We start from the raw sequence: 144,179 nt of genomic DNA, 5'->3' as shown, positions 1-144,179 counted from the left end.
TTGTACTTGTTTTAGTGGCTCAGCCTAACCAGAGGTTAAAAATAAGTCTCAGAATGACCCCACGGCTAACATAAAGACATTACAGGACCCCAAAGGCCTCTGTACACATTTTTAAAAATGGCCTGCGGAGCCCGAGAACACGCTGTGCAGCTAACGAAGGCGTGTCGAATCCTTCCAGACAGAGAAATATGTCTGCCCTGTCAGGCAGAGTTAACACTCTGCCCCTCCCTGCTAAGGAATCATGAATAAATATGTTTGTCGAGCTTGTGAGACGTTGAACATAAAGTTGTGCTTCACTGAACAGTAAAGTGGAATGAGGGATTGCCTTTGTGCACGTGCATGCGCGCGCGCGCCGTTCATTTGCATGCATGAGTTGCAGCGCGTCTGTGTGTGTCTGTGTGAGAGAGAAGGAGAAAACAGTGAGTGTGAGTGAATGAAGGGAGTGGTCACGTCCTCTAACAAATGTGAGTCACAGTTTGTTTGCAGGGTGTGAAGCTCGAATTGTGAGAATAGCTGTCGACGTTACTGTCAGCTTTAAATTACTGGTGACAAGGGATGACATATTTTTCTGGCAAGCGGGGCGAATCACAGGGCGGCACGCGGAAGTTAGACGTGATAATGGTGAAAATAAAATGTCACCTCAAAAATAATAATTAAAAGGCGCTCAAGAACAACAGATTTTACGATGGTGGAATCATTTCCAGCAGCTGCTTTCCACCGTCGTTGTTGTGTAAGACTAATGTGATGTCTCCACGTTGTGTGAGCATCCACAAACATAATTCACAGCCTCAAGGAGCTTCTCGTTGTGCGTGAGGCTGGAGGTGTGAACCTGTCACCGCATTTAGAAAGCGCAAGGTGTGCACTCTCAACCGAACAAACTGACCTTATTCACGCAGTTTAGACGATCTGCTTGTTGGGCAAAAGGCTGAAGGAGGCAAAGCTGAGCTCGAGAGCCAGGTGAGCAATGTGAAATCAAGCAGATAGAGCCTCTGTAGCACACACACACACACACACACACACACACACACACACACACACACACACACACACACACACACACACACACACACACACACATTTTATCTATAACATGCAGACATGAAAAAATCCACAGCATCTGCTAAAAAATCACTTTGTTGTGTTATTCTACTTTGTTCGGTTGGTATTGTTTTTGCACGGGAGATGTTGTGATGTTTGTGGTGACCAAAGGTGTAAGTTTCACATGTGAACGCTGAGCTGACGTCACCCAGCATCTCACACATTGGTGCCGCTGTCATCTGTCAGCCTTCTCTTATAAAACGCAGCCAAAGTGCTGAGAGCGAAACATGGACACAAGAAAGAAAAAAATAACCGTGTGAGAAAGTGCAGCGCCGCATATCGCTGTTTCTTTCAGCATAAGTGGTGACATTATTTATAATTAGACTTACATTTGGCCCTTTATTAGGCACACCACGAGAGCCTAATAACTCAACAAGGTGCTGGAAACGTTCTTCAGGTCCATATCGACATGGTTTGAAAGAGATTTCTTGATTCCATGTTTTGAATCTCTAATTAAACGACTTCTCTATTGAGGTCTGGTGACTGTGGAGGGCGTTAGAGTGCACTGAAGTCAATGTCATGTTCATGAATCCAGTTTAAAATGATCTGAGTCTTGTGAAAAGACATGTTGTCCAGTAGAAGAAGGGATAAAGATGGTCAGCAACAATACTCAGGAAGGCTCTGGCACTTAAACAATGCTCACTTTTCACCATGGGGCTCGAAATGCCTGAAAAAAGTTTTTAAAAGTGCCTGAAAATATCCCCACACCCTCAGGTCCAGTGTGGTCTTCTGCTGCTGTAGCCCATCTGCTTCATGGTAGGACGTGTTTTGCGATCAGTAATACTCTTCTTCGTGTCACTTGTGGTTATTTGAGTTACTGTCGCCTTTCTTTGGCCTTGAACCAATCTGGCCATTCTTCTCTCTCTGACTCCCAAAAGGTCTTTTTACCCAGAGAGCTACGACCGTCCTCCATGAACCCTCGAGACGTTTGTGTGGGGAAATCGCAGCAGATCATCAAACACTCAAACCAGCCTGTCTGACACCAACGACTGTGCCACAGTCCAAGTCACTTTTTTTCTTCATTCTGACGCTCAGTCTACAAATTCCTGAGCTGCTGCCATGTGATTGGTTGATTAGATATTTCTTAACAAGCAGCTGAACAGCTTTGTATTTTGACTCTCTGTCATTTCATTTTGCAAACAGCTTCAAACTGTCAGTTTCCTTATTGTGTAACCACACGGTCACAAGTAGCATCTGCAACAATCAAGCACCTTACTGTGGTTGGACAGATCATCATGCTAAAGACTGCCTACATAATCACCTTTACCGAGTACTCGGTGACTTCATTCTTCCTCTTAGAGCTTTTTTAATTCAGCCACACAACATGAACTGAATGGGGTCGTTTTAGACCAGTCATGCAGTCGGGCACTTCCAGTTTCTCCTGGGACTCTTCAATCTGTACTCTCTACAGATTAACTAACCTTTGCATAATTGTTGAAGACATATTTTAGCAGCCCATCTGCAGACAGGCTTTCCAAGCATTGCTCAGGCTCTAAACGCTGCGGTGTGTTGGGATGGTTCATGTTACAAATAAACAAATAAAACAGATTGCATTAGAAAAGTTTTAGTTTATGGATGATATATATTCATGCTCAAGCTCCACTCATGCTCTTTTTGATACAGCAGAGTATAATAAGTCTGTTGTCTCCACTAAGCTATGATTAAAGTGCGTGCTGGGTGCTGGGTGCCCCCCCCCCCAATTTTAAATGAGTGAATCCATCTAAAACTTGTGCAACTTTACAGAACTAACAACCACACCGAGCTCACTCAGTCACTGGTTAGTTAATTTGAGATTTCAACTTCTTTTTTCGTTTCCTCACACAACTTCACGTGTGAGCAACCAAGAGAAACGCCGCCATTGTCTTCAAGGAGCGACTTGACCTAAATATGTGTCACTGTCAGCATATTGAAATGATGCCGCTGCTCCCGCCTTTCAACAACATCGAGACGAAGCTTTTCACCCTCTCCTTTCAAGTGTCGCTGTTTGGAACAAATACTTGTAATCTGACATGTTACACTTCCTTTCAAGTATGCCTCTGCTTTAAAGGTGTCAGTAACTTTCCTCGTCTTACTCAGGAACTGGTCAACAGCGCTCAGCAAAGCAGCTTCAGGCTGTGAAATCTTTCCAAAGGTTTTTTCCAGTTTTAAAAAAAAACTGTGTCATTTTTTGTGTACAAACAAGAGCAACATCCTGTGAACGCCTCTGAGGAAAGATCACCGTCATTCTTGCGTTTCAACACCTATCACGACTTGTCCTTCTGAGTAACAGCTGGCTTTTAGTCTCCACCACCATTATCTCCAACCCATTTTTACATATAGGACACAGCTGACAGGTAACCCCCCTCCGAGCTCCACCAATCTATCGTCTGTAGGTAACTAAAGACCCCACGGGCATTAAAAAGTCATTACCAGTGTTCGTTGGGTCTGGGCTTCATTATTTAGCTCATTAGATCACTCATTCTCAATAAACCAGCCCTCACATGTGACTGATGAAAGGAGCAGACATCAAGCAGGAGCTTTTTCACATGTCCCATTAACAATAATCCACTTTGCATAGCGTTAATGCAATTTGGCAGAGATGTAATTTCATGCAAAATCAATCATTACCAACATTTTCTTGGAAAAGCAACAAAAAAGGACAGAGACTAAACAGATTTGGGAGTTATATGTTAAAAAGTACCTGGTGCTAAAGCACCAAAGAGGAGCTCACTCACCTCATAAGAACACAGCAGAAATAAAAAAAAGAAAAGATCTGCCCTCTGCTCTGAAAGCAACATGATCGATTATAATGCATGAGCGGAAATGGCACGGCTGCATTAAAGCCTCTCTGGAACTGATAGTAGTAGCTATTTCAGCTATTAGCTAATAGCTGTGGCTGCACTGATAACATTTTGACTGGAAGGGAAAGACTCTCAGCAAGAACCTGAGAGGAGCTGAAGCCTGAGGGAGGCATCGGTGCAAACTGAGACAAAAAATGACGCACAAATGATGGCACGGTGTGGTACGCGAGGAAGAAGAGATGATGCAGGGCGCGCACGTGTGCCCAGGTGACGCAGCACTCGGGGAGATAAACGCAGACGTGGCGACATTAGATTGCCGGGTTCGTCTGAGGACGGCGGGATTTATCATCGCTGCAATTAATAAAGCTAACTCTAATAAAGCCTCTTACTGCTCCGAGCTAAACCACTCACTATTTTAATTTGTGCCACACCCTAGAAGTCATCTCGCTGTAGTTTTAGACACCTCGAAGAATAAAATCCTGACCTAGCTGCTTGTGCGACTGCGAAGGAGGCTTGGGAGCAAGCCCTGACTGACTACTGAGATGCATCCGTCAGCATGGCGTGTGAGAAGGCCAGGAGGAGTTGGCGTGTTCGGATTGTGACCTCTGTAACCGACAAGCTCCCTCCCACTCCAAGCATGCGATCCCTCCACAAACCAAGGCCTGTTTTTCCACCACACATGGCTTCAATTGGAGGCTACTGCTGCCGCTGCTGCTGCGTCTGCAGCTCTGAAAAAAACAGCAGCAGCAGCAGCAGCAGCAGCAGCCAGGCATAGCACAACAAAACTGATTATGAAATCAGTGACCAGCAAACAAATGGAGCTGGCGGTGTCGCCGAGTCGTTTGGCAAAAGAGGAAATGGCTGAATTGATATTTTGAAAAGTCTTTGTCAGTTTGTGCACAAGCTTTTAAGCACGTGTGTGTGCGCTGATGTGTGTGCGCTGATGTGTGCGCTTGTGTGCAAACAGGCCTGCATTTAAAGTCTCGCTCCAGCGCCAACAAGGCAAGCTGTTTACTACTTGGTTGGTCATAAAATGTAAATATGCATCAGTCGGAGGGCTATCAAAGGCTCCTTCATTTGGTTCCTGGCTAAGATGGCTTTGGATGTGTGCTGTAATTGCCTCGGTTCAGACAGAAATTCTCTGTGGTGGGCGAACGGCCGCGCTGAAAGAGCTGAGGGAAACCATGCTGTCCTGTACGTTCTAAAATTCTGCAGTTGATCTGAGGGGAAGCAGCGGACACACAAAGTGCAGGAAAACCATCAGAGAAGGGAGAAGGACCATGCGGCTGCACACACGGACACACACACACACACGTGTGCACAACAAACTACTGTGGAATGAGACCAGAGTGCATTTGCAGGGGAAAACACACGCACACCACAGGCACGCACGCACACACGTGTGTTCCCACTCCCACACAGACTCTATCAAATGACAACAAAATTAGCAGCTGAGCCCAAATAACAAACATCTGCTCATTGTTCAGGAGACAACGCCCAACATCTGCCTCGAGCAGGAATCTGAGCTGTTTGGCCTATTTCGAGTTACAGCGTCGCCGTCTAAGACCTCAAAGGCAAGTCTGGCTACTAAGTGGCCACCTTTGTAATACCCCTGGGGAGTTACTAGCTAACCAGGCCAGGCCGATGTTCAAGTAAAGAGCAGGAACAACAGTCAGGGCCACAGAAAGCTGCATGCATAACACACACATATAACATAGACGCTTGTTTAAATGTAGCAAAAAATGGTTAAAAAGTCGGTGACTTGGCCTAATATAAGGTTATACAACTTTTAGCCTGCTATTTTTGATGATTCACAGCAATAACTTCATTTTATGGCTCAATCCCAACAATCATCTCTGACGTGTCTCCGCTTACTTACTCGTTTACTTGATGTTTCTAGTGAAATATTTGGAACAATACAGCATAGAAATATGGTCCAAATGTTGCCAGGAGCCGTGGATCATTCAGACTTCTCTGTCCTTATTCTGGCAATGAGCCACAAACCGAGCTAAGAGGCAGAGACGAGAGGATAATGCACCGATTGCGTTTTTAATAATGTAAAAATCTCAGTCCCGATTGTTTTGTGTGTAATTTCAGTTCAAGTGGTTTCTCCTAATTTCCTGCTGCTCAAACGTTAAGGGAGCACTTACACATCTGCTCACACATCTGACTCCGATGAATGGAAATATTTACTGACATGTTTGTCTGTTGAGATGAAAGTCAGGTAATGAGTTTGAAGGCTGGATTTAAAATCACACACAAATTATACGTATAGTATACGTATAGTGGTTAATGGTGGATGCTCATAGTAAACATGGCCAAAGATTTAAATAACAACTCATTCCTACTTCTACATAGTTATAACATCACAAAGAGTCAATAACCTCAATATGGTAATCTCAGCCACACGGCTATGGCAGTGACGACAGAAGCCCCACCCCTTTATTGTTCACAATCTTTTGTTTCTGAGGTGCAACCAATCAGAAGAAAGTTGGCGTAAAAGGAAGGCGGGTCTTAGAAAAAGAGGAGCTGAAACATCCTGTTTGAGTCGACAGACTTTACAAAAAGGGACTCAAGAAGGAGAGGACTGAAAAGTGAAGCCAAGGTGGGAACTGAGCGACAGCGTCCATCACAAAAAGCGTATAAAAGTCTGCGGACTTAAACTTTCCTGCTGGGTTTATGAGCTCAGTCGCTCATTTTGGGTCAGAATGAATAAAATGTTGAGGTCATTCGGTCAGTTTTAGTCGTGCTTAGACAGGTTTATCCAGGGGTACGTGCACTGCCTTACAACTTCTGACTGACAAGTCATTAGCAAATGAGCGTGCGGTTTCACAGTCAGTCCCGCCCCTCGCTCATCACATCTGGTTTCAAAACAACAAGATGACGATGGTGAAAACGATCTCAAGGCTCCAAAAACCCGCCGAGTGACATCACAGTAACTACGTCCATCTTATAGCTGCTATGTCTGAGAAGGAGGAGGAACTGAGGCCCAGAATAATCAGGATGACTCTAATGGTTTCCAAGAAATGATGAGCTGTGAATAATAACAGGTTCCCCTTTAAGTCCTTTAATTTAACCGTGTGGCACCGTCGCATGTAAAAATAAAACATCTGTATCTTGATTGTGTCTGACCGGGTTTAGGTCACGCAAGCATTAACAGTTAACTCTTTTGCAACAACACAGCTGGCCTGATACATTTCCAACGTTTGGCTTTCATAAAGCAGATCGTGTTTCCGGGCGGAGGGGGTGAGAAATCTGTAATATTTGGTGTGAGATCATTTTCCCAGACATTTCTATTTTTTAAGTGGTTATTTTCCTCCCAGATGTTCATTTATCCGGGTTGTTATATTCTATTTCATGCTGGGCAGGTGGCACTGTGTTGCTTACTTGGTTTGGATAAATAGTCGCTGGTTTTATACTGGAGGGCTGATGAGAGCTGCGAGACTCAATTATACGCCTCAGCTGGGCAGGAAAACAAAACTAATGGCACAAAGTCACAAAAAGATGCTTACAGCTGCAGAGTCGGGTATTAATTCATGGTCTGATTAACGTTGCGAGTGCTCCATTAACTTTAAACTCTATTCTCTTCCTTTTTTTTATTAGCTCGATCAACCATAAAGAACTCTGGTTAAGACAATATCGCACACATATATACTGCAGAACTGAATTTAAATACATTCAAACAGCTTCTCTGAGCACATTAGCCTTGCCCTTGTGTAACATGTCTCTTGCACATGGGAACAACTGACTGATTTAGCAGACCCAGATAAAGCCTTGGAGCAGGTTCAAATATTTGAACTATTTGTCCAAAAATGTTCCGTGCACTTGGCTTTAGGGATAGTTTATCAAATCAAACTCCTTCTCCAAATAGTGCTGAGATTATGGCATTATACAAAACCCCCCTCAGTCATGAGTTTTCTGAGAAAAAGTGCTGTTACAGCAGCCTGAAGTCATGCAGGTGTGTGTGTGTGTGTCTGCACGCAGGTATGTGTGAAATATCTGCTCTTCTCTTTGCAGGGATCAAAAATAAAACCCAGGTTTATTCAACTTTTATAAAAGCCTTTATTGATTTAGCATCACAAAATCCACAGTGTTGCGCTTTAAAGTAGCCTCGACTAAAAGGAGATGATAGTTTCCATTTAAGCCGAAAACAAGCAGCCAGATTAAACCGCCCACGTGAGATCTCTCCAGCTGAAAAACCAACTACTTGTTTGTCACACAGACAGATGCACCGTCTTCCCTAAAAGCCGTTGTGAAAAGATCAAACCGTGGCAGGATAAACGTCGTAACATCACACCGATGGCTTTGATCAAATGTGTTATCTCGTGTTTGTGAAAAGTCAGCTGCCAAAGGAAGAGGCATGGAAGGAAAAACACACAAAGAGAGCGCAACTAATATCATTTGGAAAAGGAGCACCGAAGTCACAGAAGGAAGACACTCAAAGGGAAAAAAGTGTGTGAGAGACAGAGAGGGGTGTTTGCCACTCACCATGCCCACAGGTCCGCTCTGGCTACATGGCAAGTCTGAGTCACCTCAGAGTTCAGATGAGGGTATGCACTAAGAGTTGACTCTTTGGGAAAGACCCCACTGACCGATTTCCCGGCTGACTAACTAACCATCTGACTGGCTAATGACTGACTAGACAACTGCATCGCTGCCTGACTGACAGCCAGGCGGTGCCAGCGAGGTCCAGTTACTGCTCGGCAGTGAAATCCTCAGACCCCGGCTCTCCCTCCTGAGATCTCGCTCCCAAAGCTGTCCCGTCCTGTCATGTCCTCCTCTGTCCAGGGGCCGGTTCCCCGAGCTCGACGGCCCAGCCAGGAGCAGTGAGAGTGGGGGAAATGAAGATCTCTCCTCGTTCCCACAGTCAGCCAGGAGAGGAGAGGAGATCGCTCTGTTCCCATAGAGGTCAGATGTGGAGTTAACACACCCGGCCAGCTGGTTGGTAACTGCTGCCTGCCTGCTACTGGAGTTGTCTCCCTCCCCCTCTCTCCCTCTGTCTCTCCTCCCTGCAAACCTGATAAATCACTCTGGAGACACAGCAAGAGCAGCGAGCCACTCACACACACACAGTCAGGAGTTACAGTAGAGAGAGACTTTCAACCATTGTCCCAGGAGATCCATATGAGAGTCTGGAGGCAGAGCTGCCAGATCTCCTCCTTCCTCCCCTCCCTCCATTCTCCCCTCCCTCCCTGCCTCTCCTCTTACATTCCCCTCTCTAGTTTTTTTCTCTTTACAGCCTCCGCTGAGACGCTCTTATTGTGTGGCAATTGCATTAGCCTTTAGTGAGCGATGTATGGCTTTTAGTGTCTAATGCAATGTTGTGTCTCCCCTTCTTTATCTCTCTGCTTATCTTTCTTCCCTCTCTCTCTCCTTCTCCGTCTCTCACCCAAGTGTCTATCACTTTGACATGTACACGTATGCATAGACACCTCCTCTCCTTCCTTCTTTGCAGTTTTTCCTTCTTCCTCTGTGAGTTATCCCTTAAAGGGACACAGTCTTTCTTTCCCTCCTTTTTCCTCACACAGGTGCTTGGGTACTCTGAGGGAGTCCAGGTGCAGGATTATATTTCTGGAAGCTGAGAGGCATCGATTGTGTTTCTCTGTTTGCCTTGCGATTGTCTCGAATGTTTACCCGCTATTACGGGACTAATGGTCTAATGTGCCTTTGCAGGAGATAAGTCTGTTGAATCAATGAAACAGCAATGGGCAGAAAAGCCATTTAACCACTTACGGTCGCAAACGTTAAGAAGCAAATTTTCACAAATTCTAAAGGAAAGATCAGATGAGTTGTTCGATAATGGGACTATGCTAAGCCATTTTATTTAAAAATGAAGTCAATTACTGTGCTTTGATAGCATGCGTACAGTCTACAGTGTTAAATGTGCCGTAAAGTGAAAATGTGAGTTCTTTAGACCACATTTTTAAAAAAATCAGTTATAGACTTCTGCTTTGAAGCCAGATATGAATGCGCTTGAGCGACAGGGTTTTGAGGCTTTGCAACTGAAATCAACTTGTTACACACACCTACACACCGGCCCAGCAACCACTGGTAGTGAGCAAGCAATGGGTTTGATGTCAGACCTGTCCTCTTGTATATGGGACTATTTCTTCTGTTGGGAATGGACCAGTTCATGTGTAGGGCCTTGAGCACTCAAAGATCTTTATGTAGCACGTCTTATACATGCATTTAAATAAGCACTTTCTATGTCTAAGTGCACGCTCTGAACGAACTCAACTAAAATGAACCTTTGCTGCACATCCAGGGATCAAACCAGTTTCAGATTAGTGGCCACATCCACAGGAGATGCCAACTTGCCTGCAAACACTTGCTAACTGCTCTCTGAGCGAAGCTGTGCAAAGTGTGACTCAGACAGTCCTTCCCTTAGCTTTTAAAGTAATGCTTGTTTACCACTGCAGGCAATGCCTGCATAGTGTAGTGGTTAGCAAATGTGCTTGGCTAAGCACATTTGGTTTGAGTCCAGCTGCAGACAGAAAGTCCCTTTGGGGCTGTGTTAAAAAACGTACATGTAAACAATTGTAACTTATATTGCACATACTGTTAAATCTATTTCCTAAATTTGTGCTGTTCTGTTTTTTGCCGTTGGGAACCTCCAAAAAAAAGAAAAAGAAAAGGTAGCGCTTTCTATTACAGCTGGATAATAAAGGGTTAATAGTCGGGAAACAATTGGGAAACAAGAGCATAATAATGTGGTAATTTGTTCCATTTCCATTATGCAGCTCTGTCTCGTGCTTATTACAAAGAAACTACCACAGGTAATTGAGTGGTAATAACTTAGATATTACCAGATTATTACATTCTTGTTTCTGCCTTGTTACCCTGCTATTACCACTTTATTACCGAGCTGTATTTCCACATTGTTACCCCCAGTTTTGGGGCCCTTATTATCCAATTACAGTGTAATACTACTCAAGTAATATTGACTGTTACTAACATGATATTACTTGGATATTAACTGGTTATTACTTTCGTTATTGCATAATAATAACTTAGATATTACCACTTTATTACACTCTTGTTTCTGCCTTGTTACCCTGCTATTACCACTTTATTACCAAACTATATTTCCACATTTTTACCCCCAGTTTTGTGGCACTTATTATCCAATTACAGTGTAATATTACTCAATTGCAACGACTGTTCCTAGCATGATATTACTGGGATATTACTTTTGTTATTCCATAGTAATAACTTAGATATTACCACATCTTTACGCTCTTGTTTTCCCCTTGTTACCCGACTATTACCCCTTTATTATCGAGCTGTAATAGAAAGTGCTACCAAAGGAAAGAAAGCTTTCCATTGGTAGAGAGGGAGAGATTTAACAACTAGCCAACTCTAAACCAAAGTTTACTTTATCCACCTAAATCAATGTGTTAAAAGTGATTAATCTCCGATTTTGTAACTTAGAATCATGGAAAAAATGAACTACCTCCACTTACAGTCCAGGCATCTCTGTGTCCACCCCAGTAAATCATTCTGTCAGCTCAGCCGGCGGAGGGTCGGCAGTGTTTCATCAGCAGGCACGATGCAGCAGTTTGGGACGTGGCCTTTCAGTCTGACACCGCAGAGTGACAGGAGGCCCTGCAGATCTTGTAAGTAGAAAGTCACGACTTTTATCCCCAAAACAGTGAGTCCAAAACAACTTTCCTGTCCTTCTTGAAGTGTTTTTACAGCACAGAGTCACCGCCATAAAAAAGTAAGTTTTGATAAAATAGTTCCCCTTTGTTAAAACGTAGAATTTAATGCCACTGAGAAGAAGATATAAGGAACACGTTTTGTATAAAATGCAGCAAGGACATGCTAATGATGCCCCTGCAAGCTGGAAGCAGCTTCCAGTGGCTCCAACTGCTCCCTGTGTAAATCTAAAATGATTAGAGGGCAGCAGCAAAGATTAGACAGTATTTCAGAGGGTATTACGTGTCCAGACATAACATTTATTAATTAAACTCTTGTGTTCCCTTTGAAGTTAGATAATATCTTACAGCAGCAGTTTGGAGGACGAGAACAGCCCCTGCAATGTTCTCCTGTTTCCTACAATAACTCACAATTTCATACTTTATCAGTGCAATCTGTCATTTCACTGCACAAAATTAGACTCCAGAGTTTTGGGTTTTTCAGTCCTCACTTTTCTAAGTGCTGACCTAATAGCAGAGGACGATACCGATGCATCGTGTTTCTCCAAATAGCGTTTTCTGTGACAATCACTCAAAATTACATAAAGACATATTTTCTTATTTACCCCCAACTCAACCTCGCTGTCCAGATACTGTAGATTTTATTTGCACAGGCCTCCACCCAACAATTTGGTTTGTGGTTCGTAAAGCTGCTCGAGTGCACGCCACCAATGTTCTGACTCAAGCTGTCACAGACTGATGTTTTTAGCCTTTATTGGGATAGGACAGGAAAACTAGGAAGACACTCATGGAATTGCCTCAGGACACATTCAAACCTGTGCTTCTGGATCAGCGAGCTATACCAGCACCTGGAGACTGATGTTTTAACAGGAGTCACATTATAAACCAGCGGGTACCCCCTTTTATCATGCTTTATCGTGCTTGGTGCAGGGTAATCCAGTAGGAGTCCCTCACCATCAGAAATAGACACGAGCAAAGGTTTGGCTGGTGTCATTACCGTTGCAGAGCACGTAAGGACAGTCAACAGTAGTAATCAAGGAAATGTTGCAGCTGGTAGAGGATTACTTTTTGTTGTATATTTAACTTTATGAAAGGTTGTATTATTAACCAAACAATGCCATCCATCCATCTTCTGCCACTTATCCAGGTTGTGGGGGAAAGATTTCCTTCTTCCCAGCCACCTGCTTCAGCTCTTCCAGGGAAACACCAAGGTATTCCCAAGCCAGTCGAGAGACCTCATCTCTCCACTGAATCCTGGGTCATCTTTGGGTGTCCTCCCAGCAAATCTTGCCCAAAACACCTCAACTAGAAGGAATCCAGGACATGTCAGATGTCAAAATGATCTAAGGGAGAGCCCAGCCACCCACTGCTTCTATCTCCCATCTCATTCTTTGTGTCACTACATGGGGCCATAGGTGACAACAGGAACGTAGATTAACAGGTAAATCAACAGCTCTCTCTTTACCTTAACAGACCGGTACAACAACTGCTGACATCGCTTTAATCTGTCTGTCAATCTCCCCCTGCACTCTTCCCTCACTCATAAATAAGTACACCCGATACTTGAACTCCTTCACTTTGGGTTTTCTTCTTGAAACAATGAAAATGAGACAATTTCATAACTGAAGTATTGTCTGTATTTTATCTGTGAGCACCAGTGATTCGGTTTGTCATTCTGTGGCCTGCGACAATCGATGCTGTAAATGGCTACTGCTCGCTGGCCATGGGCACCCCGAGACAAGGCTGCTGAACGATGATGGGAGGAACATGCTGAGCTGTTTTGATGTTTTTCTGGCTTTCAGTGCATCAATGTTAACTTTAGATTACACCAGATTCAGGCAGATACATTACTCTGTAGTGATTGGTGGCTTTAAATGAGGTTTTAATTGACCTGCAGCACCAGGAGGCGTCATGAGGTGAGTCCTGCATTGATACAGCACATTTTCATATTAATATTTGACCAACTAGTAAGTAACCACAGGGGACCGCAGTGTTTAGCAGCTAGAACAAAGAGAGATTTTTCTCATGAGTTTGTGCTCTTGTTGTCATCTCTGTGTTTCCCTGTTAAACTACTTCCTGTTTTAATTTGGAGGTCCTTTGTCTCACTGGCTGTGTCCGAATTCAGGGGAAGGATGCTTAAAATGCCATATTTGGAGGCAATGACGTCACAGCGACGCGACGAGGACTGTCCGAATTCAAAGAGCACTCAAAATGTGGTGACAAATGTGTCCTACTTTTCCGCGAATTTGAGGGTTAGTTGTGTCCGAATTCAGGGGAAGGATGCGCCAATGCCATATTTGGAGGCAATGACGTCACGGCGACCCGACGAAGGCTGTCCGAATTCAAAGAGTACTCAAAATGTGGCGACAAATCCGTCCTACTTTGCCCTGAATTCTAAGGATGGTCTGATGTATCCTTCATGTCCTACTATATCCCAGGATTCATTGCGGGTCATAGAGGAGATTTGTTTCTGATAACGATGGTGGTCGAAGCAGGAGAGGAAAACACTTTCAAATGTAAGTATATGAAAATCTGGTTGTACAAAAGTTAAATTGTTATATCGGTCGTTTTGTTAAGCTTTGGGCATCTGCATAGACATGTTTCTTTTATTTAAAATAACCGTAAACCAGCTTGTATCGGGGGTCCCTCGATTTTTCATGTATTGCCGCTTACATACAGCTAATTTTGATTTTTTCGAATTGGTGATATGTTGTGGGGAACAAACACCAAACGGCTTAATTTATTAAAACGAGGAGAAAACGATCACCTCTTCACTGGGGTGAAGAATTGGGCCGCTACGGCGTGGATGTACAAGAATAAATCAATGTACACATCATATTCATATGAGTACGGTCCTATTAACCCTCATGCTGTACAGCAGCGGTCCCCGACCTTTTTGCGCCACAGACCGGTTTATGTCAGACACGGAGCCTTTAAGGTATCGCGGATAAATACAACCACATAAAATGATCCGACCAAGACAAAAACTGTGGTATTTTGTAAATATAATAATAAACGTGAATGTACTGTGTAACTGTGTAACTTTATTAGCAGCGTCCTCCTGAAAATGCGCCAATATTGACAGTAACATCCTCCTCTCTGCCGCTTAATGCTCTCTGGTCGCTATGGTAACGTGTAAATATTTTTTCCAAAATAAGACACAACTACAACAAGGGAAAGACTCAGGGAAACCGAGTTAACGATAAAACCCCTGAAAACCATAAATTTCACACCGGAGCCTTAACTCTGTGGCCCGGTACCAAACGACTCACGGACCGCTGCTGTACAGAACCTGTGATGTCCAGACGGTGTTCCTCTGGTGTTCTGCTGTGAAAACCTTTGGGCTTAGGGATTAACATAGTTGCCATGGTGTCCTTTCTTCTCTTATTTGTTGTGTGTGATCAGGACAATTCTGGAGAGGATGGGCCTGCAGGGGAAAGTCACCCCCTTGCAGGCCAGAAGACATGAGATAACTTTAAAGAATACAAAGTACGTATGTGTGTTATCAAGAAGATAATTCTCAAGAACACAAGTTAATAAATGTGCAATTACTAAGAGTTGTTGTGGTGTTTTTATTTGCCTGCTGTCATTTTTGATTTCCTCTGCCTTTAGGATTGCAAGTATCCAGGCTCAGGAGAGGGGGTCAGTGGGAAGCCCACTGCTGCTACTTGGCCCTGGTTTGCCCTCATGGATGAGGTGATAGGACAGATGCCTTCCATTACGCCTCCTGTCCTAATTTCCTCTCTCCCTGAGGACACTCCAGGGCCAAGCGCAGCAGTGGGTGACCAAAACGACAGCGATGACGAAGCGGCTCAGCCACCTACGACAGGGAGAAAGAGGAAAAGAGACGGGGATGATGAGCTGCTAGACCTCATCAGAGAGGACATGAGGCAGCAAAGACAGGCTGAGGAGAGGAGAGCAGGGAGAGGACGGACAGACTGTTTTCACTTCTTGAAAGATTAGTTCCCAAATGAGTTATGTATTGAGAAATTTATTTATTTGAATAAATTTGTTACATTGTTATATGTGTTGCATTAGTTTAAAGGTTTTATGTTATTAATAAATTGATTAAAACAAACAGTAATTGTCACTGAACTCAATTTGATTTACAGACATTTGTAACACGTATGAACATAACGCTAACTTTGAACAATATTACATGGATATTTATTTGATAGCAGTAAAGTAAATAACAATAACAATTAAACAAGAATATTTCAAATACACAGTATGTAAAGATGGAAAAACAATATTTACAGTTGTTCACACAGGATTAACCTGAGTGACCTGTTCCTGGACCGTTTCTTTAACAACTGTAATAGATTACAGGAAGTCTCTGGCAGTGTTGCTGAATCTGCCGGAGCAAGATCAGACGTGGATGAGCTGCTGCAACTGAGACCTGCGGTTTGTCTTTTCTGGTCGGCGAGTGGAGAATCACACAGGGTGGTCTGCAAAGAGAGCTTTAGGATGCTTCCTCCCACTGTCCACTGCATCCTCCATCCACAGGGTTTGCAGGGCTCACTCGTGGCTGCCACACCACTAAGATGTTTTCAGAGATATGCAAGCAGGAGATGGTGGATGCTATATTATTAGTATAATACTTGTAACTCTGTAGCAGACAACAGTTTGATAAAGTGCTATGTAAAAAAACAAACAAACAAAAGATTAGATTCTATACGTTTCAAAGATATTTAGTTTATATATTTTATATGATACAGTACATGTGTGAGAATGACCGATGTTGTGCCAAAAAATGATCGTCTGCCAAAAACTGATTTCCGGTTTTTGCCCTAAACTGATTGCTCGTATTTAACCTGCTATGAATAACTTGTTGGTCTATAATACGTGAAACATGTCAAATGTGTCCCTCATTAGTGATATCACGTCACCTGCCACCAGCAACATTCCAGTAACAGGTAGAAGCTGCAATCAGTTTTTGGCAGTGACTTTTATATATCCTTTATTCATCCAGTTAAAAAAAAAATCTTATTGGCATTAGAAATTTATTTTTTAAGAGTAATCTGGCCAAGAGGACAGCAGACAGCGCAACAAATATATCAATTGTACCTACATTATAACCAGAGTTATAAAGATACTTGAACAACAGGTAATTATTGTATATATAAAACCCCTTAGTAAACCATGTTCACCGAAGTCTATTTACCAACATACATAAAGATATTACACATATTACACTCGGAAACATTGGAAATCAGTTTTGGCAGGCGAACACTTTTTTGGCATCCGTGTAATTAGCTAAGTAATTCCTAAATGCGTGTAGATTAAAGGAAATTATTTTACCTGGATATGATTGTCTCTGATGAGCCTAAGGTACAAAACGTGCGGGCGGCGACGATAAGGTTTTTCTAGCTCCTCGAGAAATAAAATTGTCCAAACAACGGAGCGACATTTCTGGGTCCATTTTAAAGTTTTCGCTGTGGCGCTAGCGACCGGAAACCCGCGCAAGTAAGGGCGGAGTTGAAGGCTAGGAGGCTGTCCACAGCCCATCTGTTATGTTGGATACTGATTGTTTGTTCAATAAAGTTTCTATGGAGAAAAAAAGGGGGCTGTCCACAGCCGCTCACTTCCTGACTACCCGTCCGTCTAAGGACACTACCTTGTGACGTAGGTAGGTAGTGTCCTTATGAGCATCCTTCCCCTGAATTCGGACACAGCCACTGTCAGGGATTGGTTTCACCCTGTTTCCTGTGTCTCATCACACACACACACACACACTGATTAGCCCTCAGTATGTGTGTGTTTCTTACATGACATCACTTGATGTGCACATTGTCCACCACGTGTCATACAAGCACTGGTTGCTACAGAAGTGGTTCTTCCATGTAGTTGTTCATGTTTGTCTGCAAATACTTGCTAACTACTAAGTGAGCTACAGGAAAACATGAAGCAAATGGAGAAGGTTTGCATTCAGATGAAAGTTGCAGCATCTGCTGACCTTCCCTTTGTGTTCCCAGCCTGTTCTGTTTACCTTCTGTTGGACTTTTGCATTGTGGACGTTTCTCAGCCAAAATAAAGGCTTTCTCTGGGTTAAACTTAGCCTGCCTATGATTCTCTGCATTTGCTAACGAGGTCAGTATGTCAAGTCTATAACTTAACAAATACATCACTTTGTTTGCTGCCCTCATGTGACCAAAAATACCAAAAAACATCTATAGCACTGGAAACTTTTAGCAGTTTCTGCTAAAATATCTGCATGCCAAGCTGCTTGACTTCATTCACCTCCATGGAAGTGACTGAAACACCTGAAATCAATGATTTGGATGGGTGAGTGACCTCTGGCAATAAAGTGCATGACAGATGTTTGGGAATTTTTGCTCACATGCTATTTTGACCCTCATCACATTGGTTCATTTTTTTGTTTTGTTTTAGGTTGTCATCTAAGTCTAGTCCAGCAAAACGGCCTTTCAGCCTTATGGTATTTTTCGTAAACAGGAAAACTTGATCATGGTTGGATAAATATTTCAATTTAAGCCTCATTATTACTATAACTTTGCCCTTTGACAGCTGGGAGAGCATCCAGCCCCCTGTGACCCTAAGATGGATAAGCAGTAAAGATGATGGATGGATGTTTTTCTGTTTCCATCTTTCTGCTAAAAGTATAGGAAGATTATTGTATTCTTATGCCTGCCTACAAATGTCTTGGCTCAGCTGATTTTCTTACTTTGGAAACAGTCTTCAGTAAAAATCAGAGGGCACGTGGGCAGAGATTCAAAGAGCCGCCAACTATGCTCAATGGACTGGCTGCGGTGACAAACTGTGGACAGCGTTTTCTTCAGATACTCAGAGGGAAGAAAACACTGGCTCAAAGAAAGTAAAAGTAAAACAAAATCTCTGTGTTGAGGTGAAGGCAAAAATGTACAAATATTTATAAGACAAAGTCAAATAAAGCCTGACTGCAGTTTATTATCATCTAGCCTGAAAACTAGAAGCATTAATCGTGATTTCTGAGGAAAAAAACTTCACAGGATGAAAGCAGACGTGGCACAAACGCATGAAGCGATAACGTCTCTGCATAAAACGACATGTTTCAGGGCACAAACGGATGCTCGTTACTCAACCCAAGGTGCCGATGTCGTCTCTGTTTTTCATATTTTTCCACTGGACTTATTTGTTTGTTGAAACTGTCGTGAAGCATTCAGAGTTTCCAGCAGACTAAGCCAGGATAAAACAAAGATGCAGGGTGAACGACCGGGATCAGAATCTCTTTTTCAGAGTCTGAAACCAAACATTTACTAAAATACCAAGCAGAGTGGATTTGCAGCACTTAGCTGCACATGGCCATGTTACAGTATATACACAATGTTTCACATTGTTTGTATGATGAGGTCTCGTTTTCTTTTAGAAAGAAAGTCATTGGACGGTAATGTTTTCCTTTTACGCCATGAACCAACATTTGTGCATATCAGGGCGCTAGAGACACGGTGCCAAGCAGTCGAGTTTTCTTGTTTTACAATGTGACTTAAATCAAGATATGTTCTTTCCAAAGGTAATTTTTCACTGAAAATCTCGGGGCTTTGTTTATTTTGTTGTTGGTGGCAATCTCCCAACTCAATCTTAGGTCACAGCTCTTCTTTGTGGAGATTTAAGGCCTTTAAAGAAACTTTTGCTAATGCAAAGATGACATTATTGGCTGGAAATTGGAGTGGTTTAACCCCCTGAGGATACCGACCTTCACTAACACGCCTCTCAGACTGATCCTCCACGTTCGGCGGTTTGACAGACCCGTGCGAAACGGCAGAGTAGGAACTTATGTGTTAGGATGCCTGGGTCGTTGACCCAGGGTTTTTGAGTTTATTATATTATTTATAATTTCTAGTCTTTGGTTTCTTTGAGTTCTGTCTTATGGTTTATGTCTCTGTCTTCTCTAGTTCCTCTGTCTCCCCTGTCAGCTGTATCCCCTTGTCTAGTTCGCGTTTCTGTGTATCCTTAGTTGCTATATCCCCGTGTCCAGTCAGTGTCTGTGTCTGCCCTGGTCCCATGTCTCTGTTCCCTCTGTTACAGTGCGTGCCTGTGAGTCTGTGTCTGTAAGTTCAATCTGTGTTATGTTTCCTGTTTTATTTTGAAGGTCCCTGTCTTATGTTAATATATCTGGTTTTGCTTCCCCTTGTCCCGTTAGGCCTGATTTGCCCCAGCTGTGTTTCCCTCCTGTTGCCCATTCCCTGATTGCTCCCTCTGTGTATTTAAACCCTGTGTTTCTTTGAGTCAGTGTCGCGATCTACCGTTTACTATGCTGTGTGTTTCTGTCTGCTTGCCTGAGTTTATTTTGCACTTTGGAAGTTTGTTACTTTGAGTTCAGCATTAAAGCTGTTTTTGAGTTCACCTTTTTGCCTCCGTGAGTCTGCACTTTGGGTCCTCCTTACCACCACTCCTGCCTGCACACAGCCTTAACCTAACATTATGGCAGTCCAGGTCAATAGAAGGATCGGCGGATCGCACAGACGTGGACGACCCAGTCAAATGTCACTCAACGATCACTTGACTGGAATCCACGAGGAAAGCGAAGAAGAGGACGCCACAGACAGACATAGGTGGGAAGTCTCATGGATGAGCTGAAGGCCAGTGCTCCTCAAGGTGTAAAAGAAGTGAGCAAGGAAGCAGCCCCCTGAGAGTGGTACTGCACTGCGACGCCACAAGTCCATTCATGAATTTTCTGCCTTCCTGAATATAGTTTTTGCAAAGAGGAAGCATTCAGCAAGCACAACATCACAGTCATTAAGTGTCAGACCACTTAAAGTGGGGCTACTGAGTACTGAGGCTCACAGTGAGTAAAAATCACCAACACTGCTGACTCAATAACTGCAATAACACAGACAGGCAGACATGCTCACACTTACGGTCAGTTTTGAATCACCAAGTAACCTTCATAGCTCCTTTACTGACTCGTGCTTTCCACACAGCTTGTATGCCAGACAGTAAACAAAACATGTAAATACAGAAAAACTAAATAATAATCAAGCTTGCTTGCATTACCATTACCAGGGCAATTATAAAGGACCACCTCCATCCTAACCACCACCTCTTCAACATCCTGCCCTCTGGAAAAAGGCTCAGATCCATCAGGTGCAAAACCAACAGACTAAAGAACAGCTTCTTCCCGTGGGCTGTCAGAACTCTTAATGCAAACTAAGAGTGTGTAAAGACTTCCCCAACACATCCACTCTGACACTGCTGTTGATCATCTACGTATGTGCAATATCTCAGTCTTTCCATGTTCTGTGCAATATTTTTGGCTCATGTGCAATTATTTTGGTCCCAGTCTGTTTCAATGTTTCCTACACATACACCATGTATATAGTTACACTCACATATGTATACATATACACTGCTTTTTATTCTATTCTATTTATTTATTTATTTTTATTTTTTCAGCCTTTTTGTATATTGGTTTCTCTTCTTCTTATTTTAGCACCTTTGTGGTCCAGCTACCCAATTTCGCTGTGCAAGAAACTGCACGATGACAATAAAAAGCTCTAAGCTCTCTAATTGAACGTAGCGCTCCACCTTTTGTGGGTTTCCGTTGGATTCAAGAGTCCACGAAGGAGACGGCCGTAATGCCAGACTAAAGGTATTAGACACAGTAATGTTTTATTAACTAAAATGTGACACAGATACAATTTTAATGCACAGGTGCAATGCACAATCTGTACTTTTTCTAAATGTTCTTAATCATTTAAACATCTTCCAGTACCCTGCTCTGTCTGCACACTACAACCTGGGTTTGTTTATTTGTACTTTAATCTTAATAACTGTACAGTGCTCTGTTTTTGTAACTATTGTCCATGATGTAAATATTTGTTTCTGTAAAAACTGTGTGTGTTTCTGTTCTGTTTGTATATGTGCTTTTTTCTTTGCTGCTGTTACAACCAAATTTCCCCTTGTGGGACAATTAAAGGATTATTCTAATTTCAATTCAATTCAATTCAATTTTATTTATATAGCGCCAAATCAGTCGCCTCAAGGCTCTTTACATTGTAAGGTAGACCCTAGAATAAACCCAACAATCATATGACCCCCTATGAGCAAGCACTTTGGCGACAGTGGGAAGGACAAACCCCCTTTTAACAGGAAAAAACCTCCGGCAGAACCAGGCTCAGGGAGGGGCGGGGCCATCTGCTGTGTGCTGTGGTTGGGGAGAGAGAAGGAAGACAGGATAAAGACATGCTGTGGAAGAGAGACAGAGATTAAGAATAACAATTATTTTAAGTAATGTAGTGAAGTAGATTTTGGGTTGGGATGTTACATGATGTCCCTAAACGCACCACTGACATCCACACCTTTCAGCCGACAATTACCTGGCTATAAGAAACAGCTGCGCTTCACTACTGGGAGAAGGCATTTGGCAGTCTTGGCAATCTAAGGTGGCTGCAGCACTAGGCAGTTGAGCTCCACATATCTCTTAGGGAAAGCTACTCAGTTGCCCTTAGAGAGTGGTAAGTGCGACTTTGTTTATTATACTGTGGCATAGTAGGGTGGACTTTTGACTACTGTTTTCCTCTTTTGTTGCAGGTGTATATTATACTGCTGCTGTCTTGTCAGATGCCGTTTGTTTGTTATGCACTACTTTTATAAAGTATAGTGATTTGGGATGTGGTTTTATGTAGATCTTTTATTGATTGTTTAATGTTTTATCCTTTCCTTTATTGCTTTAGTGGAGGTGTGGCCGCTTGTTTAGAGGCTAGGCACGTGAGGTGGAATCCTCCCGATGCATGCGAGTGTACACACCGGGCATAGGCAGATTGCACCATTTAGAGTTTAGTGTGAGTGAGGTTTGCTGTGAAATCACACGGGTGAGTAATTGGTGGCACCCTTGGGCACTCCTCCTGTAGGTTGCCTCCTCAAGTGGCCGGTCTCCACCATTTTGTTTAGTTGCTTCTTTTTAATATATTGTGCTTGTTTTAGGGTAGCATTGTGGCAGGGAGTATGTTGTTTTAATTATCGTTTGGTAATAAAGGGTTTTAATTTATTTTACTCTCTTACCCCTGCTACCCTAGGTTCCTTTTAATCTTTTAGTTATGTTTTAGTAGTTTCTCTTAATAAACTTTGCATTATAAACTCCCTTTGTCTCACCTCTGCCTTTAAATAACGAGTCTGTGGGCTTTGGTAGCCAATACAATCTTCTCATTGGCTAGAGAAATCTTTCCTGGGGTTGTAGCGCCCCCCAGGTGGCGTTGTCACTACTTTAGTAACCGTCCCGGTTATCTCATTTCCGCGACACCACAATCTGGCGTTGTCGACAGAACATTTTCAGGCAGAGATCTGTTGCATGTTGTTTTGTTTTTTGGGGTTAAATCTGTTTGGTTATTGTAGTGCAGCGGCAAGACAGCAGCAGTGGCAGCGTCGGGACGGACTTCTGGTTTTATAAAGTGATATTTAAATACTCTGGTTTATTATGGAGGAAGAGCTCACACAGTTACGAGACTTGGTAGCTCAGCTGCAAGCAGAAAATCGGCGGATGCAGCAAGAGCGAGGATCGAGCAACCTGGCACCAGTGCTGCTGCTACAGGTTCATCCACCAATGGGCATTCTGCTGTTTCAGCTCCCGCGACTGAGAGACTGATTTATATTCCTCGGGAGAGGAAGTGCCCATGGTTCAACGGTAAGACTGGTATAGGTATTGCCGAATGGGTGGAAGAGGTGCAGGCCTGTTTGAGGGTACGACATCTTTCACCAGCCGACCAAGCCCTTTTCATCTATGATCATCTAGAAGGCGAGCCCAGAGAAGAGATTAAATATCGGCTTCCAGAGGAGAAAGACGATCCCGAAAAGATTTTGACTATTTTACAGGAACTGTATGGCTGTACTAAGTCATATGTTTCTCTGCAGGAAGAGTTCTTTTCAAGACGACAGCAGGAGGGAGAAACATTGCAAGAGTTTTCGCATGCTCTTATGTGCCTCATGGACAGAGTTGCGAAACAGTCCCCTCATGTTCTGCTGAACAAAGATGTGTTGCTTAGAGACCAATTTGTTGAAAATGTGCTTGATTGTTTCTTACGTAGAAATTAAAACAGTATGTCCGCAGCCACCCTACTGCCACCTTGATGGATGTTCGTCATGAGGCTATATTATGGGAGCGTGGAGGTATGCCAGGGGCGGGAGGGATAGAAGTTACTCGGTTCCCCAGCGCTAGGCTTCCAACACACTGTCCAGGAGGTCCCTTTTAGAGGTAGTCCGGCAGGTATTGCACCCTATGCCTCTGAAATACGGGAGTTAAAAGAGATTCTTAAAAGTCAGCAAGAGCAGTTGAATCAGCTCGCAAAGAGTCTTGCTGCTTTGAATAGTGCTTCCACACCATATCCTGCCTCACGTAATAAGGCTGTCATTTGCAGACGGTGCCAGAAGGTTGGGCATTTTGCCAGGGAGTGCCCTGGTGAGCCCACAGTCATGCCTGTGCAGTCAGCTGGTACAGCAACGCAAGCCAGTTTGAGTAATGTCGTTTGTTCTTCCATGCAGGAAAACTTCCACCCCTGAACCATTGAGCCGAGATTCAGGTGGGGGCATCCTAGGCTCAGAGTTTGTATTACCTGACCCGTTGCCGCAGGTTACTGGTGGGAAACCAGTAACTGGTAGGAAACCAGTAACCCCGCTGTCAAAACCATCACTTCACCCCTCTCTGGGTACGCATTGTCTGACCTTCGTATGTTGCAGGAGACTGACCCGTGATCCGGGAGTTTCTGCCCTTTTGGAGGCGGAGGCGGGCCCTGACGCTAAGGAGCGTGGTCGCACTTCAAGGCTGGCCCTCGGGTTGGTCAGGCAATGGAGTAGGCTAGTGGGGCGGAATGGGGTGTTATATCGGAAGGTCTGTCATCCAAGGAGAGGAGAGACACTGCAGGTATTGCTGCCAAAGTCCCTTCAGGGTCAAGTTTTGCAACATGTGTGCCAGGAGCATGGTCATCAGGGTGTTCGAGCACGGTAGATGTGGTTTCTCAATGGTGCTACTGGGTAGGGATGTATAGAGACGTCCAACGGTGGTGCCAGGAGTGTGAGCGATGCCAGTCGGCTCAAGATGCACCAACCCAACCGAGCAAATCCCTGTAGCTGATTGGCGTGAGAAGCGCCACGACCAGCAAGCTAAGGATGCTCCCCTGCGAGAAGGTCAGTTGGTCTATCTGAAGAAAGTTGGACTCGGAGGTTGTGATAAAAGTAAGGGTGCTATGAGTTCATTGGCGATAAAGTGCTAAAGGCCCTCACCAAAATGGGTCCATGTATACTACTGCCCTGTAGAAGAACCGATGCACGGTGGCGAGTGGTTTTATTGGTCTCTGAACCTATTCCAGCCCCAAGCAGTTGCCAACAAAGACCAGAGACTCCTAGCCCTCGTGGGTCAGATGAGCTAGAACCCTCAACGTCCTCCGCGAGGTCGGCCTGCCCTGACCAGCTGCCAGTTATGGCTGGTGTTCATAACGATATAGCCCCTTTACGCAGGGACTAATCGTGGTAATGCTGGGATGCACCCAAATCCGCACCATTTGCCCCAGGCAGCAGGAAGTAGAGCAATAGAGGCCGTGAACTCACAGGCACCTGTGCCTACTACAGTTACCCTGTTTAGACCTTGGCAGTGAGTGTCAATCGTCGGGACGACGATTCAAATCTCGGGGTAGATTGTAGTGAAGTAGATTTTGGGTTGGGATGTTACATGATGTCCCTAAACGCACCACTGACATCCACACCTTTCAGCCGACAATTACCTGGCTATAAGAAACAGCTGCGCTTCACTACTGGGAGAAGGCATTTGGCAGTCTTGGCAATCTAAGGTGGCTGCAGCACTAGGCAGTTGAGCTCCACATATCTCTTAGGGAAAGCTACTCAGTTGCCCTTAGAGAGTGGTAAGTGCGACTTTTGTTTATTATACTGTGGCATAGTAGGGTGGACTTTTGACTACTGTTTTCCTCTTTTTGTTGCAGGTGTATATTATACTGCTGCTGTCTTGTCAGATGCCGTTTTGTTTGTTATGCACTACTTTTATAAAGTATAGTGATTTGGGATGTGGTTTTATGTAGATCTTTTATTGATTGTTTAATGTTTTATCCTTTCCTTTATTGCTTTAGTGGAGGTGTGGCCGCTTGTTTAGAGGTTAGGCACGTGAGGTGGAATCCCTCCCGATGCATGCGAGTGTACACACCGGGCATAGGCAGATTGCACCATTTAGAGTTTAGTGTGAGTGAGGTTTGCTGTGAAATCACACGGGTGAGTAATTGGTGGCACCCTTGGGCACTCCTCCTGTAGGTTGCCTCCTCAAGTGGCCGGTCTCCACCATTTTGTTTAGTTGCTTCTTTTTAATATATTGTGCTTGTTTTAGGGTAGCATTGTGGCAGGGAGTATGTTGTTTTAATTATCGTTTGGTAATAAAGGGTTTTAATTTATTTTACTCTCTTACCCCTGCTACCCTAGGTTCCTTTTTAATCTTTTAGTTATGTTTTAGTAGTTTCTCTTAATAAACTTTGCATTATAAACTCCCTTTGTCTCACCTCTGCCTTTAAATAACGAGTCTGTGGGCTTTGGTAGCCAATACAATCTTCTCATTGGCTAGAGAAATCTTTCCTGGGGTTGTAGCGCCCTCCCCCAGGTGGCGTTGTCACTACTTTAGTAACCGTCCCCGGTTATCTCATTTCCGCGACACCACAGTAAGTAAGCAAATATTTAAGGTATTTGCTTTCAAAGAAATACATAAAGTAGCAGATATCAAGTCATACATCCCTAAAATGAGGAAAATTCATATTAATTATAGGTCACATCCAAGTTTTCTATCATGTTTTGTGACTGAGCAAATGCTGAAAATAAATATGACACATGATTTAGATTTGTTCACTTGTCAGGGTAAATATTGTTGTTTTGTCTTGCTTCTGCTTTTTCCTGCCTTCGTGGTTTGATATTGAACTGCACAGTGTTAGGGCAGAAAGATCAAGAGGTGAGGCTGATGAAAGACCAGAGGAGACAGGCAGCAGCAGGGTGGGCTGAAGACAGTGCCAGCCGGGATGCCATGCAGGGTGCTTTGCCAGGAAAAGAAGCCTACGCAATAAACGTGGGAGGGGAACAAGCTTGCATGCACAGACACATATTTATGCACGCACACACTGGTTATACACAAGCTTTTCACTGAACAGAGGCATGAACCAAAAATTTGCAAGCATAAATGCAAAAACTGAACAGGCACATGCATACAAGGATTTCAGTGGACACCCAGCTACACACCGAACACACACGCGCACGCACACACACACACATACACACACACACACATAACCTATGCAAATAAGCTCCAGAGGCTCCATGGCATGTGGCAGATGCCCAGTTCTCCAGCCCACATCCTGTTTCCAGACCAAACCAGAGCTCGCCTCCTCACCCAGGGCAGCAGCAGCACATGAGAAAAATGACTCTGAAATATCAAACAAAATTTGAAAAAAGTCTATCTTCTCTGCTTCTGTGCCAAATCTCTTTCAGTCGATGTATGTTCCTGTGCATGTTTGTACAAACTTAAAGATGTTTTTCAGAACCTCTAAGAGTGTTGGGGTTGTTTCAAGCATGGCGGAGGCTTGCTTTAATTAGACGGACATCATTTAGTTAAAGGCTGCCATACTGCACGGTGCAGCTCCAGTTCGCAGCAACAGTCATTTCACTGACCGTTAAAGCACCTTCTCTGCAGCTGTACTCTATTGTTAGCCAGCTACAGTGAACGTAACTGGAATAGAGGCCAACACACACACACATGCACGCACGCACAAACAGAAAGGGGCATGCCTGATAACTGTTTTGAGTGAAAATCGACACATGTGTTCCCCAAAGCTCAGGGACTTCTTGCTGAAAGCCTTTAAAGAGAGGGATTGTGTGTGATGCATGCTGCCCGGAGGGCTCGCTGTCAGACCTCTCACTCTGTTCTTTCCCATACTTCTCAGGCAGGAGGTCATCTGTAGCTCAGTTTATAAGAGACTCCGCGGCCATATGTGTGTATGTTTCCAATGCCCTCACTTACTTTCTGTTTACTTTGACCTTTTTCTGTTTTGTTCATTCGTCATTTTACCAACAGACGTTTTCATTTGTCATGGCAGCAAAAACACAGGTGAAACCAAGAACAACAACAATGGCTCAGTTAAATTTAAGCATCTCAGTTTATCCATGACAGTGAGTCATCACAGTGAGCTCCGTGATGATGTAAACATTTAAAATTAAACTTCAAATGAACAGAGAGGTAGTGAAGTGAGGCAGATTAGCCACTGGGACAGATCGCAGAGGCTTTTCTGTACCCTTCAACCAATACGCTCGTTCTATTTGCGATCCAGCTATAGATGTGGGAAATCAGCAGCAGTTGGGAATTTAAGAGGCATCTGAAAGGGCAAAGATAAACTGAGATATAAGGGACAAGGGTAAAGACTAGAAGGAGGTAGGAAATGGGAGGTGAGATAAAGGGGTAGCAGGTAGTTATAGTGTGAAGTAAAGGTGTACAGCAAAGTGCCATGTAGGGAAGAGTGAGCATGCAGGGAAACAGATGAGAAAAAGCTGTATGGCTCTTCCCAGCGGCCCTGCCTGAATGAGGGGCTCAGGGGGAAAAATCCTCAGGGACTAACTGAACTATTTGCTCTTCTGCCGCCACATCTGGATGACACACCACTGCCAGCATCAAAGGAAAGGACGCGGTGGACAGCTAGACAGGTGCTGGAAGAGTATGGCACACATACTGTACACAGATATAGAAATAACCCTGTATATGTACAGTACGCATGCACACCTATGTACAAACACTACCAGCTTTTTAACTTTGGTGTCAGACACTAAACGTTTTTATTCTAATGGGATGTGAAGACCTTCTGCACCTGTTTATCCTTCAGACAAACACCAAAGAGAAGCGTTAGTGAAACACGAAGGTGGGTGCCATTAAATGGGTAGGGATGGGTACCGGTATCCGGTGCCATTATGGCATGGGTTCTGACATAAACGGTAGTAACCAGACTGAAAAGCAGCGCACATTTCGGTGCTTTATTTCGGTGCTGTTTTTTTTCACGAGCTGTCATACACTTTGGATTCTAGCCAATCATTTTACCTTTCCAAGGATAGTAGGCGGGCCCAGGTACGTACGTTCTTTTAGAGCAGAGCTACAGATTAAAAATGCCCAAGGCGAAGCGGTCAAAAGTCTGGCTGTACTTCACAGCAAAAGATGCAAACTCAGCAGCCTGCAACAAGTGCTTTAAGCTGATACTGTGATACTGTCAAAGGAGGTAACACCTCGAATCTGATGAAACACCTGGCGACACATAGCGTTTTTTAAAAGCCGAGAAATGCACTGTATTTGATAGCTTGCTGCGAGACCTCACATCGAGCACATCTACTGTGGGTGTGGTGCCTGTTATCGGATCCCCCCAAGAACCCGAAGAGTAGAGTCCTGGCCCCTAGCCCTGTCAGCGTAGCAGAAATGATGACGGATGATGATGGCAGCAGCAGCCGTTCTTCTCTGCGTGAGTAGCTTCATGTTGTTCGTGTGTAATTTACGTTGAGTACGCTAACCACGTTATTAAATTAATGCATGTAAGGTGAACTAGCAAACACCATCGTAGTTACATGCGGCTGTCTTCTTGTTTGATGGCAGATGCTCCCTTCACCCTGGCCAAAAAGGCTAAAATGACCAAAGAAAAAGTGGAAAACAGCTAAACATGAGAGGTTTTTGGACAAAGTTTGTGTTCTCCATTCTTTAAGCACCGGTTCGAGCACCCTTTAACCACCGGCACTGTTTCAAAAGTACCGGTTTGGCACCGGTATCGGAAAAAACCTAAATGATACCCATCCCTAAAGAAGGGTGGTTCAGTCAAGCAGCAGCCTCTGTGCCTGGAAAATGAAGCTAATGCAAAAACTGCAGTTCCTAGAATGGCCACTTGAGGCTGGCTATAAAAAGTGAGAGGCCATAAGGGAAAACATGAATTCTCTGACTGGTTGGCAAAGAATATGCTGCACCAAAAGTTGCCACATCGCCTGTAGTTTATTCAGCAAACACTTGCCAACTGCTAACTGCGTGGTAGGAAAACTTGGAAAAGTGTACCCAAACCAGAAATAGAGAAGGTTTCCCTTCAAAGTAAAAGCTTTGTCTTTTATTTTGAAAGGCAAAAAACCCTCAAGTTCTAGTTTGTGCCATGCTTTTCAATTTCACTGGACAGTGTTTGTAGACAAGTCTGTCAATTCCATTCAACCTACAATTGTAGCAGGTTTTTGGGAAATAAATGTTTTTCTCTAGCGACTGGTGGTTGACAGAGGGGGGCACTGACTGGTGTGTAGCTCTCTGTGACTGGAGCTTTAGCAATCATTTTCCCAACCACTGCCATCAACCTCCACCACTTTTCCAAGTTTTCTCTATTAAAGTATCAGAACATCAACACAGATCGATGATCTGAGGGATCAATGCTTTTTTTGTTATGCTACATCACAGACGGACTCATTCCTGAAGTCTGGCTACAGATGTGTTTTTTTCAAAGAGCTCAAATGTGTCTTTCAGCCCTAAAAATGTAACATAGCTGTCACCTGTATGACGTTATAAAGGCTTAAAAACTGCTGTCAATTTTATTCATCCCGCTGTACTTTGAGGGCCTGTAAGTCAGAAAATTTTCATAGTAAAATTTTACAGTGCTTCATTAAACGTGACCAAAATAGTCAGCTGGTTTTAAGGGGCTCAGGTGGAAGGAATTCACAGGTCTTGTGTTCCAGTTCTTTGAGTGAACGTCTAGTATTTTATTTGTATGTTGGAGCAATAAAAAGTTTCATGACATCAGAAAAGCAAAGAAATAAAACAAAGCTTTGATAGTAAAACAGACTTGACCTGCCATTGATGGGTCAGAAACTCCCCACCTGGGGCCTCCTCCAACGCCTCAACATCTTTTCGTTTTGTTAAATCAAAAGTTAGGGAGCTTTGGAAAGTAAAGAATGAGTCCGTCCTGGATGCTGATTGTACCAGCTCTTTTTGCCGGTGTGATGACATTAATAGATTTTCTGTAACCTCTGCCTATTTTCTGTTTTTCCCAATCTATCACTTCAACACGTGGATGCTGCACAGGTTGAACTAATCACTGCGCTACGCTACAGGAGGCTCGCCGAAGCACATGTTGGACTGAGCACCCAGTGGGGTACTAGGAGCAGAGCCTTCCCCAGACAGACATTCCCGGGTCCCCCCCTCCCCCGGCCCGGCGCTGCTCCTCTGCCTGCCGCCGGTGATGGATGGGCTGTGAGGGATGATGAATCGGCTCCTGTCAGGTCCTCAACACATCCTCATCTGGGATTCAGCCATAAGGAGAGAGCAGCAACACCACCATCACCCTGCATTGTACTTTAAAATGCAGCTTCGCCTTGAGACAAAACGATCAGTGACACACTGGATCACGAGGCTGAGTGGGAATAATCTGTGTAAATGCTGATGTGAGATTGTTGCTCTTAATGACGGGCAGCTGAACCGAAATATTGGGTTGAAAAAAAATCGACTGTGTGAGACAGTTTTAACCCCAAAGACATTACAAACACATTTAACCCTAACGCCTCTCTTTGTGGAAACAATACCTTTGTAGCCCCTCATCCTAACTGCCAGGAAAGTACCTACCTCAAACTTATACTACACATTACATCCTTTACTTTAACCCGTCAACCTGTCTGGTGTCCTAGCCTCTGTAATGCGACATGCAACCAAAATTTGCTAAAACATGATGCGTCAGCAGTATTGGAACTGCATGAGAAACCAGGAAAGTAGCATTGATTTGCATATTCAGAAACCTGTTCATAGATATTATAAGTCTTGGCCCCTTTATTAGGTACACCAGTTCAACTGCTCGGTAAAGCAAAATTCTAATCATCCAGATCACATGTCAGTGAATTTTGGCTTCTAGACATGAAAGCTGAAACTGAGCATCAGGAAAAAAAGGTGTTTTGAGTGACTTTGAATGTGGCATGGTGTTGGTGCCAGATGGGCTGGTCTGAGTATTTCAGAAACTGCTGATCTGCTGGGATTTTTCCACACTAAGGTGGAGAATGATGGGAAAAGAGAAAATATCCTCAGAGGAAAACAGCCAGACGTCTTCAACCCAACAGTAAGTTAAATAACCACTCATTATAGTCGAGGCATGGAGAAGAGCATCTCTGAACACACAACATGTAAACATGGAACCAGATGTGCTGCAGCAGAAGCAGAAGACCACAGTGGGCACCGCTCTTGTCAGCGAGGAACAGGAAGCTGAGGCTCATAAAAATGAAAGAACGGAAAGTTGGCACAAGGTCGCCTCATCTGATGAATCTCCATTTCTGCTGCGGCAGTCAAATGGTGGGGTCAGAATTTGGCATAAACTGGCTGCTGGTGGTGTGATGGTATGGGGATATTTTCTCTGTTGATGAGCATATTCGTTCCTTTATGACCACAGTGCACCCATCCTCTGCTGGCTGCTTCCAGCAGGATAACACAGCTTGTCACAAAGTTAAATAATCTCAGACTGGTTTCTTGAACATAACAATGACTTTACTGTCACCAGATCTCATTCCAGTACAGCACCTTCGGGATGTGGTGTAACAGGATCATGGACCATGGATGTGAAGCCAGCAAATCTGCAGCAACTGTGTGATGCTATCGTATCAATATGGACCAAAATCTTTGAGGCGTGCTTCTTGAATCTGTGTCGTGAAGAATTGAAGCAGTGCTGAAGGCAAAAGGGCCAACCCAGTCTTAGCGAGGTGTGCCTAATAATGTGGCTGGTGGATGTATGTCATGTTTAGTAAAGCCGCAGAGTTAGATAAAACCTTTCTTCATTAATATTATACTGCAGATAATCAGTGTGGTGGCTGGTGAGTGTGTCATATATAAAATGATATGACAGCTAACTCGGCTCACATGAAGGATCAGCTTCGACTTTACTGTTTGAACCTCATCTTTCTCTGCTTTCCTCACTCATTTCATCACATTTTCTTCATTTCCTGTGTGCAGTAAGTAGATGGATGTGAGTTTTGGCCGGGGCCTGGGTGTTATCTGTGCTGAGTGAGAGAAGGGCTTCAAAGCCAGCAGATTTTGAGCTCTTTCAGAGCACAGAGTCTCACTGTTATCCTGAGTGCTGTTTCCCACTGAGGTGGTCAGCTGGCTTTATGAGAGTCAGCAGCACAGATGTTTCGTGTTTGCGTGGGGAGATCAGGTTAGCGCCCCGTGCTGATATCGTGTAAGCAGCTAGATCGATAATCTGCGGGTCAGTGCTGAGATATCCACTGAGAGAGATAGAGTCTGAGGGAGGCAAGTCTTATTTCACACTAAAGTCAGTGAAAGTGACAAAAGCAGAAGGAAACCATTCAGCTGCGTGCGCCGGTCCCCATTACTTCCTGAAGGTTCACTAGAATTTCATGCTTCCTCCCTCACACTCTTGCATCTGTCCAGCCAATATTTATATTCATAACAAACAATGACTCTGAGAGCAAAGGAGAAAATGATACGGAATAACTCAGGGAGTGTGGCTCGGGAAGCAGATACCACGCTGTAACAGCCATGCTGTGATGGGCTGCTGGCAGATATTGGACTTATAAACCTCATAAACCTCCACTGGCAGGCTGAAGAGAAGACAACAAAGCCTCCAGCAGTCCACTCAGCCCCTCGTATCATCCTTAGAGCAGCACGCCCAATTACAAACCAGATGCAGCAAAAGCCCAGAGATCAGGGCTTCCTGATTGGAGCAAATTAACGTCTCACGTTTGAGTCGGGCTTTTGATTGAAGTTCTGCTGAACTGATCTGAGGCCCATCGAGGAGGCCTAACTCCGTGTCACCCTGCCTTGAGTGGTGGAGGCAGGCAGTATTTATAGAGATGGCCAGACTGAAACCATTACTTACATGAGGATGTGCAGACGCAGTGCATGGCAAATAGCTGTAGGCCATATCATAAATATTTTCCCCCCTCTATCATTTTCATGTGCAGACACGAGAGCCACCGTGAGGACTCGTGTATAAAACGCCTTTTTGCATCTTAAACATTTTGTTTAATTGCTGACAAAACCCAGAAGCTAATTACATTTTAACTGGGTTAAAACTGTTCTGCTAGAAAACGGTGGTTACTGGATATAACTCCTGTTCTATGAGTACATGGCCCATTTATGGGCTTCACAGTTGGTTGAGCTGCCCCTGATCATTTAATTGGTCTTCTTATGTAAAACAAATAAAAAAACATTCAGTGAATTTAAGCGAGGTGCAACAAGATATTGATGAAATGTCTTCCCTCTTAGATATTCTACGATCAGCTGTGGGTGGGATTATTGCAGAGTGGGAGCATTTATGAACCACAGCACGTGATCGATCACTTAAAGTTACAGAGCGCATACTGAGTGTGTAAAAGCCACCAATGCATTAACATCAGCACAAAAACTGCATGCTTGGAGCTTCGTGATGTGTCTTTCATGGCCGAGCAGCTCCTGGAGGTGTAATGTGTACGTTGCCCACTACTTTGTTCATATATTGCAGCTGGATGATAAATATAAAGCTACAGCCAGGCAGCTTTATATTTCATCTTGATTGGTATAAAAAGAACTGGTCTGGCTTTGTTTAAAGGCAGCCCACCCACTTATCTAAATCCAAGTTAGCTAAGATGTATCCTAGCTTAGACCCTCGCCGTAACAGGTCTGATGATGCCAATCTTACCCACATGTTTCGGACTTTCTCTGCCCTGGCAAATTTTTGGGAGGAGGTTTTCTGCACTCTGAACAAGGCTACTGGCCTGAAACTGGCTCTCAACCCCCTACTTGCTCTCTTTGGTACAGTGGGTGAGGATGATAAGTATATTACCTAGGTGTGACATTTTGATGAGGTGGAAGGCCGCTGCCCCGCCCACCCATGTTCAGTGGCTGATCTCATGTCGTGTCTCAGTCTGGAAAAGATCCACTGCTCCATCCAGAACCAAAAGGGCACATTTGATCAAATCTGGGGTCTTTCTCTGTCGAACTTCTCTAATTTAAGGATGTTCCTGCTGACTAACAGATCTGCTTATTCCACAGAGGCCTGATGTGTGTCTGTGTTAATGTGAACATGAACCTCAGTGATGTTGCAGCTAACTTCTCTCTGGTTTGTAAGGAAAAGGTTTGTTAGTATCAATCGCCCCTCCTGGGTTGTGGTTTTTTTTGTTAATTTTTTTGTTTGTTTGTTTTCTTGACCTATGTTCGAACATGAGAAGTTCTGTTTTGTATTCAATGTAACCAGTTTTTGTGTTTCCCTTTTCTTTTTTTTTCTTTTTGTCATAAACTGTATCCACAATCACTCACTAAAAATATGTTTGAGTAAAAAAAGGCAGCCCATTCACAATAACAGTCTTTTGTTTGTTGTCTTTTTTTTCTGAATGTGAACTTGGATCTAAAGAATATTGAACAGTTGCTATTTTAAATAAATGCAGGGAGGACTGAAGGTTTGACAACTACAATAATTGCTGCAAAAATGAGAAAAAGCATAATGCTAACACACACTAGATACTGATATTGTCCTTGTGTTCATAATCTGAACCAACCTTATATGTGTACACATGTTTGTTTGTTTTTTATTCTCAATGCACTTAACAGAATAGACAACCAAAGAAGCAGACATTAGCAGTATGACACATACAATAACAACAACAAAGCGGCCAAAGATGTTGGAATAAACTATGGAATAAATCAGGGATGGCTACCTGGTTATTCTGTATATAAACAGTATATAAAGGAGAACTTGAGAGTAAATATAGTGTTAATCAATATACTGATTTTAAACTGCATATTACTGCCAAAACAACTTTGTTGCTTTGACGCGTCATTTCAGAGAAGGTGCTCATTGTAGCTCTAAACTCTGTAGTTGGACTGATTTAGTACAGCTACTCTTTGTTTTTAGTCTTTACGGTAAGCTTCATGAACCTTAAATATCAGGTTTGAGGTCTGGCTACTAAATGATATCAAACTTAATCAATAAAGTCTCAGCATGAACAATTCCTGTTCACTCAGTCTCTTAATTGGGAAGAAAATATTGTGTCTGTATCAGATGATAGCACTGTGAAATTCTTCAGTGTCTTGCACAACTGTTTGAGATTGCTTCACTTCCCCTTTGCTTTGATCCTAAACCTTATATACACACATTTCTTTAACTTGTTTGTCCAAGACTGCAGTTCTCTATATGCAGCATCCTGCATGACTCAAATCGCCCCCCTCTGCTACTCCCAAAAAAGAAAATCTAAGGATAGTAATAGAGGTATAATAAGTGTTTTCCATGACACACTGCTTCACGTGACAGTGTGTCTGCTGGAAGCAACAACAGCCCACAGTAATGATAACGTATAACCAGACACTGAGCTCTAAAAACACGAACGCATGCCACTCTGATCCCAGTCCTGATTCCTGCTTCTCTCCCGACATCCAAACAGCCTAAACCTCGCCGGCAATCAGACGGCAATCAGGCCAATCAAGCCGGCAAACAACCAAAACAAACAGCGGGAGGGTGAGCAATGGTCGGACAGTGCTCCCACGGGCCTGATGTGACCTCTGGATGGGGCGGCCTCATGACTAATTGGCGTTTAAGATCAATCACAGCCAGCACACTTCCTACTCCTGTGGGCCGTCTAAATGGCTCTATTCTCTCTGCTGAACCGTCTCCCTGCGCTCTACCTTTCTCTCTCTCCCTCAAGGGTCTCCAACCCCCCTTCAGTCTGTCTGTCTGGGCCAGAGGGAGGCACCGTGGGAGTTTAATTGCCTCGTATTTTCCATGAAACCAAGTTCATTACATTAACAGCTCCGACCCACGCTGCATACTTTCAACCTGCTGCAATTTGTTTTTGTATTTATTAGGCTGGCAGAAAGGCAGCTTCCCGCTCAGCTGGGCGAGACAACGAAATTGCGGATGGGTGAGGGAGAAGGTCAGAGGGAGCTCGGCAGGCACAGGCATCCATTGTGATGCACCAGCCGGGCAGATGAAAACATGATGGAGACGCATGAGCGAGGAGGAGATCAGGGTCGCTCTGTTCGAGATGCAAAAGCACGAAGCAGCGAAGGAACGACGAGGGGAAGGTCGGAGGCAGCGCTGTCTCCAAGTGTAAACATCAGTTTTAGGAGGGGTGGAGGACACTTCCTGAATAAATTGTCAGTGGTATAAACAGGTAAACAAAGCAGAGAAAACGTTTATCCTAAATGTAATTTTCCTAATATGTGAACGACTACAGGATTATTTCTGTCACTTGAATTAATCGCTTCATTTGCACGATGACTATTGACAATAAACAAGCTCATTATATGCAGTATAATGTAATGGGATGGTTAAAACTTACAGTGATAAACCTGCAGAGGTTTTATTTACCTCAGTAACCAGCCACATCATTAGGGAATACCAGATTGGACCCCCATTTGCCTTCAGAGCTGCCTTAATGCTTCATAGCACAGAAGCATTCCTCACAGATTTTGGGCCATATTGACATGATAGCATCACATAGTTGCTGCAGATTTGTTGGCTTCACATCAGGGATGCAAGCCAACAAATCTCCTGTTCCACCACATCCCAAAAGGTGCTTTATTTGATGGAGATCTGCTGACTGTGGAGGCCTTTTATATACAGTGAACTCATGTCATGTGGTCTTCTGCTGCTGTAGCCCGACTCCTTCAAGGTCCGAAGTATTGTGCATTTAGAGATGCTCTTCTGCAAACCTTGGTGGTACCACGTGGTTATTCCACTTACTGTTGTCTTCCTATCAGCTCAAAGCAGTCTGGCAATTCTCCTCTGACCTGTGGCATCAACAGGATCATTTGACCCAGATAACTGCTGCTCATTCTAAACTTTAGAGATGGTTGTGTGGGAAAATCCCACCAAATCAGCTGTTTCTGAAATACTCAAACCAACACATTCAAAGTTAATTAAATCACCTTTCTTCCCTGTTCTGATGCTTTAATGTACCTAATTAAGCGGCCAGCCAGTGTATAATATTAATGGGACAACTCTAAGTGATAAACGTGAAGCAGCTAGGAAAGACTGTACAGCCTTGCAGCTTTACTGATTTGGTTAACTGTCGCTACCAATAGAAGCTAATTTTAAACAATTCAATTTCAATTCAATTTTATTTATATAGCGCCAAATCACAACAAAAGTCGCCTCAAGGCGCTTCATAGGTAAACAGCAGGCAGTTTTCTAAGCAGACAGAAGCTTTAAAAAACCAAATCCACAATTACTTATAAAACACATTTTTAAAGAAGTGCTGCACTTTAAACGAACAGTAAAATAAGAGACGCCACACATACACAAACTCATATCGACAAATACAACAAGTATAATACAGCAGTCAAAATACCTAAGATCTCACTCTTTGTTAAAAGTCAGAGAACAAAAATGAGTTTTAAGACGTACTTTAAAAATGTGCACAGTGCGGACCAGCCTAACATGCAAAGGTACTTCCATACCTTGTGAAATGGCTTACGTCGTGTGTAATGAGGTAACTTCTGGTAAGAAGGCGAGCAGCGGCATTTTGGACCAGCTGAAGGTGTTCAAAGGAAGGCCTGATTTATACAATCATAAAGGGCGTTACCATGGTGAAGTCGAGCTATAATAAAAACACATACAACTCTCTCATGTTTATTAAAAGATAAGACTTCTTTAAGTTTTCTTCATGCATCCTGATTGCTACACGCAGGACCTTTAGTTAAACCAAAGAAAGTAATCTCAGTAGTAACAGCTCGGCTGATGCAACGTATTTCCTGCTGTCGGCTGTGTGAGAGCGATGTTCTGAACTGTTACTGTGCAGAGTTCACGTGCGTTTGAGAGCTACATATTCCAGAAATTGTTTCTATTGATTATTATTTTAAAAATGTATTATTTATTTCTAGCAAATTGTTGAACGAGACTAAAACAGAGCAGCCAGATAGATGCTTTCCCATCCTAATGTAGGACAGAGCGGGTCGTCAGTTTTTACTCTGGCATGAAGCGCTGATCACTGAAACACCTTTTAATAACCAGGACTTCAATAATAATTAATTATTTTGAATTTTAATCAGTGAAATTAAGATAATTTACTTTAATATTGTGGCCTTTATTAAATACCATGACTATTTTTAACTGATGTGTCATTGAATCGCTTCAACTTTTAAAGTTGATTTTATGCTAGATTTGACAAACAGTCATCAAGTCAGTGTAAAGATGGGCCACAAAAAACAAAGTACATCAACATGGAAGCAACTCTGAGTGTCTTTGATGCACGCTCGATCATCCAGGTAAGGAAAGTTTCTGAGATCTCCACTTTAAGGTTTCTCGGTCACACACATCACCTGTGACGGATCAGTGTTGGCAGACAACACGTCGGCTTGGTCCAGCTATCGATCTGTGGTTCAACACAAACTATTCTGCCTTAAAAGAAACAAAACTACGACTGCCTTTACATGGAAAGCTGCAAAAACATTTCCCACTTGACAACCAACCTGAGGATGAGTGAGACACACATCCCCAACTGACGTCTTTATTTTTAGCTTGTTAGTGAAAAACTGATTCAAGTCAAATGAATCCATCCAAACAAAAAGAAATGAATGACTCGTATTGTGGAAGCTTTAAATACAATAACAAAAGAAAAAAATTACATGACCCACGAAAATTACAAAATACATCCTCCCCTCAAAATTTTGTGTGACCACTGCAAAGTGGACAGATTGTTGTGGGACATAATTTCACCCTCTAATGTGGCAGTAACAAACCCCACTGTACATATACATTTCCAGCATTACACACAAGGGTGATTGCCACATGCAGCATATGCAAAGAGACACACCCATGTCTCTATTCATGAATTTCTCTTTGTTCCACCCCCCAAAATGTAAAGTTCACACTGTACAGATAATAGTTCCTACACGCACCTCTTGCTCAAGCCCAGAGTTCCCAGTTTGCCACACACGCATGTTACACCGACACGGTTGCATAGTATTTGGGAGGCACACATGTCTAAAAATAATATTCTAAGAATCTGGATTACAAAAGTGTGAATCAGCCACAAATCCCTCAGAGTAGTAAATCAGAGACAATATGTACCCTTTCGCCTTGTGCAATGATGCTGCAAGATCAGCTAATCTGAAACAGCAATGCCCGTGATTGTCTAAGACTCACAGCACAGAAAAGGAAACAAAGGCTAAAAAAAGGCAGAAACTCTGAGAGAAAAAAGGAGAAAGCAAAGACTCTGATCTGCTGAAAGACTTAAGAGGAAGTTAATTGCAGAAACGGAGACGATGGGAAGAGAAAGAGAGAGGCGGGGAGATTGGTCGAAGCCACCGGCCAGCAAGAGTGAGCGTCTCTGAAAGTGGATATGAAGGCGGATGAGCCACGCCAACCTCCTCTGACTGCATTAACAAAACCTAATGGAACGGCTGGCTCCGAGAGGCCTCGTCATCCATTATCTGACTGTTGCCCTGCGCAACCGAAGAGGCTCAGGGTCTGGGTGGCTGCAACTCAGCTGTCATACACCATTTTCTCCTTTTTCCTCTGTCTTATTTCCACTGGTCCTAATGAAAATGACCAATAATCAGTTGCCTGGTACATAAAGAAATCAGGGTATTATTGCATCCACCAGGCCACAAATCACTATAAATCAGCAGGAGGAGAAAAGAGAAGGATGGCCTGTTTTCTACATGTAGTAGAACCACCAGGTGTAGCAGGTAGAGCCATTATTTAGTCTTTATAGTCAAATATATGATGCGACAGTAAACGCGGCACCTAAGGCACAGCACTGCCAGCGCTGGTGGTTATTAAGTGTTTCATTTTAGATTCAGGTGCTCTGTGAATCCTGGTATTTGTTTAATCTTATTAATTTATATTTGGAAGATTTCATTTTACTGATTTATTTATCTGTTTTCAACCGAGTTTGTGTTTATTTGGTTTAAGTTTTTATTCATTAGGACCCAAATTTAATTTTTTATTCACTGAACTATTTTAAATTTTTATATAATTGTTCTAATTGATAACTTACTTGTTTTGTGATACCATATTTATTTAAAGGAGCTACTTATTTATTATTTAGTTGTTGGCTGTATTTAAAAAGTTTTTACCTTAGTTTTTATTTGCTTAGGAAGTCCCTGCAATTAAAACCTTTTGTCCTGGTCAAGAAGACAAAGCTTTGCAAATTATACAATCAATTATTACATAAATACCAAAAAGATTTTTAAAAAAACAGATAACAAAATACAAAATACAAAATTACAAGACGTCTTTATCAGAGCTCTGAACTGAAGCATGAAGCTTCAGCTTGTTCTGAAGGTTATTCCATGATCATTTGTTACAATTAATAATGAAATATTATTAAATAAATTGGAAATATTTAAAATAAGTGAAAGCGTTCAGAAATTACTGAACAATCAGGCAACAATTTGTGAAGATGGGAGAAGAGAAATGTGAATATTTAGAGATTGTGGGTGGCGTCCCACAGGAGTCAGTGTTGGGGTCAAAGGTATTTATTATGCACGTAGATGATTTATGTTAAGTGTCTTATTTGCCAACAATGTAAATATCTTGGATCTGGTGAGAATTTACAGCAAGCTTTGAATTTGTTTACCTCAGAGATTAATAAAATATTTTATGGTTTGAAAAAATAAGTCAGCGCTAAATCGAAATAAGACAAAAATCATACTATACCAAAACATAGTGTCAACGTAGGATGTGAATTTATTTATTCTGAAGTGGGACATCTTAACGAACATGTCAATGTAAATATGCCAGAGGAAAATTAACACACCATCAGAGAATGTACAACAATATATGAGAAATATAGAAACCATTCACTCTGTACTTGCTGCTAATTTCACATGAAACACATTCGAGACAAACTGTCTGAAGCACGTAATAAATGAGAAATCATTCACATTCTTTACTGGTGCTACGGTTTTATAACTACTTTATGACTGCTCTTTGTAATGTCGGAGGACATTGTTGTAAAAGTGACAAGAACAGCTGTGAACTGCTGATATTGTTGGATTTGTTGAACACACTAATTTTCTGTTCTTACAGTCAAAAATGGTAAAATTCAAAACAACACTAACAATAGAATAAAATAAAGTAAAAACTAAGCTTGGAAACAAACATAAAACAGCTGAAAAGAAATACAATGATATTATTGTTACCAGGTAAAGGGACACAAATGTGTCCAGTCAGGTTAGTTTGTGAACTGCATGTTGAATGTTGTGTATGCTTATGTGTGCATACGTGAGCTGCTTAGTTCATAATTCGTGTGCTGCTCCTTTTCAACAATGTAAACTGTGACTTTTTTCTTCGTTTACATATTTACAATGCATATTTTCTGCCTATTTTTATTACATTTTTACTTACATGTTCAAAATAAAGCGATCAATCGATCAGTCAGTCAAAGAGGAGCCATCTAATGTGAGGCAAATCACAGCAGCGGTTTGTCAGCGTTTGCAGAGCTAAGAAGGGCGTCTCTTTATGCTTACTGACAGCCAAGAAACCAGCCAAAGTACACAGTGATGACTGGACAACTAATTTGACATGAAAAATAAAGAAGTGTGATGCACAGTTAGACAATGCTTGTAAATGATTTCACTATAATCAAGAATATTTAGGATTAAAGCCTGTACAAGTGTATTCCTAGGTGCTACATTAAAAGAAGACCCTATTTCCATAATAAACTCAGTCTAACCTTCAGCTTTTTCACTAAGTGCTCAATATGCAGACTAACGGGAAGTCTATCAAAGATTTTTAGGATTATACTCTTTCAGTTAAGCCTCCTCTTGGGGTATGAATAGGAGATAAAGAAGGTAAATGTGATTATACATTGAATAAGGTTGGGTTGTAGACAGCGTGACTGCACATATGAGTAAGACTAATATAAGAAGGTGGACTTTAGCTACTCTTAAAGCTCCATGAGGCTCAGAATGGGCTGTGATATCATGGACCCCTGCACTTATTCTCACATTTATCCATCGGATGGGATCTTGTTGTTTTCCAGGCTTCTGCTCATTAACAAGGGGATTACAGCCGGTGGTGTTTTAAGGGTTGAATGTACCCAGACGAGCTGCTCCGAGGGTTTAGTCAGACAGACCACCATTGTGCGGTAATAGTGGTGTCTGTGTGGGGAACTCTGGCCCGAGAGCGCCCCCCCTTACAGTGTATCTTTGGCATTCTGCAGTGCTGACCTTGTCGTTGAAGCACTTCAGTGTGACCATGTGGTGAGAAAATGACAGCATCCTCTGAGAATGGGAAAGGGGGGTGGGCTGTTACGTACACAGGCATGCTACACAGAAGTTGCTTACTTACAGCTCGGTAGATAATCTTTCGTTAATCCACCGTACTTACCCCGACACACACACTGACTGCATCTTTTGTGTGGTTTCACAGAGAAAGTGTTTCTCTGTGGCTCGGGGTCGGGAGCAGGGGCCAGACTGATTCAGGACATTCCCAGGAGCACTGGAAGGAAATGAGGACACTGAACAGTTCATGCAGAGTGTGTTGGACTGTTGTTGTATCGCTCAGGCTTCACTGCAAAGTAGAGGGAAATTATTATTTTTTAAAAATGTTTTTGCCAAGGCGACATCATGAGAAAAACATGACCACACACATTTCTCTGCGCGAGTGCGTCGGGTGACCGCGCGATAACAGGATGTTATGAATTTTGAGCGACTGGATTCATGTGATGCGGCTGCTGCCGTGCCACTCACGCTCCAGCCACACAAGAACATCACTTTCCTCCACGAACAATTCTCCTTTTCTACTTTTGTCTGCCGCAGTTTGTTTTCCTTCAAGCGGGCGGCGGGCCGTGTTAGCGGATCTCCAGATGATCATTTCTCAATAATGCGAAATCATTACAATGAGAGTTTCAACATCCACACTAAATTGGTTTTGTGCTTTGTTTGCTGCCTGCCCTCTCACCAGCCTGGGCATGGATTACTCATACAACAGGAAATAATGACGCCAAGGTCCATTAAGTGGGATGGCAGGACATCATATCAGCATTAATCTCCCACTTAGCAGAGAAGCCCCAGGAGAAAAGGAGGGAGCGATGGAGGGAAGAGGGAGAATATAGCCTTTCCCTATTGGACTGGGGCCTTTAATTTTTATTGTTTTTGTTTTTTAATTATATAAAACTTCATTAGAAATATCTTTTTGTGTTGTCAAATCTGCACCCAAACACGAACGCCAGTGATTATAATACTCATTATCTCAACATGAAGAGACTTTTGAATAAAACTTTAGTCAAAATAGACAATTCGATTTGACTGGATGCCTTCATTTGATATAAATATTATAAAATGCTCGTTATTGCTGTACATAACCGAATCATAGAATCTGTTTGCAAAGAGAAACAATGCACCAACAAATCAGGTGTCATTCTGAGGGAAATCAGGGGGAGAAATTGTTTTCAAGGGTAATTATTAGCAGTCTGTAAGATCCTGTGAACAGAAGGTTATTAATGAATTAAATAAATGTATTATACCTTCCCGTGAAGACACTAAAAAGAGCTTGCTCACATATTTATTTCATTTAGATGTTTGTTTTGTTTTGTTTTTGTTTTTGTTTTTTGTTTTTGAGGAGGGGGGAGGGGGTGTCTCAGAGGAAGTCTTTTTTTTTTTTTTTATAAAACTGGACAAAAACTCCAATATTGTAGGCCTCACTATAATTATAGACATCTGAGCTTGTCTGTAGGCATGAAAACCAAAATAATTTAAATACTCAAATTAGTCATAAAAATCATAAAAAATCTATAAAATTAATTTCCAGTCAAATATGACTTACAGGTCAGTGCAAAAGTCTTGAGCTACCCCACATTTCTTAATACTTTGGTAGAAAAATGGGAAAAAGCTGCAGAAATGTATTGAAACTTGTGCTTGCGTATACTAAAATACAGTAAAATAAGGCTTCTTGAAGGGCATTCAAAGCACTTCTTTGGATGTTGGCTGCCTTTTGTTCTGTTCTCTGTCAAGATGATCCCAGACTTTGGTTTCATTACTCCATAAGTTCTGTTACCACGGACATGGACTTCAGTGGCTCAGGAAGCAGCACTGGTCCTCTAAAAGGTCAGTGATTTGATTCTCCAGTCTGCATATCAAAGTATCCTTGGACAAGATACTAAAGCTACACTTAAGGAAGGGAAATCATTTTAATATATCAAACATAAATAAATTATAACCCTGTGTTGCTTCCATCTGAGTATGTGTGTGAATGTTAGACTAGATGCTTAGATAAAGAAAAAAGCTATTGTATGAATGTGTGTGAATGGGTGAATGACGCTTGTAGTAAAAAATGCTTCGAGTGCTCAGTTCGGGTAGAAAAATGCCATTACAGGTCCATTTACCATTTCTGATGGGGCTTCAGTGAAGAGTATCAAATGAATGACCAGATGCATCGTTCAGGTCCTGTATCAGGTCTTGGTTGGATTTCTTTTTTCCAATTCAAAGACATGACTTTCATTTCTTCTGCAAATAGTTTTTAGGCCCACTCCTTCTTTTCTTCTCCATTTGTACAGTTTTCTTAGCTTTTTTTTTAAGGAAACACTGCACACAATGCTGAGGTATGCCAAGTTGTCAGCTAAAAGGTCTTTGGGAATGACTTTGTTGATACAAAAAATACAATTTTATGTAAGTCAAACTACCTTTGGCTTTTTTTTTGTAGATTCAACGAAAGAAATAGAAACAAATGATTTGAAGTGCTTAAAGATACAATTTAAAGTCGGCTCTTTGCTAAGTTTTGTGTTATGTGTAGACACGACACTGATTCTCGAAGTCTTTTTGTATGCTTCAGCATGATTACGCAGGGATTCTCCTGACAGAATTACCTCTGGTTTCCATGGTGCATAGCGCCATCTGGTGTCAGAAAATAATTTACAGTTCTTCCGTTATGGTTGTCCTACACGATCCCTGAAAGACCCATAATTTAACTCAGTTTAAAATAATAAATTATCGAGTGACTGATCTAAATAAAAAACAAGATATCTCGTATTGTTTACTAGGCACTTTAGCAAATCGGTTTAATGAAAAAACAAAAAACAGCGGCGTCAGATTCGTCGGTTTCCCGTCCAGAGGTCGTCCAGCTGCCCGCCTGATCAGAAGTGGCTTCGGTTGCGGTTGGCTGGCTGTCAGTCTCTGGGAGCGGTGACAGCTGAACGGGTCGTTTTATCTTTAGCTTTGTGCCCAATACAGTCGCCACAATGTTTGAGGAAGCCAGCGAGGTGTTCGATAACATGTTTAAATCTTCATTTCCCCTCACCTTCATCGTCTTCATCCCGGCGGTGCTGATCCTGGTGTCTCCGCTCCCGGCCGAGGCGTCGCACGAGTTCACGGTGTACCGCATGCAGCAGTACGACCTACAGGGACAGCCGTACGGTAAGGTGGCTGCTTCTTTCGCCTGCTTGTCACAAAAAAAGCAGACATTCCTGCGTGAAGTTGGTGAGACTGGGCTCAGTGTCCGACACCAGTTAGCCTCGTTGTCATACACAGTAAGCGCCTAATTTCCTGTAGCGGAGTTTCAATGACACCAGGCTGCTAATGTAGCTTAGCATAAGCTAGCTCATTTCCTATGGCCCAAGCAGGAGCCAGGCTCCTTTAAATAATGCAACCAGAGCTTAGAGCTGAAGGCGTATCCTCATTTAGTGCGTTTAATGATTTTTTTTAACTTAAATGTGAGAGGCGCAAAACCCTGGCAGGCCATTCCTCCTCAAATTGATAACTAGGTGGATGAGTGAATGACCTGTAGGACTGTATAACATGTACACTGAAGAGTGACTGAGGAGATGAAGGGTGTCTTAAAGGGATTCTGTGGCAGAAATAAGTAAAGCAGCTGTCAGCCTTGACAAATACTTCACCACTCCAAGGTCTGGGCCAAGCAGCTTTTTCCACCCTCAGCATCCCTGTGTTGAAAGATTAGTTTCAGGTCTCACCCAGTGCTGCTCCAAACCTTGTGTCTTGTGTCCTCAGGTACCAGGAATGCCATCCTGAACACGGAGGCCCGTACTGTGGAGGCAGAGGTGCTAAGTCGTCGCTGTGTAATCATGCGGCTGGCGGACTTCTCCTATGATAAGTACCAGAAAGCCCTGCGCCAGTCAGCGGGGGCTGTGGTCATCATCCTGCCAAGGAACATGTCTGCTATGCCGCAAGACATAGTGCAGGTAGCATCCCAGTCTGTAACACCACAATCCACTATCATGTGCTTCTTCATTTTCACTTCAGTGCTGTGTTGGTTTCCACAGTGGGTTTAGTATATAGTGAAGTCAGAGTTTATTTCTATAGCACATTTTAAACAAGTTGACCCAATTGCTCCACAGGTTATGCAAAATATACGCTCTACATAACGGTCACTAAATCAACAATACATTTAAAAATAAAACAAAGTAAAAAAAAAAAAACACACTTTCTATAATAAAAGCTAGGGTGCCCTGCTCAACTAGAACTGAAAAAGAGGTAACATCAGGTCCTTGGTGAGGTTCAGCGCACAGTCCTTTGACTGTTTCCAGGTTGATTGTGCTTTCATATTAAAGGTATTGTGTTAGGTTTGAATCCAGTCAAGGCCACACGATCAGACTTCAAAGGCTGAAGTTTTGGGATTGCATTTGCACCGTAGCACCTTGGCCCATCATTCTTTGTAATTTAGTAAAGCTGTGAAGCTGGTTTTGTTTTAATCAGAGCAGCAGCACATTTATGACAAGCCCGTCTGATTTGTATATTATAGGCTTATTTTGGTAACTCTGGTGTTTGTTTTTACATAATCGTGGGCCATTTTTTAAATACAAATTCACTAAAGCAAAGAGAAACATATAAGCCTACCCTGTCCTAATAAAAGCTCTGCTACCATTGAGTGAATGATCATTGATTTTATTAGTGTAGCTATAATTTATTGCATTACAACAGCAGCTAAGCTACTTTGTGCTCACAGCCTTAGTTTATATTTATAATTTGCAGAAGATATTATCAAGTAAGGCATCAGGTCTTGAGAGAAAAATCTTGATGGTACTGATGGTACTCGTGATGGTTGTATTAAGACATTTCACAACATGTGACTTACACGTATACATCGCAGGAAGGCAAAAATGCAGACACACCCAGTGTTGACATTTTTTTTTATGCATAGTATATTTTTTCCCCTCTCTACTGTTAATAGTCTGCACACAGACAAAACTAAAGCATAATTTTACAGCAATAAGTGCCATGCTCAAGGGCACCTCAGTTGTGATAGGAATAGGAAGGCAGTTGTTTTTTTGACAGCATCACCTCTTTGAGCTGTTTTTGAAGGGTTTCTTTGCACCGATTTAAGCCCGAGCATGTGCAACCTTCCTGACACCTGACGGACTGAATGTTGTTTCAGTAAAGCATCCTCTACATGTTATGACTACTTAAACCTCCCACTTCACGTGTGGGAATCTTCTGGAAAAGGAGGGAGTTATAGTAGTAGTAGGCATTTGATGTGTTATGTTAAACTAATTAACATGTCTGGTGAATTGTTATCTGCACAGATTTTTGTTACACTTCCAGAAAAGCTCTGTAAATGTGTAAAGCAGTTTGCTGCTTCCTCCCATCATTTGTTGTTCTCAGAAGATCAGCGCTGGCAGAGATGAAGCGGTTGAGTCAGATTTCCTTCCCTTTTATTAACTCTGCTGTCCTCGACCGTGTCTCTCTGTAGCAGTTCATGGAGTTGGAGCCTGAGATGTTGGCTACTGAGACCATCGTCCCCGTCTACTTCGCCATGGAGGATGATGAGCTGCTGTCTATCTACACACAGACCCTGACCTCCTCGTCCTCACAGGGCTCCTTGTCAGCAGCCGAAGGTAGAGAACCTGCTGATGATCTGCACTGTGCACAAAACTGCAATTTGTATGATTTTAAACGTCACGTTTTAGATTTTTATAATGTTTTTTTGTGCTTTCTCTAGTCCTGCTGCATACGGCCACAGCCAACGGCTTTCAGATGGTGACCAGTGGAGCTCAGAGCAAAGCCGTCAGTGACTGGGCCATCACCAGTTTAGAGGTGAGCCACATTACAAACTGGTTGGATGTTCATTTATCTTTTCTGATTTCATCCTTGTGTTGTTCCTTGCCAGACTTTGGTGGTGGATAATGCTCCTGCTTTACAGCCTCCTTTACAGCCATGTTAACCATACTTACCTCTGTAAAAACTGATCCATGAGATAATTGCCAGAGTGTTTACTGCTCCTTATGACAAATAAAAAAAGGAGAAATTAGATATTAGTTATATGCATTTTAATTTGCCTTATATTTTAGTTTGTTGCTCACAGTTAGTTTATATAAAAAAAAATATATATGGTGAGGTTGGGGTTTAAAAAAGTCACGTTGATGTAGAAGTCTAAAAACCTCATGTAGCAAATATGACACCATTACTAGAGGTGGGAACACCCCATAATACAATATTATTTTTTATATTTTGTCATATGCTGAATATTGCAATAACATATATGTGAGTTATCAGCTTATTTTCAACTGCAAATGATGTGCTTAAAGGTAAACTTTATCAATAACTTTTATCTTATCTGGATAAAACAGATAACTCAAAAATTATTTATGCAAAATGAGATCATCAAGCGTACAAACGCTGTCATTAAATCCTGCCATAACTGAAATCAGTTTGCGATCGAATACGGTCATTCGATTTGTTTCTGATCATTAAAAATCACATAGACAGAAATTCACATGCAGAAAGTTTCCAGATTCATATTTAACTATTAATTTGCACCCAGCGACGTTCCTTTGTGGTGCATGAGGTGAGTCCTCTTGTTCTTGTGTTTTAATTCATTTAATAAAATATTTATATTTAATGTCCCCTGTATTAATACAGTATTGCCACACAAAATATTGCAATACTATGCTGTACCGTGTTTTTTTCCCCACCTCGAATATTTAGATTGCAGGGACCTCCAGTGTAAGATTACAGTTTTCATGTCTGCTACGTGTGTGTTACTGACTTCCAGTAACACTTCCACCACATTGTCAGTAGTCACTGTTGTTGTATCTTAGTCACTATTGTAAACTCTGTAGAGTACGTGTATGTTCATGTGAGGTAGATGTAAAGTATTAGGTTATCCAGTGAGATCCACAGGAAAAACGGTACGGTGGTTACGACTGTGTTTTACATAACGAAGGGTCACAGTTTAAACTTTTGTTTGGCTCGTTTCTCTGAGAGCTTTTGAAGGCGTTTTCCTCCTACAGTGAACACGAGGAAAATCAACTGAGTGAAATGAAACACGGTTTAATTTACTCATTGGGGACGCGGCGCTCGCTTCTCCTCACTGCATAACATATGGTCTCTTAAATGTTGCCAAGGCGAGTCGTGTTAATTAGTATTTTTGTTTTCATAAAAAAGCCTTCAGGCCAAACCATACACTAATACTTAACAAAAACCTATTTTCTCTCTCTGCTTTGAGGTGGAACCTGCTGCTGCCTGAAGCTCTGACTGTTGGTTTAGCGTTTTGTGTGTGCGACTCTGAATATGTGGGTGGGCTTAAACTCCTGAACGAGAAACAGTCGAGCAGGCCAAAAGCTGTGGATTTACTCAGCAGGGATTACTCTGACTTGATTCAGTGTTTCTGGACGGGAAATAATTCAAAGAGTTCTTACAATAAACTGCAGTTTTAAACTGCTTGGTGCTGTTTGACTTTAGGTACTCGTGTGTAAATAGGTGATGATGATGAACAGTAACTGTAACACTGCTAAAAACATGCACACATGATCATATCTTTTGCTCTCAGCACATTAATTTGCCAAAAAAGACTGAACGCCATGAACAAAGTCATAATTGATTTTGACTGTTAGCTTAAATAAATATTCTAATAAAAACAGTTGTACTAAAGGCTGCATGTGTTTTAGTCATTACATTTAATGACATTTTCCTCTGGTTCTGCCAGAAGTTTCTTCCTGTTAAAGTGTTTTTCCTTCACGCTGTTGCCAGGTGTTAGTGCATAAGGGGTCGTGTGATTGTTGGGGTTTCTTTCTAATACGGTGTCGGGGCTTTACCTTACAGTCTTTGAGGTGACTGCTGTTGTGAATTGACACTCTCTAAATTAATAAAATGTATTTTATTATTTTATAAATATATGTATAAATAAAATTGATTTGTTTTGTTTTAAACATGTAAATATAAATAAAAATACAGAACAAAAAACAAAAAGAAAAAACAAATGAATGAACAATGAATTCATGTTATTTAAAATTGACATGCTCAAAATGATTTCATCTGAAGACTTTGTCATCTGTCCGTCTGTGCACAGCATCGCTCCTCCTCCGAGAGTGTCAGTCAGATTCATTTGTCCTTGACTCTTAGTCTGTAAAATCAGCAAACTGATGGGAGCAGGACTTTACATTAGAGTAACCTTTGAACAGACGAGCGCGTTGATGTTTTGGTTTAAAATGTTCAAATGGATAGAAACTGTGTGTTTGCCTGAGAGTTTCATGGACTGTCTCAGTAATCGCAAACTCGTATTTAATGAAACAACTGTAGGGGATGCTTATCTCTAAACTTGCTTTACTCTAATTGGAGATGATTTATCTGAATTTCAGGAGCACATGTCACTCCATCCTCCATTCTCTTTTAATAAATGTAGGCGTGGTCCCTGCTGGTGAATGGTGAAGATTAAAGCTGATGCAGTCGACTGTTTTGGTACATTATATTGACTAAAAACAGTCATTTTGAGCTTTGTGTTAAAAAAGCCTGACTGCAGAGGATCAGCAGATTAGCAGAAGAGTGGAATTAACCGAACACAGTGAGATTGTTTTCTGTTCTTTCCCCTTTTATTCTCAGTGTGATATAACGGCTGAATCTGTTTGCTCACCAGGGCCGTCTGGCTGGAGTTGGAGGAGAGGACCTCCCCACCATCGTGGTGGTGGCCCATTACGACTCCTTTGGTGTTGCTCCGGTATGCTTCTTTTCTCCTAACTCAGTCATCACTGACAACTTGGACACAGTCAGGTGGTTTGTCAGTAAATATCTCCAGGATTTGCTAAAGTAGGAGAGGTTATATTTGTGGAGAGCTGGTCAAAAACGAGAAAATAGGGCAGCAAAGTAATCAGCCTGTGCTCTGTTGTGTAGTGGCTGTCATATGGAGCAGACTCAAACGGCAGTGGAGTGTCCATGTTACTGGAACTGGCCCGACTCTTCTCCAAACTCTACACCTACAAGAGGACGCACGCTGCGTGAGTAACAACGACCACGTTAAGATGCTTTCTGATCATTTGTGTCTCAGGTAGCACCGTGGTGCGATGTCTTCAAGCTAGACGTCGCACCGAAGGTCTGTTCTGCCCCTGCGTTCACACACACATGAACTCGAGTGACATCCCATTCTTAATCCAAAGGGTTTAATATGATGTCAGCTATAACAGCTTCCGCTCTTCTGGGAAAGCTTTCCACGGGGTTTAAGAGTTTTGTCAAAAATCCCCAAAACCATACTTCCAGAAGCATTTCTGTGAGGTCAGACGCTGATGTTGGATGAGAACGCCTGGCTCCGCTCTAATTCATCCCAAAGGTGTTCTGTCGGGTTGAGGTCAGGACTCTGTTTCCACAAAGTTGGGAGCATGAAATTGTCCAAAATATGCTGAAGCATTAAGAATTCCTTTCATAGGAACTTCTCACATCTTACATAAAGGGTGAGCCCAACTCCTAAAAACAACGACCCCACACCGTAATCCCCCTCCACCAAACTTGGCACAATGCAGTCACCGTTCTCCTGGCAACCGCAAAATCCAGACTCGTCCATCGAACTGCGCAATTGGTCACTCCAGAGAACAAGTGTCCACTGCTCCAGAGTCCAGTGGTGGTTTGCTTCACACCAACACTTTGCATTGTGCTTGGTGATGAAAATTAAGATGATTGAGCTGCGTCATTTCCGTCTGCCGTTTGTTTACTTTCTGGCAAAATGTCGAGGAAAAGTGCCGAGTTTTATCTGGAGCTTGTACCACTGATATTAATCTTTAATAGGGCTGTCAAAGTTGAGAGGAAACCAAAACAACTGCTGTACAATGCTCTCCGCCATCTTAGTTGAATTGGTCACATGACTGCATCAAATGACTAAAATGCGTCATGGTTTTTGAAAGCCTCCGTTTTCGCTGTCCACACCGCAACGCGAAAACGGCGTTTTCAAAAAACGCCGTCTCAGTGTGGACGGAAGGCCAAAACGGAGAGAAGAAGATGGGTTTTCAAACAAAAACGTATTAGTGTGGACATGGCCGAAGGTCACATGAAGTTTGGAGGTCTTTAGTGATCGAGTCTGCAGAAAGTCGCCGACCTCTGTGCTCTATGATTGCTGTTCCAAATCACTTCTGCTTTGCTATGTTACCTCTAACAGTTGACTGTGGAATATTTAGCAGCTATCACGGTGCAACGCGGCAATTCACTGAGATCCTGAGAGCAACTCCTTCTTTCACATGTTTATAGGAGCAGTCTGCATGACTTTATACACCTGTGGCCATGAAAGTGATGTGAACACCTGAATTCAGTGACTTAGATGGGTCAGTGAATACATCTGCAGCAAAGTGTATATGAGAAAACAGAAGTAGTATTGATTGCTGACCTCAGTAGTTCATGTGAACATAAGCTAGAGTCTGTTTGTTACGTCTGTCTCATTTGTTATGGTTAGGCTGCTTTTTGAGGACTGTATTGAATTATCTTTGCACTCGGCTGAGATAACGACCACATCTGACCGTGTTAAACACTCAGAGTGGTCAGTAATATCCTGATATGGTATGTCTGAAAGTACTTAACAGCAGAGGAAGTGAGAGAAATCGCTTGTTAAAGACCGTGAAAGTGGACTTTACCATAAGTGCATCGTTGGCACTACTGTAGGCCTTATATAAGATGGATGTAGTAAGTGATGGCATCCGTCAATGGTTTTTAATTGGAGCTGAACTGAAGCCTAGAGATTGGCTTCATCATTATTTTTTCCCTGCTGGAGCCAAGTCCGATCAAATATGGGAAGCTGAGTTATTACACAACAACCAAATCAAAACTATGTGACTGCAGGGCTGCGTTTAGCTCCAGCTAAACTTCATCAGATGCTTATTTAAAGTAAAAGAGATGTGCTGAGCATCTCACTGTCTTTACATGCTTCAGCTGATTGGGTAATGCCTCCTCAAAGTAATTTACACAAACACAGTACACTCATTTTATAGATTTGAATGTGCCCAAATTTAAGGACCCTCCTGACATCACTGTAGTTAGTCCAGCCACACATGCTGTCAATGTAATTTTATTCCTATTTAATGATATTATGGAAAAGAGCGGGCCTTTGTGAGGGTGATACAGTGGCTTGCAAAAGTATTCGGTCCCCTTGAACTTTCCCACATTTTGTCACATTACAGCCACAAACATGAATCAATGTTATTGGAATTCCAGGTGAAAGACCAATACAAAGTGGTGTACACGTGAGAAGTGGAACGAAAATCATACATGATTCCAAACATTTTTTACAAATAAATAACTGCAAAGTGGAGTGTGCATAATTATTCAGCCCCCTGAGTCAATACTTTGTAGAACCACCTTCTGCTGCAGTTCCAGCTGCCAGTCTTTTAGGGTCTGTCTCTACCAGCTTTGCACATCTACAGACTGAAATCTTTGCCCATTCTTCTTTGCAAAACAGCTCCAGCTCAGTCAGATTAGATGGACAGCGTTTGTGAACAGCAGTTTTCAGATCTTGCCACAGATTCTGGATTGGATTTAGATCTGGACTTTGACTGGGCCATTCTAACACATGGATATGTTTTGTTTTAAACCATTCCATTGTTGCCCTGGCTTTATGTTTAGGGTCGTTGTCCTGCTGGAAGGTGAACCTCCGCCCCAGTCTCAAGTCTTTTGGAGACTCCAAGAGGTTTCCTTCCAAGATTGCCCTGTATTTGGCTCCATCCATCTTCCCATCAACTCTGACCAGCTTCCCTGTCCCTGCTGAAGAGAAGCACCCCCAGAGCATGATGCTGCCACCACCATATGTGACAGTGGGGATGGTGTGTTCAGAGTGATGTGCAGTGTTAGTTTTCCGCCACACATAGCGTTTTGCATTTTGGCCAAAAAGTTCCATTTTGGTCTCATCTGCCCAGAGCACCTTCTTCCACATGTTTGCTGTGTCCCCCACATGGCTTGTGGCAAACTGCAAACGGGACTTCTTATGGTTTCCTGTTAACAATGGCTTTCTTCTTGCCACTCTTCCATAAAGGCCAACTTTGTGCAGTGCATGACTAATAGTTGTCCTATGGACAGATTCCCCCACCTGAGCTGTAGATCTCTGCAGCTCGTCCAGAGTCACCATGGGCCTCTTGGCTGCATTTCTGATCAGCGCTCTCCTTGTTCGGCCTGTGAGTTTAGGTGGACGGCCTTGTCTTGGTAGGTTTACAGTTGTGCCATACTCCTTCCATTTCTGAATGATGGCTTGAACAGTGCTCCGTGGGATGTTCAAGGCTTGGGAAATCTTTTTGTAGCCTAAGCCTGCTTTAAATTTCTCAATAACTTTATCCCTGACTTGTCTGGTGTGTTCTTTGGACTTCATGGTGTTGTTGCTCCCAATATTCTCTTAGACAACCTCTGAGGCCGTCACAGAGCAGCTGTATTTGTACTGACATTAGATTACACACAGGTGCACTCTATTTAGTCATTAGCACTCATCAGGCAATGTCTATGGGCAACTGACTGCACTCAGACCAAAGGGGCTGAATAATTACGCACACCCACTTTGCAGTTATTTATTTGTAAAAATGTTTGGAATCATGTATGATTTTCGTTCCACTTCTCACGTGTACACCACTTTGTATTGGTCTTTCACCTGGAATTCCAATAACATTGATTCGTGTTTGTGGCTGTAATGTGACAAAATGTGGGAAAGTTCAAGGGGGCCGAATACTTTTGCAAGCCACTGTATATGGCTGGTAACCTGTGTTGTCTTGTTTTATTGAAAAATCTGTGAATTTCTCTGTTATTTTGACTATTTGTTGAATGACCACAAGCACTCAGGAGATTTAGATTTGATTGAATTTTATTTCTATAGCCCTGAATCACAACAACAGTTGCCTCACGGCGCTTTATAACAATCAAATTACCCACTTTGAACAAGCACTCGGCAACAATGCAAAAGAAACAGGAAGAAACCTTCGGCACAACCAGACTCAGGGAGGGACGTCCGTCTGAGGAGAAAGACAGACTAACAGACACGCAGTGGAGGAGAGCGAGAGATTTATTTAGTTTGTTTGTTGTTATTTGGCTTCTTCCACTTTAGCCTCAGCTTCAAGTTGTGGTCGTTGCATTTTAGATAAAACTCTTTGGACATATGCGTCATTTTAGAAAAACCTTGTTTTTTATTTTCCGTAGACGCCATAATTTCCAGCTGCTAACTCAGCATCATTTAAACACCACGTTCTGTCTGAGTGTTGCTGACCACGTGTTTACAACCACAGTGATGGCTGCTTCCAGCAGGATAAGACGCCATGTCTCAAAGCTTAAAAGTGTGCCTAGAAGACACCGCCCACACCATTACATCACCATTACATCACCACCAATAACACAAAGCAGGGCAGATCCATTCTTTCATGTCGTTTGCACACTTGAGCGAAACATCACATCAGCTCGAAGCTTGAAGCATTTTAGACATTCTCCTCTGGGCCCCACCCCCCGGCCTGTCTGACACCATGTCACATTTACATCTCTGATTGGACTGATTTGTTGCCATGTGATTGGCTGATTAGATGTTTGCAGTGAGTGTATATACCAATATTGCAATATAGAGTTCTCATGTATCGTGAATCGTGCTGTGTTCAGGTACAACCTGCTGTTCTTTCTGTCCGGTGGAGGAAAGTTTAACTACCAGGGCACCAAACGCTGGCTGGAGGACAATTTAGACCACACAGGTATCGTTCAGCAGTCTCACACAAACCCCTGACGTATTCATGCATCCATAATCCACATTTCAACATCAAGTTAATGTATATAAAAACATATTTTATAATTATTTAATATAGTTTGTAGTATTTTTAGTAGTAATGTGTTTAAAAGCTGGTTAGATCTGTTGTCTCTTCTTCCCCGTCTTCCTCGTCAGACTCCAGTCTGCTGCAGGATAACGTAGCCTTTGTGTTGTGTCTGGATACTTTGGGGAACGGAGACTCTCTGCACCTCCATGTGTCCAAACCTCCCAAAGAGGGAACCCCTCAGTATTCCCTGCTGAAAGAGCTGGAGGCGGTAAGAAGTCACAGACTCGATGATGGCAGAGTCTTGGAGCACCTTAGAAGGATCACCTCGTCTCACCTTTCTTTCAGAGGTTAAATTCTTCTGTGTCGTCCTCCCAGGTGATTACGAGTCAGTATCCAGAGGTCAAGTTCTCCATGGTCCACAAGAAAATCAACCTGGCTGACGACATGCTCGCGTGGGAGCACGAACGTTTTGGGATCCGCCGCCTGCCCGCCTTCACTCTGTCCCACCTGCCCTCGCACCGCCTGGCTCAGCGCTCCAGCATCATGGACGTGCGGTCAGTGTCCCCCTCCTCTCGCCACGGAGCGGGAGAGCCCCCTGCTGGGTGGGTTCATTATTGCAAGTCTCTTGAATCACCAAAAAATAGTGTTTCCATTCCAGCTGCTGGTCATGAGCTGTGGTCAGATTCTTGTTTTCGCTCAGGAAGGTTGTGACTGAAATGGTCTTTATGATGAGATGGTCATTTTCTTTAAATTGCCTTTAACATTGATACACCAGACCATCTACATAACCTGTATTTCTTTTTTTGTTTTTACTCCATTTTCTTTATTTTATGATATTTTCCACCAAGATTCAGGAAAATCGTAGCAAAGTCATCATCTAGATGGTCTTTTTTACTCTACAGACAGGCAGGAGTTTTCCATGCTGTCAATAATGTTTATAATGTTTCATCTAAACGAGGTTGTAAGGAGTCAGGAGAGTCGTTTCCTCTCCTGTAGCCATCGATTTGTCTTTTCTCTGTGAGCGAGCGTCTTCTCAGACTTCCTACGTCTCAGCCTGTCTGTGTGTGAAAACAGACGCTCTGTGATCAGTCTCACTTCTCTCCCTGGTTTCTGCTCTTCGCCTCGGACGACTTCCTGTCCTCTAACTGTCTGCAAACTTGTATTTGTGTCTTACAGGCCTCACGTAGATGTGAAGAAGCTCAGCAGGAACACCAAGCTGGTAGCAGAGGCTCTGGCGAGGGTCGTCTACAACCTTACAGAAAAGGTATTAACAGCATTTTTAAAAAGGTTTAAACAGATGACGATTATAGAAACTGTGATGCTAATGTGACCTGTTTGTTATTCTTTTTACTGCAAAGGGAGCACCTGGAGACCTGCAGATTTTCACTGAGCAGATGGTACGTCACCTGTCTGTCCTGGTAAATCATCTGTAGCTTCAATGATCTGAATTTATAAGACATAATCCGAGTCGCACGCCTGCCTGGAACCTGATTAATTTTATTTTCCTAAAACATACACAGTGCAGCAAATAACTTGAGCATTCATTTTTAGTTCTGAATCTGGATTTATTACATCTTCAGTCTCTCAGCGATCACAGGTGATGAGCTCACACATGTCTTTTGTAATATGGTTGGTCTGCTACCAGCAGGTGCAGGAGGAGCAGCTGTCAGCCGTGGTGGACTGGCTCACGGCGCAGCCCAGAGCTGCTCAGCTGGTGGACAAAGACAGCACGGTGGTGTCCACCCTTGAGTATCACCTGGGACGCTACCTCAAGGATGTCAAAAGACACTACGTCAAAGCTGACAAGAGGTAAAAAAAAGGAAAAAGTCCACATCTGCAGTGATGGGAGGAAGGTTTATTTGATTATATTTTGTAGGTTTTGATCTGTTTCCTCGTCAGCATGTCAGCTTTTCATTCTCTCCTCTTCAGGGATCCAGAGTTTGTGTTTTATGACCAGCTGAAGCAGACGATGAATGCTTACAGGTACGGCTTCAGGGAGCTCGTTTTCTCTGCACGGAGGGGCTTTAAGGCTCCTCGTACCTCTGCAGCTCACAGCTAAATGTTGCCTCTAGGCTGTGATGTCATAATTATTTTTGAAACTTTGTTGCATATGAGATCAAATTCAGAAATTAAAACATGATGTAGTAATGCCAAAGATTATTATCTGCTGTCTTTCCCATGTTAAACTGCTCTGTGTTCTTTTCTTTTTTCTCACTCAGAGTGAAGCCCGCTATCTTTGACCTGCTGCTGGCTGTCTGCATCGCAGCCTACCTGGGGATGGTGTATTTGGCTATCCAGGTAAGTCTGTCCTCTGCTGTCATGTCACTTTATTCATGATGGCATATTTTCGACTCAGGCCTGCGCTCTTCAGATACATTAAGGGAACACTTAACTCTCACATCAGATCCAGGGAACCAAATACTCAAGTCGGGCAATTGACTGAGTACAAAATGATGTAACGAACATCAGCGGAGACGAACTTTAACCGTTAAAGGCTTGATTTGATTCACAGTCACATAAAAAGTTAAAGTTTTAAATCACAGGCTGAATCAGTGATGTTGCTGTTTGCACTCCTGACACAGTCTGGATATGAGACGGCGAATTCGTTCAGATTCGGATCACTGCTGTGATGCCGTTTGGTGGATTTGAACACAGTGTTGCATAATGTCCTAAAACGACTGCGTGGGCCGGTCAGTGTCTTTGTCATCCAGGACCTGCAGAGACGCTCGGGCCGCTGTACCCGCGTGAGGCCCAACAGCTGGTCTTTCATCCTGTTACCCAGCAGGTTACAAATATGCTGCCCCAGTTATACTGGATTATGTTGCAGGTGGAATAAAGTTCACCACAGCACATCCAGAGACTTTCACATCTCTCACGTTTACTCTGTGTGAACAGCTCTCATTGGTGAAGAAAACGGCGTCCTCCTGTGGCCTTGTCTAGCTCTTCTCATGTAACCTGTTCCCTGGTGTCTCCTCCACACTCTTAGGATCACTGTTAATGTTTTGTCAATGCCTCTTTTTGTATAGGACACACCATCTTATTCTTTTGCCTTTTTAAAAGCTAACACTAACAGTATTAACAAAGAGATCAGAAATTCATTAACAGATTTATTGCACTTCTCAACAATGAAGCGCCATCTGGTGGCAGATTGCTGCATAACCTTTAGAATACAACAATTTACTGGCATTTAGCATCAATTAAAATGGAAAACAATTAGTCTGGTACCGACTACAAGAGCAGCTAGATTAGCCCCAAGGCCAACTACAGACATACACTAACCCACACTAACACTAACCACTACCCCACACCTCACCAGGTGTAGTTAGTCAGCCAGTACCTGAAGATGAGTCCACTGTGGGGCTATAGAGGTCTGCAGGGAGTGTTGGGCTCGCGAGACTAACCCTGTTCCTTTTGTCTCTTTGCAGAACTTCGGACTCCTGTACAGTGTTGTCCGTAGAATCACTCAACCCAAGGCCAAGGCCCACTAAGGCGTGCAGCAGCGTTTATTGCCCCGGACCCTACTGTACCCTTTTTCCTCAAATTCAATAAACTCTAGCCAATAAGACACTGAGGCTGGACCGAGCTGCTGTTGTCACGATGGTTTTCAAACCAGCAGAATCACTTCCATTTCCTTCGTCCCTAATGCACAAACAATGATGTCAGATCCTGTCTTGCTGCCAACTTTGACCCGTTTGGTCTCATGGACCAGAATAATCAGGAATCATTTCAGTCTCCACAGACGTCTCTGTCATTCATTCAGTGTGGTCACTCATGTTGTTTTTAACCTCTAATGACGGGGGTTAATCTCACAGGTCATGATGAGATTGGTTGAGATGTCACGTCGCTGCACCGATCGCTCCTCGTCCCTCTTCTCGGCGTACTTCACGAACGTTGTGACGTCATGTGTTGTCTCAGGCAGCTAGAGTGGGAAGCTGACCGCACAGTTTAACCCAGAATTTCCTTTTGTCAGGAGGGCTGATCACCAGGGATCCAAGTCTCTCTAAATATAACGCTCACACGATCAGTCGCTGACGGTTCGCCGTGTCTGAAATCGTCTAGTGTGTAGACTCTGAGTGGAGATGTGAGTGTTGTGTCGAGAGCGACTGGAGCGTTTCCTTTGAGTGAAACCCTCAAACACGAGTACTGTTTACGGACATGACGCCGATCTGTCTAAATGAAATGTGAAGTAGTCTTTAGATCGTATCTCCAAGCCTTTTCTTTTTCCCAGTGCAGAATGATGAGTAAACCTTTCCCAGATGAGAACTGAATAATACAAATCCCCTGTCACATCATTAATGTAGTTGTGTAGTGATAGTTTTCACGTTGGCGTGTCCTTGTTTGCTTTTCGTGCCATTTGTTTGTTTCCTGGTGCTGTGACGTGTCGTCTTTGTCTGATTTGCCTTTTTTAAATCTCCAAACTGATTTAGAGAAATGGTCACGCTGGTGGCACGAGCTACTCGGAGAGCTTGTTTCAAAATGTCACACGGAGCCATGTTTTTTCTCTCTTATCTAATCAATACAATATGCCCCTCCCCTTTTCTAATCAGTAGATGGGACCTTTTGCTGACTTGCAAAAATATGATTTGACCAAATCAGATATTTTTTAAATCCTTGCCCTCGTCTTTGCTTTGGGTGAAAAGTGTTAATTTGCTTTTTTAAAAAAAAAAATGTATTTTCTCTGTTACCACATGACCTGTGACCCCTCCCCCTCCCAATCAGCAGACCCATGGAGGGGGAAATGACTGTGTGGTACATATGAGTTATAATTTATTAAATGGCTTTGTTTTTGTTTCGTGCACTGAATCTGCTTCACCTCATCTGCAACACTTGATCTTTGCAATGAAAGTGAAAACGGTTGTGATTAAAAATAAATGATACATGAAAAACACTCAAATCATTCTTTACCCACATGTTTTATTTAATGAGAAAAAAATGAAACGATAACATTGGCTGAATGGTATTAAAATTGTATTACAAAAAAGCAAGTATGAGGTTTGTTTTTATCAAGTAGTCGTGTTTTAGAAAGTGGCCAGATTTAGTTCAGCTGAAAACCTCGGGGGTCATTTGTACATCTTTGTGCATCAACGGTCCAAAACAAAGTTAAAACACATTTGAAATTAAAGCGATTTCGTTAATCACCCTTCAGTCACACTGGTAACAATTGCCAAATGCACCTTTTAATTTTGATCTACTGATGAACAATAAAAATAATACTAATAAATTACAGTGCAATGCGTAAAAATACCTGCAGGGCTTTTTCTGGCCCTGTCACTCAGCGCTCCTCTTCGCTCATCACCGGCTCCCACAGACACTCGCCTCATCAGCTCGGGTGGAAATTTTGGCACAATCAATTCATGACAAAGCTTTGGGTCAAAAAGTTTGAGGCAGTTTCTGAAAGTTTGTTTCTGCCACCGAATTTCTTTTTATTTCATTTTTTTGCAATTGAAATTTTCATTAACTCTACCTGGCATTTTTTTTTTTTTCAGAGGTGGAAAAAAAGTTTCCATATTGACCAGAAACAATCTGAATGTAATTTTTGTTTGTTTATTGGGAGAGGACGAAGCTGAGGTGCCAAGATCAACGTGTAATAATCTGCTTACTGCAGTCTCTTAAATAAGGTGACTTCTCAAACATGCCGTTACACTGATGAGTCTGTGGAAAGTACCCTTTGTGTCATCACTCCCTAAAACATTTTTAGTAACTGCAAACCAGCCAACATACCTGAACAACAACAAAAACACCAGATGCGACCTCATCAGTAAGGTCGCCCTGTCAGTTATGATGCTTTGGCGACTGTATGCATACAGGGACCAAATATATCCTCCTCCTTTCACTTTTCATCACCTGCAACAGGAGGTCCTGGGAGTCCTTCACTGATTTATCATCACTCCCCTAAATATAAGGGAATGGGGGCGATGAGGTGAGAGCGTACAGCGTGCTGTGCTGCTAACATCTCGGTCCGTTTATGCTGGTTTAACGATGTGTTTGTAAACACTAACATCACGCCCTGATGTTTATGGTGTATGCTGATGAGGTCCGTTCACATGACCTCAGCTGTACGCCAGTGTTGACAGGATGGTTTTAGTCAACTCTGAGCCGGCGCTGGGCGATATGGGTGAAATCTGTCATAATGATCATTTTTTATATTCAGAATTTGTACTTGCTGATTAAAAACACAATGAGGTTCTGAAGGACAGTGACCAGGGTGGAAGCAGTTAGCACGTTGGCTAGTGTTATGCATAACCATACTGCCCACCCCAAGAACAGTTACTTGTACAGACATCAGCGCAGCTGTACGACACGGTGGGAGAGACCTTTCTGAGAGCGCCACATCAGGATTTAGGGGGTGAGTCACACCTGATCCAGGTCGTGGATTGTTGAGGGTTTACTGCAGACTTCATTCTGAGCTCATCAGCAAACTATGGATAGTCTCGCCTCACAGCTGAAGCAGAAGGACAGCAACATGTCGGATCAACCGTGTCACCTACAGTACAGATGTGTCATAACTACAGTAAAACGAGTGCAAGCCAGCATTCAGATTAAATGGAAGAGGTCGGAGACTAGATCCAGATGTTTGCCACGTAGATGGACAACCCCCCCGGTCCCTGAAAATATCCAACCTGGGCTGTCAGACGATCAGCGACTCGCACACAGCAGGAAAAACAACGACACATCTGAAATATAAACAGTGCTCTCTCTCAGGAAAAATAACAGCAGCAAATTAAAATAAATCAACGCAGATAACCTGCACTAACAGATACTAAGGAAAAGGAAATAAGTTAGCTCTATCCCCCCAAACACGATGCGAGGAGCGTGGAAGACAAACAAAGCAAAGCGGATCGTCTCATAGGGACAGACGACATCTGCAGCCTGCTCCAGCAGCACAAGCATGCTGTTCATCCAAACAAGCGCTTGAATTTGATCGAGAAGGTGGAAAAACAGAAATATCCCTTATTTTCTACAGCGGCCATTCCCACTAAAGCACGAGCTGGAAACCAGCGAGGGAAAACCGAGGGAACGGTTCCCTTTCACTCGAGTTCAAGTTATTAATATGCTCAAATTACAAATCATAGAAAAATCTTCCCTTAGGCTGGGGGAAACGTTTCTGGGACATTTGTGTGTTCTGTGGCCTCGCTGCTCAAAAAAACACAAAGAAAACAAACAGATGCCTTTTAGGACGAGTTAGTAAAAACTTCATGATTACACAGCTGTAGGATGTTTCGTGATAATTTCATAGCAGTTCCAAAATCATTCCGATGTCATGCATTTCTGAATTCCATAATCTGCGCATACATAACGTTTTGTTTTTCGTCATTCAGTCTTTCCATGATTGTTATTGGCTCCTTTTTTTTAGCCGCCACCACCTGAAATCTTTTGATTCTGAAACCCAGTCAATCAAGTCCAGCTATTTGCCGTCATTAAACCAGCAATCAGCTTGTACGCCTTCATGTCAGCAACAGATGCTCTGCGACACATACACACACACACACACACACACACACACACACACACACACACACACACACACACACACACACGGGAACGAATAATTTAAAAAACAAAACAAATAAACTTTCCGTACAGGAATGACAGGTGGATATTCCTAATGCCTGCTGATGGTCAGTACAAGAGAAACAAAAGATTAAAAAACATCCACTTTCTACACACACACACACACACACACACCTACACACACAGCCTGGTTTTTTGAAATCAAGCTAATTGAAAGCAGGCAGCCAGAGCCGCCTGGTCCCAGCCACCGACTTGTGCGATGATATGAAAATCAATACATGTGGTGAAGCGGCCATAAGGCCAGGCAGGCTTTCTCACACCACCGCGCCGTGTTTGTTTTTTGCCCTTCTTCCTCATATCATAGGTCAGAGAGGACGGGCGGAGGTGTAAGACAGAGGAAGCGATTCATTAGGAATTACTAAATATCTAAATGTCTACAGAACCATTTACAGGCCGAAACCTTTCCTCGCCTGGCGCTGCGGTGCTGTCCAGGGTGCTATAGGCCCTGCACAACTGTACGCGACAATCACAGTCCAGCTCTCATTCAGACTGCTCGTTTCTACTGAATCTGTCAAATGTAAAGTTAACAAGAGTAAGACAAAAAGTCGGCTGAAATAACATTCACAGTGCTCCAATTAAACCAATCTGGAAACAAAATGACAGCGATGATTTGAAATGTTCTAAAAACAAATACAGAGAGTAAAAAGTCATCGGACCCTAACTCGATGTTTCCCTTTATTTTCCTTTCACGATGCTCTTCCTTTAAAACATGCTCCACGTTGAAGGAGGGCGTCTTTGTCTTGCGTGTACCAGCAGCCTAGTGCCAGGTGGTGGTGACGGAGGGCCTGTTATAAATGCTTCTCCTTTGTGATCCCGTTCTGCACGTGTTTCCTGGAAAGAAAGCCAGATGGGAGAGAAAGGAGTGAGAATCCTGAGGTGATCAGCAGAAGTGAGACATCAGCAGACAGAGGGCATATCAGAAGTGTTCAAGGCCAGGCAGATAAGGACCAAACAGCACGTCCGTGGGCTTTCTTACATGAACTCATCTGCCTGTGGGACAGGAGCGCACGTCTGATAACTCAGCCTACCTGAGTTAGTATTCAAAATGAGGCTAGTTTTAGAGCCGTGGTGGTCAAAGGCCACGGTGATAACCAGCAGCACACAGCAGGGATGCACATGGCAGCCCCTCAGATAACGACATGAATCTATAACCTCACTTTGCTTTTTGTCAGCACTTCTTAGTTTAAAGCTCACGGCTGCAAATACAGGTTACACAAGATTCACAGAGAAACAGCTTGTGATGATCATATCATGTGGTGACTTTGGATGTAGGCTAACTGCTTCCACAGGTTATGAAAGCGCATTTCTTCTGCTTAACCAGCTGTCGGTGGACTGTGGGAGGGAGCTCTGCAGGCAAATATGTATTACAGCATGTAGCAGATCAAGTTTACACAGTGGCACCGATGTGAAAACAGAGGTTTTAAATTCTGTCACGGGCTGTGAAAGGGATTTTAAAATGTAATATTTCAGTTATAAACAAATGTAATTTTAACACCTGGGACTCATTTGAGGTACCAGAACTTTTTCTGTAACTTGACAAATTGGTCATGTAGAAAAACTGAGACTACTGTTGAAATTGAACTTCTTTTTCTTATATGGAGAAACTGTTTAGTTAAATGTCTTTACACTGACAGGAAGGGGAGTGTCACTGCTCCAGCATCCGGTGTCCCACAGTGAATTAATTTAATATCTCTGCATTAAAGCTTCCTCTTTGTCTAACCAGCTGTACAATGTAGCCTACAAAGGCTTAAATATATAGCAGCACATCTTACCTTAATGCTAGCAATGCTATGTTAAACGCTAATTGTAGTGTCAGCTTGCTAACATGCTAAATTAGCTAAACATCAGCATGCTAAGATACATGCTGTTTGCAATGGATCATTAGCATCTAGCTAATAGACGCTATGCAGACCGACAGAACCACCTTTACCAGCATTAACTTGAAGTAATGGGAAGGAACTTTGACGGAGCCACAGCACCACCTTAATTCTTTTTTTTTACTGCTTTTTTTCTGTAGTTTTTCCTGCTGTGCTTGAGATCATTGTCCCGGCCACTCCTGGGAATATTGTGGAACTGTGTTAACTCCTGAATGATCCACATCATAAAACTGCCCAAAACTCTTGTTTTATACAGGTGATCACATTTGCTGATGATCAGTTACTTAAGTGTATTTAATTAGAGCACCTGGTTGGTCCTTAATTATTTCCAGTCGACTGCATGTAGGAGAGGAACACAGCTTTCAGCGTGGCAGTCTTTCTATTGGCCAGTAGGGGGCGATCTCCTGAGCAGTGTCTATTAAGTCTACCAGAAAATGATCCTACATCTTACTTAATTTATGACCTTGTAGTCTCAAGCCTTCCTTAGTATAACGTTATTCTTTGTTCCCACTTAAATTGGAATAGCAGGAAGGGCATGGCTACTAAGAGCCGCTACAATTTAAGCATCCAGTGTCCTCAGTTTGTTTGTCTCACGGCTTAGTGCATCGCTGCCTCCCACTGGTGTGTTTGGCATCTGAGTGAGTGGGTAGCGTTCTGTGTTTGTGTCCCATCAAACAGCATTATAAAGGGAAATCTGTCTAATGTCCAGTTTGCCAAATTCTCCTTTCACACGGTTGGTTGGGAACCCACGAGCACATGGAGTACAGGCTCCAGGAACCCACTGAGTTTCTCTGCTAGCACCAATCCACTCGCCAGCCTGAATGTCCGGGCGTTAGCCTTGTAAATATGATGTCATCTTTCTGAGGCCAAGTTTACCTGATGCTTCGATGTTGTATAGCTTTCTGCTGTCTGCTTCCCACTCAAGCTGTCACTGATGATTCAGCCTCTCGTGGATGAATCGGTCAGCTCAAAGCACAAAGCACAGCATCATAGAGCTGCTCGCATGGCTTTGGGCTCGCCGTTTTGTTTGTTCGTTTAGTATACTCGACATATTCCAGTAAGGCTTGGCTACAGAAATGTGTTTCTTCATTAAATGTGTATTTTGGTAATGTCTGGATGTCTTGTAGCCTCAGGCAGTGCTCAGGGAGGATGGTTGAAACAGGACTGTTTACAGTCTAATGTGTTAAATCTAATAATTTATTATTAATGTGGAAATTCTGCCACTGAACATCAGCACAGCTGCTCTGGTTTCCTCTAAAATGAGATCTACATTACATGACCCAAAGTACACATGCTGAAGGTTGGGCTCACCCCTGTGCAGAGTTGTGATGTCCAGCATCATCAGTGCTGTTTTCTGCCGAAGGTTCTTTCCTGCTGTCCTCGTCCTCGTACTCCCTAACATCGTTCACCTCCTTTACTTTCAGCAGCTTCACTACAAACATCACAATGAACTGCACACAACAGGGGAGGAAAACAGGAAATGCAAAGAAATCAGACGGCGTGTCCAAAAATGAAAGACTTTCAGGGTTTGAATGAAACATTTGACAAAACCAGTGTCCTCACCAAGAACCAGTAGATGTTCATGAGAAGCAGGGCGAAGAGAAGCGCATTGAAGAAGAAGTAAAAGGGGATGTGGGGGACGGACTGGAGGCTGGACACACATGTGGCATACATGACTTTGAGGGGGAACCAGTACAGACGGAACCAGAACCTGAGAGAGACGAAAATGGGAACACAATTTAGTACATCTCCGCTCGTCCTCAGCATCTCCGAGACAGAATAATTATAACGCTGTCAAGACCACAAAACGCTTCACCGTGACAGAGAACAAATGGAGAACGAGCAGCTGAGGAAAATGAGCCGTATGCCGAGCGGATATTAAATCTCTCACCAAGTGATGCTGAAGCTGACGGAGCCCAAGTTGGACAGCACGTCGTTTAGCAGGTAATAGCCTCCTCCTCTGGACTTCAGGTAGACGTTGAGCTTGGTGAACTCCAGCTGGATGTCGTTGATGTCGTGCAGGAATAACACTAGAATCCCGATGTTGTGGTATCTGGAGGGCAGAGAGCACAGACTGTGGGACGAGGATCCTGATAGATGCTGAGCTCAGTGACAAGCAGAAAGCACAGCTCACTCTCTGGGCAGACTTGACTTTGACATTTTCTACACATTCACTCTGTTGTCTTTGTTCTTTTGGTCTGTACAATGTGATATTTAGACATACCACATACCATTTTATCCTTTTCATCTCAAAACATTGAAGAGGTCAGAGGTCCAATTACAATTCAGTCGTATATATAAAATCAAATCCAAATCACAACAACAGTTGCCCAAAAGGATTTTGTATGGCCTACAATAACACAGAGAAAGCCCCAGTAATCATCTGAGCCCCTTAGAACAAGAGCTTTGGTGACAGTGGGAAGGAAAAACTTCCTTTTAACAGGAAGAAACCTCCGACAGAGCCAAGCTCAGAGAGGGGCGGGGCCATCTGTAACATGATATATGTCGTTCCCTCGATGCTGTCAGTGATCGTATTTACAGATTTACTTTTTTTCTGATTATCTGCATTTTACTTAATTAAAGGAAAATGAAGTGAACGAACACATCTGCTCTAGTTTCCACTCATCTCTGCCTCCTACCCTCCAGTCAAACTGGTGTTTCGACTAACCAACCAAACCTATACAATCATTCATGAACTGTGATTTTGTGCTTCTGTGTTAAGAAATGAGCTCACGTGTGCAAAAAACTCACAGATTAAACCAGGAAAAACAAAAGTACCGGAATGCGTAGGAGAAGCTGATGAGTGCCAGCGTGATGATGTGGTGCACCACCATGACAGCAGAGTCCTTCCTCCATGCGTCCATATAGATGGTAGCATAAATGGAGTGGCCGTAGAAGCTGCCCTGGATCAGGTAGGCGATGGCGATGTCTGTAGGCACTGACATACCGCTCTTCCAGTCTGCAGGGACAGATAAGGCGATTTAGTAACAAGCTGATGAATGATGTACAGTAAAGCATTTTGTTTTTATTCTGGACTTTACTGTTTCCCTTCCTGTCGCCTACGCCATCTTTAACATGACCATAAATAAAAAAGATACTCTGTCTACAGGGGGCAGCAACACCACACACTGGGCGATACGGGGGTTTCTAGTCTTAATGAGCTTTGGGGTTTTTGGAAACACTTTTTTGTAACACTTTCTACTTTTAAGACTTAAACTGTGGTCAACCAAACATGCATGTCTTTAGAGGAAACCACGTAGGCAGAACGGCCTCAGCTGACCGTGAGATTCAAATCCAGAGCTAACATCCGTGCACAAGTCAACCATGTATGCACTCCTAAAGCCTCTAAAACGCATGACTATCTGCCGGTCATCAACATCTTTGTTCATCGATAAATGCACGATGACCTCGGTTTGGATTGAGACGTGCAGTGAACAGCACATTTTCCAATAAACACAAAGAGTCGTGCAGCCTCTTGAAGAAGTTCACCTCTGAACTTCCTCACATGCATCGTATCTACGTCCTTCTCGTAAGACAGCTTCTTGTTTTTGATTGAACGCTTTGCACAATTTCTCACAAGATAAAAAGCGAAAAGGCGACTGAGTTGCCTTTATCACTGTGGTGGAACAGAGGCGTGCCAACAGTGCCTTTTACATCAGGCCCCCAGCTCATGTGATGGAGGTACTTGTTTGTCTCTGCCAAAATATGGTTTAACGCACTGTCGACCATTTGTGGCCAAAAATAGTGGCACAGTATCTGTCAGATCAGATTATGGTGGCGTCTAGATGTGAGAAACATTTACAGTCAAACACTGTCAGCATCTGCTGATGACTGAGTGAAGAATGACTCAGCCACACTGTTTGTAACACATTTCATAAAACAGACGACTGTGGAGGCTTTTTTTTAAAAAGGAGAAGCTCATACATCCTTTTTAAGGTGAACGATGTGGCTTTAAATGGATCCTTTTAATGAACAAAATGACTTAAATTTACCATAAACACTTACAAAGAAGTACATAAATCAGTGACTTTTTAAACATATTTAAATATTATCTCCATCTCTAAGAAGGAGAGCGTTTGTCTGTTTGCAGACGATGAATGTGTTGCATATTCAGCCGAGTCGTTGTTGGCTCGTGCAGTGCTGTGAAAACGTTTTTGTTCCCCTCCTGATGTCTTACATGTTTCAGCATTTCAGCAAAGATAGCTGTAAATATAAAACGCTACCAAACCGACTCTGTGTGAAAGAGTCACTGCCCTCGAAACTGTAACTGTGACTGTAACTGTAATTGTAACTGTGACTGTGACTGTAACTGTGACTGTAATTGTAACTGTGACTGTGACTGTAACTGTGACTGTAACTGTAATTGTAATTGTAACTGTGACTGTAACTGTGACTGTAACTGTAATTGTAACTGTAATTGTAACTGTGACTGTGACTGTAATTGTAACTGTGACTGTAACTGTAACTGTAATTGTAACTGTGACTGTGACTGTAACTGTGACTGTAACTGTAATTGTAACTGTAATTGTAACTGTGACTGTGACTGTAATTGTAACTGTGACTGTAACTGTAACTGTAATTGTAACTGTGACTGTAATTGTAACTGTAATTGTAACTGTGACTGTGACTGTAATTGTAACTGTGACTGTAACTGTAACTGTAATTGTAACTGTGACTGTAACTGTAACTGTGACTGTAACTGTAATTGTAACTGTGACTGTAACTGTAATTGTAACTGTGACTGTGACTGTAACTGTAATTGTAACTGTGACTGTGACTGTAATTGTGACTGTAACTGTAACTGTAATTGTAACTGTGACTGTAACTGTGACTGTAACTGTAATTGTGACTGTAACTGTAACTGTAATTGTAACTGTGACTGTAACTGTGACTGTAACTGTAATTGTAACTGTGACTGTAACTGTAACTGTGACTGTAACTGTAATTGTAACTGTGACTGTGACTGTAATTGTAACTGTAACTGTGACTGTGACTGTAACTGTAACAGTTACTGTAACTGTAACTGTAACTGTGACTGTAACTGTAACAGTTACTGTGACTGTAACTGTGACTGTAACTGTAACAGTTACTGTAACTGTAACAGTGACTGTAACTGTGACTGTAACTGTAACAGTTACTGTAACTGTGACTGTAACTGTGACTGTAACTGTAACAGTTACTGTAACTGTGACTGTAACTGTAACTGTGACTGTAACTGTAATTGTAACTGTGACTGTAACTGTGACTGTGACTGTAACTGTGACTGTAACTGTGACTGTAACTGTAACAGTTACTGTAACTGTAACTGTGACTGTAACTGTAACAGTTACTGTGACTGTAACTGTGACTGTAACTGTAACAGTTACTGTAACTGTAACAGTGACTGTAACTGTGACTGTAACTGTAACAGTTACTGTAACTGTGACTGTAACTGTAACTGTGACTGTAACTGTAACAGTTACTGTAACTGTGACTGTAACTGTAACTGTGACTGTAACTGTAATTGTAACTGTGACTGTAACTGTGACTGTAACTGTAACTGTGACTGTAACTGTAATTGTAACTGTGACTAACTGTGACTGTAACTGTGACAGTAACTGTAACAGTGACTGTAACTGTGACTGTGACTGTAACTGTAATTGTAACTGTGACTGTGACTGTAACTGTGACTGTAACTGTAATTGTAACTGTAACTGTGACTGTGACTGTAACTGTGACTGTAACTGTAACTGTGGCTGTAACTGTGACTGTAACTGTAATTGTAACTGTAACAGTGACTGTAACTGTGACTGTGACTGTAACTGTAATTGTAACTGTGACTGTAACTGTGACTGTGGCTGTAACTGTGACTGTGGCTGTAACTGTGACTGTAACTGTAACTGTAACAGTGACTGTAACTGTGACTGTAACTGTAACTGTGGCTGTAACTGTGACTGTGACTGTAATTGTAACTGTAACTGTGACTGTGATTGTAACTGTGACTGTGACTGTAACTGTAATTGTAACTGTGACTGTGACTGTAACTGTAACAGTGCCTGTGACTGTAACTGTGACTGTAACTGTAATTGTAACTGTGACTGTGACTGTAACTGTAACAGTGACTGTAACTGTGACTGTAACTGTGACTGTAACTGTAATTGTAACTGTGACTGTAACTGTGACTGTAACTGTAATTGTAACTGTGACTGTAACTGTGACTGTGACTGTAACTGTAATTGTAACTGTGACTGTAACTGTAACAGTGCCTGTGACTGTAACTGTGACTGTAACTGTAATTGTAACTGTGACTGTAACTGTAACAGTGACTGTAACTGTGACTGTGACTGTAACTGTGACTGTAACTGTAATTGTAACTGTGACTGTAACTGTGACTGTAACTGTAATTGTAACTGTGACTGTAACTGTGACTGTAACTGTGACTGTAACTGTAATTGTAACTGTGACTGTAACTGTGACTGTAACTGTGACTGTGACTGTAACTGTAATTGTAACTGTGACTGTAACTGTAACTGTGACTGTAACTGTAATTGTGACTGTGACTGTAACTGTAACAGTGCCTGTGACTGTAACTGTGACTGTAATTGTAACTGTGACTGTGACTGTAACTGTAACTGTGACTGTAACTGTGACTGTAACTGTAATTGTAACTGTGACTGTGACTGTAACTGTAATTGTAACTGTGACTGTGACTGTAACTGTAACTGTAACAGTGACTGTAACTGTAACAGTGACTGTAACTGTGACTGTAACTGTGACTGTAACTGTGACTGTAACTGTAATTGTAACTGTGACTGTAACTGTAACTGTAATTGTAACTGTGACTGTGACTGTAACTGTGACTGTAACTGTAATTGTAACTGTGACTGTGACTGTAACTGTGACTGTAACTGTAATTGTAACTGTGACTGTGACTGTAACTGTGACTGTAACTGTAATTGTAACTGTAACTGTGACTGTAACTGTGACTGTAACTGTAATTGTAACTGTGACTGTGACTGTAACTGTAATTGTGACTGTGACTGTAACTGTGACTGTAACTGTAATTGTAACTGTAACAGTGACTGTAACTGTGACTGTGACTGTAACTGTGACTGTAACTGTGACTGTAACTGTAATTGTAACTGTGACTGTAACTGTAACTGTAATTGTGACTGTGACTGTAACTGTGACTGTAACTGTAATTGTAACTGTGACTGTGAGTCGCTCACATCGTGTGGAGGAGTGTCGGCCCACTCTGCTTTTGCAGAATTGAATTAATTCAGTTACATTGGAGTATTTCAGCAGAACTTCAGTCCATCTCAGCTGGACTGAAGTTCAGGCTCTGACTCCTGTTCTCTGTTATTCATTCACAGGTGGACCTGCTGCTGTGTTTCAGACCATTGTGTGGTTGAGCTTGAGGGCATGAACTGGACATTTTCATGCCTGCATCAAATACAGTGAGTAAGCAGCTCCAGACCATCACAACACCACCGCCATGTTTGACTCAGTTTCCTTCTATGAAATGCTTTGTTGGCTTTAAACCAGATGTAGCTGGACCCAAACCTGCCAAAAAGTTTAACTTTTGTCTCATCCTCCAGTTTTTTCCCCAAAGTCTTGGGGACCATCAAGAGTTCGTTTTGTCAAATGTGAGACAAGCTTTTCTCTTTCTTATTGTTGAATCATGAACTGAGCTTAACTGAGGCGAGTGAGGGCTGCAGAGGTTGTTCTGGGGTCTGTTGTGGCCTCCTGGATGGGCTGTCATTGCACTCTTGGAGTGATTTTGGTAGGCCGAGCACTCTGGGAAGCTTCGCCACCGTTTGTGGATAACGGCTCTCACCACTGCGGTTCTCTGGAGTCCTAAAGCCTTATTAATGGCTTTGTAACTCTTTTCAGACTGATAGATGTCAATGACTTGTGTTTGTGTTGCTTTTTGAGCTCTTTTAGCTAAATTGACTCTGTCAGCAGGTTTTATTTAAGTGATTTCTTGATTTATCAGGTCTGGCAGTGGCTACTTTCATTCACAGTTAATTCATGACTTAACAAAAGTGGGCAATTACTTTATTCAGGGTCAGGTAAGATTTTTTTTCCCTTAATAAATGAAATCCACATTTAAAATGGTTACCTTTGGCTAATATTTGATGCTCTGCAACATTTTAAGTGTGACAAATATGCAAAAAATCAGAAATCTGCTGTACATGGACAATAACTTCCCGGGGATACCAGAAGGGTCAGCTGTAGTAGTCAGGATGGGAGGTAGCTGCAGCGATCGGGTTTATCCCCAAGAGCTTTACAGAGGGTTTTTAAAGTGCTGTGAGAAACGGGCTAAATGCATGTAGCCTGGCTTATTTCACTGAAACCTATCGGATGTTGGACGGAAACTTTCTCCTCCTGTGTTTGAGTAAGGCTCATCTCCAGTGATATGGGGTTACGTTAGGGCCTTGTGTAATGTTCATTGATTGGACCGTCCATCATTAAACATTGAGAGGAGGGCCGCTAGCTGGATCACAACAGAGGAGCTGCCAAGGGGGAGGCATGGGAACTGGAGCCTTTTTCCCCTCTACTGGGGACCAAAGCTTTTCTCATCTCTTTGCGTCAGCGATACACTCCCCCCCTCCTCAGTCCCGTCACTGCACTTTGATTTCGACTAATTTCCTAAATTCTCACAGTAGCTGTATCTCTCTTTCCCTTCCTCCCTCCATTAGTAACAGTCCAGCCTTATAGTGGAATAAAGCTTCTGCACACATCTCAGGCTGACAGCTATTAAAAGCGAAGCAGCGATTAAACACGAACCTGGCGCCGTCAGCTAGCCTTTGTGAGCTCGGTGCAGGAGCCTTGACAACTCTGTGTCTGATAGAAGAGGCTGAGAGACTATGAAAGGCACCACTGAATTATACGTGAAATCCCCTGTGTGCATCTATCCTCTATTAGCAATGCAATGATAAGCACTACGCAGGGTCTCAGCCGTGGCGCTGCTCTCCATGAAGTACAATTTTGCAGCTGATTTATTGTAAACGGTGGGGCAGAACTCGGAAAACGTGAATAAATTATTAATAGATAGCTTTATTTTAACAAATACTGGTCTGTATAAACAAGTAAATAAATACGCCTTTTGCATTTTATAAAAAAACTACAATAAATCATAAAGAACCATAAAAGGTGACCAGTTAAAAGCTGCAAATATGCATAAACCAGAAGGCTCCACATCCTGCATGCACTGCTATAAATATCTGCCTATTTGAGGACTCAAGGTGGCATTTTACCCCCACAGTGTCTCCACAGGATTAGGCAGCGCTCCTGCTGTTTCATTAGATTAAAATGGCTTCAGCTTCTGAGCTGAGAGGTTCAGTTAGCACATGCTACAGAAGACATGTAATCAGTGTTGTGTATCGTACCGTAGAAGACAGAGGGCGGGTCATGGAAATAGGAGTAGGAGGTGAAGAAGAGCAGGTAGGTGCTGTAGGACCAGGACATGGTGTAGAAGACCAGCTTCCACCCGCTCTCTGGCATCTTGGCAGCATCTTTGGGCAGCAGCCTACACCACTCTCCGAGAGGCTGCAGAGAGAGCAGAGAGAGAGACGGTGAGAAAAAAACACCAGAGGAAGTCGAGCTGAGAATTAAATTAGCTGTTTTTAGACTTTTGGATAGATCCTTGGAAACTGATTCATTTAGACGCTTTTTAAAAAAATCTATTCTACATGCAGTGAGAGTCTGGGAAGGCAAACATGACTGCTCGCTCTGCTCGCAGTCGGCTGATACACGTTGAGGCTGCAGAGCTGATGAAGTCGTTTAGTTGCCCATAATTCATTTTAGAGAATCGATCCTGTTTTGCGCTGCATTGCAAGTGGTGAGAAAAATAATTAATGATTAATTTCAAATATTTTGCACAGAGTTGCAAGTTTACTGCCAGTAAGCTAAAACTAAACAGTTCATGCATGAAGCTTCATGAAGCTTTGAGACTTTTGCAGGTACAGTGCTGTGCAAAAGTCTCGAGCTGTGAATAAGTAGTAGGTACAGCAATTTAGTGAAATGTGCAATACTATATGGAAATGCAGTAAAAAAAAAATGCAGTTTGCTTCAAAGCCAAAATTTGGGATAAGATAAGATAACCTTTATTAGTCCCAGGTGTGGGAAATTTGGTATGACCACCTTTGTTCTTAACACAGTCTGTTAGGCGTCTTCCTGACCGGATGAGGCCGATCCATGACTGATACTCTTCTGCTGTTTGCTTTTGCTGCACCGGCAGCGTGTTTGGGATGACTGCGATGTTGACACTGAAGCTGCTGCCAGTCAGACGCTTCTAAGTTTGTGCTGCATGGTGGACCATCTGATGGTACTTTTCTACGTCCATAATTTGGATCCCCAGCACCTCTTACTGAAATGTTTTACAGATGTGTGCATCTCTCCTCACCTCCTCCGTATCTCAAATTTGGTTTCATCACTCCATTAGACTTATTTCCACTCATTTTCACTCCAGTTCTGGTGTAATTTGGCAAACCTCAGCCTTTTCTGCCTGTTTCCCTATCTTAAGAATGGCTTCTTGACAGCCACTATCCACTGAGACCATGAGACCATGACTGACTGTGTCAGGTCTTTGCTTTTTCTCCCCATTTCTAAAGGACACGACGTCCACAAACTGCTGTGGATACTTTTTTAGGCCTGTCACTTCTTCATTTATTCTCCAGTTACCACAAAAAGGACACGCTGCACATCATGGAAAAATATGCCAGGTTTTTAGCAAAAAAACAAACAAATAATTAGTTAGTTGTTAAGTTGTCTGTAAATAGTTTGGTTCCTTTTTTATGCTTGAATGGACGGCATGAAACGAACACAGCCAGTGCTAAATTTACTCACATTTGTATGCAGTATAATGAAACATCTCAGTTTAACTGCTGCACTTCCAAACTAGACTGAGAAGTAAAACCAGCATGTTGAGGATTCATTAAACTGTAATTTACAGCCGGGCTATCATACGCTTGTTTAATTGTTCCTAATAATCTGGCAACTGAGTGCAGTGTTTTCTTGGCATCAAGAAGAATGAAACCAAAGTACAAACAACTGAACAAACACTAAAAAAATGTGCAGGGGTCAAAATGCTCTTGGTTAGATAAGAGAGGTCAGCTGCACAGTTTGGAGAACAACAACGTCCTGCAGTCTTTGAAGCCCTCGAGCTTCAGCACGCCTCTGTTGGTTCACACCGTGGTTTACATATCGATGATATAAAGGATTCAGTGATTCGCTAAGACTGTCAGTCTGTCGTTTAGATGGCAGATTGCAAAAACCCTAAACATCCTTTTCGTGCAGTGATGGTTACACACACGGAAATATTTAACTCATAAACACTGACACGTTCGATGCCTTTATCTCCATCTGTCGGCCTCTCCGTGACACCCAGGCGCACGCCCGACGATGTCTGCAGACTACAGCAGCAGCACATGACCGCCAGTCTGCAGAAAAGTCTGCTAATGCTTTGCTTTCAAGCAGAAATAGAGGAAGTTGGTGAAGAGGCTCCTCATCAGACAAACCCGTGTAGGCGGTACCTAATGGCTCCTCCTCCACCCACTCACTTTGAGCCTGTGCTATCTTCTTGGTTGCCCTCCCCCAAACTAACTGCCTCCTCACTTCCACCACTTTTGCCTCTTTGTGAGGCCTTTTGTTGTCGCGGCAGCAGAAACTCAAAAAATGAGCATAATTTATTCATTTTGAATGAAAGGGAAGAATCAGTTGTGACACTTGAACTAATAGAGACGTGGACAAAGGCACAGCACATAGGTGAAGTAGTGCAACAGGTAAATTAATCAGACAGGCAAGTGCTCAGTGTTGCACAGCTGTGCCAAGACAGGAAACCAGAGTCAGCTCACCGCCTCGTATACGAAACGACACGCACACTCGCTGGAAAGCAATGAAACAGTAACAGGAGGCAGCAGAGTGAAAGCCGCCTGTGTCAGTGATACGCTGCATCTCAATCAGTTGTTACCGAGCTGCTGGTCTACAGGCTCGCTGATCCTTTTACACACATGACAAATTAATGGAGCAAGCGTGGCTGCAGATTAGAAAGCGTTCCGGTTTCTGCTTTCCCTGCATGACGCTGCTGTTTCTAACTTTTACTCTTTTTAGGTTTTCAGGTTTTTTGTCTTTCTTTCTCTGCTTTTTCTTTTTTGTGTCTCTGCTGTTTTCTGGTTTTGACGTCTGTCTGCGTCACACGCATGAGTCAACACAGGACGGGGAAGGAAGCTGACGGGGCAACACAGATGTGAGATTAAAAAAAAGCGTCGGCCACGGACTTTGTTGTACGCGACACCGTGACACATGTTTAGAAGAACAGGACGCCAGCACGCGGGGGGCGGAGCACATGATCCCCAGCTGGGGCTTCTGACTGGTCGAGACTGCGGCGACACACGGTGCGTGCTGAGTAAGTCATGACACTGTCCACGTTCTTTCAAGTCTCCAGTACATCTCCATCAGCCCTCCCATCCGTCTCCTCCCCTCACCCCCAGCTCTCTCTCTCACTACCCTCGTCTCCCTCCTGCCTGCGACATTTATTTATAGAAGCCAGCTGTCAGCACACAGCCCCCCCCCCCCCACAGTCTTCTAACGCACACCCCCTCGATTCACTCAAAAAAATAAGCCTTCCCACATTCACAGTGGCTGAATCACTCGAGTCTGCTACAGGCTGCAGCAAAAACACCAGCTCATATCTCACTGCCCTCATTCCTGATCCATCTCCAAGTTAAGTTACAAAATATGGGTCCTATCTGCTATACTCACCTCTACTGGCTGTTTCGCCCTGACTTGTCTGTCACTACATATACACACACATCACATCCATGATGTGTTTTGAGTCATCTGCAGTATTTCTGTCGCTGTGTTTGCACTGCAGCGACTCTGCACTGGTTTATACAACCAAAGGTCTGTCACACTCGTGTAGTGACAAATACTACGATGTGTTTCTGCAGACTGTACCAAAACTGTACAGAACAAGCTGTCCTGGACACATCAGAGTATAACACGAGCATAGACTGTATGTGGAAGACAGACGTCTGGGTCTGAAGAGTAGACCTATCGTGCTTCCCTGATTTATGGCCTCAGTTTATGGGTCGAATCTGTCCTTTAAAATTGTATTAAATAAGACATTGTGGTCCTTTTTTAAATTTCAGCAACAATCTTTCCTGTGTGATTGACACGTAGCTAGCCAATGAGTGAAAAGAGTCCATCTGGTGTTACGAGTCTGTGGATTTGAGTCCTTTTCATTCTTTCTGCTATTCTTGTTCAGGCTGAGAAGAGAAAAAACTGATAGTAGCTAAAACTATTTACAGAGGAAGTCTAAAAAAAGAGCTAAATGCTTTTAAACTAAGGGCCTTTTGACTTCTAACAGTTTGTTTACTCTGATCCAAATCATGCACGAGTTTGCACGACTCTTAGCTTTTTTGTCTGGTTTGGTTTCTGTTCACACAAAGAAATCTCCAAATGAACTCAAAGCAACCAAATGTGTTGCTACAAAACAAACGTTCAGTCTGCTTATTGGCCAGATGTGTCTGCGGCGAGAGCAACAAAAGTAAATAAATGAAAGACAAATGTGGTCATCTGACCAAACATCGCCGCTCATCCAAATGAGTCCTCGGGTCATTTTACAGCTAGTTACTGCAGCTTGTGTACTCTGCTGCATCCCAGAATGCATAGCTAGAAGGTATTTCCCTCAAATTTGCAGCGTATTTTTGATAGTTGGGTAAGATTGTGGTCGGGTCACGGTTTCGCCATAAACAAACCGCTCTTGAGTTCATCTGGATCGAGACCGCCTCCTCCACAGGGCGTCAGTGCGATTGAGTTACCACGATCATATCTGCACAGACAAACGGGGAACATGAACCACCGTTTGATGAGAATGGACTTGAATGAGAGTGAGCTTGACCAATATGATTGATCGCCATCGGCCTGTCTCAGACATACAGATATTCGCCTATATATATTTATGTATACAATATAATATCAAAAATTGGCGCTACATACAGCAGAGTACACATCACAGCTAAGCACAGCTAGTGCAGAGCCAATCTCTGCCTCCATAGTAGCTGGTCTCCTACACCTTACATATATATAGACAGAGAGAGAGAGAGAGAGCTCCTGTATGACTCAGGCTCTAACTCACAGCATAGCAAATCAATGGTTGTTACTTTTTTATAGCTTTTTGTGTTTTGGCGCTCCTTATAGCCAGAATATTAAGTCCAATAATAAACCAGGTTGACCAATTAGTTCTGAACAAGTATTTTCTTGGTGACTGTGAGTTGTATAATCCCTACACGATTACAGTGACAACCACAAAACATTTGCTTCTTTGTAGACGTGCTTTCCAGGCAGGGATCTATTACTTTGGCCTTCCTGGTTTGTATTAGGTTTCAGTACTTGTTGTAACATGCACACAGCAAGGCAGCCCCCCTGTGCTGGCTATTTTTTGACAATGCCACTCTCAACAAAGTGATATGACCCAGCAGCATCGAGTGGCTATTAGCAGATTTATGACTGAGTCACTGGTGTTTTTGGGGGAATACCAACGATTTTCACTTCTGACTCATTCTGGGAATGTTGAGCTCTCTATATTCTGGTCAAGGCCTTCGAGAACCCCAAACCCCACAACATTTGTTTCAAATGCAGATTGTGAGGTTATGTAACAGTCTGCCAATGGCGCCCTTCTTGTCTCGCTGTGTGCCACCCAGCCCACCATCTCTTGGGGTCCTCTCCGCCCACTCTATCCATCTACCCTTCGGTTTTCTGTGCCAGCCTACAGAGCAGGGGTATAGTGGGTCAAGGACACCGAGATAATCCGCTCGTCCTCTGTCGGATAAATGACAGGGCCTTGAGTTACACTCAGCTGGGACCTACGACCACTCAACAGCTCTCCCCCTCTCTTCCTCTCTCGCTCTGACAGACAGACTCTGGCTGAACTCGTTCTCTAGCTGGAGGCTTCATCTCTCTGTCCCCTTCTGTCCTTTCTCTCCCTGCCACAGAGAGAGGCCGGGCTTTAAAACAGAAGGAGAAAAGGAAATGGAAAAGATACGAAACAGAAATTACAGAAGCCAAGTGTATATGGAGGAAGTGTGAGAGGGACTTGATGACAAATGGGTGGTTCCCATAGCAACCATGCAGGGATGCTGGCAAGGCCCTGCAGTGTGGCTTACAATCTCTTTCCATTATGCTTCCACTTCCTTATCTGTTTTCTCCCCACTTTTTCCCAGCTTAAGTGTAGCAGGACCCCCTTATTACCCTCTTCACTCTCCCTCTTCCTGCACTTCCTGGAAGCGAGTGATGAGAGAAGGTGAATGGACTGTGGCCTGTTGCATAAGGAGATAAACTGGGCCAGTGAGTCAGGATGCTGGCTCATGCGTGGCTCTGTTCAATAAGGTTTGCACTCTCTCTCTCTAAACCTCTTTCATTCCTTTGCTTCTGCCTAGCTTCGATTCCTCTCAGCGAGTCTGACGTCACTGCGTCCGTCTCAGTGTCACCAAACTGGATTCTGTAACACATTCCCTCTGTGCTCTTTACATCTTTTTTCCACACCGAGGCCAAATAGGATTTGCAAAGGCTAATCCGAGGGATGGCCAGATTTTTACACTATATATATGCGAGTAAAGACAGCCTGTTTATCTGTGATTAACCATTTACGCAACCCCATCTCGTAGAAGTTTCTCGTGCTGTTAAGTAGGTTAGAATCCACTGGCTTGACCTTAATGAGAAATTACCAAATATCCTTTTCAATACACTTCCAGCCCACCTTCTCACCTGATTCAGGTTATTTGGCTCTCTAAAGACAAAATCATCTCGCTCACTCCATCCATGTCATTGCTTGTTCCTAACAAGGTGAAGAGGGGACAGCTGTCAGTGGGGATAAAGATTATCGCCCAGAGAGACAGAAGGAGCTGGAAAACACTCCATTGTTTAGAAAGCCTGACCTGTGCAGCTGATTTGATTTGATTAGTTGAGAACACTCTGCATGCTTATACTTCCTGTTCCTGTCTGTGATATTTGTTGTGAGTTGATCTTACGCTCATCTTGTTTATGCTATTTTCCATGGATGTAGAAAAGTAAGCAAGTTATACCACTGCTTGGAGTCATTAAACTCGACCTCTACACTTTACATTTGAAATGTCTTGGAGTTTATTTAATGGACGATCTGACTAATTTGATGAGATGTAAAATGTTTTTGCTCTAGTTTTGGTGAATGATATTCTAGTATTCTATTTGTCCATTACTTGGCACGGATTAGCCGATATGCTCGTCTCTACACAGCAGCTCACTAACCAAGCTTGTTAGCATGAGCTAACAGTGCTCCACTCAAACAACACTGCAGGGGCCAAAAGGCTACAACACACTTCAAACTGAGGAGTCTTAAACCACAGTCACTACATTCACCTTTTATACTGTCTATGGTTTAGATCAAAACACCATTTTACAAAGTTAAACGCATCTCACAGAGCTTCATTTTCTTGTTTTTCATGCCATCTAAAAGCGACCACAGCAATATGGACTTTACTCATAACTTAAGTATACACTGTAAAATGTAATATTGTGTTTAATTAAAAATATTAAATAGGCTGAACTCAATTTTTATCAATTTGTTATTAGAACTCAATTTAAATAAGTTACCAGTACTTTTTATGCAAAAACGCTGATAAACTCAATTTATTTGAGTTGTCTTAACTTAGAAAAACTAAGTAAGCTGGAAGTTTTGCTTCTCAGTGCGGAAGGATGAAAGATGTGTTTTGAAAATGCCACGTGACTACCGTCCTCCTCCCTCTCGGATCAGTCCGCATGTTCACGGTGCATTTTTTATGGAATATGTTGAGCAAACCTGGAGAAGCGTCAGCTCAAGATATTATTGTTGTCATTGCTGTCGATCTTTACCTGATACACTGACTTGGTGAGTAAATGTTTACTCTTATTCAAACTGATTTTGTGGCTTCTCTTAGTTTAGCACCAGGTTTAAAATCTTGCTAGCTAGTTAGTGTTAGCCTAGCGTTGCTGCTGCCGCTGGGCTCATGTTACTTAAAAATTAACACCACAGCCTTAAAAACCTTACATAAAACTATGTGGTGAAATTTTCTGTTGATTGTTTGAAATAAATAAGTGAGATAAGAGCCCAGACAAAATTCTTCGGGAGGTGCAGCCTTAGGGGTGGGGTAGGTGTGGGATGTGGGGGGTGGATAACAGAGCTCTCCGAAAACGTGGAAGCACTTTTGCAAATATGTGATATTTTGATAAATTAAGTAGATATTTGAGCATTACACAGCTACATTGTCGCCTGAAAATATCTTAAAAGGTTATTTTGTGACCCAGAAAGGGTAGTCTGGGGGAAAGGAGGATCGCATTTGTCGTCGGAGCCTGCTCGATTTATCAAGACATCACATATTTGCAAAAAAGCTCCGACGTTTTCGGAGACGTCCATATTTTTTTTCATGCTTTGTGGCAGCTTTAGAACATCTGTGGCATCTATTAATGTCAAATCTAGCCTTTATTTAACAACATAAGCAAACTCTATGTTACAATGATTGCACAGCCATTAAGGATCAAATCAGTTTCTGAAAAATGTTCTGTTTTTTCTCCCTCTGCTTGCTTCTTACTGTCTTTGAGGCTCGGGACCAGCACTCCTGTTGTTGGACAGAAAGACATCAACTCAGTGGTAAGTATTTTGGTTTTCCAATATATTAGCAACTGTCAGTGACATTTATATTAATCAGGCTGAACTTTAATCATACTTTAGATCAGCCTGTTTTACTTATTGTTTTATTTGTGCTTTGGTTTGGGGAAGTTGTGTCTTTACTGATCTTTTCCTGTCTTCTGTTATTAGACTTGAGATATGACTGCACTATGCTGTTGCTGGTGACCACAGTTAATTCTACAAGACATGCTGTGTAAGTAAACAAACAACAACAGTTTGGTCTGCATTTCTTGAAAGATCACATCCCCCAAACTTAGTTTAGAGGGTCGACACTGTATATAGTGAAGTCTGCAAGTTTTCTAACAGCAAAATCTGTTTTGTGCCCAAAATCATTTTGCACATCATTAGAATGAAAGTTATTGGCCATGTTTGCATAGCCCTTTTTAAAATGATGCTTTCATGACATTATTGTGTGTTGGGTGGTGGTCAGGGCTATGCAGACTGACAATTTGGGACATTGAATGTCACCTCTCCGTGGGAGGGGCCTGAGATCGTCTAAATTGGAGTCTGTTCTATACCAAATGCAGAAAAAAATGTTTTAAGAAAGCAATTAAGTTCATGTTCCAAAAAATATGATTGTTTGCTTGCAGGACACCAGGAGAGATGAGTCCTCCGTCACAGATGGTGTGGTCAGTGAAGATGGTCGCCTGCAGGTTCAAGCTCATTGCATCTCCAACCCACATCCACTGCCACTGTACTTAAGGGAAGTTAAAGACTTTCTTCTGCACCTACATTTGGATCATCTCGATCCATGACAGTCATTCAGGCAGTAATGCCTGGACTGGAAACAAGCATCCTTAAAATATTACAACATTCCAGCTCATGTGTTGGAATGAAAAACAAATGTGTTGTTTAAATTAGAGACTGCACCTGTGACAGAACAACAAATATTTTATTTTGATTATATAAGTAATGTAAGTACAAAACAAACTTGTGGTAGGCCTAAACTTATTTTCAGAATAATTACATCTGAGACTTTGTTTCATTGTAAGATTATAACAGTGATGGCAATATAATTGTTTGTTGTTCAGCAGAACAGTGTCCAGTATGTTGGCTGTTATACTTTGTTGTGTTTGAAAATAAAAGTTGGGCTCATTTTAACATCATTACAAAAAGTGTTGTTAATTATTTTTAATCACATTCAGGTTACCACAAATTGTTTTTTCATTTAGTTGAACTTAACATGTTTGTCAGTAGGTAAACAATTAGTATTGTACAGTCAGAAATATCAAGTTATTGTTAATACTGCAGACTTGCAATGTATAAGTTGTCCTAACAGTCATCTTAAGTAAGCTTTACTTAGTTTTTTTGAGGCAACGAGTTTCCATAATTTTTTTGAGTTCTGGGAACTAACAAGACTGTACAGTGTACTCAAAATGAGTAAGTTGCCCTAACTTGGTCATCTTACGTAAACTTGATCCAATTTTTTTGAGTTCTGTTAACAAATGAGCTTGTACAGAGTACTCAAAGTAAATAAGTTGTCCTAACTTAGTCATTTTTAGCTAAGCTTTACTCAATTTTTTTGAGGCAACGAGTTTCCATAATTTTTTTGAGTTCTGGGAACTAACAAGGCTGTACAGTGTACTCAAAATGAGTAAGTTGCCCTAACTTGGTCATCTTACGTAAACTTGATCCAATTTTTTTGAGTTCTGTTAACAAATGAGCTTGTACAGAGTACTCAAAGTAAATAAGTTGTCCTAACTTAGTCATTTTTAGCTAAGCTTTACTCAATTTTTTTGAGGCAACGAGTTTCCATAATTTTTTTGAGTTCTGGGAACTAATTAGATTTTACAGTGTACACAGTGATGCAGCTATTCAATTATATAGCATAAAATCACAACAACAGCCACCTAAAGACACTTAATACTGTAAGGTAAAGATAAGATTAATTAAAATAGTCCAGCCTAGATGTAATGTAGCTAAATGTCTCCACTGAAGGACACCCAGTGTTACAGGAGGCCACCGTAACACTAACCAGAGTAAGTATGTAGTTAGATACAATGTTTCTAAGATTTTTAGGGCAAATATAAAAACGTCAGAAAATGACAAGACGTCCAGGTCTTTATGTCTTTAAGACGCCTGTAGTTTAACTAATTGATTTCTATCTGGGCATCATCTGCATAGCAATGAAAATATATGTAGGGTTTTCTAATCATATTGCCTAAAGGAAGCATGTATAATGTAAAACATACTGGTCCCAGCACAGAACCCTGTGGAACTCCAGGACTAGCTTCCATATGTAAGGAAGACTATCTATCAGACAGATAAGATTCAAACCATTTCAGTGAATTTCATGTCAACAGCATATTCTAATCTCTAATCTAAGATGCATCATGTACCCACTAACTTTACAATGTAACAAGTATTTGTAAGAAGTATTGGACAAGCTCACTGAATCAGTAAAGACTGTGTAGCAAATGTGACCAGTTTATATTATTAGCAGTCCCTATTGTTCTCATTAGAAGCTTCTGGATAGTTCAAGAGTGGATGGCCTTTAATGTGAAGCAGCAACAAAGGAAATACCAGTAATGTGGAAGTCGAGTCATATCAAAGATGTGTTGAAATGTTGTGGGCCAACAAGTAGATAAAGACAAACACCACTAACGTCACTGATTTGTTTCTAGCACTGCACTGTTGGTGCATCTCGCACTTCCTTCCTTCTCTCCTCCTATTCTCTATGGGCAGTGACAGACTCGCCCTCGCTCGTCTTCTAATCTCTCCAGTTTGTATGTTGTAGGTATGCATTCATATCCTGCCTACTCAGAGGTCTGCTGAGGCCGACGGCGAGCCGTGGATGCTGGGAAATGAGTCAACTGTTAATATGTGTGTGACTAAACAGAAAGAGATGGATTTCAGTTCTCTAAGAACCTCAGATGAATCAGCTCACCACGGCATGAATGACTTTATGGAAAAAAACTGGATGATTAATCACAAAGGGAAGGAACATGTGTGCCTTGATGCACACATGAAAAATTCACACTACACTACTCCTGATATGGCAGTCAGATGTTTTAAAAACATACATTTGACGTGGTACTTTAACATTTATGCTGATCTATGTTGACACATAGGAAATCCAGAATGAAAAGCAGGAAACAAGCATTCACAGGCTGGTTTTCACACCTAAACTACAGCCTATGGCCAGAAGCTTTTAACTGCTGTTTGCATACTGTAGAATACATAACTTTCACTTTTTAATTTACAGAGAATCCTAAAGACCCAATTAATAACTCAGAATTCAGCCCCATAAATGAAAGGTCAAATGTGGGCTTTGACGGACACCAGAAATATTTTCCTATTTCAAAAGAAAACAACATGTACTGTAATTCTAAAGTACATCTGTAGGAAGCGAGCGTAACACAGGATCGAACAGCAACTGGTGGGTTTTTCAACTTTCATGTGAATGCTCCTAAACTGCTGCTCGCGATGTTCAGTCCAACACAGCTGACTTACTGATGCTGAACATTTCTACTTGATTTGATTAAAAACACATGATTAGACAGGGCTCTGTCTAGTGAAACAACTAATTTGCATGCCAGGACGTGATTGGACGAGCACTGATAACCCATCAGCATCTCCAGCTGAGCAAATGAACACAAATCGTGAGTGACAGCTGCAGAAGTGCATTAGCGTGGCATGGAAAAGCCATTTCTGAAAGATTTGACTCTGCTAGCTTCAGTACGCCACAATCGTGATTATTGTTTTAAGGTGCACTCAACATGGAAAAATGGAAACAACTTCAACAGTTGACAACACTGTCAACAGAATTTGACTGATTATCAACTTGATTTGGTTATTTAAACAAAGGTTTGCATGCCATACATACCATAAAAGACACTATAAAACATGAGGAACTCTGAATCTGTTTGGCGTGTTCTACCAGAAACCTCGGAGGCAAAAATAAACCTGTGGTTTCACTTCCTGCTGAGTAAATTTATTATTTCATTGACATAAGACATGGGTAAGGCAGGGGCATGTGTTTTATATTCCAGTACATATTGTAATGTGTCAAACTTAACATGACATGGGGAGAGAAAAGGCAGACGCTCCTGTTAGGAGGAGGTGTAGCCTGTTATTAGATCCCAGTGGAGCCAATAAGCCAACACTTGTTCTCAGATTAACTGACAAATGATCATTAACTTATCATTACATATGTGAAGCAGCATTATGTTTCCTAATTAACAGATTATCAGCTATGCTGACTGAGACCTAACGTTCAACTGGAAGAGGATTGAACGGTTTCTTTTTTATATTATACAGTTGTTATGTTTATATAACCAAGTTTTTACTCATCCGTTAGTCCTATTTTTACACCTGCCTCAGAAAAACAAAGCCGGGCATGTGAAGTGTTTACCTCCTGTACAACACTGACCCTCATCTACCTGGTTCCTAATGACAAGTAGACAATTATATAACCACTTCTGCAGTTTTTCACGATTAAGTATCGTTTCTAGTGATGCAGATAGAGCTGGTTCAAGTTTCATATTTGCTGTTTGCAATCAGACCAGAGTATTTAAGCAGGTTACAGCAAAGTTTATAAGCTGATATAGACCAGAGCACTGTGTCCATCCAACCGGTAAAAATGACAAACCACTAAACATCTGTCCAATAGCAGGAACAAAATGTAACACTGCTAACCAGAAATACAGTGTCACAAGTATCAAACCGTCTACTTCATTCATTCTGCCACAGGCAACAGCAACAAAGCCTGTGATGGTCACATGGTTATAATTTGTGTCTAATGACTTAAAATGCCATAGTATTATACTATATGTCTCTGTAATATGATTTATGGTAACAGTAGTGAAACCCGCATTGTTACATTGTTCTATAAACTACAACAGTTTCTTTTAGAAGTAACACAGGACAAAGGACCAAAGAAAGCAACATACACACTCAAAGCAGCAGAGCAGATCCATCCACAGCAAAGAGCCGAGATACTCAAACTAACAGCTAGAAGACATATGGCTGTCTTTCATAATGCAGTATGAACATATTGTGACAGCACAAGGACTGTAATAGTAAAATGCATGTGTGTGTGTGTGTGTGTCTTCAATGGGATAATTTACACTGATCAGCCAAAGCTTTATTCAGAGGTTAAGTAAGCAACATTGATTATGTATCAGCAGCACACCAGGCTGGATTAAATATGTCCAATGGTAAGTAAACAGTTGATTCTTGCTGTGAGCACAGACGGGTGTAGCCAGTGTGAAGCCCAATTATAGTCCTCGAGCTGAGCACACGTTGGTGTATGTATGAGTGTGAAACTTTCTACTAATTTGTTAGTAACTGATGGACAAGCTGTTAGAAAATGAGTATAGATTATAAACAGACTTCATATTCTATTTAACCTGACCTGAAACTAATGATTGAGACCATAAAGCAATCAGGAACTGAAGGCTGTTGTCTTAAAGGCTTTTATAGGACGCTTTTAACTCATTAAGAAGAGAATCTAGGTTCAAAGGACTTAGCGGACCTGGAAGTTATGTTGCTTTATATGGTTGTGAGCCCATTGGATACGAGCTTATTGGCGTCATGCAGCCATATAGAGGAAAGAGTTTGATGCGTTGCAAATTGCAACTAGAACGATGGGACTCTTTCCTGCGGTGCCACATACCAGAGGTCTTGAAGAGACTTTGCCTCAGGCGGTTCTAGGTGGACGTGAACGTATCTGTCATGGTCGTTATGTTTTAGCTGCAGGTGGCGTTCGTTAGTGCATCACAGCCATTTACCCACAATGGTCTAAACCATCTTTAAACAAATACAGAGGAAAGCTAACTGCTACAATGGAAACATCATGTGGTGATTTACTATACCTTCTAATTTGATAAACCTTTATAGTTTATTTATGCAGTCTGCATATTATAATCATTGATTGTTGTCACGTTTGAGATGTGTAAAATGATTCGCAGTGAAAGCAAGTGTGGAGCATAAAGATACCCAGGCAAAAGCTCAGCTGCTAACATTTAGCGCAGCTCTGGTGCTAATGCCTCATTTAGCTGCTATAATGTATCCAGGATTTAATGAAAAGAGTTGTTGTTTGCAAGCCACATATTGCAACCATGCAACTGACAAAAACACACGAGTGGGTCAAAACCCCCAAAGGAAGAATCGCACCAGAGCGGTGTGGAAATCTGACTGTAAACTTCTTCCTGTTTATTCAAGATTAATTTATGATGTAAGCACCGTAAACATATTTCGCATGAATAAAGTATCAAACAGCTTCTACACACAGGCCAGGCTTATAAAAAATTAACAGAAGTCATTGAAAAAAGCATTTTAAAAAACACTTGGATGGCGTATTTCAAAGCGGCACCTAGATATTGAAAAATTAAAAAGACACTATTAACTTTTATAGCTACCACAGAGAGACCTCATTACATAAACGATGGAGGTGAAATGAAATAACGACTTTAGTTGAATTGTTAGTTTGGATATAGACAAACTGTGATATGACTACAGTCAGACCTGTGCAGACACCCACTTTAGCTTTTAAATGCTTTGGTAGTTAATAACGTTTTCTGTTGATAGTTTTCCATATTTATTTATTTATTGTAATTTCCCACATTTTATAGTCACAGTAAATGATCGCAGCCAGAAAGAGTGGGTCATCTGTGAATCAGAAGGCCGGTTGGATCGAGTCCCCGCCTACTCTGGTCTTCCTTCTCTTACCCCAACCGGTCGCAGCAGATGGCCCCGCCCATCCCTGAGCCTGGTTCTGCCGGAGGTTTCTTCCTGTTAAAAGGAAGTTTTTCCTTCCCACTGTCGCCAAAGTGCTTCTCACAGGGGGTCATATGATTGTTGGTTTTTTCTTCTCTGAATGTATTATTGTAGGGTCTACCTTACAGCACCTTGAGGCGACTGTTGTTGTGATTTGGCGCTGTGTAAATAAAACTGAATGAACTGAATTGCATGTTGAAGTATCCTTGGGCACGATTCTAAACCCCAGCTGTGTGTGTGCATGAATGTTAGCTTTAACAGCACTTGTGTGGTTAGAACTGTTGCCTCACAGCGAGGGGGGTAATGACAAATATACAACAGGTCTGCTTTAAACACGGATGTTTATATTAAACATGAGCACAGTTTGTGCCCGGGATCACTAAGAGCTCAAAGCTCTTTAAATGGTTGGTTTGAAACTTTTTTTTTCTGCTCCTGGCTCTGTATGATGTTAAGGAAAATGGATATTCTTATATGTTCTTCTCAGGTCATCACAGAAGCCCCACCCACCTGCTGCTCAAATATTCTATTTGCACGTGGCAGCCAATCAGAAGGAAATTGGCTTAAAAGGAGCGCATGAACTGATGGGCTCCACTAAAGCATCGCGGGAGATTAATAATCAATCAATCAATCAATCAATCAAGGCTTTATTTGTCACATGCAGGTTGCCCTGCGGTGAAAGGGGACCCCCCCCCCCGACCTTACAGTATTAATTTGAGCTGTAAATCATGCAAAGTTCAATCCACGAATAAAACCATGGAGCCAAACTTTAGCATAATGGATCCACTTTAAAAAATATTATCACACACTAATGTTTATATTGTTTGTGATGCTACTATTTGTCTTGGAGAGGATGGTGAAGCGTGACATGCCAGTGTCTGCATACTGTCTCTGACTCACTCACCTTGGCTATTCCTGTAAGAACAGCCTCTATAATCACTGCCAGATGTCAGTGAGAACCTATAAAGGTCCAGCTCTAAACTCCAGTTTTGCTGTGTAGCTATAAAATCCAACAGCACACGGTGGGTGGTGAGAGACAGAGAAGAAGATATCCAAGGACGAGTGCAACAGAGGGATGGAAAGGTGAGATGAGGAAGAGATATTGAAAGAGAGGATGACAAAGACTAAAGAAGGAAACTATTTTGGACACATTTAGCACAGACTGTGTCTGTGTTTGTTTCCCACAGAGGGAGAGAAGCTGGGGTAAAGAAACTGATCTAATTGCATCTCAAAAATGCTCCAAAGAATGCCTGGATCTTAGATTCCCCCCTAACTACAGTGAACAAATGAACCACGCAAGTGCTCCAGAGATGGCTCTGAAAAACGATGTATGCAAAGTGACGAGCAGACCGAATGAACTGGGGTTTCTCATGACTGCCGAGTTCTCAAACACTTTTGTAAAGTGTCCTTGTTAGAGGAAGGACATCTGCCAAGTGTGAAACCTCGAGTGACAGCGTGTTGTTGCACAGTGGCAGCCTGTCCACCATGTCAGTCTGGAGGAAAACAAATGGGCGACAAAGAGAGGGGAAGAGAAAAAAGCTGGAAAGGCTGGCCAGCGGCACGGCAACTCTGCTGCGGTCAAGGCCGCACGACACATTCCAGGCAACCGGAGGGAACGCCGTGACACTCACCAAACAGAGCTGATTCATGACCCTGCTCTGTAGCTGCTGGTGCGCGCTGTTAAAAGCTGCACACGACTCCCAGTTTAATCTGCAAATCAAATTAATGATCTGCTGTGCTTTTCTGTCTGGAATCACAGAGACTCAGGGCTCACACTAAATCCTGGGATATGAAAGAGTCGTCTGCAAGATGATTCAATAAATATGAAGAACTTCTGCAGAAATCTGAAGCCTGCTGGGGGTTAACATTAAGGACTCAATTAATGACAACTCATTAATAATCTATTTGACACTTATTTATTTATATAATTCAGGCTATGAAATGTCAAACATGTGATGAATCTGCCTGCAGAAAATGCCACTTTTTGGGAAGTGGTGAACAGAGCGGTTTGAACTGGTTTTAGCTCTGCTTAGGAGAGAAATTAAATTAGCATGGCACTGATGGATAGGTGGCGTGTGGGAGGTCCAAATGTTTTTTAGTATCTTGACAAAAAACAAAACAAAAAAAACACATAAGCAGGTACTCGAAACTCAGCACGTGAAAACATCTGGAAAGCAAAGGAAAGAAATTCGGAGCTATTCGGCATGAAGCTGAGTGCACGCTAGGCTGAAACGGACCAGCGCGGGACCAAGTCTGCAAGTCATGAAGCCCGTTATTAGCACATGAGCTATGAGCAGACATTCAACTATTTGTAAGCACTGTCAGGAACACGTTACGCTGGTATTATTCATACTAAAATGTACATGTACAACTGCGTGTGCATGTATAACATCCATACTGATAATCCATTGCAGTGACAAATGATGATTAATCGCAGCCATGCTCTGTGGAGAACACAGCGGGGATAGCCTGGTGCTTTAATGCACCTGTAAGTGCTGCGTATTTATGATGTCTGACACACTGGAGCACACAGGAGAGAAAGATCGTGTGACAGGTGATGGGGGAAGTGCTGCCTGTCTAAATGCAAAGTGATGATATATTGGAGAGGAGAGGAGAGGAGAGGAAAACTTCCCAACAAATAACGATTGCTTGCAATCAGTGTCAAAATTACACGCTTCCTACAAGTTTCACCTGAGTGGGCACTTTTGGCTGAATAGATATCGCTTCCCCTCAACCACAAGTCCAGTTTCAGGTTTCTCACTGTGGCTCTAATGCAAAACAATGAGCAGAGGCTTAGTGGAAAGTGATCTGGGATCTGTGGTTGGGAACCTTGTCAAACCTCAGACTGCTTTCACGTTTAGAGCGGCCGAGGATGAGGAGCCATTCAGCTCGATAAAGGGAGACGACCTCTGCAACAAGGCTGAAGCTGGCAAACTCACTGCTGTCCTCCTCTTTGAGTTACTGCTCTGTGTGTGTGTGTGTGTGTGTGTGTGTGTGTGTGTGTGTGTGTGTGTGTGTGTGTGTGTGTGTGTGTGTGTGTGTGTGTGTGTGTGTGTGTGTGTGTGTGTGTGTGTGTGTGTGTGAGACAAATGTTCCTGCTCCCGGTTTGACCACTGAGCACTTAGTACTACCACTTTTAAAACACACACACGATGCTAATGCAGCATATAGATGGTGAACAGCAGGTACATGAGCGTGCAGGAAGGCATATGTGCTTTTACAAACATGTGCGTGCATGTGGGTGTGTACGCACATTTGTGTTAGTGATTGGCCGCTGCCTGCTGAGTCAGCAGGCTTGGCCTCAGCCATGACACCCCTCAGCTCACTTCCCCCTCTCCTTCCTTCCTTCCCCTGCCTCCTTCTTCATTAACTTCTTGATTATTGTTTTTATTATTATTCCCTCTAATCACCGCTTCTCTCTTTTGCTCACTCCTCTATCGCCCTTCCTCTCTCTCTTCACTGATTTCACACACCGGTCGTCATCCACGCCAGTCCTTTGCTGCTGCGAGTTGGGAGTGGCCCGTTTAGAAATTGGACTTAATGACAGACAAAATGCATGCAAACATAAACAAATGTTTTTAAAACCTTACGTTCTCATAAACACAAGCACACGCCCTGATAAGTGTAATGCACAATCTAACAACAAGCATCCGTTTAAACCACGTAAACACAGAACCAAAGATGTCTGTGAAAACCAGCGTACAAAATTAAAAGAGGAAGGTGTAGTGTGTAATTATTCTGAGTAATCTGTGACATTTTCCTCAGAAGAAAAGCTTTTCAGCACTTGCAGGCCCCGTGCACCTTTGAAACGGTGTCGTGGTGCTAATGATGATGCGCTACAGCATCTTATGCAACAGCAGACCTCAAGTGCCTTATAAACAAGTTTTATTTAACCTAATAAGGCGCTGCTGTGCCTCGTACACCAAACCGAATGTGAAACTTTCTGAAAAACACTCGACCACACATGTGCTTCGGTGCCACCCCCACTGCGCTTGCCTAACGCTACCTGAGGGCTCGGTGACGTGAAATGATAGTAGCATGTGTGGAGGCTGCTTTGGTATCTTTTTGGTTCACATAAACACCGAACGCACCACCTTAGGATTGCTGCCAGGTTTGCAACCTTGACCTAATTTCCTTGCTTTTGAGGCACAAAGTTCACGCACCATAAAAAGATATGTGCTTGTCCGCGTGCCTGAATACCCGCTGCCTCTAAATGTGTCCGGACTGTGAGGTTGTGAATATAAAGCCTCTTTTTAACTGTGTGTCTCTGTGCTTCTATCAGTCATCCAAGTGGAACAAGGTTCGGCTTTTGTTACTGCGGTGCAAGGCAAGCTGACCAAACACAAATCAAAATCAAGTATTCTGCTCTGCTTTCATAATTGGGATTTCCACAGTGAAAAAATGCAGAGCCTGGTAACTGTAGACTTTTAAAGTGGGTCAACTTTCATTCTTCAGAAGGGACTGGGAGTGCTGTAAGTAACAAAACAGAAAACTAATTATTTTTAGTTTTTTTCGTCAAAGCATCATCTACAGGTGTTAATGTCAGAGGGGAAAGCAGGGCTGCAATTAACAATTATTTACTTTGCAAAGATAAAACAGCCATTAAAATGTCCTTGAGTACGAGGCGATACCTTTAAATGTCTAAGCAAGAGTTTAAAAATATTATTTGATACAATGTAAAAGCAACAATATCACAAAATCTTCCACTGGAAACAATTCAATTAAGATTGTGTTCGTTAAAGCGAAGCCTTACAGGAGATTCTGGGAATAAAACTAAGAAAACTGAAATGTCCATGTCTGTAACTGACACAATCCTTCAACTAACCCACACAGGACAATTTATTGGGTACATCTTGGTAGTGGTAGGCAGCACCTTTTTTTTTTTTTACCTTAAGAACCGTCTTATTTATTCGTGGCACAGCTTCAAGACGTTCCTGGAAACATTCCTCTGAGATTTGGATCCATATTGCCACGATAGCATCACACAGTGACTGCACATTTATTGGCTCCACATCCATGATGTGAATCTGTCGTTCCACCACATTTCAAAGGTGCTTTCTTAGATTAAGATATGGAAACTATGGAGGCCATTTCAAGAAACCAATATGTGAGTTTTGTTACACGTTGTGTTTTCCTGCTGGAAGCCGTCATTGGAAGATGGGCACACTGTGGTCATAAAGAGATGGACAGCAACAATACTGAGGTATTGTGTTGCATGTAAATGCTCCTCAGCTGGTAATAAGGGACACGACGTGTGACAGGAAAATATCCCCCACACAATTACAGCACCACTCGCAGCACCCTGCTGAGCGTTCAGAGATGCTCTGCTGCATACTTTGGTTATAATGAGTGGGTATATCAGTCACTTGCCTTCCTATCAGCTCGAAGCAGTCTGCCCACCCTCTGACCTCTGATCAGATCAGCAGTTTCTCACAACAGCAATGTCATTCTTAAAGTCTCTTAAATCACCATTCATCCTCTTTCTGATGCTCAGCACGTCATCTTTACCATGTTCACATGCCTAAATACACTCAGCTGTTGCCACGTGAATATTTGCAGTACCTAATAAAGTGACCTGTGAGGGTATAACCATTCTTTGAGGTCTATGATGTGTCAGAGAAACCAAACTAAAACACAGGCTACACACTGTTAATATGATAAATGAGATTTCTGCAGATGTTACACCAGAATAAAAGTGCTTCTCCCACTAACATCTGTGCTAGTGTCTGATGCACGGAGGGTCTCATCAGCTCTGAAATTAATGAAGTGTGTTTATGTATAACAGTTTAGCCACTTTACTCCAAATCAGAAACCAGAGCAACAGCACAGAGTGAGTAACTATTACCAGGTTGAAGTTAATGCTCTGGCGTTTACTTCAAATCCAACTTTAGGAGAGGGAGGCTTATTCCCATTCTGCTAAGAAAGACATCACACAAGGAAGTCGGGCTTCTCTGGCAGCCAGCTGAGCTTTTCTGATGAGTAGCAGTAATACTTGTATTGCATTAGCATCACATGGCTGAACAAACACTGAACCCATCCCTGATATAAGAACTCGAAAAGTGCACTGAGCTTTGACTCAGCATCTACAGCCCCCCCCCATTATGTTCCACATATGTGTCATTGAGTCAAACATACATATGCTGACACACATACATAATGTAAAAATGAAAACAGGCCTCCTTCATTCACAGGCAACATCTGCCTCTGTACACAGTGCTTTCAGCCCCTGTGTGTGCAACTCTAGCCGAATCATCCTCATCACAACATCTACCGTGTGTAGACACCCTGCCCCCACCACCAGGCAGATTAACTGGCCAGAGACCACATGCCCAGTCTGTGGTCAGAGAGCCTCTCCCTGGAAACACCAGCTGGATGGAAGTGCTCAGGCCTCAGATGAGTAAAAGAGTAGTCTGAGCCTGTGACCACCGGGAGACACACCGAGGTAAAAGACATGCTGTCAGGCTGCTTTTAGAGACACTCTGTGCACATGCTCACACACATTAAAAAAATCACCATTTTCTACTTTATGACAGCAGATTGGTGTGTGTGTGTGTGTGTGTGTGTGTGTGTGATAAAGAAAGAGAAGAGAGGGGAGGCGCAGGCAGGAAATCCGCATCACTTACTAATAATATGAGATTATACTGTTTCAAATAGGTTAGTTGCCCTTACAACACAACAGTTGTAATCTGTGACCAGATTACCAGAAACATGACGAGTTACATATTAATAACAACAATAATAATGATGATGATGATGATGATGATGATGATGAAGGATAAGTGGAAGAGAATGGATGGATGGATAACAATAATAATAAACTTGCAGAAACAAGGCGTGCAGCTCGTGCATTAATAAAATACTCCAAAATAAAGTGAAAATAAAATAATGTATTTATCTAACAGCTTGCATCCATCGGACCTGTTCACCCAGCACGTGTAGATAAGGCTATCTAACACGCACACATTTCTTCCCCTGGGAGTCCCCGTCTTCCTCTCCTCTGCACACAGCGTGCAAATTCAGAGCGTGTGCTGTGAAGCTGTGCAGCAGCTACCATGTGCATCTGCGAGAGCATATGGACAGTTTCTTACCCTACTTGAACCTGCCACCATCTTGAACGGCACTAAAATGAGAACCCGTGGTACGGGAAGCTGTGCGCACCGCTGCAGCTGTGTTTGTGGTAGCCTGAGAGTCAGGTTAATATTTTCTGACACTGTGGTTAGGCTATCTGAGAGGGATTTCAGGTGTTCTCCCTTCCTCTAACTTGTTCCTTCATATTAAACCTGCAACAGGTTCCAGTACTTCTTAAACTCTCTGGTGGTAAACTCCCACCTGCCTGCACAGAGCATCATGTGCCTCCCGTTATAACTACTGACAGATGGGAGGCCACACTTGTTTCAATTAGAAGAATGAATCCCTAAGACGAGTAAATTAGGGATTGCATGGCACCCACCTTAAACAGACTTTCTGTCAGTCCCCTCCTGACCTTCGTCCACAAATAGGCGCAAAAGAAAAACAGGGCGATTTCGGTCCAGGTAATGTATGCGTTATCCAGGAAAGTCCGTTTGCTGAGCTCCAGACCGCAGCTGCTACAGTCTCTCCATGCGTCCAGCATGACGACGGTGGATCTGGTGATGAACTCTATGTACCCCGGCATGGGCTCCACTTCAACCGTCCCGGCGCTCCCGGCAAGACTACCCATTGTGGTGAGTCGCAAAAACCAGCACGCAAGAAAAATATGGGCAAAGACACGAGCGAGCAGTACGGTCCAGACTCGGCGACTGACTGCTTAAACAGCTTGCTAGCTGTATTTAAAAAAAGAAGCCAGAGCAAGCCTCTCTAACCAGCTTAACCTCTTCAGTAGCCTAATTCTTTGTTTTCCAATTTAAGACCGGGGCCCATTCTTTTGCGTCCAGGACAGTTTTATGAATGATACCAGGGCCCCGCCAGGTATGAGAGCAGACACGGCGGACTGCGCGGCTGGATTTGAGAATCACGCAGAAAAATTACGAAGCCAGTATAGACAATTAATCTGAGCCATCAGCGGCAGTCTGGAGGAGGTTTCTTCTGTTAATCATTCCGCTACGCACTCAGCTCATCTGCGCCCCGGTTAGCCGCCTAGCTAAGTGAAACCGCAACGCACACCGCAGTGAATAGAGCAGCATTGGCAGGGGCTTCCAAGCTAGCTAGCAACTTGAATGAATTAGCATTTATCGCCTTTGAGCGCACAAACATAGAGGGAGGGGGGTGAAAAAAGAGGTCCAAAGCTTCTGTCGCTTCTCCGGTGATGGTGGCAAACCCTGCTGCGCTGTCACACTCACGCGCGCTCTCATCGGGGTCCGTTATTCGCCTTATATAACGTCTCGTGAGTTCAAACAGCAGGTTCCCGTCAAACGGCCGAGTCTCAGATGTTATTCCAGCTTGAAAAAACGGATGAATGAGGATGTTCTCATCCCACCAAGAGCCCCGTCGCCTCCTCTTATTCTCCTCCTCCTCCTCCTCGTCTGGCTGCTCAACGTGTCCTACGGTTTGACGAGCCGCGCTCACTGGTGCGTCCAAGACGGACAGACAAGCCAGCTACGCTTAAAGAAAAACTGGGTAAAATAAATAAATAGAAAAAAAAATAGAAAGGAAAAAAGCAGCAGAGGGGCTGTGACGTAATTACCGTTGTCTTTGTGTTTGAAAAAAAACGCGTCATGTGCACGACTTGCATCACATAGATAATTCAGAAAGCGCGTTCATGTCTGAATTTCCTCGTCTCTAATACATTCAGGCACACCCCCAAAACCCTTCCGCTCCCCCCACAAATCCACACATCCGTCACACAGCCGGGGTGTCACACGTTTATTATCATTTCAAAGGAATGCTTGCATTACACAGATGTGTTGTAAAAGAAATGCAATTTTCAAGAATGGATAGCAAAAGAAAGAGGCGTTGGTCTGTCCCCACGGGAAATTGTGACATCTAGTGTGGTTTAAATATTATAACCAAAGTTTCAGAGCAAAAAATACCAAAGCACAGTACACGTTTAAATGAAAGGGAGAAGCTGGGTCTGAAGTCCGTCCATTGTTAGAGTGCCTCCTCAGTACGAGCAGATGCTCTATGCTGTAGCTGTGGGAGCGTACTGCAGGGCTAGTCTGTCAAACTCGTTCTCCTGTAAGAGAACAAAGAGCAGAGGAAACAGTTAAGCACCACAGGAGCACTGTAACCCACTTTAAGCATGTTTATGTACATCTGCACTCTTATGTAATTACACCAGTGTGGGACAAGGGCTAAAGACCCACAGTGGCTTCGCTCCAAAGGACACCTGGCACTAAAACTTTCATAACATCCAAGCCACATAAACAGTTATATTCGTCAGAATGATTAACGACAAGGATGTTACCTTAGCTAAATAGTCTTTGAGGAACGGGTGGGCTCTGTGTGCATCTTTCAGCTGGGAGAGGTATCGACTGGTTACCTGGGGACATCATAAACTCATCAGACAAACAGTACCAAAGGGGGGAAAAAAACAAAAGAAACAGGTAACGTTGGCCAAAAACAAAGTTTTAAAGTCCACAAAAAGCAGGTTTACAGACGAAAGGCAACACAGGGTGACCAACAGTGTAACAACTTTTCCAAAGTGTCTGCAACCAAACTGTAACATGTAACACTCGTAAAGAATATCAGAGTCATGCAAATGTAATGCCATAAAACCTCTACATGCTTCACCTGTGTATTCCTTTCTATAATACCAGATAAGACCCTGTGTTTCGTATAGTTTGCAAAGAAATTTCCTCATAACTCCAGGAAACCTTGAGTGAGATGTGCTAATCAGCGGTTACTGCAGGCGGAAACATTCTAATGATGACTTGTAGCTTCATGTCAGCAATGTGCTGCTATCTGTGTGCTCTGAAGTCCTTATAATGTGAGGAAGATAAGTGAGCTTTATCTCATGAACTCTGATCTCCAGATTGCGCAACTCCTCCATGGCAGAAAGGATTTTCCTGGTTCAAAACAAAACGTTCCTAATACGAGAAGTGCATCCTTTTTTTAATCCTTGATGTGAGCATGAAGGGTGAGAGGGCAAAGCTGCTTCAAATCCTCTTTGAAAGACGATGAGTTCATCTATAGGATATCAATAAAAACAATAGTTAAATCACCAAATCACAGACAGCTTTGGGTTCAAAGTCTCACCTCAGGAGCTTTGCCCAAGTGCTGGGTCAGCACTATGAGGTTGATCAGTGTCTCAGGGTGGCTGCTGTCCTGATAGGGATAAGAGAGAGAGAGGAAGACGCTTTATTCTCAGCATGTTTAAAGTTTCTTACTGAAAGACTCAGCTTGACCTGTTGCAGGTAGCAGTGATCCAGTTTAATGTCACACTGATTTAAATGAATTACAGTAAAAACACATGTGGTTTAGAACATTACAGCAACATGAATGGATAACCAATGCTCTCTAAAATCAATAAGTAAACCTGTAAACATGACAAGACCAGACTCACAGCAGGCGTCACCACCCAAGGTTATTACAGGCAAATCGTTAGTATCTGTTAGTTTGGTTAAGATTTCATAACATGTGTTTATTGACAATCTGGATGTCTACCAGACTGAGTAAACCTCTTTGTTTTATTGTAATACATGTGCCAATTTTCCTAAATCTTAATTAAAAAGACTAAAATTAACACAGAAACTAATACAAGCTAAGCTAAGCTAAAGATGTTAACTCAAATGAGAAAATACACCCAGGAAACAGACTGAACTAAAAACAGAAAGTCAAAATAAAATAAAAACTAATTAGAAAGGAACTAGAATAACCCGGCCACTGGCATCAAAGCGATCTGCACTCACAGATGGATTCAAAATGCAGATGACTTTGATTTAAAAAGTGAGCTGTAGTTTTAATTTATAACAACAGACTTTATTAAATAGTTTAACTAATGAAAATGGATCAATAACAACATTTGTTGAATGGGGGAATAGAAGCTACAGTCCAACCAAATCCTGTTAGAGATGAAGTGCAGGAAGTGTGTATGTGCTGCCCCCTGCTGTTACACTCAGATCATTTACTTCTTCAGTTAAGCTAAGATGCTTTTGTTTTTTTAATTATTCTCAGGGTCGTCTGGGTTCAGCAGTTATAATATGGTTACCACTAAAAGGAACCCAGCCTCCCATCCAAACACACGACCATTCACGTTCACTGAGCGTGACAAAACACAAAATGCAACAGCTGCTATCACAAACAAAAGGATCAGCAGCAACTGTCATTTCTTATCCGTGTTGAACCACTCACTGGTGGTCAGGATGCAGTGAACGTGGAGTCACTGTGAAGAAATTCCCAAGTTTTCAAACTAAACTTGTGTTAAGCAGAACTTATGGTAGAATTGGCACATTCGCAGTCCGCTCCAGTCCGAGGACGGCCCGTCTGCCTGCTCTGCTGACAGACGGAGGCAGCGTACCAACTAAGACCATAAATTATCCTTTAGGAGTTCTTCATCCCCAGAGCAGTGCAGAAAACAAATTAATATGGGCTTCAAAAATAAGCTTCTGTGCAGGCTGTCAGACATATTGGTTGGGATCACGACTAGGAGGAAGATGTTCCTGGTTCCTTAACATGGAGTTCATTCATTATGTAAAAAGTGGCACTACTCTCAGCTCTAAGACCATGGATCTAAAAGCTGCCTTAGAAACAAGTTAATAAAGCATTAAGTGAATTGTGCATAAATGCAGAGACAAGACAGAGACACACAAAAAACCCAACTCCTATTGTCCTCCAACCTTATCAAGCGCCTCCTGCAGCACTCCTTCAGCCTCCTCCCACTTGTTCTGAGCCATGTAGCAGGCCGCCTGGCCATTGAGGAGCAACAGTGTAGAAGAGTACTTGTCAGACATCTCTTGGAAAATGTAGTAGGCATCCTGCAGCTTCTCTCCACCCTGGAATAACAAACAGACTGTGAGTCAGTGATGATTCTGAAAAGTCAGTCCCAGCTGCTTTATATGCATCGTATTGTTTTTCTAATGAGGATGGGGGTGCAGAGCTCCTGGAGATATGAGCTGTTTAATAAGCAGAACAGTCCATTTACCACCTGTCACACTTTGGCTATTATGTACTGAGGGTTAGCACAGAGGAACATGAATGTTTCTCCCCTCACCACAGCAATGTTAACCCAGGCTGTTGCGAGCTGGGTTAGGGTAGCGTCTTCGTCCTGCTCCTGCATCTTCTTCAGCTCTTTCCTATGAAAAAAGAAAATGTGATTTGAGGATGACTGCCCCAATTTACTGTCTGTTTTTGTTAATGCAAGCTTTTCTAATTCACAGAATTAGTAATACATACAGCAGGTCTGCTGAGTTTAAACTGTTTGATACAGTACTGTGCAAAAGTCTCGAGCCCCCCCTCATTTCTCTGTATTATGCTATTATTATTGAAACATGCAAACATACAGTAGAAACACAGTCGAAGTAGCTGCTCTCTTATTTCCCCAAGAGGTCACCACAGCGGATGTACGTGCATGCTGATTTGCACAGATTTTACACACGATGCCCTTTCCTGACGCCACCCTCCCATTTTATCCTGGCTTGGGACCGGCACTAGGAGTAGGCTAGCATGTGACCCCTGAGACTGGGCGTGTCTGCTGCCATAATCTTGTAATTTCTGTAAGTAGTCGTCACGAATAGTTCTCCAGGCTTCTTGAAGGATATTAAAACCTCGTCTTTGGATGCTGGCCTCCTTTTTTCCTCTTCTCTGTCAAGATGACCCCACACTACTTCAATAATGTTGAGATCCAGGCTCTGGGAGGATTTCATCACACTGGCTGTGTTTGGGATACGCTGCACACCATGCTGAGATACGCCATGTTTTTGGCTAAACGCTCTTTGGAAATCCCCCAGTCGGTGTTTGACAAGTTGTTCATTATGTGTAGACCCAGCAATGTTTCCTCCTTTGAGTTTGGTGGGTTTTTTTATGCTAAACTCCTTTGACAATGGTCAGGTACAAGAGCTGGATTAACCCTTTAAGACCTACCATAGAACCAAGTCCGCCAGAGCTTATCTTTATATTTTTACATGCTGTAGTGCCGTTTAGGGAGTATTTCAAGTCGCTATACATCAATACAACCAATATATCCCAAATTTTAATAATATGTATGCATTAAGTCCATAGTTACTACATAAATTGCAAAAAAGTGCAATAAACTACAAAAAAAATCTTCTTTTTTTTAACACATATTTCTATTTAGCGAAATTTCAGAGGTTTATCCCTCAAAACTGTAAAAGCAAAAAGGTTGCACAAAATACTTTCCAACCACAGGAAATTTATTTTGAGTGTCTTCATGGTTTTATTTTTGAGATACACCAAGCATATCTTTGTAAATACTCTATAGGGAAAAAAAACTACATTTTTTGTGAAAATGACGTCACTTCCGGTTTCGGGCAGGTAATGGCGGACATCAGATAAATCGTGCTGACGTTTATTCCAACGTAGGAAGTTTTATGGACAGCTGATCAGATCGGCAAAGCCTGTTTCTGGAATATTATGTTTTTGTTGCTCCAAATGCTTTTTATGAAATTTTTGCAAAGCAATATGTGGAAGTAAACCGTAACCTAGGACAAGCTGAATGCATAAGATGGTAAATGGCCTGTATTTGTATAGCGCTTTACTTAGTCCCTAAGGACCCCAAAGCGCTTTACACATTCAGTCATTCACACATTCACACACTGGTGATGGCAGCTACATTGTAGCCACAGCCACCCTGGGGCGCACTGACAGAGGCGAGGCTGTGGGACACTGGCGCCACCGGGCCCTCTGACCACCACCAGTAGGCAACGGGTGAAGTGTCTTGCCCAAGGACACAACGACCGAGACTGTCAGAGCCGGGGCTCGAACCGGCAACCTTCCGATTACAAGACGAACTGCCAACTCTTGAGCCACGAAGATGTAAGTACGACTCCTCTGGTTTCATATGCAAAAAAATTATTGCGCTAGCTTATGTGGTTTTTAAAATAGTTAGGCAAAATGGAGCGTGCCCGCTCCGACCGGCCATAAAGTGTTGAAAACGAGCCAATATCCAGAGAAAAAAAACTTTAAAAAAAACCCAAAAACCTTGAGAACTATTGTTTGAGACCGCATCAAAAAGAAAAAAAAAAAAATTACAAGAAAGCTGGTTGAAGATTTTTGCACAGAACTGTAGATGTGCGCTTCCAAAAGCTGATCAACCACTTGTAGTGCAAATTCTCTAATATCATGTTTAATTTTCTCTTCGATGAAAAAAACCAAGTAATGTCATACCTCGCCAGGTCAACACGATCCAAGCTCAGGAGCACCTGAATGGTCATGGCCATACTGATGGAAAAAAAGAACAACAAGGGTGAGGCTTGGTCAGTTTCATGCAGCGCTCTTTAAACTGCAGGGAGTGAAGATCCCACTGCATAGAATACAGATGACACAGGACACATTTCAACACCAGATTTCCCAAAAACAAATTACGAGGGCTCAAAGTTACAGAGTTCACAGATTGTAAACAGCCCAGAAATGATCTGTGATATTTATAAAAATGTCAAACATAATACATGATTGATGACGTCTATATGCAAATGTAGTTCATCTTCATCTTCTTCATATTAGCCGTGTAGGCGCATTTGTCAAAGCAGCACAGTGAGTCCAGAAGCAGTAATCATGCAAAATGAGCTCAGATGACTGAGCATCTCCATCAAATATTGGTTATGAATAAAAATGAAAGTTAAAATTTAAACTGTTCTTGTTTTCGTGGTGATTATTAGTAAAATATGGTGAAAAATGTTTGGAGCGGATCATAAATCAAACCTTGTTAAGCTAAAAATTTCACTCCCTTCTTACCACTCGAGGCTTTCTCCTTGGTGCAGAGTCCTGAGGGCAGCATCAGTATTCATCTCGTGGTAATAGATGGAGGCAGCCATGAGTAGGAAGGTGGTGTTGGCAGCATCCACACTCTTTGCCATCTTTTTGTCCAAATCGGCAACGATTACGTCCCTGAACAAAAACAAAGCCTCATTAAAAGCTGTGAAGAAAAAACAACGACCATCTAAAGATTAAGCTGTTTCAAATACACTCTGTCTTCTTTATTCAAATTTGTATATGGACACCTTATTAAATTCTGTCAGGTTTGTTAAGCAGTTAAAAATGAATAAAAACAAAGCAAACGTAACATCACAAAACACAATTTCCACTGAGAACAGGAAACACAGTCTGTGACTATATTAGAGTGAAACAAAAGATCTACAAGACCTACCATCAATATATTATCTATACAATCTGTTAACCACAGAGGAACTGAATTATGTATTGTATCGTTTGTGTATTATTAACGCAACACTTATTTGGGACACACAGGACATTATTCAATCCCTTGAGTTTGGAGTGACGTGCCAACAGATATAAGACCCGTTGGTGTTCATCAGGCCTGTATCAAGAATGAATGAAAACCTGAGACCCTCAAACACTTAAGAAGTCTCTGCTGAACGCAAATCTCTGCATTTTAAAAGTAATCGCACATCAAATTCTTCTTCTTTCAGCTGCTCCTTTGGGGGTTGCGAGGTCAATTAACTGCCCCATCACACCAACCCTCTGCACAGCGTTTCTCAGAGATCTTCCTCCTACCATATTATCAACATCCTTTGTCCAGCATATCCACTCTCCTCCTCCTCTTCTCTGCGCATGCAGACCATTTCTGCTTTGCCTCTTTAACTTTGTCTTTGTCAAAGTTAGAAGCCTGAGCCGTCTGATGTACTCATTTTTACAGAGAGAAATATGCACATCTTCGTTCTGCCTCCAGCTCCATCATTTCAACATCATACATCAGAGCAGGTCACTGCCAACTTATAAACCTTCCCTTTCAAGCTTGCTGCCATTCTTCTGTCACAAATTGCTCCTAACACTCATATCTACCCACTCTGTCCATTGCCTTGGATGATAGTCCCAGGTAATGACCTTTACTACCTCTCCTCCTTGTATTTTCACTCTTACACAGACATGCATTTGTCTCTTTTTTTCTGTTGACATGCATTCCTCTTTTCTCCGGCGCGCACACACACACACACACACACACCTCCACCTCTCTTCCACCCATTTTCTCCTCTCACTACAGTTCAGAACGTTGTCTGCAATCCTCAGAGTCCACAGAGACTCCTGTCTTACCTCATCCGACAGCCTGTCCATCACCAGCACAAACAAAAAGGCGCTCAGAGCCAGACCCTGATGTAATTCCACCTCCACCTTGAAACCACCTCTCACTCCTCCCACACCCCTCACAACAGTCTCGCTGTCATCATACACCACCCTCAAATAAACTCTTGACACCCTCACACAGCATCGCAGTTCCTCTCTTGGCAACCTTGAATCTGCTTTCCACAGAGCCACAAAGAACAGCACATATCGAACTACTAGTGTGAATTTTAGCCTCCTATTGATACAGACTGGAAAACTACTGTGACAACTAGTATTAACTACAGAAAAAGAATACGTTTTATCCATATCGCCAAGTCCTATGTCCCTCCCATGGTGGACTAGTGGAAGTGGATGTAAAAATGGTACCTTTTGCTCTCACTCGACAAATACTCTGCAAACATCTTCACAGCCTGCAGCTCGGGGGGAGAGTTGGCCTTGATGTCATCCAGGACAACAGCATACTTTCTCTGCAATAACACAGAAAGGACGAGGACAGGTCTCACCTACACTCCGTGTGACAGCGGTGGGAGCGCAGTAACAGAGCTCTGATTGAGACACTCACCTGAGCAATGTACGCTCTATACAAAAACATGTCCCTCTCGATCTCCTTTTCTGGTGACGACGGCTTCAAAGGCAAAACACAGGCAGCATTTCAGCACCGAATTAAGTGAGAGAAATTTGAGCTAACACATTTAGCACTGCTGGCTCACACAGAGCCGCGGGGACACAGACAGCTTCGTTTAGACACATTCAGCTGTTAACTGTTTGTCACCTACCTTCACTTTCTGCGCCTCATTGATGCACTGCTGATAGCTGCCGATGTAATATGCATTTTTCACATCGAACAGCTCATCAACATCTCCCTGCTGCGCCGCCATGTTGACTACAGAACTTCCTGGACACGTAGCACATATACGTCACCTTCTTACGTTTTGCTCAGGATTCTGGGAGATGGAGTTCAACTCTGAGGGAGAGCATAGATTGATGGTATATCTCTGTGGTACATGCTGAAAAATTTTTGTATTTAGTCAACTCTTTTTTTAATGCTCTGTTTTTTTTCACATTTCTACTGTAAGGCACTTTGTGATCGTCACTTTCTTACTTTGTTACAAGTAGTACCCATTTATAGCATAGACGAGCCCTTCCAGCTCTGCTCTCTTCTATCGTCTCTGTTGTCTTACTTCTCTCTTTCACCTTTTTTATCCCTTTGAAGAAGTGAGGCTTCATAGATATTAAAGAGGTAAGTATTACTTCTCAGTTGCAGTGAATTGATAGAAGAAAATAAACTGTAGAAAACTAAACAGAAGAAAGTAGAAGAGAAATAACAATTTAACATAAACCAGTGACACTCTCAGGGGCCTGATCAACCCTGGCAGGGCCTCCTTAGATGAGGGTGTCTAGTGATAATGAATGAAACACCCGATGAATCCAAGGTCCACTACTGACGATGTGTCCCAAATTTTAATATGATAATCAGATCTCTAATCCCTAAACCTAACCAAGGAAGGTTAAAAATGGCAGATTAGTTTGGGTAAAAGACCAAAACACCCTGTGAAGCTGAGGCACACAACGACGTATCCCGCTGGTGAAGTTTCTGGGCTGCCTTTCCTCATAACCGCCATCCCTCAAGACTTTCTCCATTTGAAGCAATGCATTATCAGGGATTGTAACATCTAGTCCTTTTACTGTACCCATTTATATGCGCCTTTACTTATTTTAATGTGATTTATTCTTGTGCATTTAGACCAAAGTGAATATTCTGCTTTAGTTCTCCTTGACTTATCTGCAGCCTCTGACACCAGTAATCATGGAAGGGGTTGGTATTTCTGGTTCAAATGGTTCTCATCATACTTATCTGTGTGTCCTCATCAGCCCCCCTCACACGCGGGGTTCCTCAGGGCTCAATCCTTGGTGCAGTTTTCTTTCCTTTATATACCCCTGCGCATTCTGCTAAACAGCTTAAAAGGCACTTCCTAGAATTTCTTTGCTGATGACACACAGCTGTATTTTTCTGTCAAGACAAACAACCTCTCCTTCCTCAGTGAATGCTCGGCTGTGATTAAAAACTTCCTCCATCTCAGTTGTTTCTAAAACTGACGGTTTTATTTGGTTTGGGCCTGAAGACGTCTCTAAGCAGGTCAGTTATTACACCATCCTGCTCTCAGGCAATATCACATCATGTATTAAGGACTTTGGTATTATTTATAAACAGCAAGTTTGAATCTCAGAGCTCAGCCAGTTTTGTTTCTTTCATTTAAGAAACATCTCAAAAATCAAACCTTCACTGAAACCCAACAGTTTTTTGAGTACACACTTGCATTATCTGCTCGCACGCCTCCCTAGACTGTCTTCATGGTCCAGAGCGCAGCAGTGAGGCACCTTACATGAAGTAACAGGTGCTCACACATCACCCCTATTCTTGCTTCCTGCCTCAGTTTCCAGTGATTTTCAGAATTCATTTAAAGATTTTTGGAATAACATATACAGCCCTACATAGCCAGGCTCCTGTCTACATAAGAGACCCGCTGAGACCTTACAACAGCAGTCAGCCTCTCAAGTCTTCTGATCAGGGTCCTTTAACTGTTTCATGCACCTATATTAAATCCAGAGGGAATCACTTTTAAAGTAATAACTCCTAAGCTTTGGAAGAGGACATCAGGCCAGCTGAGTCAGTGGTTTGTTTTAAATGACTGCTGAAGAGTCATTTTTATAGGTTAGCATTAGCCCTTGTTCTTCTAATGTGCATATCTCACTGTGTGTTTCCATGTTTAAATATGAACACTTATCACTAATGTGTGATTTTATCCAAACTGTTAAGCACTTTGTAAATGTGTGTTTTAGAAAGTGCTATACAAATACTCATTCTTCTGCTTATAATTATTACTTATTATAAATGGACATCAGTATTCTTTTAAAACCCTGCTGTACAACAGCATGTAAGCTGAAGGCTGTGTAAAAATGGAGAACACACAGCCCCAACTATATGGATTACAGACTACCTGACAGTCTGTGAGATTGGGCAGTGCTCTGCCTGGTTAGGTGATGTGCAGGGCCCCACAGGGGATCGTGCTTTCTCCATTCCTGTTCACCTCGTACACCTCAGATTGTCAGTACAACTCCGGGTCACGGCACCTACAGAAATACTCTGATGACTCTGCAGGAGTTGGATGTATTGTATTTTAGTGATGAGCAAGCAACAGAACACAAGTGGACGATTTTGCTGAATTGTCTGGGGGGAATCACCTGCTTCTGGAAGTAAATAAGAGCGGAGAGATGACGATTGACTTCATGACCCGTGTCTATCCTGGGACAGGATGGTGATGAGTTGCAGGGAGTACAGGCACCTACGCATCCACACTGGCAATAGGCTGAACTGGAAGACCAACACAGATGCTGTACACAAGAAAGATATGAGCATGGCCTATCGCCTAAGGAAGCTGAGATGCTTGAATGTGTGCAGCAAAATGATGCAGATTTAGTGTCCTTTGTCTGCTAGGACAGCAGCATCAACCTGGACTCTTTTCAGGATCCTTCTATCACAGATAATCCCGACCACTCTCTGCACCACTTACTACTAATGGAAGAAAAACAGCACACAATTTACTTTGTGTGCATTTCTGCAGAGGTCTTCAGCTTACAGAGTAATTTCTCACATTATACCACAAGAGGACGCTCCAGATCAATCTCACCACTACAACTGTTCCATTTTTTCTCATTGTGACAGACTTATCCCATAGAAGCACAAATCTTACAGTAAATGAGATTATACAAAAATGTTCTTGTAGCTCAGTAAGATAACACCTCAATAATCACACCTGGCTGTCAAAAAAAAGGTTTTCCTGAGCATAGCACTGCAAGTGCAAGAGTATCAGGCCTACATCATATATATAAAATAAACTATTGTCTTAACATAACAATCCAAAAAGGATATGACCTTGGGAATTTCTGTATCCTCATTAGACAGACGGGGAAACACTTCCCCTGTCCTGAAAACATCCGCTGATAGTTTCCCCCCTCTCTCACATCAGGATCATTGGCCCGACATCATGCTCTCAGCACAGTTTTGCACATTTGTCTGCAAAAACTGTCACCAGAAGCACCAAAGCAGGCTGCGTTTATGTAAAAAAGACACATTATAGACTATTTATTATTTTGACCCTGATAGAAAAGCTGCTCCCCACAGTTCCTGCTCATTGTTCCCTTAACACCGTTTCCTCTGGGAAATTTTCAGCCTTGGGACTGGGAACTGGACGAGGATAATTACTGGAAGCCCTGCACGGGGGCAGGGACTGTGCTGGCTGTAAATGGCCCTTTTCTTTCGGCCTGATTGGGCTTGGACCACTCCCCCTCGTTGCTCCTCCATTGGTCCGAGCCCACATCAATCTGGTGATTTCCAAGTGCCTCTCAAGTTTGAAACTTTTTTTTACGAGTGGGAGGACTCGAGTTACAACAAACTGTGGTAACTGATCGCGCAGCAGCCGAGGGAAGAAAACACGCGTTCAATAATTTACACATCTGTGCCGAGTCCACGGTTACAGAACAAAAACTGAATTAAACAGCAGCGAGGACGGGACGTTTCACAGCCCACACGCAGCAAAACAAGTGGAAGAAAACCTAAATATGCTGTGAAGTGACTTTATCGCCTCTGCCAGGATGAAGACTTGAGACATTTCGCTCACAGTACTAACTTGCTGTCATCTGGCTGGCTGACCGCTCCTGTGTCCCCGTGAAGCTGAGAGTAAGGTGAGTCCCACCTCAACGGTCGAGCAGTTTTTAAACATCCCAGCGCTCAGCGGCCTGTGGTTAAACCAGCTCCCCCCTCCACTCCTCCTCGGACAAACACGGACTTGATGAGAGCTGTTTTGTTTTCTGCGTTTCTTTACGTGTTTGACAGCCTCCATGTTTGGCTCGAGCTCAGCGGAAGTAACGGCCAATCAGTTCGTGCGTGATTGGGATACTTTAAATAGCGTTTGATAAGAGATTTAGCGGCTAACGGACTGTTTCCGAAGTGAAATAGAGTTGCACGGGTTGTTGGTTTAATAAGATGTGGACACGGTGCGAGAAATGAAAGATAAACAGAGTTTGTGCTTCACCATGTGGATGATCATTAGGATTATGTGTCTGCGTTTATTAGTCATTGATTGGTAATGAGAAAGCACCGCTGAAGCTCTGACTGTGGGGGTGGTGTGTTATACCAGCCGCCCATGTTTCAGACCTTTGTGGGGCTTTAAACCATGTTTGCTGGATTTAATGGGAAGACATTAACATTTATTAGTAACCATATAGTACACACTTTAGTGGGACTGTGCAAAAGTCCTGAGCTGCCACTAATGTTTTGATCATTTTGTTTACAAGGACCTGTGCCATCTTGTAATCTTTTTCAAAGTAGTCTGGAGAACTAGTCTCCTGACGGTCACAGTTCTCCTTTGGATACTGGCTGCGTTTTAAGCCCAGTCCTTGTACCTTTTTGTTGAACCACTCAGCACTGACTTGTGAATCATACAACCACAAAAAAGGAACCAAAATCAAGGGACAAACCAGTATTGTGTCTACACATGACAGACAACTTGGCAGAGAACCAATTTTAAATTGTATCTTTGGGCACTTTTTTGCACAGGTTGTTAAGTAACAACACATCATTTGTTAAACACAGTTTCAAAGGCCTAAAATGGTAGTTTTGATACAGCAGGAGCGATTAGCAGTAAACCTGGCATATCTTGACATGGTCTGCAGTGAGTCCTTAAAGTCTGAGGCATGTGGAGGGCAAAAGCAGAAGTGGCAGACTTAAAAATAAAAACTACCTACAGTAGTTCAACAGTATTAAGAAATAGTGAGGGGGAAATACTGCAAATACCTGACAAAAGACCAGAGAGATGCATCTGGGCCTTCAATCGATCCAGCTACTGTTTGCTGAAGCCTCATCAGAAATTGTCTCAGTGGAAGGTGACTGTCAATAAGTCATTTTTAAAGAACTCCAAGAACTGCAGTGGTAACAGTTCTTCATCGATATGATGAAGTACACAGATGCGTATGGAGGTCAGGAGAGATGTGCAACAGTTATGTATACGGGTTGGCTGGTGTGCCAAATTAAAAAAGCCAAACAGATCTTATGGAGCAAAGACTACAGATTCGAATTCTTTGGTTCAATTATGGGGAAGGTCGGGAAAGCAGTGCAACAGAGAGTACCTGCACACACAGTGGAGGCTGTGATTGAATCATGAATGTAGAAGTTTGTCATTAGATTTTGCTCCTTCTAGAACCTTCTGGAAATGGAGTAAAGGCATACTTGGATACGAAACACACTTCATCGTGGATTGGCCTCCCAAGTGCTCAGACCTCAGCATTATTGAAGCAGTGTGGGATGAGAGGACATTAAAAAAAAAAGGCAGCCAACATCTAAAAGAGAGAGCTTTGAGATATCCTTTATGAAGCCTGGAGAACTATTCCTGACGACAACTTAAATAAATCCTAAGTAAGCTGCGTTGAAGAATAAAGGTGATCATACCAAATATTGACTTTCAAGTTCATTAGAATTGTGCGTTCTGTTTTCTAATTTGCATCTTTGTGAATGCACAATATAAAGAAATGGTGGGTGGCTTAAGTCTTTTGCACAATACTGTACGTATATTGTTCATATTTCTGTAAATTGACCCAAATATCAAACTCTTTGATTCATATCTTGTGTACCTCTCTTGTATTTTGCTCGAAGCCAGCTGAGGCTTATGCTGACCTGATGTTTTAAGCAGCTGGAGGACATGTAGAACTGCTTTTAGTCGTTTGTATGCTGAGGATTAGCCTCAGTCTAATCCTCAGCATATCAAAATCAAAACTGTGGAAAAAACCCTCTAACACACATGTTTCCAAACACTGACATGTTTTGTAACACATTACTATGTTTACATTGTAAAGCTTTTCTCCATGACAAGGCCAGGGGGTGGATGAATAGCTTCACTGTGCAGTGGCAGCACACATTACCACGCTGAGCCTCAGAAGGCATGTTAAATGAAATATGGCCTTGGATTAGGACTTGGAGGTCCGTCGCTCCTTGCACAAGCAAAAAATGATTTGGCATTTTTCGACCTGCTCTCTTTTAGTTGCAAGGCCTTCCTTTGTAGCTTCGTTGTTGGTGGCAACTGCAACAAGTGAGCCGAGGAAGAATGAACAATAGAGAGTAACTGCAGGACCTCATTTCAACACCTGCTGTATTTGAAAAGGGAAAGGTGGAGACTGTGCCTTTAAATCCTCCTAAACTGCATATTTAATTGGCTATATTTATCTCCTCTTACTCTTTAGAAATGATGATGGGCATTTTTCTGGACTATTTTCCAATAACAGGTCATAACCTTTCCATAAATCCCTGAAGCGATTGCCTTCATTTTCTAAATGAAATGCCTGCAGCAGGTTGTGCACTGGTCATACAAAGCAAAACCACCTCGAGTGTTTGGGAAGTGGGATCATTATTTTTGAGGTTTTGCTGTATGCAAGATGAATTGGTTAATCAGTGTAACAATCAATAATGAGAATAATCATTAGTTATAGCTGTAAAGTAATCATAGTGGCTTCCATTGCCACAGACAGCTGCAAGAATAATTCATGGCAGGTTTTAAGAACTATAAATATGTTTTCCTCATTAATCGTGGCTTTTGTGTTCATTGTTTTTTTATACTGTATGATTTTTTTTTTTTTTTTTTTGAAAGACAATCAATAATATAAAATGCTTTCCCAGCAGGATTAAGCAGACGCTGGTAAGCCTCATCTGTTTGTATTTCAGTGTAACTCTATCTGTGCACATCCCCTCCTTTGCGTGTCTTGTAGAGCAGGACAATGCAGTCACGTTGCTCAACATTCCCCATGCAGTGTTATTAAGGGCAGTGCATGAAATTGCAGCAGTAATCCCAGAGACACTGTTGGTCCTGCTGAGGAGACGCCATGGTAACTCATTAACAAGACAAGAGAGGTGTTTGACCTTTCTTTTACTGGGCTGCGAAGCTCAGCTGAGCACGCAGGTGGCCGCTAAAACCCCGAACTCAGAGTACGTGATTCTGCATGAAAGGCCAGAGCTGTATGACCTGAAAATATCGTGACGTTACTTGAAGTACAGGCAGCGAGGGACGGTATTAGTTATGACAAAATCCTATCCTCTCGTGCCGGTGACCCCTCTGTTGTCACTAATCCTCAGCCCTGTTGTTCTTACAGCCAGGCGCTCCTTTTATTAAACATCAAGTTAGCAAATTATGCTCTCTGGGCTCTGAGGTAAGGCAAATTAGTCATAATGTGTCGTACTCCTATGGTGGCCTTAATTAAAATGTCACAGGCCCGGACATCAGTCACAGCACGAGCAGCTTGATTATGTCCTGCATTATTTGCAGCGGTGTTAACATGATAAATAATACATCATTAAAACTGAAACACGCCAGTTAAAGCAAAGTAACAAGTGGGCTGTTTTTTCCTCTCGATTTGTTGCCAGTCTTTCTCTTTGCACGTTCGTCCAAATTAACTGGGCTCTAAGTTAAAACAACTACCCACTTATGCATTTTAATGCAAGAACAAATGTTGTCAGTGAGTGCTGTGCTGGCCCCCAGGCAGCGCGGCAGCGACTGTATTCCCAGCCTTATTACACATGCGTAACACTGACTGATGTTCCTAAATTATTGCCAGCAGCTCGCAGTTGCTGTCGCTTACTGTATGCGCTGACGGCCCACCCTTTATCCGTATCCCACGTGTCTGCCTGAACCTGTTGCTCCACAGCAGACTGCTCTTAGCCTTTAGTCTATTTTAGTCCATATCGGCAGACTGAATTATTAATTCCCGATCCATTATGTGCCGATGCGTTAATTATTAATTGTCGACCGGGCTCTGGCAGATCTGAGGAAAGTGTTAAAAAGAAAAAAAAATGGGGGGTGGGTTGGAGTACGGTTTCTGAGCGAAAGGCATTGATTGCTTCCTTTCTCAGCAAATCTGCACAAGTCTTCAGAGATGACTGTGTGGGAAGCAGAGGGCTCGCCATTCAAAGCATGCATGTTGCATGTATGTGCCCCCATCCGCGTGTTCTGCGTGCAATTATGGCTCCTCATGTCAGCAGTGCTGAGCTGGATGAGTGCGAGCAGAGAGGGCATCATTACGCAGACATACAGCTGTTAGCACGTACAATGTTCCCAGCTCTGGCTCGCCTATTAGCAGTCAGCACCTCCTCTGTTATGCAACACCTCAAGAGAAGAGCGAGACAAACAGTGCAAAAGTTGATGAAAGATGAAATTGCAGCGTTCACTTGTCCTGAAATCCTGCTGTTGATTCCCCCAACAGTTGAGTGGCTCCATTGGAGCTCATTTGAGTGGTTACTCTCATAACACAAAGCACGGATGTACCTTATATAACAACCTGGATTGTCTATTGTATCTCAGAGTGGAGACAGATTATATCATACAGCTGGGGAGAATGTGTAGAGAAACCTTTTTTTTTGCCTTTCATTCAAGATTTCCCACAAAAAAATCAATTTAATGACATCGTTAATGTTTTGGGTTTTTTCCCCCCCCAAACTTGACACTTTGTTTTTCTTGCAGCTCTGCAGTTTTATGAGGCTTTTAAATGGAAACGCTGGTACACTGGATCCCTTTTTTTTTTTTTTTTTTTTTTTTTTAATAACTTGTGGAAGTTTAACCAGAGGCAAGAAAGCAAATATAACACGCCACAGTGTGTACACAGCAGGTCGTCATCCAGTCAAGTCCGGCAGCCATGCAATAAATGCTTTGTGATGGTTATCATGCAGATTTTTTGTTGCCACTGTGTTGGAGAAGTCTCGACTCCACTCCTTATGTTGATGCTCGACTGTAATGCGTAATGCAAAATGCACCACAAAATGCAGGGAAGCCATTAACCTTGCACTGCTGCTCTCATATTACAATTAACTGCTGATTACTGGAAATAACCAGTAAGTAATCCTGAATTAAAAAGCGCCTCATAAAGCTGAATGCCGTCAGTTGTGCAATCAAGTGCTTTTTGATTGCACAGCTTTTGCACTACAGTTGGTTTGGATCTGAATGGACTATTTAATCCGTTGGAGAGCAACAAAAAATAATTTTTCCAAAAAGGCAAATAAAAGACTAAAAACTCTTAAGAATAAATTGCTATTTATTAAAAAAACGATAAAAATATCGATCCTGTTTGTAGCACTTTTTGTCTTTTTCTGGTATCTGTTATTTTACTTGGACGACTACAGCAGGAAATGACAGGAGAGGAGCGATTTGGAGTGGTAGAGGATGTGGTAAAGGTCACCTGCCGTGCTCGCCGAGGTTTATGCTTTTGGAAAGGTGAGAACTAAAACCGGGAAAGAGTCTTCCTGTGTTTAATACACCTGGACGTATTATTTTGTGTTTGCAGCAGATAAAAATAGTTAGTGAGAAATGCCAGAGGTAATTATCGACACACGTGATGCAGTGGAGAGCAGGTAATGGGGCTGTTTTTTGTTGTTGTGCAGTGCACAATTCAGTATGATTTATGTCTCTTCAGTAATCGCCTCCATCCTGAAGCGGTGAAGATTTCTCTCTGCTGATGGAGTTGTCTTTTTCAGGGTCACAGTGCCCCAATCCATGTGACTAGTGATCCCTGAAGAGCATGAAAGTCGTGACATTTTCTGCTGCCATCAACCAATCACTTAGAGGATGAAGTGTCATGGAAAGTTCTACAGACTCTGCCAAAGCTTTTTTAGCAACTTTTGGTGGCCAAGCAGTGTAGAAACACATCTTTCACTGGTTTTTCTCTTTATGCTGGCTCTTATCAGTATCCAACAAGCTGTCTAGATTGGCAGGAGGTATTAAAGTGGTGGTATTTTGGTAGCTGTGACCTCCTCTTCCTCGTGAGGCACGACGCCACGGGTTAGAGTGGGCGGTAGCTACAGGTGTATCCAATTTCCCCCTCTTTCTCACCTGTCACACCTCAGCTTTAGTTTGATTGACAGGTGAGTATAGCGGATGCTGAGGCTGCAGCCTGGATCCTGAACAACGCTCCCCTTTGGAAAAGCAATGCCACGCTCGTATCATGTTGGTTTCATCCTAAATGTTTCATCCTAAAGCCAAAAACATGTTTGTGTCAAGTAGCACGTGTGGACCATAAAACAACACGTGCAAATCAAATAATGCTGAACTAATGTTAATAATTATCCCCTTTGTTGGGAAAATGTAAAAAGTTTTGATTAGATTTCCAGTTTTTGGGGCTTTATGGAAATTTCTTTAGAACCTTGAAAAATGATATATTGTGATAGTTTTAGGGTTAGGCCCTCAATAATGCATCAGCCCTCAGGTTAAGCTAAACGGTGATTGTTTCCACTGTGAAGATTTTGTAAATTTTCTTTGTTTTATAAATTTGGAAGTTGCATAATTTGAAATTTTCTGCACTAAACTGTTTGTTGTTGTTGTTTTTTTTCCTTGGGCTCACTGAAATCAGAGCCTGATAGATATTAGATTTTTGGGACAAATTATTTTTTACATTATTTTTCAGCTACAAGTATCACTTTCTGATTAGGTTCAGGATCTTCTTTTTAAAAAACCACTGGAACCACAGATGGTATAAAATATAGACACAGATTCCAGCTCTGAAACGTGAAAGCAACAATTAAGTTTAAATTAATTAATGTTGATGGCCACCAGGGGGCAATATCCGTATTTGCGAAAACCAACAACTACACAACCTCTGTAAACGACTTTTCTTTGACAGCTCACAAATGCTAATGAGCGGTTTCACAGTCAGGAGTGGCGTGGATATGCTTCGGTCCAGCACAGAACCTACGCACAGCTTTGTGTTGCAGCTGTTTACTGCCACCAGGGGGCAGTATCACAAACAAACGTACTTTAGTTTGGCCTGTTCTTCAGGCACTTATACAAAGAGCTGAGGTGAAACTTGAGTGTCCGCTGCAGCTGCTTATTGTTCTTTTAATGCTGTTTTTCCAGCCAGTTAGCATTCGGCCTATGCAACACACGCTTGTGTTTTGTTATGTTGGGTTTTCTTTTTGTTTGGTGTGCTGCACACAAGCGCGCCTTCTTAGGTTGCATCCCCACAGTCCTTCACTTCCGGAAGCCAAATTTGTGCTGCGAGTCTGACCCATCTCTCAGTTGGCACATCTGGTTTCAAAATAGCAATGACATACCCAAATATGGGCGACACCGTGCCGACTGTAGGATGTTAGCATCGGCTCATATCAGAGTCTGGTTCAAAGTCCAATGAACTTCTTTTTTTTGGTTAGTCCTTGTGACTTTTGGCCTCCTTAAAGAAAAAAAAAGACCCCTGATCATTAGTGTTGACACATTTTCATTCTGCCAGATGAGTTATTATTTATATCATCATCAACTCCAACTATAGTGAATAAAAAAAAAAAAAAAAAGTGTATTTTAAATTGTGGCATTTAATTGGTTACTTGGAGCATCGAGGCTGTAGCCACTACATCAAGATCTTGTTGCTGTCTTTACAGCTCGTCTTCTCTATATCAGTGTAAAAGGTCACAGTGGCCACATTACAGAAACACTAACTGAAAGTGACAGCCAGTAGGAGTTGTCATCCCACTTATTCCCCTTTTCCCAGATGACCTGGAGAAGCTTTTAGCTGCCGTGTCTCCACTGCAGACAGCGGTTTCACCTGCCCTGAAACTCAAACAAAGGAAACTAAATGTAGATAATAAAGGTGGCTATCCGGCTTTAATAGTCCTCTGAGGAGTAGGGGTGGGACGGGAAGGTCATTTTTTTTTTTTTAAGTCTTCACAGCTTCTTTTCACCATGATCCTTCAGCCAGGCTGCCTCGCAGGCTTGACAGGCCTGTCTGCACCTGCAGGCGGGAGAGAGCGAGCGCGTCCCTGGGTTCATTACCCAGGCTCCCTTATTGTCTTGAGACATCAATCCGACACTCTGTGGGGTCTGGTTTCATTTCCCATGAGTCATCTTTGCTTTGAGTTTTTTGCTCAGTGTCTATATGAGCGAGTGCAGCTCATTCTGAGTGAGGATATGAGTTTGTGACTTGTCTAACTGCTGCAATTATAAGTGCTGAGCTCTCGGCTGCTGCAATCTGTCTTTGTTTTCGTTTCATGTTCAGCTGCTCAGTAAGTCGGCCTATCAGTAACGTGTGTTAGCGAGCAGATGTTTGTTCCTCTGTCTGCGTGCACTGATGACTGTGGCTCGAACACTTTGCCACAATACTCAGCAGGATTTGCCGCTGTCATGTCTTGTTTTGCCTTAAATCCGTTAAAATGTTGCCTCTAAATACTACGGAGACGCCGTGTCGGGGTTGGCGGGCTGTCCCTGGACGCCGCCGCGCTTCACAGGCCATTTAGATTTGGCACTAAGCGCTTTGGTGCTGCAGAGTCACAGAAGAAAAATAGGATTTGAATCAAAAACCTTTTCATCGCTTGTCCCTTGAGAGCATGTTTTTGCAAAACCTTTAGCTTTGGGCGGGGACTAGGAGCCGGAGTGAGGATATCCTTCCGTCCTCGAGATAAGAGTGTCAGGAGTCTGTTTTGTCACTCTTAAGCCTCGAGTGAAATCGGAGGCAGACAATGCTGAGAGCCAGACATTTGAATTGTTTGTGTATACGGGTACGACAGGCGAACCCTCCACCCTTCCCACTTCTTGCCTTCCTCCCTTTCCTCTTTTCGCCAGCTTGTTGGCAGGCCTCGGAGAGTCGACAGCTACGACGCCTCAGATCTGCAGCAAAAGTGTAACTTAATGAGCGCCATGAAATCACCCTTGAGCCTGAAAACAGCGTCTGCCCATTATCCATTTGCACTTTTCGAAACTCTCATACATCCATCAGCGAAGGCAGAGAGAGGAAGGAGGCTGATGCAGACGTGTGTTCTCATAAGTGCATCTTCTGTTGAGGCCGTCCTCTGTGATTAACTCATGTCAACAGGACAAAGTGATGTTTCTTTTCTTCCAGTTGTCACTTGCATAGAAATAAAGATTTCAAGTTCAGATTTTTTGTTTGTTTGGGTCTCTCTGATCATTAGTGTCTTTCTCATCCTTATCCATTTCACATGCGTTGCATCAGAGCAGGATTTTCTGTAACAAGCGTAGCATGGCAAGTTTAGAGTTACAACTGCGGTGAAGCGGTCGATGGGGATCTGCCAGTGATCCTTGATCAGCGCGGCGAGAGGCCGGATTAAATGTCCAGCACCTGGAACAAGATGGTGTGAAAACTAGATTTGGTGTGAGACGGTATATAAATGACCCCTCGTTCTAACGCCTACACCCATTTCCCTCATGTTTCAGGGTTGATGTACAACAAACCTCCACCCCTCTTCTTCTTCTCTCCATCGTCTGTGCCTCTCCTCGTGTGTCTCCTCTCTGGGAAGCATCCTGCTGACACTCTCTCCAAGGAGTCTTATTGATATTCTTCAAGAGGCATTGCAGAGAGAGAGAGGAAGGGAGGAATGAAAGTCACGCACTGTAGCAGGCAGCAGATGCGCTACCTTCCAGTACCAACGACGGCAAACGTCACAAGTCACCCAGCAGGGACGTGTCAGCGCTCTGCGTCTGCTGCACTAATTGCACCTCTCACGCTTTGTGTGCACGTTATCCGGATTATTACGGAGAGGCAATTTGCCGTTCATGTATTTGTTTACAGTTAATCCTCTTTAACGTGGAGACGTATGGCGTGAAGAGTAATCACTTATCATGATGCGAACAGGACATTTGTTTCAGTGCAGCAGCCACGCGTTCGGCGACGTGTGGCTCGTCAGAGGATTTATAGAGGGTGTGACTATTGAAGCCACTTTATTTTCCTGGAGGTAGAAAATGTTTGCCTCATCTTTATGTGCATTGTTTTCCCACTAATCCTCACATTTGGCCGAGTCATTGTCATATTTTTTGCTCTGCGCGATCAGTTTACACAATCAGATGAAAATAAGTTTATCAGCCGATTAGTCAGCCAACAAAAACGGACCTGGATTTGTTTTAGCTGAACACAAACCAGTCGCTGCCTCCTACACGAGCCTTTCAGAATCAGCTCACTTTCAGTATATTTAATGAAGCCATGCAGAATTTTTACCTTCATGCTTTACAAGCACAGCTGTGGGGTCAAAGGTTATGATGCATTTTTAATCAGCTGATTCTCAGGTGATTTGATGGGAACTAAATTTAGCTGTTTTTGTTGGTTTTACATCCCAGAAAAGTCAAGATGTTTGACACTGGACCTTTATCTCTATAAAACTTTAGCAGTCTTCACAATCCAAGATATTATTATATTCCAAAAAGATTTCTTAGCTTCAGTTTTTCATGAGACAAAATGATTTGTCTTATTTTAGATTTGGCCTCAAAGGGCTGAAAGTATTAAAGTTTAAACTAAAAGTAAAAAGGAGCCAAAAGTGGAGTCCCAACGTTTGGTGCTTTGTAGTTTTGGACACTTTTCAGTAGCAAAATGAGGTTTCAGTCTCGATCCCTACAAGCTGAGCTTAATTCATACATCTGCACTGAAACTCTGCCTCAAACTGATCCTACGGCAGTGGCAAACGCTGTTGGCACCGTTTACTCTCGTCGCTGGTAAAACAATAGTTGAAGATGGGATTTCCGCCTCTGAGTCGCTCCATCCTCTCCTGACCATTCAAAAAAACGTCTGCAGGAGAAACCCAGTCAGTCGCTCGGGTGTAGCTATGTGAGGGTTTCAGAAGGGTTTGTGGTTGGCTTATGACATATCTACAGCGTAGATGACAGTATAGGATAAATCTTTGTTGGTCTCTTTATGTGGGTGATTTACGTTAAATTGAAAGTGTGTCATTAACGTGTCAGGCCACCCGCTGCAGCTTCATTTACAGCTCAGCCCTCAAAGTCTTGTTTCCTTTCTAAAACATATTTTGTCATTTGGTGTTTTGACGACGAGGTCGCCGACCGCCGTCTAACACGTCGGTCCAAAATCTTCCGGAGGTGTTCAATTTTGTTGACATCTAGCGACTGCAAAGGCCAAGCATATGACCAACATCATTTTCATACTCATCATCAAGCTGTTCACAGACTCCCCTCGTGCATGACTCATCAGGAGGATAAAGGTGATCACTCAGAACAATTTCATATCCGTTTTCAGTCCCCGCGTAGGTGACGGTTCACGTTATTGGTTTAGTTTGTCACCTGTCTGTATATCGGAATATTTATTTATGTAAAACCGAGGCGCCTGTGTGTTTGTGTTGTGGTCTGTTTACAGTGCTCTGTTTACGGCAGAATAATTTTACATAATTATTAGGAAATAAATTGCAGCCGAACTGCAGCAAAGGAGACTCTTTACGTGCTTTCATGGCACATACTCGGCAGTAAACACTGGAAATAAATCGGTGCCTTTAGATTTGAGTAATATTATACATTTATGAGGCAGAAAATCAAAAGACTAATCGTTTGGCTATATGTTCATAATGATGTAGAAACGCGGCGTCTGCTAATGAATACAGATTTGTATGGATGACGGTGCTGTATAAGATTGTGAAATGTTGTGCAGTCATCTTTTAGGGACCAGGAATATTTGTACCATATTTTCATGAATATTCCCAAAAAGACACATTTTTAAAGTACCTCCAGGAATTTTGAGTATTTAGTGCAAATTTCATGGAAATCCATCAAACAGCAGGTGAGAGATTCACCCTTTCAGTCCAAAGGTGCAAACGCATCACGATGCCACTGTGACCACAGCGTCTGCAAGAGCTCCTAATCTGAGCGTGCAAAGATTGACACGTTTTTAACTGCACGCTGTGACCACTTCCTGCCCAGCCAACAGGCGGAGAAAACAATGACATGTGCATCTCTGCTACACAGCATGCTGTACACTGGGGTTTGGATCAAGTCTGCAGGAGGAAAACTCTTTCTCGGCAGCAGGTTTCCCTTCAAATGCACGTCAGGTGTGCATTTTAACAGTCGGGTAGCTCTTTGTATTTTGGCTCTGTATGTAAATACGGCTTAGATTTGCTGTGGTTTCTTCACAGTAGCCCTAAAGATCTATTATGAGCACAGCATGTGTCATATCTGATATATAAACACCAAAACCAACTGAGTAATGTTACTGTCTCGAGTGGAATGGCTAAAAAAATATCAAACCCTGATCTGGACCTCTGGATCTTTATTATATGAAGGTTTAGACTTAGAAATAAATTCCTGCCATTAGCTCACCTCCCCCTTGTGGGTTACATTAATATGTTACATGATGTGGCGTCCACCCAACCCCTCCATCACGAGTCCCAGTGAAACAGCGAGCAGAGGAGAGAAACTGCAGCAGACTCTCACACTGTGCTGAAATTAAATTAGTGTACATAAAATAGGTCAGTAACTTGAATAAAATGCTTCTTTGGGTGTTTGAGGCACTGAGTGGACACTCTGCACTGCACTCCTGCCATCTCACCATCACTTATACTCACTTTATAAACACAATGAGGGCCAACGGTTTCAAAGAGAGAGGCTCAAATGCACTCAGCATGCAGGCATGATGAGACCGGCTACTAAAGTATAGAGAGAGGAGAAGCTCAGATTGCAACGATTATGTCTGTTTACTGTTTTAGTAAAGCCAAACACAGTATTCAGTTTCATTTAGAGGTTTTTTTTCTATATATTTCTGAGAGTGCGAACCTCTATGTTGAACGTGTCCGAACAAAATGAAACTTCTAACACAGATGCCCCTTCCTTCACCCTCATTCTTTCCCCTGCTCTGGTATTATAAGGCAGGCGTGGAAAATAACTGCGGTGCCTGTTTACGCTCGTGCACTCTGAGGTTATCCTTGGAGATCTGCGAAAGTTGGAGAGGGAGTGCTCAGGAAAATTGATTTATGTTGCTTTATTTCTTTGAAAGGAGACTGTTCAAGCCTAAAGAAGTGACCCGCAGAAGGCTGCTGAAACGATGCCACGCTCTCCCTCCCTCCCCTCAGCGTGGCTCTGAAAGCCGGCAGACCCGATGACCCCCCTCCCCCCCCCCTCCTTATGAGCCTCTATCACGGGCGCAGCCTTTCACTGAGTCACCCCACTTGCCACACAAACACACACTCAGAAACGACATACATAAATAAATCCACACATGTGCAGAGTGGGCTCTGTCTGCCTCCTGCTCACTTTAACACACGCTCACCTTGTTTCGTCAGTGCATTCAGCTGATGAGACGTTCGGATTACTTTGCCCGCTTTGCGTGGTCGGGATGTAACTGACTTTACTCCCACACGCGTAATGACACATTCTTCTCTAACTACCTTGTAGGCACCGAGCCAGAGGGTTGCTGGGACTAATTTGACAGCTGCCACGGCTCATTATCTGATAAAGCGGACAGTTCTCGGCCCCGCAGTTTAAACAGAATTAGCATGGATGCTATATGCAATATCTTCACACATTGTGTGCTGGCAGTGTGGTATTCTTGGCTCATTTTGCTTTTGATATGAGAAGGTCAAAGAGGATATCTAAGAAACAGTTCTTGTTTTATTTCTCAATTTGTGCCAATTTTACGAAACTTTAAAGATGTTTTCACGTTGATGGAGTTTATCGATAAGACTGTGGCTTGATAGGATGTTCTCTCTGTCTCTTCTCGACCCAGACTTGACCATGGACTCCTTCAGCACCAAGAGCCTGGCCCTGCAGGCGCAGAAGAAGCTGATGAGCAAGATGGCCACCAAGAGCGTGGCCAACCTCTTCATTGACGACACCAGCAGCGAAGTGCTGGACGAGCTGTACCGCGTCACCAAGGAGTACACCCGCAACCGCAAAGAGTCCCAGAAGATCATCAAGAACTTGATCAAGATGGTGGTGAAGCTGGGAGTGCTCTACAGAAACAACCAGTTCAACAGTGAGGAGCTGATGCTGGTGGAGAACTTCAGGTGACGATCGTCATATATCACTCTCATGTCTACGCGAGGCAGTTTAGATTGAAGCACAACTTTGCTGCTTCTCCTTCGAAGCCATGTTATAGTTTCCTGGTATGTGAGTATGTTAGGGTCCATGTTGGTTGAGGCTGGTTGATGCACCAACTACGTATGCTACAGATGAGCACCAGTTATATTTCTTTAAAGGAAATGAATGGGGATCATCCTGTGTTGTAGGGGTGCGCAGTATAAACGGTATATGGTAGAAACTATATGAATTTAGCCAACGGTAGAGATTTTGACAATACCGCTCTACCGCGATAGCACATGTTGATGGTGTCATCAAGCTGCGCCTGTTTTGGTCGAAAGCATCGCAGTGGTTGAAAGCAATATCTGCAAATTATGCAGCGACGGTAATAGTGAAGAGACGAAGCAGTTTTGGAATATGGGGAAAGCCAAAAACTGCGTTTCTTCCACTTCTGTACCATTGATTCATTAATGCTGAATTCTCTGGCAGCTGCTCTGTTCCCATGTTGTTGCAGTATATTAATGACTAACCTCTTATTGTGGATGGATTATCTCAGTTGTTCTCCTGACTGAAGTTTGGTCCGTTTACAGCATCCTGCCATGCGATTGCATTTGTCTCTAACCATCGGGAACCCTCACGTTAACTTTTATCGAGTGGAAAAAAGTTAGCGTTCATCCTCCAGCTTCACTGTTCATGCTATGCTAACATAGCTGTGTAGCTAGCGAGCACATCATTATATACCAGCTAGCCCAACTTCAGTAACCCTACAAACGTCACTGCTGTTTAGTTTTCTGTCTTCATTTATGTTGGAAGTGACAGCAGAGCTGTATATTCTTTCCAGAAATCTCTGTCAGAACATGCTATATCATGCTTAGGTGGAAGCTAGCGAGCTAACTTCCTGCTAACTTCTAACTCGGTGAAATGTAATAAATCCTGTTTTCATGGATGCCTGGATGTTAAACTTAATTGTTACACCTGGTAAAGCAGCAATGCTGGTCATTTTATTAAAGATGAAAGAATTTAGACAGTTTTTAACTCTCAGTGATGCTGCAGTGTTCGTTTAACTTTGGGACCTGAAGGAGACGGAGTTTAGGACCCAGATTACTCCGCGAGGCTCCTGACTACGGTAGCCGTAATGCTCCGACAATCCATCAAGCTGTCGTAGCTTACCAAAGTCGTACTAACACATTTTTGACAGATTTTTGAGCGCTGTGTACCACATGAAATCGGTCCAAGGTCAGTAAGCACAACCAGAATTCATACATAAGGCGCACTGTCGAATTTTGAGAAAGTTAAAGGATTTTAAGTGCGTCTTATAGTGCGGAAAATACGGTATGTTAGGGTCCATGTTGGTATATGCACCAACTACGTATGCTACAATGAGCACCAGTTGTATTTCTTTAAAGGAAATGAATGGGGATCATCCTCTGTTGTGGACAGTATTTGAAGGTTATTTTATCAACACTTTGTTTTGCACCATTTTGTATGTCAGAGACAAATCTGCTGAAATAATATCTGTAAAAAATCAGAAGTTTATCAATCCCTCCTGCTGGTTCTTTAACAGCGATGGCTACATTTTACCTTTGATTTCTTTTTCTTTCTTTATTGAAGCGATGCAACTCTTACAGCAGATTCCTCATCGCTGCCGAGGTTCAAATTATGGCAATAAACGATCGGTTACTCGACTGTGTCTGAGCGAAATATAAGTCATGTTCTATTGTTGGTCAGGAGGTTGGAAGCCTTGTGAAGCATTAAAGATGTGATTCTGGGGAGAAGTACAGTTAAAGGACGTTTCTGTGTGCTGATGGAAGCAAATTAAGGGAATGGACATTTCCATCAGTTTATGTGTGTTTCCAGTAAAACTGAGCTCGGAGGGACGCAAAGCTGACACAAGTGCTCAGTGCGGAGAAGGGTTATTATATTACCATGGAGATGTGAGCTTTGCACAGGACAATACTATAACTAATATATGGGGGTTGTGAAAGTTTTCTGCAGAAATTCCTGCGGCAGCACTTTCTATTTTTACTTCTGCTGCTCTGGTCAGAATTAGAAAGTGACAGCATCTCCTCTCTCTTGTCTCCTCGCAGGAAGAAGGTCCACACTCTGGCCATGACGGCGGTCAGTTTCCACCAGATCGAGTTCACCTTTGACCGCCGCGTCATGAGCGCCATTTTGAATGATTGCCGCGACCTGCTGCACCAGGCCATCAGGCGCCACCTGACAGCCAAGAGCCACTCGCGAGTCAACCACGTCTTCAATCACTTCGCCGACTGTGACTTCCTGGCGACTCTGTACGGGCCCTCGGAGGTTTATCGCGGCCACCTGCAGAGGATCTGTAACGGGATCAATAAGATGCTCGACGAAGGCAACCTCTGACCTCTGCCTCGGCGTTAGGCTCGTTTACCTCGACTCACCCCCGCCCCCCATGAAGCATTTCTTCTTTTTTTGAGACGACGATCATGAACATTTTTATTTTTCCTTTGTTTGTTTGTGTTTGCGTTTACTGTAACATCGAAATTTGCTCGGCAACTTTGTCCAAAGTATATTTCTTTTTCCAGCCTTCCTTTTTAATGAATGTAAAACTTCATGCTCTTATCTCTATAGCCTTGACAACTGTGCCTTAAATAGCATATTTTATCTTCGTTCCAAGGGCTCGCTTTCTCTCTGTCGCTTCAAAAAGGCAAGAAACCAGGCACAGGCCTCCAGCTGTATCTGTTAAATGGACAAAAGTGGGTCTGGGAGCACAACGAGGAGAAGAAGAAAGTGAATTTTCAAGGACAAGAAGAAGTTTTACTGTCTGTTTGCTTTTTCCTGAAAGTAGTGTTGCACTCGATCCCAAACAAGCGCTGTACTGTAGTGAAACCATGTGAACGACAGCAGTAATCCTGCTCAGCCAGCATTTTGCGGCTCTCGCCATCATGCACTGAACTCTGCTTTGTAGAGGAGCGTGGCTTTTTGTTTTGGAGCCACTTATAAGCCCACATTTGCTTCCAATAGCCTGGTTTATAGCCACCACAACAAAGGCAAAGTATTTGGGTCATGGGGGGGATATAAACTCGAAGGAATTTGAGCGTGCTGTGTGTTGTTGATTGCCTCTGCGCCGACTCAAATGTCTCGCCGCCTGGACGCTCATCTAGCCTGAAAAATCGTGGTGAGGGCGGTGCACAATGTGGCACCAGGTGCAAAGATTGCTCTGGCATTTTGTCAGAAGGGAATTGAGCGCCAACTCGGTCGAACTGCTTGCCATAATGGATGCCGGTAGTCCGGGGTCAGCTGTGTTTCAGGTTAGGGAGCCTCACGTTTATCCTTAAAAGCACTAAAACTCCAGTTCAAATTCTGACTGATCCCAACTAAAAAGACTCCCCGTGAGCAGGCAGATGAAAGGCCGGGCGAAAAACCGCAGCGCCGTGTCTGTGAAGAGCACCGGGCAGAGCGCGGAGATTAGAGCAGAGACAAACACAGCACCTGATTGTGCTCTCCCACTGCAATTATAGCTCCCCGCTCCGAGGTGGCATAATGGCTGGGAGCCGGCCTCCGTCGAGCAGCCACTCCATTTCACCACACGGCAGCCTCGTGTGATGAGATGGGGATAACATCTCTGTCTGCGCGATACCAGTCCTTCTAATGGAGTGAAAGTGATGTTGTTTCTTCCTTACAAAGGAGTATATGAGTAGTTACTACTACCCCTCTCCAACCTTGCATAATGGGCATCTTTCCTTTTTTTGTCTGTGTGTTTTTGTATCACTGAGCCTGTCTGGGAGATTGTTTTGTGCTGCGGCCTCATTTTGTATTCTGCGTGTGTGTGTGTGTGTGTGTGTGTGTGTGTGTGTGTGTGTGTGTGTGTGTGTGTGTGTGTACCTGTGAGAGAATTGGAAATTGAGCCGTGTAATAAGCGCTGTGCATTCCCAGATAGGATTGCTGAAACTTTAACTTCTTCTGCAGCAGCTCTGCCAAAGAGAGAGAAAAGAAGGGACTGGTGTTACTTAAAAAGCACTTTTTTTTTCTTTTTTTTTCCCCCGGAACAACACTTCAGAAAACGGTGTGCACTTGATCGTTCTAACCCATTATTGGTGAAAATGAAGGCCGAGGTGGCGGCTGTTGTCATTTTAGTTCTTTGCCGGTTTAATTGTTAGACGACTTCTCATTTGTTAGATTCATTTAAGCCCAACGTCATCATTTTTGGAAGGCTTTGAAGTAAATCCTTTAATTGTCTTTAAATGCCATTTTCTCCAATCCCTCCTCATCTCAGGGCGAGTTTAAATCTCACTCATTCTGAAATCCACCAAAAAGCAGCACGAGCCCCTCGAAACCGTCGCACTTATTTTACTCAAACGTGCTTTTCTTGTTGCATTTTTACTCTTGTGACTGTGGTGAGTGTTTTTATTTTCACTCGTGTACATAGGATTGTGTTTGTGCGTGTCTCTGTATCCGGACACAACAAATTTAATACAAAAGCTTTTTTAAAAATGATACATTTCCTGTCTTTTTATTTCTGTCTTAATCACGCATCTTCTTATCCAAATGGTGGATGGTGGATGTTTCTGACCCGATCAGGAGGGTCATCTGACTGTGGCTGACCTGGATTTAGTCGACCAAATCCCTCCCCCCGCCCCAGCTCCCAGCATTGTTAGGAAACTATGAAAGCAAACACAAACCCATCTGACTGACAAACAATTCAACTTGGGGTCATTTCTTTCCACTTCCTATAAGCCCACGCCACAGTCGAAGGTAGAACAGGAAATGAGTAAGCCAGAGGACTTTGTGCTTCTGTTTTTGGAAGTTTAAACATTCGACTCAGCTGCTGCTTAATTTCAAGTGTACAATGAGTAGCACTCTGTGGACTCAGTTTGAGTTTAATCTGTCATTGACTTTGCTACTTCTCAGACTTTGGAATGATAATTTGGCCAGTAGCACGTCTACTGATCCTCCCTGTAGCACACTTGAAAGGCTACTGCAGTACCAAGTGCCCATTTATCCTCTAATACGGTCATTATCTAAACATGAGTGTGTGTGTGGATTCACCCTCGAGTTCAGAGCACTACGATGTGACTAAAAAGAGATGTGTGACCAACTCAGTCACGTCTTATTTTCCTTCCCGTTCCTAAAAGCCGTAACTTTGATATCGAGTAAAGCAAAAACATCTTTAAAGTTAAAGGGACAGTTCTCAGTAAAATCCTATTTACATATTTTTCTCTCAGCCTCTAGTGCTGTTTACCCAGCCACATTGTTTTGGTGCGAGTCGCCCAGTTCTGGAGATGCCTGCCTCTCTTGAACATAATGAAACTAGATGGAACTCGCCTTGCGGTGCTCAGAGTGCCAGAAATACATTTGAAAAATGCAGCAGCAGTGTCTCTCCAGAAATCATGGCTGATGACTCAAAAAAACATAAAACAAACCATCATATGAGCAGTTTATTGTAGAAACAGTTTCCACTTGGATACACCCACCAACCGTATCACTGTGCAGACAGCTTGAGATGGAGAGCCTTGGGACTGACAGGATGTAAACACTGATGATGCACCCATCAGCTGAGCTGTAATATCAGCGAGCTGCGTGCTTTGTGCTTGATGGATGTAGTTGAGTGGAAAGACAGTAGTTCCTACATAAACATCTCACAACAAGGTTTGCAGACTGTTAGCTGTCAATTAAGCGGCACCCTCTGGAGCTCGGCAATGAAGGTAAAACTGCAGTACCACTAGCAGCCACTCGAGGCTGGCTCCAAAAGGGAGTCGCCCCCCACCAACTCTGATCCTAAAAGTTACAGCATGAGAGAGCCTGGTACAAAATACAGTTTGGCCTTTATCAGTAGCTTTGGCTCTGCAGCTGGGGGTAAGTCGAAATTTTAGGGGGTTTTTTTGTTGGGTTTTTTTTAAATTTCATAGTATTTTACAGCTCATTTAAATGGATAATTGAGTTGGTCAAAGTTCAGCATCTGCTAGGCCTATCCAATAATTTGAATCATTAAACTGTGTTTGCACTGTTGGACCACTTTTAATGGACCATCTGACCAACATTATTACTCTCTGTGGTACAGACTATCCAAGAAATTTGTGCTTCAATTTTGGTGAGTGAAATTCAGTTTTTATTATCTGAGTCCACTACTTGGCACTAATTATCCAATATGTGCGTCCACTCTTTTTCATATCACTAACATACAACTTCTGCTTCAGAAAATAAACATGGGGTGGCTAAAACACCAAAGCAAAAGCAAGATTTGAACACCCCAAGAATTATGAACCCCTGTGAGCGACCACTTGGTGACAGTGGGAGGAAAATCCCAACAGGAAGAAACATCCAGCAGAACCAGGCTCGGGGAGAGGCGGCCATCTGCTGCAACCACGAGGGGATGAGTGGAAGAAAAGAGCAAAAGGCATAATGTGGTTTAGAGAGACAGTTTAGTAAATACTGAAGATATCCTGTGATAGCCAGAGACTATCACAGCATAACTAAGGGTCACCTGATCCAGCCCAAAACTATATGCTTGAAGGTTTTAAGCTTTGAATTAAAAGTAGAGTGTGTCCGTCTTCTGAATCCAAACTGGCAGCTGGTTCCACAGCAGCGAGGCCTGATGGCTGAAGGCTCTGCCTCCCATTCTGACAACTATACTATACTATACCTGACTAACTATATATAACTGACCACAAGGAAGCAAAGCGCTCTGCTGGGCTGATATGATAAGGTGTAAGATATAAAGGACTGCCGCATTATTCATTTTTAACTGTTCTTCAGATATTTCCATTTCAAATATAAAGTCACCAAATATGAAAATAAAGGTTAAAGGAGCAACAGCATTCACACAGAGGCAGCACATGTGGAGTAAATGTGCAAAAACAAAATCTGTTCTGTAACTTGGTCTAAGCTTCAATGTTAGAAAAAGAAACACATTTTAAGACATTTTGCCAAAATGTTTCTGTAGATTGAGCCCTTTGAGGTTTTTGTTGCTTTAAGCCTGACAAGCAAAGTGCCACGTAGTTCAGCTGTATTAAAGAAAAAGGCAGCCGTCGCTATTTCTGAAAACTGGGAAACTCACACCAAATGATGTCGATGCACGTGTGAGGCTACAGGCCAGGATGAAAATATGTAAATGTGATTTTGGGGTGTGCTGCCCCTTTAAATTATTAATTTCTGTTGCTGCCTGAGAGGTAAAAGTATCTCCGGGGGGCGGGGGGGGGGAGGTGTGAGGGAATTTAAGTTTGCTTATTTTCTCATTTGCAGTGTGGGTGTCTCGCTTAAACACTTTCTGGAAATTAAAATTTCCAAACGACAGTCACGACGTGATTATCAGCGGATGTGAATGAGGCCTCTGATACATTTTGGTGAAGCTGGCTTCCATTGGGGCATAATTATCATTTTTACATAATGAAGTGACTACAAAGGAGCCGGCCTGCATCCTAAGAAGGGAGCTGAAACGATGAGGCATACAGAGGAACCATTACTCTTTCCGCTCGTGTTCGAGCACAGATTACCGAGTTATGATTTGCGCTATAGACTCCGAACCCGAACTAAACGCAGCTGAGCTGAGATGCTGTGGCATCGCACTTCTCTCTGCGATCAAAAATGACAAAAGGGATGATTTCCTTGCTCGGCTGCCTGCACGTACAAACGCGAGGAAGGACGAACCGAGCAGCATTTTCACGGTCCATCCCTGCAAGGATACAGGCAGTTAGTTTTGGCACAAGACTGCGAAAACCTGGCCGCATGTCAATGCGGGCACAAACACCCTAATGTTTGAGTTGTGGGTGGTGCAACAAAACAAACCAAAGGGCATTGTGTTCAAACAACAGGCAACGCTCTGCCCTCGTACAACAACACAGCCGTATTTTTAGATTTTCTTTTATCGTCCATGCCAGAATAAAATGCCTTTCAGGCCTAATGAGTGAGGAAAGGGACTGGGACTGGAGTCAAAGGATTAGTGGCACTGAAGAAAAAACTGCAAAATGACTCAACGGCCTATTTCTATGATGATAGCCTTTATTGTGTCATTTTAAAGAAAACCAGCGGAGGAAACGTGTGTTTGCTGCAGGTTTGTAGTCGCAGCAGCAGATGCCCGAAGACGCGTGAATTGTTGCGTTAATGTAACCGAGCTTACGGACGGCAGATAAGATATTTTGTCGTGTTTTGATTTGGACACTACATTATATGTGGGGCTTTTTCATCTCAAGGCCAACATCCCACTGTAACAACTGCTTTCACGCTTTCTTAATCTTATTACAGTGTGTGCACGCTCGTAAAAGAGAAGCCCCTTTTACGCGAGGCCTTTGCTGACCTTTTGAGCACTTGCAATTTTTTTCTCGCCACCAATCTCATGTAGGTTAGCTGGCAGAGCAGAGCCGAGCGAGTGCTGCTTATTATGTATTACTTTGCTTTTGTAGTCCCTCCACATCGTTACTCATCCAGTATGCTTAAAGGTGCTCTCCCCTCTGGCAAGCACAACTATGACAGTCAGCTTGGAAGTTAGAAGTCTTTCAAAACTCCCCTTTTTTCCCTCCCTCTCCCCGTGTCTGCCGCCTCTTTTCTCTGCCTCTCTTGGTGTCCCCACGTCTATCTCTTCCTTTCTCGCTCTAGTCCTCAGAGAGCACCTGACTGACGTGTTGTTCAAGGATGAAAAGCACAGTGGAGGGGAATCCAAAAGCAAACAACACAAAAATATACATGAGAGGACGGAAAAGACACTGTTAAACACACACGCACGCGCACACACACACACGAGCATGCGCACACAGAACTCTATGAGGAACCCCTTAGGATTATCACCAGCGCGACACTGGACACTTCAGGGAAGACAGCATCTGCTCACTTCCATATTTAATACGGCAAAAAAAGAAGAACATTGTGTTCTCGAGAAACTTTTCATTTTCACTTTGTGTGAATGCAGAGCCAAATACAGTCATGCGAACAGGTTTAATCCTCCCCAGACTTCACGTTTCCGCTGTCCAGGTGGCTATAGAAAGTTCCCAAGTGCCCCGAGGCATTCACACTGTGACTAAAAGCCATTTTGCACAGGAAATTTTGACAGACATGGGGCCTTTGACTTTCAAAGAACTGCTTTTACATCCATCTTTTCCACCAAGTTATGTAAGGTTTTCTTGGTGCTCTCTCCCTCTCTGTGAGTGTGTGTGTATAAAAAAAAATCATCCAGGACACTGGTGTATGTGCAGGGGCAGTAAAGTTTAGCAAACACACATGCAGGAGGCTGAAGTATCCGTGCGCACACGCTCTGCTGCTTCTCGATGGGCAGTCGGACTGCTGCAGGACTCAAAACAAGCGAGGGAGCGCTGCAGGAGGCAGTAGACAAGGTTACAAGGAGACCATATGCTCTGACTGCCTGTATGATGGTGACAAAAAGGCCTCCTGTTTAAAAAAGGACAACGTTCCCTTTTTGTTTTTGTCCTTCAATCACTCAGACACATATTCAGCGTATTAATATAATGGAGAAAATAAAGGCAACCACGCTCAAGAGGCTGTCCAGCGAGCCTTAAATGGACAGCAACTGTGACAGCTACTTATTCTGCATTGACTTTAAAATGAGCGATGATTGTGTGTTTGGCTGCCATGTTATTTATGGACCTCACAAAGTGGGTGGTTGATTGGAGGAAAGCTGAGACCTTGAAGAGGACTGAATTCAAGGTCTTTAACACACACAGAAACCCACTTAGAGAGTTTATTGGAATGAATGTGCAATAGTAAACTTCTCTTTTAGTCTGACTGTGCTGCACTTCATCACTGTCTAGTGCAAACTTCATGTGCAAAAAAAAAGTGAAACCCCAGAAATGTCATGCTCATTTTCATAGGTTTAAATCATCGCACAATAAACCTGTGAAATATTATCTGGGGTCATCTGGGCATGAGTGGTGCTGACGAATTCATTTGGTGAACCAGTCCCAGCACTTACCAGCCACATCACCTCCTCAACTGCTCGTTAATCGGTTAATAACATGGTGCATTTAGACATGTAGACATGGTCAAGAATTTAGTGTTTTAAGCGACTGAACGTGGTTGTTGGTGCCAGGCTGAGTATTTCAGAAACTGCTGATCTGCTGGGATTTTCCCACACAACCATCTGTAGAGTTTACAGAGAGCAATCTGAAAAAGAGAAAATTTCCAGTGAGCGGCAGATCTCTGGGTGAAGATGCCTTCTTGATGTCAGAGGTCAAAAGAGACTGGCCAGACTGCTTCGAGCTGATAGGATGGCTCAAAAAAAACACTTGTTACAACCAAGTTATGCAGAGAAGCAGCTCTGAATGCACAATATATCTAACTTTGAGGCAGAGGGCGTGCAGCAGCAGGAAACTGAGGCTACAGTTCGCACATGACAAAACAAGACGAGTCTCAGTTTCCGCTGCAATCCTTGGATTTGGAAAAATTTGGTGTAAACAACATGAAAGCATGGATCCATCCTGCCTTGTGTCAGTGGTTCAGGCTGCTAGTGGTGGTGTAATGGTGTTGGGGATACTTTCTTGGCACACTTTGGGCCACTTTGTATCAAGTAGAAAACCAGCAGATTATTATTGTTGACCATGTCCAACCCTTCATGATCGCAGCGTACCCATCTTCTGATGGGCGCTTCCAGCAGGATAATGTGATAGCGAATTTCATGGCGCTCGAATGTCCTCCACAGCTACCAGATCTCAGTCCAACAGAGCAGGGATGTCAAAGTCATTTCACTCATCGAGGGACACATAAAGCCCACTCTAATCTCAAGTGGGCTGGACGAGTGAAACTCCACTTTCTGTCAGTGTAAAGATGGTCAACTACACATTTAATCACTGAGATGTCTTAATATAAGATAAAGAAGTGCAATTTCAACAGCACATGTCAGTTTTTCTACATGAGAAATGTGTAAAATTACAGAAGAAAGTTCTTTAATTTGCCCTGTCCTGACTGTCCCGTATTAATAAAACATAAAGTTTTAAATTAACTGCTTTGGTGTAGTATGAATGGCTGTGGGAAAAGCTGTAAAACACATAAAAATGCAGTTAAAGGTCCAAAAATTTATGCTCTCCTTCATATTTTCCAAAGCCACCCAGTGGGCCAGATTGGAGTCTTTTCTGGGACGATTCTGGCCCGCGGGCCTTTTGTTTGACACCCAATAGAGGAATAAAGCACCTCTGGGATGTGGTGAATGCAGAGCCTACAACTCTGCAGCAACCTTTGCTTTGAAGAGTTAAGGCGCCTCCGAAGGCAAAAGAGGGTCTAACGTACCTAATAAACTGGCTGGTGAGTTCATGTGTTTGTCTGTGCTTCTAATCAATCTTTACAACACTTTAAATTACTTTTTGTTTGATACACTGCAAATAAAGCTGACTGATTAACCATTTGTGTCACAGTGAAATCCAGTGCAATAAAAATGCAATCTCCAGCTGTTAAGCGGAGCAGGACTTGGTTGCGTGCAGCAGGATGTCATGAGCAGTAAGAAGCTCTAAAGGGTCAATAACTGCGGCTCTATCGCTCGCACTCTTTATTGTTTTGGGTTTTTTTATCCCGGCTAATGGCCATTAGAGGCTGACAGCCGTCTGTCGACATGCAGGCAGGAATCTTCTTAGCCTGCAGATTACGCCGAGCCTGTGACTCTATTTTCACTCCCATCATGTACCTGTATAGTAAAATATGTCAGCGAATGAAGTCATGTTTCAGCAGGGCACTACCGGAGGAGTATATTGCAATGCTGACTAACAGAATGACAGATGCTTTGAGTGTTTCGCTGTTGAGTGACAGCAAACTTGTCAGGGCTTTTGTGTGGCTCTGCTGCCATTTTTTCATTTTGGTTGCTGCCAGTGAGGGAGGGACGCATCTATGCAGCCACAGCTGAGTGAAAAGGCACCTAGGAGGCATTTTTTTGAGCTTGTCAGACACAAGAAATCTAATCCAGACAGCCAAGAATTGGAATGTAAATGAGAAACCCGAAAATAGCAGCTGTCTCTGCGTAATTGGAACAAATGGAAGTTGGATGTGTGGTAGAAAATAAAAACAAGAAAACAACTGGGATGTAACGTGACACTATTTGCTGACAGTTACAATAAGCTGGGGAGAGCCGAGCCACAGGCAGGCTGTTGTTTGTAGCTAGGCAGCTTATAGTTTCTGTCAAACTGCTGCTGATCTCAGATCTTGAAGGTCGCAATTATGTGCCCCCCACCCCCCGCCTCCTACTATTCCTGCTTCATCCCTTTATGCTGTTATCCTCCTCTTTTCCTTTAAACCCCCTCTGGTGTCCTAAGCAGCATTTAATTGTGAAGGGCTGAGCCGAGGAAGGAGTAATCAGATGAGAACGGAGGCAGGGGGAATCACGTGGGCACACATTCGCTAAAGGGGGATTAATAATACTGGCGTCTTGATTGAACTTCGGCTGCTCTCCCTGGCAAATTGGAGGTGGGGCAAGGGGAGAAAAATAGTGACACGGAGAGAGGAGGGAAAGAGACGAGAGTTGTAAAGACCGAGGACGATCGGAGGTTCTCAGATGAGAGCAGCAGGGAGAGGAGACACAGATGAGGAGAGAAGAGGGAAACAGAGAAAGGGAGTTAGAGCAGTGAGAGGGAGTGGGAGGAAGAAAGAGCGAGGAGAGGAGGCAGTGCAGCGCAGTGCGGGGGGGAGAGAGACAGGAAGGGAGAGAGAGAGAGAGAGATGTAGAGACAGGAAGCCTCCACTGCCACTGAGCCAGTGAGATGCAGGCAGGCAGAGAGAGACGACAGAGGGAGAGAGAGGCCCTCGGCATCTCCACGGCTGGCCCAGCGAGGGGGCGAGGGGCTCAAGAGCACTACAGCGGAGCAAAGAGTGGGAGGGGAAGCTGAAACTGAGGGAAAAGAAGAAGGGCGATACAATCAGAAGCAGGCTTCGGCAGGAAAAAGGGGAGTGGGGTGAGTGGGACTAACGCTGAGGAGGGAAAAAGCAGATAAAAGTTTTGGAGACAGAGTAAGAGAGGGGAGAGGGAAGGGGGGGACGAGACTGAACATCAGAGCGGATAAAGCCCGTTAATGGCAAAGGTAGGAGGAGATTCGTGGAAGAAGAGGAGGAAGCTCTCGGTGTCTCAGGAGTCCTCCCGTTCCCCTTTTATTTCGTCTTCATTCTGCCAGGCTGCCGGACATCATCCATCACCATGTTCTCTGACAGCGGGGCTCCGGCGCCTGGGGAGCAGAAAGGCTTCAAGTCCCACACCCCTCACTTCATCCCGTGGCTGCGCAATAGCTTGAAGCCTGGTCACAGCAGTGACCTGGGGCTCAACGGACCGTACAAATCCAACTCAGAGACCCGAAACAACCTGACCCCGCTGGAGAGAGCCAAAGGGATCGGCTTTTTCTCCATCCAGGGGAAGGACCGCGGAAAAAAGGCTGAACTTCGGTGCAATGGGGTGGGGAAGGCGAGGATGCTGCCAGTTGTGCTGAGGGGGCACCACATCCTGCCAGGGAGTCTGGGGAAGCAGAGGGAGGACAGTCCTGCCAGGTGGAACCGGACTAAAGAGCTTGGCACAGACCCCAACGCACAGATCAGCCCAGGGGAGGGGCCGCAGGGACCAGCCAACAGCTCCTCCGCTGCTCAGGACAACCACACCTTTGTTAGGAACCACAGCAGCCACCTGAGCCCCCATCAGTCGCAGAGTGACAGCAGTAGCAACTCAGTCAAGAAATACGGGCCACTGCTTGGACCTCCTGCTGCTCCAGTTGCTGCGCTGCTCTCTGAGGAGCCAAACTTTAACGTGCCTGTTGTTATGTGTATGGAGGGCAAAGAGGGGAAGGTGTGGGACTACGCCAGCCACACCACCCACCGTCAGAGAGACCACCGTTCATCCAGCTGGCTGAACTATGACACTCAGGGACTAATAGAGAGGCAGCATGGATTCAGCTCCAACTTCAGCTACACCAGTAAACACAGCAGGAGCTCCCAGAGCCAAAGAGACCTGACAGCGCTGCGGGAGCCACCTGTGGAGGATCTAAACGGAGTTATCTTCTCCACCGAGGTTCCTCACAGGGGGCTGAGCTGTACGACAACTCTACAAGGCCCCAAGAAACCCAGACCGACCTCAGAGCGCACCGCTTTCCTGGCTCAGAACCAGACGTGGGCCCAGCACAGACCAAAGAGTGAAGGGGAGTCACAGAGGAAAGAGGCCAGCTGCAGGAGGAAGGTGGTGCGAAACCAAATTAAACGGGTGGTGGTCAACCTGGAGCAGGTTCTCAAAGCCCTGAGGGATGTTCATCAGGAAATGAAAGAGGTAACATGACATATTTTTCTCGACTCTGACTAAAAAGATGAGATGAAATCTTTTTCAGTGTGTCAGATTCAACCACGTCACCCTCTCAATCATCACATTTCATTCGAGCGACTGAGAAGTGAGAAATACAAACAAAACAGGACAGAAAAGTTACCGTGTCCTTTCACATTCATTTTCTGAAAATGTTCATGCTCGAGGGCCTGTGCACCGATGAATAACAAGCCGGTCTCCAAATGCACGTCCTCAGCAAGAATTTGCCATGCATTAAAAAGTCAGCAGCACGGCTTGCATGAATGCAGCACCAAAATTTCCCAACTGTTTCTCCAAATTTCCTCTGTCGTCTGTCTGCACGCTTCAGCTCGAGTCGTGTGCACATTTTCATAAAGGTGAATGAGACACTAGTCATGCCCCATTTGCCTGATGCGTTCAGAGGTTGTTGAGATGAAGGATCTCTCCCTCCACTCGCTCTTCTTACGGACAGATGCTGCTCCAGGCACAGCTGGATTGCGTCCGACGCTTTTTATAATCCATTTACGTCTGAGTTTCTCTGCCTCACACAGTAAAAGTGACACATAAATCTCGCCTCTTGCCATTTGATCTGCCTCTGTGGGGTCACAGCTAAACCCGAGGTAGTAACCTCATCATCCTGGCTGTGAGCTTTATTAATAAAACCCCAACGACTGCACACACAAAGAAGGGAAAGAGGACCGGGGGGTGAGTAAGCAGATGCTGAAATAGAAAAGTCCCAAATTTTCACAACAGAGACAACAGATGAAAAGGGAGATAAGGTACCAGAGAAGACTTTGGTCACATATTTATTCCAAAGCCGTGTTTTTCATTCTGCTGCATGAGCAGCAAACCTCAGCTTTGTTTAATATTCATCACGGCTACGAAAAGAAATTAGTGGAGGCCTTTGTCTGAAGCTAAACAAATATTACACTAAAGATCTCTCTCGCACACAGGAGGAGGAAAAGACATCACAAAAGCGGGCTTGCACTTGAATATGATAGCGATCCTCTGCTGAGGCGCTTTGACAGATCAAAAAGCTGAACTATGACTCAGAACTTCAAGAGAAACAACAACAGAATTGAACTTAAAGAGCTAAACGCAACTTAAATAACGGCGCTCCACAACAAACGTCTCTCGGTACTCATCAGGAGGACCTGCAGGGTCAATAAACCCCCCCACTGTTTCTAATAAACACCCTTGGGAGAAGCACATGAAAACCAGGGTCCTCTGCGCTTTTATCTCATCTGATTTCTGACATTAACAAGCAGCACCTGCCCAGAGTCACTGGATGTGCATATACATGCTGTACTTCAAAGCAATATGAAATGCCTCGCTCAAACAGCTCCAGCATTAAAAAAAAGACAGAGAGAGACAAATCAGGTCATCCACTGACATCAGCAAGGATATTGAACACAGCGAACAAAACAATCCAGCACGGACCGAGGATTTATCTGTGCACATTGAGCAGGTGGCGTGATGGGTCAAGCATCTTCCCCAGTGTAATTTCCTCCAATCTCTCCAGCTTCCATCTATGTATGGCTGTGTGTGTGTAACATGGCTGTTTCTTCTAGTCTTGTTGTGTGGGTTGTGTGTGTGGATGCTCTGCACGCACTTGGATACGTGCATGTGTGCCTCGTCTGATTTTTACTAAACTGGCAGGACAAATCTGATTTGTTTTACCAGACTGAGCTGCACTGCTTTAGCTTAGTTCTGTATGTTATGAAACATTTCTTCGAGGTTTGCAGGAATTCATCTTTGTGCAGCTCTCCTAAGCTCCTGCCACACTGTCTCAATTTTGGATGAGGTCTGTCGCAGATTTGACGCTGCGCTTGGGATCATTGGCCTCTCGCGTGATTCAATTTCAGCCGAACTGTAGCTGTCGGACAGATGGCCTCACATTTACTCAAGAATACTTTGGTATACAGAGGAGTTCACAGTGGACTCAATGGCTGCAAGGTGCCCAGGTCTGTAGGCTGCAAAGCCAAAATCATCACCCTGCCACCACCGTGCTGACAGTTGGTATGAGAGGGGTTGGTGCACTATGGTCAAACATCTCCACTTTGGTTTTGTCTGTCCAAAGAAATTTGTTCCAGAGGTTTTGTGGTAACATGCTAGCTGAGGCCTGTAGGCTCTGAGAAGTAGCTCTTGGGTTCTTTGCAGTTTCTCTCAGCATTGCACAGTCTGACCTTACGGTGAGTTTTCTGGGACGTCCACTTCCGGAAAGATTGGAGCATTGTGTTCAACACAACTGCAAAGATGTCTGTTTTTATAGAAGTGCTCAAACTTGCTGATGATAAAATAATGATGTATATATGAGAAGTACTGGCTGCTATTTACCTCTTAATTCCTGAGGAAGCAGAAACGACAGAGTTTCACAGGACTGCATATCCTGGTGGATTAGGGGATCAAGCTGATAACCATTTAAACACAGTTTTCCCAGGTGAAATTCAGCTGCAGATCTTTGTGGAATTATGAATCTTTCCCCTTCTTCCCTCCGCTTCACGCTGCTGTCCAGGCAAAGAATATTTCCTCTTGTCAGCTAACTGAGGAAATGATCAAATTTAAGCCAATAGTTGTTAGGTGTAATTTGTTAAAATATCTATCATACATAATGCCAAATATTAACTGTTTCCAGCTGCACTCTTATGAAAATTTGTGCTGCTATCGAGAGATTTGCTTTAGGAGTTTGACTCTTGGTGGTCAATTATGCAGAATTTATGGAGAAAAAAAAGCAGCAATTTGCAGATGAAAGTGTTATTTTTCTAGTGTGTTATTATCTCTATAATAAATTATGTATTGCAGCACTTTTATAAAATGAGCGACTCACAAGAGACAGGTTAAACAGAGGATGCTGCTACACTGATAGCGTTAAAGTGAAAATGCAGCTCGTGGTGTCTTTGATTAAACCCTCTCTGCCCGGTAACTGAGGCTTTCTGACAAAGCTCAAAAACTCTTTGAGTTTAGTCTAAGATTACTGCGATGACATCACCATGACATCATCTGTTTTCACAGGCTATTACTCACTGCCAGAGGTGAACCGATCTGTATAAGGGAACAATGGAGAGCTCTGTTCTCAATCTATCGCCTCTCTTTTCATTCAGCACACACAGCTGGACCAGCAGCCAAGCAGAGTGGGCAACTCCCAAAAAGCTCAGTGTTTTACTTTACTCTGTATGTGCAACATTTGATCAGTCTGCTAAATATGTGTCTCTCTAAACGGGAACCTCGCCATCAGGTCCCGCATTCCCTGTCTTGGAGCAGTGGCACCAAAACCCAAAGCAAACAAAAACTATAGATGACATTTTTCAATCACAGAAACTGGAAGAGCGAGGAAAACTTAACTTACTGACTCTATCTTTATCTGTCAATCGTGTACTTTCTAGGTGGTGCAACAGATTGACCATCTAACATCATCCATTGATCTGAATGAGGAGGAGGAGGAGGAGGAGCAGGGAACTGGAAGAGAAAGCACCAAACCTCCCAGCGACAGCAGCTACAGTTCAGGCTCGAGCTCCAGTGAAACAACAGTGGGCATCACACATCAGAGGCTGTCAGAGCCTGCAAACCAGCCAGAAACTGTGTCTTCATCTGGCACCCTGAGGAGAGAGCATCATAGCAGGAGCCAGTCTCCACCCAATGTGCAGCTGCGCCCGCTAACCTCTGGATTTTTATCGGAGAGGAGTCGGACTCTTCACCTCACCGGTAGTGTTGGGGCCTCACCCAAACACGGCGGGAAGCTGCCATACTCCAGTAGCCTCACGACCCGCGACCACACTCACTCCCCCCAAAGAAGCCTCCCTGCTCGGCCTCCCACTCCTGGTCTTTCCCCTCTAACGATAAACTTCCATCTCCCCAGTAGCTCTGGTTCTCAGCCTCACTCCCCTGGGGCTACCTCCTCCATCAGGATCAGCCCCATCTCACCTCCCTCTCCCCTGTCTTCGAAGGCTAACCCACCCCCTGCTCTTAGCCCGTCTGTCATCATCCAGACCAAAGTGGGGTCTTATCAGACCACACAAAGCGATCTCCCATCTGCTGGTCCACTCTCTCCGTCGTCCAACCTGCCGCCGTCTGCCAGCTGCCCACCCACCGACTCAGAGACTGAAACCGGGTCCGCCACTAACACAGAGAGGCGAGCATCCTCAGCGGGACCGTCACACGTATGCGCCACAGCACAAGGCCACAGAGGTCGCAAGCCTCCACCTTACCCACATCACAGACTCTCGGAAAACACAAAGAAAGTGAAGGAGCCCCGCAAAGCTCCTCCGTACCCTGAGAAAAGAAGGCTGCTCTCGACCACAGTGTGAGACAATGCAGCAGGAGAGGGGGGCTGATCGAATGGAGCCATATTCACAGCACCAGCCACAAGTCTGCAAGAGTGGAGAGTGATTTAAGGCTTGCCAAGCTGAGCTGAGACCAAGTTTCCAAGGTGACAAGGCGCAGACGCAACTTGGGGTGAGTATGTCAGGAGGAACAGCTTGCTTCTGCTAATGTCCTCTTACTCTCTCCTTCTATACAAACCTCTCGGGTACACACACTGAACATACACAGGGCATCGTAACATCTGTCTGGTTAACTGCTCTGGTAACAAGAGCCTCTATACAGATGTTCACTTTGCACTGCGGATCTCAGACTCCCACCGACTGCACAGTTAAAGGGCAAGGGACTGAAAAGGCCTAATTAGAGAGAAATTGCAATTATTGCAAAATGACAAGGCAAAGCAAGAAGTGATTACCTT

The 144,179-nt window shown here is 43.1% G+C and overlaps 5 protein-coding genes and 2 long non-coding RNA genes across 10 annotated transcripts; 3 read left to right on the top strand and 4 right to left on the bottom strand.

Annotated features, from left to right (window-relative positions):
- Positions 1-41,153: 41,153 nt before the first annotated feature.
- On the bottom strand, positions 41,154-45,405 carry LOC120436212. Its single transcript, XR_005610244.1, has 3 exons — positions 45,287-45,405; positions 42,811-42,993; positions 41,154-42,704 (listed from the first exon to the last, which is right to left on the bottom strand). It is a non-coding gene; the product is annotated as an uncharacterized LOC120436212 (long non-coding RNA).
- A 129-nt stretch (positions 45,406-45,534) lies between these two features.
- Positions 45,535-59,974, top strand: ncln (nicalin). 4 transcript variants are annotated; one of them, XM_031745730.2, is made up of 15 exons: positions 45,535-45,833; positions 46,425-46,615; positions 48,124-48,268; positions 48,373-48,467; positions 51,286-51,366; positions 51,540-51,643; positions 56,244-56,332; positions 56,521-56,660; positions 56,768-56,946; positions 57,569-57,656; positions 57,751-57,789; positions 58,038-58,201; positions 58,322-58,375; positions 58,612-58,690; positions 59,818-59,974. In XM_031745730.2, the coding sequence occupies exons 1-15, from the start codon at positions 45,659-45,661 to the stop codon at positions 59,878-59,880; spliced, it is 1,686 nt and encodes a 561-aa protein (XP_031601590.1). In that variant the 5' UTR covers positions 45,535-45,658; the 3' UTR covers positions 59,881-59,974. The 4 variants fall into 4 exon arrangements, with proteins under 4 accessions (XP_031601590.1, XP_031601597.1, XP_039462686.1 ...); XM_031745737.2 differs by having other exon boundaries at positions 45,536-45,833; positions 58,041-58,201; XM_039606752.1 differs by having other exon boundaries at positions 45,536-45,833; positions 56,768-56,994; positions 58,041-58,201.
- Positions 59,975-64,240: 4,266 nt separating this feature from the next.
- On the bottom strand, positions 64,241-98,981 carry cers1 (ceramide synthase 1). The gene is made up of 7 exons (XM_039606753.1): positions 97,695-98,981; positions 75,213-75,372; positions 68,620-68,800; positions 67,733-67,894; positions 67,405-67,552; positions 67,153-67,292; positions 64,241-64,795 (listed from the first exon to the last, which is right to left on the bottom strand). The coding sequence occupies exons 1-7, from the start codon at positions 97,941-97,943 to the stop codon at positions 64,753-64,755; spliced, it is 1,083 nt and encodes a 360-aa protein (XP_039462687.1). The 5' UTR covers positions 97,944-98,981; the 3' UTR covers positions 64,241-64,752.
- An 89-nt stretch (positions 98,982-99,070) lies between these two features.
- cope (COPI coat complex subunit epsilon) lies at positions 99,071-107,353 on the bottom strand. The gene is made up of 10 exons (XM_031743409.2): positions 107,194-107,353; positions 106,980-107,042; positions 106,784-106,884; positions 105,071-105,223; positions 104,504-104,557; positions 102,372-102,453; positions 101,998-102,153; positions 100,418-100,486; positions 99,627-99,701; positions 99,071-99,395 (listed from the first exon to the last, which is right to left on the bottom strand). Exons 1-10 carry the CDS (start codon positions 107,293-107,295, stop codon positions 99,342-99,344), a joined length of 909 nt encoding a protein of 302 aa, XP_031599269.1. The 5' UTR covers positions 107,296-107,353; the 3' UTR covers positions 99,071-99,341.
- Positions 107,354-107,387: 34 nt separating this feature from the next.
- LOC120436211 lies at positions 107,388-110,717 on the bottom strand. The gene is made up of 3 exons (XR_005610243.1): positions 109,661-110,717; positions 109,417-109,571; positions 107,388-107,638 (listed from the first exon to the last, which is right to left on the bottom strand). It is a non-coding gene; the product is annotated as an uncharacterized LOC120436211 (long non-coding RNA).
- Positions 110,718-110,857: 140 nt separating this feature from the next.
- tnfaip8l1 (tumor necrosis factor, alpha-induced protein 8-like 1) lies at positions 110,858-129,707 on the top strand. The gene is made up of 3 exons (XM_031743410.2): positions 110,858-111,160; positions 124,943-125,222; positions 127,323-129,707. The coding sequence occupies exons 2-3, from the start codon at positions 124,951-124,953 to the stop codon at positions 127,609-127,611; spliced, it is 561 nt and encodes a 186-aa protein (XP_031599270.1). The 5' UTR covers positions 110,858-111,160; positions 124,943-124,950; the 3' UTR covers positions 127,612-129,707.
- Positions 129,708-137,865: 8,158 nt separating this feature from the next.
- Positions 137,866-143,890, top strand: LOC116323165. Its single transcript, XM_031743443.2, has 2 exons — positions 137,866-139,435; positions 142,828-143,890. The coding sequence occupies exons 1-2, from the start codon at positions 138,326-138,328 to the stop codon at positions 143,746-143,748; spliced, it is 2,031 nt and encodes a 676-aa protein (XP_031599303.2). The 5' UTR covers positions 137,866-138,325; the 3' UTR covers positions 143,749-143,890.
- Positions 143,891-144,179: the final 289 nt, after the last annotated feature.

The sequence above is a fragment of the Oreochromis aureus genome, linkage group 23 (genome assembly GCF_013358895.1).
Source record: "Oreochromis aureus strain Israel breed Guangdong linkage group 23, ZZ_aureus, whole genome shotgun sequence".
NCBI classification, from domain to species: Eukaryota; Metazoa; Chordata; class Actinopteri; order Cichliformes; family Cichlidae; genus Oreochromis; species Oreochromis aureus.
This window is presented reverse-complemented; position numbering and strand designations above follow the sequence as displayed.

Coding starts and splice junctions, on each gene's coding strand:
- tnfaip8l1 (XM_031743410.2), top strand. CDS start 124,951: ATGGACTCCTTCAGCACCAAGAGCCTGGCCCTGCAGGCGCAGAAGAAG. Junction 125,223..127,322: donor ATGCTGGTGGAGAACTTCAG/GTGACGATCGTC, acceptor GTCTCCTCGCAG/GAAGAAGGTCCACACTCTGG.
- ncln (XM_039606751.1), top strand. CDS start 45,659: ATGTTTGAGGAAGCCAGCGAGGTGTTCGATAACATGTTTAAATCTTCA. Junction 45,834..46,424: donor CCTACAGGGACAGCCGTACG/GTAAGGTGGCTG, acceptor TTGTGTCCTCAG/GTACCAGGAATGCCATCCTG. Junction 58,202..58,321: donor TACGTCAAAGCTGACAAGAG/GTAAAAAAAAGG, acceptor TCTCCTCTTCAG/GGATCCAGAGTTTGTGTTTT.
- LOC116323165 (XM_031743443.2), top strand. CDS start 138,326: ATGTTCTCTGACAGCGGGGCTCCGGCGCCTGGGGAGCAGAAAGGCTTC. Junction 139,436..142,827: donor TTCATCAGGAAATGAAAGAG/GTAACATGACAT, acceptor TGTACTTTCTAG/GTGGTGCAACAGATTGACCA.
- cope (XM_031743409.2), bottom strand. CDS start 107,295: ATGGCGGCGCAGCAGGGAGATGTTGATGAGCTGTTCGATGTGAAAAAT. Junction 106,885..106,979: donor ATAGAGCGTACATTGCTCAG/GTGAGTGTCTCA, acceptor GTGTTATTGCAG/AGAAAGTATGCTGTTGTCCT. Junction 105,224..106,783: donor TTGTCGAGTGAGAGCAAAAG/GTACCATTTTTA, acceptor GTTTTTGTTCAG/GGACGTAATCGTTGCCGATT.
- cers1 (XM_039606753.1), bottom strand. CDS start 97,943: ATGGGTAGTCTTGCCGGGAGCGCCGGGACGGTTGAAGTGGAGCCCATG. Junction 75,373..97,694: donor TGACAGAAAGTCTGTTTAAG/GTGGGTGCCATG, acceptor CTCTCTCTGCAG/CCTCTCGGAGAGTGGTGTAG. Junction 67,895..68,619: donor AGCTTCTCCTACGCATTCCG/GTACTTTTGTTT, acceptor TCTGCCCTCCAG/ATACCACAACATCGGGATTC.